Below are 141,343 nucleotides of genomic sequence, written 5' to 3'. Positions count from 1 at the left end.
CCACGTGGTTAAACTCTTAGACTATCGATACCGACAGAATAAGAACAAGTCTTTGATATTAATTACTCGTCTGCAGCTAGGAATTCAGTATCATTGAACGCGAAGAACGACAACCGCCAAAACATCCATTCTACAACAACATGAATGAATGTCACTCTGAACTATCCACTATAACCACGATAGAGAGAGAGAGACAGACAATTCTACAAAATAAACAAACTTTTCAACAGCGATCAAGAAGACACACTGAGCGTAAATATATACACTGCTCAAAAAAATAAAGGGAACACTTAAACAACACAATGTAACTCCAAGTCAATCACACTTCTGTGAAATCAAACTGTCCACTTAGGAAGCAACACTGATTGACAATAAATGTCACATGCTGTTGTGCAAATGGAATAGACAACAGGTGGAAATTATAGGCAATTAGCAAGACACCCCCAATAAAGGAGTGGTTCTGCAGGTGATAACCACAGACCACGTCTCAGTTCCTTTGCTTCCTGGCTGATGTTTTGGTCACTTTTGAATGCTGGCGGTGCTTTCACTCTAGTGGTAGCATGAGACGGAGTCTACAACCCACACAAGTGGCTCAGGTAGTGCAGCTCATCCAGGATGGCACATCAATGCGAGCTGTGGCAAGAAGGTTTGCTGTGTCTGTCAGTGTAGTGTCCAGAGCATGGAGGCGCTACCAGGAGGCAGGCCAGTACATCAGGAGACGTGGAGGAGGCCGTAGGAGGGCCACAACCCAGCAGCAGGACCGCTACCTCCGCCTTTGTGCAAGGAGGAGCAGGAGGAGCACTGCCAGAGCCCTGCAAAATGACCTCCAGCAGGCCACAAATGTGCATGTGTCTGCTCAAACGGTCAGAAACAGACTCCATGAGGGTGGTATGAGGGCCTGACGTCCACAGGTGGGGGTTGTGCTTACAGCCCAACGCCGTGCAGGACGTTTGGCATTTGCCAGAGAACACCAAGATTGGCAAATTCGCCACTGCGCCCTGTGCTCTTCACAGATGAAAGCAGGTTCACACTGAGCACGTGACAGACGTGACAGTCTGGAAACGCCGTGGAGAACATTCTGCTGCCTGCAACATCCTCCAGCATGACCGGTTTGGCGGTGGGTCAGTCATGGTGTGGGGTGGCATTTCTTTGGGGAGGCGCACAGCCCTCCATGTGCTCGCCAGAGGTAGCCTGACTGCCATTAGGTACCGAGATGAGATCCTCAGACCCCTTGTGAGACCATATGCTGGTGCGGTTGGCCCTGGGTTCCTCCTAATGCAAGACAATGCTAGACCTCATGTGGCTGGAGTGTGTCAGCAGTTCCTGCAAGAGGAAGGCATTGATGCTATGGACTGGCCCGCCCGTTCCCCAGACCTGAATCCAATTGAGCACATCTGGGACATCATGTCTCGCATGTCTCGCTCATGTCATCATGTCTCGCTCTATCATGCTTTAGTCCAGGTCTGGGAGGAGATCCCTCAGGAGACCATCCGCCACCTCATCAAGAGCATGCCCAGGCGTTGTAGGGAGGTCATACAGGCACGTGGAGGCCACACACACTACTGAGCCTCCTTTTGACTTGTTTTAAAACTTGTTAAGGCTAGGCATAATACTTCCCCCTTTGGATGAATTGCGTGCTCATAGTAAACTGAAGAATAATCTGTCCAAAACTGCTAATATATGCGTATCACAGGGCAGGCAATCTCCCAAACTAGTTTTGGAATCTTGAAAGTTGGGGCAACTTTGACGTCATCGCCCCCATCCTTCCCAACCAGCTATGGATCTGGAGACACTTTCTATGTTTTCCACTAGATGTCCTCATTCAGTAGAGTGTTTAATTGTGCAAATCCCGCGAGCTTTGACCCTTTGGGAGGCAAAAGAGTGGGTGTCGCGAGAAAATACATGTGCGTTAGGGCGCGAATTGGACACAGACCTTCCTCTGTTCCAGCTTGCCTGAGAATAATTGTCCGGTTGAATTTGATTGTCCGGTTGAATTGAGAATTGTTTTGTACGTTTATAACATCCTAAAGCTTGATTCTGCACTTAGTTTGACCAGTTTAGTCGACATATAATATGTAATTTTGAAGTTTTGATGCATAACTGTTCAGGACCAGAAGTCATTTTGGGTGCATTTCAGCTGAAAGTGGTAGCAGATGCTACTATAAGGACACACGAACTGAAACAAAACGATGTATTGGGTAAGTATGACTCCTTCCACTACATTCTGATCGAAGACCATCAAAGGTAAGGGAATATTTATGTTGTAATTTTGTATTTCTGTTGACTCCAACATAGCGGAGAAATATTGCTTACGTCTGAGCGCCGTCTCAGGTTATTGCATAGTCAACTAATTCTGTAACGTTAAAAACAAATCTGACACAGCGGTTGCATTCAGAACCAGTGTATCTTTCTAACTATATGTAAAACATGTATCTTTAGTCAAAGTTTATGATGAGTATTTCTGTTATCTGGCGTAGCTTTCCATAATTTCTCCGGACATTTTTGATAATTTTATGAACATGGCGTCAATGTAAACCGAGATTTATGGATATAAAATGCATATTATTGAACAAAACATAAATGTACTGTGTAACATGTCATATGACTGTCATCTGATGAAGATTTTCAAAAGGTTAGTCAATGATTTATTTTTTAATACTGCTTTTATAATTTTATATTTTCTGGGACAAAATGGCTGCCTCTTGTCTTTGTTTCGGTGGTGGTCTAATATAAATATGTGCTGTGTTTTCGCCGTAAAACATTTAAAAAATCTGACATGCTGGGTAGATGAACAAGGTGTTTACCTTTCATTTGAGGTATTGGACTTGTTAATGTGTGGAGGTTAAATATTTCTAAGAATATTTTTGCATTGCCTGCGCTACCGTTTCAGCTGAACGGGGGGGGTTGGCGGACCCTGAGAGGGACGCCTCGCTTTAACTGGTTTTAAGGACATTACATCAAAGTTGGATCAGCCTGTAGTGTGGTTTTCCACTTTAATTTTGAGTGTGACTCCAAATCCATACCTCCATGGGTTGATAAATTTGATTTCCATTGATAATTTTTGTGTGCTTTTGTTGTCAGCACATTCAACTATGTAAAGAAAAAAGTATTTCATAAGAATATTTCATTCATTCAGATCTAGGATGTGTTATTTTAGTGTTCCCTTTATTTTTTTGAGCAGTGTATATTGATTGCAATTGTTCCCGAATGAGTTAGCGTTCATGTGTAAAGAATTAGCATTTCAATTGTTATAATTATTAACTCTGTAGTGACATCTTAGTCGACCCCCACTTCCCTTTTGTCTAACAAGCCGCCATGCCGGTTTAGCCCATTATCCTACCATGTCTTGTAACCATATTTTCTTTGTTGTTTTGTGTATGCATTTCTGTGAATTACTAAGTTAGTTATAAATAAATGATTTAAGACAATTGATGTATAGATGACTCATAGTGAAGACTGGGTTCGTGCAGATAACCAACCATTTACGACGTTTGGAATGAGACTAACGTGAGGTAAAGTAAATCATTAATTAATCAGAAGACTATGGATCAGATATGAAAATACCTGAAAAGTTATTTTAGGAAATTATAACTTTGTCATCTGAATATTTTCCTTGGTGCCCCAACTTCCTAGTTAATTACAGTTACATGATTAATCAGTTTGATCGCGTAATACTAATTACAGAGAATCTTTGATAAAAACTAAGTCTTCAAGATCATCTGCTACAGTCCAACACCCCAGCAGAGACATGCCGAGAGAACAAGAACAATAACGACCCCCAGGACTAGTCTCCTGACTGACTGTGGATGTACGGGAGAGACAGAGCCTGACCATCTACCCGAATCTGGTCCACCACCGGAAGCCCAGGAGGAGCGGAGATATCCTATTCGACAGCGAAGGGCACCTCAAAAGCTTGACCTGTGAGTTGAGCTGTTTAAGGAGGTAACAGTGTCACGACTTCCGCTGAAGTTGGCTCCCGGTGCTCATCGTCACGTCCTACTAGCTGCCACCGATCCCTTTTTCGTTTGTCTGTTAGTTTTGTCTTATTAGTTTCACCTGTGTTCTGTTGTACGGCTTAATGAGCTTCCCTATTTTAAGTACCTGTACCCGCCCTTGTTTTGTGCGGGATTGTCTTTATGTTACGTGTTTTAGGTAGAGGTGGTTATATTTTCTGGACTTGGCACCCTGTGTTGTTGGGCTTGTCATTTATGTGTGCTGTATTAAAGAGCACTTTTCCACAGTGGAACTCTCTGCGCCTGATTCCTTCACCCACCTAGTCCCGTGTGACAAACAGACAGTAAAACAAACAAACACTTCAATATGTTATCTCTGGAAAGAAAAAGGACATTACCTGGGATAGTTATTAGGACACAAACTCCATCTTCGGGGCAGAATAATCCCCTGGATTTGTGCTGGGCTCTGAAAAGTCTGCTTCAACCCAGTAGTTGAAAAATGTTTAAGAATGCATTGTTCAGATATTGCATTAGTAGTTACCTAACATATTTACCTTGTTCTCTGGGAGTTAAACACTATGGGGGAGGAGTGTAGTACCTGGGATCTACATCTGTTTATATTAGTTACTGTGCTGTTACTAAGCAGTAATGCATTACGGCAGTGTTACGTTACTACACCTAATAGGAAATGCACATGTGCACTAGGGTGCCGGGAACTGTAGAGCACGAGTGGTTAAGACTAAACGAAAATTAACTGTACTCCCTTCTGCCTCGTCATTTCTCCACAACACAAATATTTCAGGATCATTATTATTTGGACCATATAGGTTAATAAGCCATATCTGTTTATTGCCCAATAACATATATAAAATTATCTATCTACCATGACGATCTGTTTGGACAATTTGCACATTTGGATCAAGATGACTGTTTATTAAAACAATCACCCTTTTTGAATTTCTATGCCCATGGGAGAAATATATTTCCTGTAAACAATAGATATTATATTCCTTCTCGGTTAGCCAGGTAAATACTGATGGTCTTTTCTTATTATCTGCCAAGCCATTACATTTGTAACTGGCTATACTTATTTCAACTCAAGATTTCAAGAACACACATAGGGGATCATGCAAGGGCAGCCTCCTTTTCCAAAGAATTCAAAACCTGAGGCCTGAAGGAGCACCTGAAGACCATGTTTCCTCCTTACATCACGCACATAGTATCACATTTATTTGTATAGCCCTTCTTACATCAGCTGATATATCAAAGTTCTGTACAGAAACCCAGCCTAAAACCCCAAACAGCAAGCAATGCAGGTTTAGAAGCACGGTGGCTAGGAAAAACTCCCTAAAAAGGCCAAAACCTAGGAAGAGAGAACCAGAACCAACCTAGAGAGGAACCAGGCTATGAGGGGTGGCCAGTCCTCTTCTGGCTGTGCCGGGTGGAGATTATAACAGAACATGGCCAAGATGTTCAAATGTTCATAGATGACCAGCACGGTCAAATAATATTAATCACAGTGAACAGGTCAGGTTTCCATAGCCACAGGCAGAACAGTTGAAACTGGAGCAGCAGCACGGCCAGGTGGACTGGGGACAACAAGGAGTCATCATGCCAGGTAGTCCTGAGGCATGGTCCTAGGGCTCAGGTCCTCCGAGAGAGAGAATTAGAGAGAGCATACTTAAATTCACACAGGATACCGGATAAGACAGGAGAAATACTCCAGATATAACAGACTGACCCTAGCCCCCGACACAAAATACTGCAGCATAAATACTGGAGGCTGAGATAGGAGGGGTCAGGAGGCACTGTGGCCCCATCCGATCATAACCCCGGACAGGGCCCCCACACCACTAGAGGGATATCTTCAACCACCAACTTACCATCCTGAGACAAGGCCGAGTATAGCTCACAAATATCTCCGCCACGGCACAACCCAAGGGGGGGTACTAACCCAGACAGGAAGACCACGTCAGTGACTCAACCCACTCAAGTGACGCACCCATCCTAGGGACGGCATGGAAGAGCACCAGTAAGCCAGTGACTCGGCCCCTGTAATAGGGTTAGAGGCAGAGGGAATCCAGGTGGAGAGAAGGGAACCGGCTTGGCAGAGACAGCAAGGGCAGTTTTGTTGCTCCAGTGCCTTTCCGTTCACCTTCACACTCCTGGGCCAGACTCCTGGTCTACACTCAATCATAGGACCTACTGAAGAGATGAGTCTTCAATAAAGACTTAAAGGTTGAGACCGAGTCTGCATCTCTCACATGGGTAGGCAGACCATTCCATAAAAATGTAGCTCTATAGGAGAAAGCCCTGCCTCCAGCTGTTTGCTTAGAAATTCTAGGGACAATTAGGAGGCCTGCGTCTTGTGACCGTTGCGTACGTGTAGGCCTGTACGGCAGGACCAAATTCTGAAAGATAGATACGAGCAAGCCCATGTAATGCTTTGTAGGTTAGCAGTAAAACCTTGAAATCAGCCCTTGCCTTAACAGCAAGCCAGTGTAGGGAGGCTAGCACTGGAGTAATATGATCAAATGTTTTCGTTCTATTCAGGATTCTAGCAGCCGTATTTATCACTAACTGAAGTTTATTTAGTGCTTTATCCGGGTAGCCGGAAAGTAGAGCATTGCAATAGTCTAACCTAGAAGTAACAAAAGCATGGATGAATTTTTCTGCATCCAGTTTGGACAGAAAATGTCTGATTTTTGCAATGTTACGCAGATGGAAAAAGCTGTCCTTGAAACAATCTTGATATGTTCGTCAAAAGAGATATCAGTGTCCAGAGTAACGCCGAGGTGCTTCACAGTTTTCCTTGAGACGACTGTACAACCATCAAGATTAATTGTCAGATTCAACAGAAGATCTCTTTGTTTCTTGGGACCTAGAACAAGCATCTCTGTTTTGTCTGAGTTTAAAAGTAGAAAGTTTGCAGCCATCCACTTCCTTATGTCTGAAACACAGGCTTCCAGCGAGGGCAATTTTGGGGCTTCGCCATGTTTCATTGAAATGTACAGCTGTGTGTCATCTGCATAGCAGTGAAAGTTAACATTATATTTTTGAATGACATCCCCAAGAGGTCAAATATATAGTGAAAACAAAAGTGGTCCTAAAACGGAACCTTGAGGAACACCGAAATGTACAGTTGATTTGTCAGAGGACAAACCATTCACAGAGACAAACTGATATCTTTCCGACAGATTAGATCTAAACCAGGCCAGAACTTGTCCTTGTAGACCAATTTGGGTTTCCAATCTCCAAAATAATGATGCAGAGCCTCGGTCTGACGCCATTAAAAGGTAATTTACCACCTTCACAAGTGCAGTCTCAGTGCTATGATGGGGTCTAAAACCAGACTGAAGCATTTCGTATACATTGTTTGTCTTCAGGAAGGCAGTGAGTTGCTGTGCAACAGTTTTTTCAAAAATGTTTGATAGGAATGGGAGATTCGATATAGGCCGATAGTTTTTATATTTTCTGGGTCAAGGTTTGGCTTTCTCAAGAGAGGCTTTATTACTTTATAGAGAGACGTTTATTATGTTCAACATAGGAGGGCCAAGCACAGGAAACAGCTCTTTCAGTAGTTTAGTTGGAATAGGGTCCAGTATGCAGCTTGACGGTTAAGAGGCCATGATTATTTTCATCATTGTGTCAAGAGATATAATACTAAAACACTTGAGTGTCTCCCTTGATCCTAGGTCCTGGCAGAGTTGTGCAGACTCAGGACAACTGAGCTTTGGAGGAATACGCAAATTTAAAGAGGAGTCCATAATATGCTTTCTAATGATCATGATCTTTTCCTCAAAGAAGTTCATGAATTTATTACTGCTGAAGTGAAAACCATCCTCTCTTGGGGAATGCTGCTTTTTAGTTAGCTTTGCGACAGTATCAAAAATAAATTTCGGATTGATCTTATTTTCCTCAATTAGGTTGGAAAAATAGGATGATCGAGCAGCAGTGTGGGCTCTTCGATACTGCACGGCACTGTCTTTCCAAGCTAGTCGGAAGAATTCCAGTTTGGTGTGGCGTTCCAATTTTCTGGAAGCTTGCTTCAGAGCTCTGGTATTTTCTGTATACCAGGAAGCTAGTTTCTTATGACAAATGTTTTTAGTTTTTGGGGGTGCAACTGCATCTAGGGTATTGCGCAAGGTTAAATTGAGTTCCTCAGTTAGGTAGTTAACTGATTTTTGTCCTCTGATGTCCTTGGGTAGGCAGAGGGAGTCTGGAAGGGCATCAAGGAATCTTTGGGTTGTCTGAGAATTTATAGCACGACATTTGATGCTCCTTGGTTGGGTTCTGAGCAGATTATTTGTTGCGATTGCAAACGTAATACAATGGTGGTCCGATAGTCCAGGATTATGAGGAAAAACATTAAGATCCACAACATTTATTCCATGGGACAAAACTAGGTCCAGAGTATGACTGTGTCAGTGGGTAGGTCCGGAGACATGTTGGACAAACCCAACTGAGTCGATGATGGCTCCAAAAGCCTTTTGGAGTGGGTCTGTGGACTTTTCCATGTAAATATTAAAGTCATCAAAAATTAGAATATTATCTGCTATGACTACAAGGTCCTATGGGAATTCAGGGAACTCAGTGAGGAACGCTGTATATGGCCCAGGAGGCCTGTAAACGGTAGCTATAAAAAGTGATTGAGTCGGCTGCATAGATTTCATGACTAGAAGCTCAAAAGATGAAAACGTCATAGTAACTCCTCTTAAAGACTCATCCCCTCTGGCATTTAGCCACCGTTATCTTTTTGCCATGCACTAATTTTAGTTTGGTTTCACATTAGGGCATGGAAAGTTTAGAGCCATAGCAATGTTTAAAAAATAAACAGTCATGATTGATTTGCACTTTCCGCACCAAAGTACATTCATCTCTAGGAGACAGAACACATCTCCTTTCTGAGCGGTATGACGACTGCATGGTCCCATGGTGTTTATACTTGTGTACTATTGTTTGTACAGATGAACGTGGTACCTTCAGCCGTTTGGAAATTTCTCCCAATGATGAACCAGACTTGTGGAGGTCTACATTTGTTTTCTGAGGTCTTGGCTAATTTATTTTTGATTTTGCCATGATGTCAAGCAAAGAGGCACGGAGTTTGAAGGTAGGCCATGAAATACATCCACAGGTACACCTCCAATTGACTCAAATTATGTCAATTAGCCTATCAGAAGCTTCTAAAGCCATTACATAATTTTCTGGAATTTTCCAAGCTGTTTAAAGGCACAGTCAACTTAGTGTATATAAACTTCTGACCCACTGGAATTGTGACACAGTGAATTATAAGTGAAATAATCTGTCAGTAAACAATTGTTTGAAAAAGTACTTGTCATGCACAAAGTAGATGTCCTAACCGACTTGCCAAAACTATAGTTTGTTAGCAAGAAATTTGTGGAGGGGTTGAAAAACGAGTTTTAATGACTCCAACCTAAGTGTATGTAAACTTCTGACTTCAACTGTATATGTAGCCAAAAAAATGAAAAATCAACAAAGACAGTTGTCCTCCAATGAGGGGGGTGGTGGAGGGGTTAAAAATAGTAATAATAATAATACATAAAAAAATAAACACACCCTGCCACTGATTGGATCCTTTGAACCATCTGTATATATCCTTAAAAACAAATAAAACCTATTCTCTCTCCACACCTCTTCTCACGTCCTCACCCCCTCTCTCCTGTCCTCAATCATGTCCACATCTACACTTGGTTTCGGAAACAGCCACGGAGGAACATTCCCCGGTACAATTGCTGGCCCTCTCTCTCTCTCCCCCAGTCCATATTATTGTTAGAGGTGCACACCGTCACCTACTGTACGGGTTGTAAACTACGTGTGTATGTATATACAGTGGGGCAAAAAAGTATTTAGTCAGCCACCAATTGTGCAAGTTCTCCCACTTAAAAAGATCAGAGAGGCCTATAATTTTCATCATTTTTCCACATTACAGCCTTATTCTAAAATTGATTAAATTGTTTGTTCTTATCAATCTACACACTATACCCCATAATGACAAAGCAAAGACAGTTATTTAGAAATGTTTGCAAATTTATTACAAATACAAAACAGAAATATGACATTTCCAAGTGTTCAGACCCTTTACTCAGTACAACGCTCCCCATCCAACCTGACAGTGCTTGAGAAGACCCGCAGAGAAGAATGGGATAAACTCCCCAAATACAGATGTGCCAAACTTGTAGCGTCATACCCAAGAAGACTCAAGGCTGTAATCGCTACCAAAGGTGCTTCAACAAAGTACTGAGTAAAGTGTCTGAATACTTATGTAAGTGTAAATAATATTTCCGTTTTTTATTTTGAATACATTTGCAAAAATGTCTACAAACCTGTTTTTACTTTGTCATTATGGGGTATTGTATGTAGATGGATGATTGAAAAAAAAACAATTTAATCCATTTTAGAATAAGGCTTTAACATAACAAAATGTGGAAATAGTCAAGGGGTCTGAATACATTTTGAACGCACTGCATTGACCACAAGAGGTCCCTGTTGGATTATACATTAGAGTCTTCAATAGACAAGGATGGCAAACTGAGAAAGTTTAATTTAGCAGAGGGAAATTCACAATGATGCTGTACACTCAACAGTACTCATATTGGGTCACCACTCACTGTACTGTTCAGAGCTAGCAAGAAAGACATTGCACTGTACTTGTGTACGTATCATTAAAACTTGAAATTTTATATTGGGTCACTGTACTACTGCACTATTTTGCTTGATTAATATCCTATGTATTTTCAATCATGGAATTCAAACAGTACATCTGTGCACTTTCCGATGCAAAAATAGGCTACATTTTGTGATATTTGGTAACTGTTCTGTATCAGGCTACCACAATATGAGTGCTGAAAGGAAAACACTGGCTGAGTAGTACTTGCAAAACTTTTGATATTGATAAGAGTTTATTAAATATCAGGCAACACAATGCAGTAGGTCAGCATGTCGGGTTATTATAGGCAGTGATTGTAGGTTTCTGGAGAGACATGTTTTTGTGTTAGATCGTCACTCAGTGTCAGATCCTGAACATGCCAAGGAAGGTGGAGTGAGGCTTGAGGACAAGCCCAGCAGATTTCCTGGGAATGGAGAGTTCCAGAGTGGATCCTGGCTCCAGGTAATGGACACCTGGGAGAGAAACACCAGTAACTTCAGCACTGGGTGTAGTAGTGCTGTAATTGTGTTCCGTATTCTAAGTAATTCATTTTAATGTTGTTTGTAACACACGCTGGCCGGGGTTGAGTCGACTCACCGGCTGTGTAGCAGGTGTTTTGGGCCACAGTGATGTTGCTGGGCATACTCTGTATGCACTTCATCAAGATGGTCTCAATACCATGTAGACGCTTCTTGATCACATGACCCATAGTCCATGTGGTGTCTTTATACAGCACCTGTACACAAACATAGTGATGGTATAGAGGGACCTTGGCTTGACCGCCTCTCAAGAGATGACAACGTCTAGTTTTAATAGGCTACCTGACTGTAGATGAAGTAAGTCCCTTCGGTTACCACAGTGACCTTTTCTCCAAAGACCTGCAGCCCCTCCCCTAGACGACTCAGTCCTAGAGCCCATTCTACCAGAGTGTAGTCATCTTCATCTGAGACAACATAGTGGTTAAAAACATAGAGTATGTGTATGTTGGAGACAAAATCATGTTTGAGAGTATTGTAGTTAATGCAAAGCGCCGTTTATACCGGGTTCTAACATGCGTCCTTTTTCCAGATGTTGTCCACATTCCGATTGTGCCCACATTTTTAGCCAGGTGTAGACAATTAAAAGACGCATAGTGATCTAATTTTGAAAATATCTTATAAGTTTAAACGATGATCAGGACAAGATAAGGACGCATGTTAGTGGTAGATATAAACAGGGCTATAGAGTGTGTGTGTGTGTGAGAGAGAGAGAGAGAGAGAGAGAGAGAGAGAGAGAGAGAGAGAGAGAGGGAGAAAGAGAATGTACAGTGTAGATGTGAATTCATTGCCCATTCGACTCACCATATGAGTGTGATGACAGAGGAACAAGATGAAGAAAGGCACTACTCCCTGCTGGATGACATGGAAATTATAAATTATTAAGTAAATTGTGTGTATGTGTGTGTGTGTGCGCGTCGGAAGGGACTGACCAGTGCGCCGCTGTCTCCGTCTCCCATGTCTTGAAATCTCCCTCTTTCCTCGAATTCCATTCCATTGTGTATGTCTGTGAGAGTCAGATATCTGTGTCAAATGCCAGATGACATCAGATGTGAACCTCATAGTGTGACAAGAATCCGTTGTTTCAGATATGTGGTAAACAATCAAGTAATTGTCATCCTTTTCCAGACTTCAACTCCATTGAGAAGTGTGGTGGATAATAAACCTTATTGCTCGAACTCCAAAGCATTAATAACTTAAAAATAGCCCAGTAGCCTAAGAATATTCATTGATGTCTCATAAATTCTCAAATCATACTTTACACATCAGCTGATTGCGTGATAGGAGTCAAATGTTTCAGATATGTAGTAAATAGGGTTGGTGTAGGTTACTTTCTAAATGTAAACTGTTCCAGTTATTAGTCACCTGTCCAAAATTGTAATCAGCAACGTAACTTTAGGATTACTCAAAATCAGTAACGTAATCAGATTACTTTGTTATTTTGGATTACTTTCCCCTTATGGGGCATGAGGTGGGGTACTCCAGTCCTCGCGCATGATTGTCACACTGTCTCTCCATCCCTAGAAAACACAGCTGATTAATCAAATTGCATTCTGAACTGAAGATCATGATTAGGTGATTATTGGAGTCAGGTGTGTTTGCTGGACCTGGGGAAAAACTATGACACCAATCAGGCTCTCGAGGACTGGAATTGCCCACCCCTGCAAGACTAAAAGGATCCATCAAATGCATTTGGTGTGTCATCATAGTGGTCTCTGGCTTGTGGTCAGGCTGAACAAAGTTAAACTTGCACCTATTTTAGATTCTGAATTGAATGTCATTGAGGAAACCGAAAGGTATGATCATGTATTTTTTCACAAACATCCTTTCTGGCTTTAAAAGTAATCCAATAAATAATCATCTAGTTTTTCAAAAGCATGTCGTCTGATTTCAATATTTTTCCAGGTTATTTTGTAATCACAGTACATGTAAAAACTACCCAACCCTGGTGGCAAACAATAATAATAATTGTGGTGAAATATGCCTTATTGTTCTAAGCATTAACAAGCATCTTGATTCCTTACTTCAAAATCTGAAATTTCCTAGTGGGTAGGCCTAGCCTACGAATATTTATTGACTTCTTATACATTCTCAAAAACATAGACCTACTTCACACATCAAGCAAAGTTTCACAATAGTGTTTTCTTCTTCGTGTAGCCTATAACCTATTAGTAAATGTATGAACTCACCTACCCCGCAGCGCGAGATATCAGTAGACGATTCCTTTATGTCCCCGCACACCAGACTGGTCCACTGACGCAGCTCCCGCAGTTCGACCTGCATCTCTCTGACCCGGTTGGACTGCAGGACCATCAAGCAGGCCAAGAACAGCGACACAGCGTACAGCAGATATGAGCCATGAAAATGTACTGTATAACGGTTTGTCATTATGTCACACAGGCGATACCAACTGTTACGAGGACGAGGGGATGGCGTCCTTTTTCAATGAAGGCTTTGTCAGGGCCGTAATGATCCCGTTACAATGTGCACTTTCACTTTCTTCATGTCATCATCCCATCATTTGGAAAACGATGACTCATGCAGTCTCGGATTACAAAACTGCTATGAAGACCTGGAGGACGTGTGAAAACAAAGTGACAGGCTACAGTAGGCCTACAGAAGTCTGAGGCTAAAGTTAATGTCTTTATTAAATGTTTGTACTACAATTTGTTTTGAGAAAGGCAGTGACCAAGACAGGCAAGTGGTTCATAAAAATAACTGATTGTAATAACTGAATGAAAAGGGAATACAGTTCAGTAGGTTTGAAGCACTGTAGACTCTACATTATAATTAATGAATGTATATATGCTTGGCTCTCAAGGGAAAAGGAGTACTTGATAGCCAAACAAGAATACATGTACTTCTAGTCAGGCCTATGTGCTTGTCTGGCTATGACAGAACAGGTCAAAGGGTCCTTTGAGAGATGGACTCAGTTGAAGGCTGATGCCACCAGTTTCGCACTCCACTACCTCAAAGACCGCCTCGCCAGCCCTTCAAGGAACTTCTCAGAGGAGAGGGATGGGCTCTGTCTGTCAAAACAGGAGCAGGGTGAGTAGCCAAGTCAAATCCTTTTTTTCTCCAATTCATTTCTTCATATAACGCTCCCCAGTTCAAGACCATACTAGTCACACTGGAATGCAATGTTATGTATTTATTTACATTTTTTTCATTGCTTGGCTATCCAGTATAAAATTAACTGACCAAATGTTGTACATCATTTTTAAGTAGTAAAATCTGAACAAACTAATTGTAACATTGCAAAACATATCCCTTAAACTCTGAATCTGTTCAATACAAACTATGAGCCCTTATACAATGTGAACTCTACAAGTGCTTTGGAGAAATGTAACAAAAATTCAATTATTCCTCTGGAGTGTGCCCAATACCCCAAAATTCATTGTGGGACAGACGAGGGCCTTGCCAACCCCCCTTGGCTTGTCTATCAGCAGTTGCCAGGACAAATGACAGCATCGGATTTCCTCCAGGAGCAAGATGGGATGCTTGTTCAAATCCTCCAAACAGACCCTGCAAAGACATCACAGTCGAATAAGGGATATCCACATTTGCTTCCTCAATTCCAGTTACTCTTAAATATAATATCAGTCAGTGAGAGTTGAGTCCATGCCTCCTTCTGGGTGTAAGGGCGAGTGAGGGTTGGACTGAGGTAGTCCGTAGCTTCATCCTGCTTCTCCACTGTGGTGCTGATAGTCATGCTGCTGTCCTCTGCTTGCTTCTGGGAATGGCCCTTTTCTGCCTTACACCTGGGTTTGGAGCCCCACCAACTCCCCCGCTTCAACCTGGGACATGATCGTGTTTGGGTTCATTTGAAGAACTACTGTTCTATATTTAATGCTTATCGTCCAAAGGCAACCAACAATGGTAAAAGTAGGAATAATATGAGTTTCTGTTTTATTTAGTCACCTATGATATTCTACTATGACTCAACAGCCTTTCAGAGTTGCCTTTGTAGATTTCTATCCCTATGTAGCACATGGGGATGTGTGAAACTTAATCCTCAGCCTGAAGTGTCCCCACTTGCACCAGCGAATAGCTACAGTAGCTTTTTGCGTGGCGCTGACTGGTAAGACGGTTCAGGAGGGCAGTCACGTGTCCTAGCAAGGCAGAGTTCCTGCCAGGTGTGGGCCGAATCGGTAAGAAGTGGTATTCGCTAAGCAAGCAGCATGATGTCCTTTACACCTGCACTAAATGTATAACCACATTTCTGCCCCCATGGCATCCAATTAAAATCAGTTTCCCCTCATTCTACCCTGAGGGCACAGTAAAACCAACAAGTAATATCAACGAGCCACAGGCCATCCATCTCCAATGTCCCCTCTGCACCATCTAGCATCAGAAACCTTTCGCTTACTGGTCAATAGAGCTCTGTCTCCTGCGGAGGTCCCCAATGTGCTGCAGCACTGCTGCCACCCTGGGTTGCACCACCTGGCTGCTCTGTGCTGCACCCCCTGTCCTCCCCTTCTTCTTCCGGCCCATCAGTTCCACTGGAGAAGGTAGCTTTCCTAGACCCAGCCTTCCCCCTTTTTTAACTCTCTGTCCTGCTGGAGGTGATCCTGCCATGTCCACGCCAACCTGCGTGTAAACATAATGGCAAAATCAAATCTGAAAACGTTTTACCTCAATCGTAGGATGTGCCATTTTAAAAATGACAGCCACAGTGAAACATGTTTACCAAGTCTTAGGGTACTCACTAGTCCTTCAGGTTTATTTGAGAACATGTGCATCTGAAATGGGCTGTAGGATGGGTTGGGCTCAGGAGACACTTCACTAAGAAACAGCATACAGACCTCTATCAGTAAGAGTGAATTTGACTGGAGCATTTCTAAACCTTGTGTTTATAAAAGTGAGATTGTTGGTGGTGAAAGTGAAGAGGACATCCACCTTGGCTGACATAGAATCCTGTGCCAGAAATGGTCTCTACTCTGAGACAAGGAGCTAGACTGTGGGGGAGGGCTAGGCTCAGTCTCCATCTCTGAACACTGACGCTGCACAACCTTGGACCTCCTGAGGGTGTGAAGAATACAACACAAAGCAAGCCGCATATTACCTGAAATAATGGCTTAACTTTAAAAAATAATACGTTCTGAACTCTAGCAACATAAGCAACTCACTTGGCAAACGAGAGGAACTGATCACCATCTTCTGCCTGTGGTTGTTCTACCAGAGTAAAATGCCCAGCATTATTAACAACTCTGTCTGCTAGGTGCCACATTGTTACCCTGGGAGGGAAGAGCAGCTGAAATACGAATACTAATGTAGAACGTGACCTTTAATCAATTAATAATAGTCTTGAAATAAAACTATTGCCTGGTATCCTAGCCAATACCAGAACGGCCCTACAATAAAAACATATTTTAATAGGCTAACGTTAGCCAGCCGGTTTCCAATCCAGCCTGCATTTAAGGCCAACAAACGATATCAAAGTCCCGCGCAAAACGTGAGCGCGTGCCATAAAGTCAGCAGCACGCGAGGAAAATACACAGCAGATCAACGTAATAGATCTACTCCTTGGCGTCAACTCTTCAAGTCCGTATTGCTTGGCATGCAACATTTCTCAGGGTAGTTTTTGTTAAAAGTCCTCGCCATGATGTCTGTCTGCATTCCTCACTATACATCTTGGAAATGGTGTTGTGCTTTAGTCTACTTCCAACTCACTGCAAAGAAGGTGAGATCACCTCTGAAAATGTTATGCCAATTATCTCTTCCAGTTATCCTTTATAGTCTTATGTGCAGTTTCACTCAATTTCCAAGAAATAATAGCTAATGCAAAACAGGCCTGAGAGACGGGAACACAAATGTATCTAAGGTTCAGTATTTTTTATTGCATGACAAATCTTAGTTTGCAAAACAAAAATAAATGACACATTCACACGGCTTTCCAAAGTCCTACACTGCACAGGACTAGGTATAGCGCTTAAGTGGATGGACTTGACAGGGGGTGCGTTGTCTGCACAGCAAAGGAATTTCCCCTCTGCTCCTTGTCTAGGCGTTGGAGAATTTGGGCAGCTGGTTTCCCAGAACAACCCGTCTCTCCAGGCCCTCCTCTGTGATGGCTGCCAGACGAGCCACTCCTCCACTAGAACCGTCCCGCTCCATGGCCAGTGCCAAGGCTGTATGGAGAGAGAGACATTAACAACACCTAGATGTGACCCGACAACCAACATATTACAGATCCAACTATCAAGTATTTTCAGTTCAGTTGTCATGACATATGGTGGAAGAGATTAGAAAAGCTACAGCTGAAGATATTTGAAACAGCCTAATGACAGTGTAAAGATCATAGGTGGGCTACAGGGTCCGCTGTGCTTGTGCAGGCAAATGTTCCTTCCCAACAGATTCAAATAATCTACTTATCAAGGTCTTACATTTTAAACAACGCTATTAGGTATATTTCAATCAGCTTTGTTAGTACAGGGCTCAAACAATTGCCTGCAGACACTGTTGCTCTCCAGGATTGGAATTACCCACCACTGTGCTAGACTGTCAACCTCTGGTCCAACTCACCCTGGGTACAGAAGTGAAGACACTCCTCCTTGGTCATCCCAGGCTTGTAGTTCGAATCCATGAAGCCATATATGTAGGAGCTGCCAGAACCACCTACTGACACTGGCTGCCTCACTATCATACCTCCCATTGGGACTGTGTACACCTGTGTAAGAGGGAAGGGTCACTGGAGAGTCAATCCATGTAATCTCAGCAAGCCATGACACCCACCACCAGGGCCTAAAATGTCATTTTTGGTCACCAGCCACCGTGGCAAGTAGATTTAAAAAAATACATCTACCAGCTACTAGGATTTTTTACCAGCCAAAATATGTTTTCACCATAATACAATCAAAAACACAAAACGGATGACCATGCTTTGTAATGTTTCTAAAACAATAAATGTATTAGTAAGAAGTAATGTGGTATATTGCTCAATTTCCATTTATTTTTGGTGACCCGAGTCTTTTAATCAAAATATCAGAGACAAAATGTTTAGCTACCCCTTTAATGATGTGAGTTTACCATGGTAACGACACCACTTAATTCCTGTCACGATTTGAGATCTGACTAGTGTGTGTCTTCACTATCAGTTGAAGCAGAAGACTCAAACTACCATTGAAAAACAACTGAGCTTGAGGGCTAAATGTAAATTGCCGAAAAAACATAAGGACAAAGTCTTACATAGTAGACTTGAGTAAATTAGACCAACTTTTATGCCTGTGGGCAGTGCTTTCAAAAAGGAACGCATCAGCTCTTCATTCATTGCACACAGCAGCTCCCCTGTCAGGCAGTGTTCCTGTGCGAGGTGGGATATAGTATTCCTATTTCTTTGTGTATTTAATATCTAATAAATCAAAACAGCTACTGCAGAATTTTTCTAGCCCTAACTCGCACATGCTCATACTGTACAATTTGTTATTTATTTGCAAATGTAATGCTCTCACTGTAGAGCCCTGCAAATTGACCAACATGGCTGGTGAAACAGACATTCTTACCTGCCAATACCCAGATCTTCCCACATTTGGCAGGTGCTAATTTTATACCCTGCCCACCACCATCCCAGATTGTTCTGAAATCCTTTCTTTGCTTTTTGCGGTGGAATGACCCTACACATTTCTCTGAGACAGTGGGGGAAAAGTGGTTGGAGTGTATGATCCAAATACAGATGCTGATAACTCACCTGTCCACCCCTTCTTTTGTCCCAGCCAGCCACAATGATGCCAGCCATCAGCTCCTCTCTGTATCTGTAGCATGTCTGTTTGAAGAGATTGGCTGCCGTTTGCACAAGTGGAGGCTCATCCAGCTCAATACTGCAGCAGGCACAGAGGGAGAGATATTTCACAGTACTTGTACATTAAAACTTTAATCAGACACTCAAGACAATATTTTGATAGTTCTCAAAGCACTTATTTTATCCTGGGAGTGGTATGAAGATAGCCACTAACTATATAGCTGTGCTGAAGAGTTTTGATCTTTGTGTAGCGGTATAGCCGGTGTGTTACCTGTGAAAGCCCAGCTGATAGGTGACTATATCAGCAACAGCCTGTGTGTCAGCTGCAGAACCAGAGCGGCAGCAGAAGATGCGGTCGTGAATGGGAGTCAACTTGTCAGTAACTCGATTGGCAATGTAAGCACTACAACCAGTTGGGGAAAAATTGGGAGTATTAGGCAGCTCTAGCTATAATGTTTTTAAAACACAAAAATGTCAATGGAATAGAGGCCGACTTAATCAGCAATCTATTTCTATTAGGTCAGGAAGCCGGTAAGACACAGTTGCTTGATTTAAAGTAGCTTAACTTACCCTGTTGTTGTTCTGGAGTCCGCGCCAATCACAACCCCTCCATCAAACTCCACTGCCATAATGGTAGTCTGTGATTAGACATGAAGAATCAGAACAACATTTTTGCTTTATTTATGTGAAAATAATCCCAATGACAGTATGTAGAAAGAAACGGTAATGGCTAGCTGGCTACCAACAAAATCAGCTGTAAAATGCTATAGCTAGGTACATACATGGCGAGCGCTTCTGCAGTCTCATTGTTAGCTAGCTAGCTAGCTAGCTGAAGTGGCATGTAAATGCCTGTGTTCAGTTTGGGCAACGCAATCAAACCTATGTAAAGTGAACGGTGCTATTCTACATTTCCTCACCCCAGTGCTAACTTCTTCTTGTGCCCACTCTGGCACCAAATCAACTGTACTAAAAGCATTTTCGGACCGGTTCGCTGACATGTACACAGCAGCCATCTTGACAGTTGATGAAATAATGTTCTTCTTCGCTGGTCTGGTTTAACAAATTATGTTGTGCTGACTATCGCCACCTGTTGGATTGCATGAGAATAACAACTTCAAAAATCGAATCAAATTGTTTTTGTCATCTGCGCCGACTACAACAGGTGTAGTAGACCTTACAGTGAAATGCTTACGTACAAGCCCTTAACCAACAATGCAGTTTTAAGAAAAATACAAACAAAAATAAGAAATATAAGTAACAAATAATTAAAGAGCAGCTGTAAAACACCAATAGCAAGGCAATATACACGCAGTACCGGTATAGAGTCAATGTGCGGGGAACCAGTTAGTCGAGGTAATTGAGGTAATATATACATGTGGGTAGTTATTAAAGTGACTATGCATAGATAATAACAGAGAGTAGCAGTAGCATAAAAGGGGGGGCCAATTTGAATCTGGGTAGCCATTTGATTCGATTTTTCAGTAGTCTTATGACTTGGGGGTAGAAGTTGTTTGGAAGCCTCTTGTACCTAGACTTGGTGCTCCATTAGCGCTTGCTGTGCGGTAGCAGAGAGAACAGTCTATGACTAGGGTGGCTGGAGTCTTTGACAAGTTTTAGGACCTTCCTCTGACACCGCCTGGTATAGAGGTCCTGGATGGCAGGAAGCTTGGCCGCAGTGATGTACTGGGCCATACGCACTACCCTCTGTAGTGCCTTGCGTCGGAGGCCGAGCAGTTGCCATACCAGGCAGTGATGCAACCAATGGTGCAGCTGTAGAATCTTTTGAGGATCTGAGGACCCATGACAAATATTTTCAGTGTCATGAGGGGTAATAGGTTTTGTCGTGCCCTCTTCATGATAAAGGTGGGAGTGCCAGTTCTAGATGATAGTCAAATCATGAATTTAGAAAATTCTTGATTTTCAGTATATACAGTGCCTTGCGAAAGTATTCGGCCCCCTTGAACTTTGCGACCTTTTGCCACATTTCAGGCTTCAAACATAAAGATATAAAACTGTATTTTTTGTGAAGAATCAACAACAAGTGGGACACAATCATGAAGTGGAACGATATTTATTGGATATTTCAAACTTTTTTAACAAATCAAAAACTGAAAAATTGGGCGTGCAAAATTATTCAGCCCCTTTACTTTCAGTGCAGCAAACTCTCTCCAGAAGTTCAGTGAGGATCTCTGAATGATCCAATGTTGACCTAAATTACTAATGATGATAAATACAATCCACCTGTGTGTAATCAAGTCTCCGTATAAATGCACCTGCACTGTGATAGTCTCAGAGGTCCGTTAAAAGCGCAGAGAGCATCATGAAGAACAAGGAACACACCAGGCAGGTCCGAGATACTGTTGTGAAGAAGTTTAAAGCCGGATTTGGATACAAAAAGATTTCCCAAGCTTTAAACATCCCAAGGAGCACGGTGCAAGCGATAATATTGAAATGGAAGGAGTATCAGACCACTGCAAATCTACCAAGACCTGGCCGTCCCTCTAAACTTTCAGCTCATACAAGGAGAAGACTGATCAGAGATGCAGCCAAGAGGCCCATGATCACTCTGGATGAACTGCAGAGATCTACAGCTGAGGTGGGAGACTCTGTCCATAGGACAACAATCAGTCGTATATTGCACAAATCTGGCCTTTATGGAAGAGTGGCAAGAAGAAAGCCATTTCTTAAAGATATCCATAAAAAGTGTCATTTAAAGTTTGCCACAAGCCACCTGGGAGACACACCAAACATTTTATTTTATTTATTTTTATTATACCTTTATTTAACCAGGTAGGCAAGTTGAGAACAAGTTCTCATTTACAATTGCGACCTGGCCAAGATAAAGCAAAGCAGTTCGACAGATAAAACGACACAGAGTTACACATGGAGTAAAAACAAACATACAGTCAATAATGCAGTATAAACAAGTCTATATACAATGTGAGCAAATGAGGTGAGAAGGGAGGTAAAGGCAAAAAAGGCCATGATGGCAAAGTAAATACAATATAGCAAGTAAAATACTGGAATGGTAGTTTTGCAATGGAAGAATGTGCAAAGTAGAAATAAAAAATAATGGGGTGCAAAGGAGCAAAATAAATAAATAAATTAAAATTAAATACAGTTGGGAAAGAGGTAGTTGTTTGGGCTAAATTATAGGTGGGCTATGTACAGGTGCAGTAATCTGTGAGCTGCTCTGACAGTTGGTGCTTAAAGCTAGTGAGGGAGATAAGTGTTTCCAGTTTCAGAGATTTTTGTAGTTCGTTCCAGTCATTGGCAGCAGAGAACTGGAAGGAGAGGCGGCCAAAGAAAGAATTGGTTTTGGGGGTGACTAGAGAGATATATCTGCTGGAGCGTGTGCTACAGGTGGGAGATGCTATGGTGACCAGCGAGCTGAGATAAGGGGGGACTTTACCTAGCAGGGTCTTGTAGATGACATGGAGCCAGTGGGTTTGGCGACGAGTATGAAGCGAGGGCCAGCCAACGAGAGCGTACAGGTCGCAATGGTGGGTAGTATATGGGGCTTTGGTGATAAAACGGATTGCACTGTGATAGACTGCATCCAATTTGTTGAGTAGGGTATTGGAGGCTATTTTGTAAATGACATCGCCAAAGTCGAGGATTGGTAGGATGGTCAGTTTTACAAGGGTATGTTTGGCAGCATGAGTGAAGGATGCTTTGTTGCGAAATAGGAAGCCAATTCTAGATTTAACTTTGGATTGGAGATGTTTGATATGGGTCTGGAAGGAGAGTTTACAGTCTAACCAGACACCTAAGTATTTGTAGTTGTCCACGTATTCTAAGTCAGAGCCGTCCAGAGTAGTGATGTTGGACAGGCGGGTAGGTGCAGGTAGCGATCGGTTGAAGAGCATGCATTTAGTTTTACTTGTATTTAAGAGCAATTGGAGGCCACGGAAGGAGAGTTGTATGGCATTGAAGCTTGCCTGGAGGGTTGTTAACACAGTGTCCAAAGAAGGGCCGGAAGTATACAGAATGGTGTCGTCTGCGTAGAGGTGGATCAGGGACTCACCAGCAGCAAGAGCGACCTCATTGATGTATACAGAGAAGAGAGTCGGTCCAAGAATTGAACCCTGTGGCACCCCCATAGAGACTGCCAGAGGTCCGGACAGCAGACCCTCCGATTTGACACACTGAACTCTATCAGAGAAGTAGTTGGTGAACCAGGCGAGGCAATCATTTGAGAAACCAAGGCTGTCGAGTCTGCCGATGAGGATATGGTGATTGACAGAGTCGAAAGCCTTGGCCAGATCAATGAATACGGCTGCACAGTAATGTTTCTTATCGATGGCGGTTAAGATATCGTTTAGGACCTTGAGCGTGGCTGAGGTGCACCCATGACCAGCTCTGAAACCGGATTGCATAGCAGAGAAGGTATGGTGAGATTCGAAATGGTCGGTAATCTGTTTGTTGACTTGGCTTTCGAAGACCTTAGAAAGGCACGGTAGGATAGATATAGGTCTGTAGCAGTTTGGGTCAAGAGTGTCCCCCCCTTTGAAGAGGGGGATGACCGCAGCTGCTTTCCAATCTTTGGGAATCTCAGACGACACGAAAGAGAGGTTGAACAGGCTAGTAATAGGGGTGGCAACAATTTCGGCAGATAATTTTAGAAAGAAAGGGTCCAGATTGTCTAGCCCGGCTGATTTGTAGGGGTCCAGATTTTGCAGCTCTTTCAGAACATCAGCTGAATGGATTTGGGAGAAGGAGAAATGGGGAAGGCTTGGGCGAGTTGCTGTTGGGGGTGCAGTGCTGTTGTCCGGGGTAGGAGTAGCCAGGTGGAAAGCATGGCCAGCCGTAGAAAAATGCTTATTGAAATTCTCAATTATGGTGGATTTATCAGTGGTGACAGTGTTTCCTATCTTCAGTGCAGTGGGCAGCTGGGAGGAGGTGTTCTTATTCTCCATGGACTTTACAGTGTCCCAGAACTTTTTTGAGTTAGTGTTGCAGGAAGCAAATTTCTGCTTGAAAAAGCTAGCCTTGGCTTTTCTAACTGCCTGTGTATAATGATTTCTAGCTTCCCTGAACAGCTGCATATCACGGGGGCTGTTCGATGCTAATGCAGAACGCCATAGGATGTTTTTGTGTTGGTTAAGGGCAGTCAGGTCTGGGGAGAACCAAGGGCTATATCTGTTCCTGGTTCTAAATTTCTTAAATGGGGCATGTTTATTTAAGATGGTTAGGAAGGCATTTAAAAAAAATATCCAGGCATCCTCTACTGACGGGATGAGATCAATATCCTTCCAGGATACCCCGGCCAGGTCGATTAGAAAGGCCTGCTCGCAGAAGTGTTTCAGGGAGCGTTTTACAGTGATGAGTGGAGATCGTTTGACCGCTGACCCATTACGGATGCAGGCAATGAGGCAGTGATCGCTGAGATCTTGGTTGAAGACAGCAGAGGTGTATTTAGAGGGGAAGTTGGTTAGGATGATATCTATGAGGGTGCCCGTGTTTAAGGTTTTGGGGAGGTACCTGGTAGGTTCATTGATTATTTGTGTGAGATTGAGGGCATCAAGTTTAGATTGTAGGATGGCTGGGGTGTTAAGCATGTTCCAGTTTAGGTCGCCTAGCAGCACGAACTCTGAAGATAGATGGGGGGCAATCAGTTCACATATGGTGTCCAGAGCACAGCTGGGGGCAGAGGGTGGTCTATAGCAGGCGGCAACGGTGAGAGACTTGTTTTTAGAGAGGTGGATTTTTAAAAGTAGAAGTTCAAATTGTTTGGGTACAGACCTGGATAGTAGGACAGAACTCTGCAGGCTATCTTTGCAGTAGATTGCAACACCGCCCCCTTTGGCAGTTCTATCTTGTCTGAAAATGTTGTAGTTTGGAATTAAAATGTCTGAGTTTTTGGTGGTCTTCCTAAGCCAGGATTCAGACACAGCTAGAACATCCGGGTTGGCAGAGTGTGCTAAAGCAGTGAATAGAACAAACTTAGGGAGGAGGCTTCTAATGTTAACATGCATGAAACCAAGGCTATTACGGTTACAGAAGTCGTCAAAAGAGAGCGCCTGGGGAATAGGAGTGGAGCTAGGCACTGCAGGGCATGTGGAAGAAGGTGCTCTGGTCAGATGAAACCAAAATGAAACTTTTTGGCAACAATGCAAAACGTTATGTTTGGCGTAAAAGCAACACAGCTCATCACCCTTAACACACCATCCCCACTGTCAAACATGGTGGTGGCAGCATCATGGTTTGGGCCTGCTTTTCTTCAGCAGGGACAGGGAAGATGGTTAAAATTGATGGGAAGATGGATGGAGCCAAATACAGGACCATTCTGGAAGAAAACCTGATGGAGTCTGCAAAAGACCTGAGACTGGGACGGAGATTTGTCTTCCAACAAGACAATAATCCAAAACATAAAGCAAAATCTACAATGGAATGGTTCAAAAATAAACATATCCAGGTGTTAGAATGGCCAAGTCAAAGTCCAGACCTGAATCCAATCGAGAATCTGTGGAAAGAACTGAAAACTGCTGTTCACAAATGCTCTCCATCCAACCTCACTGAGCTTGAGCTGTTTTGCAAGGAGGAATGGGAAAAAACTTCAGTCTCTCGATGTGCAAAACTGATAGAGACATACCCCAAGCGACTTACAGCTGTAATCGCAGCAAAAGGTGGTGCTACAAACTATTAACTTAAGGGGGCTGAATAATTTTGCACACCAAATTTTTCAGTTTTTGAAATGTTAAAAAAGTTTGAAATATCCAATAAATGTCGTTTCACTTCATGATTGTGTCCCACTTGTTGTTGATTCTTCACAAAAAAATACAGTTTTATATCTTTATGTTTGAAGCCTGAAATGTGGCAAAAGGTCGCACAGTTCAAGGGGGCCGAATACTTTCGCAAGGCACTGTATGAGCAAGCCCAATGCCAGACTTTCTTTAATTATTATTGTATGCTTTGTTAACAGGATATGAAGAGAATTCTCAAATATTCTCAGTAAGATTATTTGTGAAACACTGAACCACTCTCTGGTATTGGATCTGCTACAACTATTTCTTAAGGCGAGATTGAATTTTGCTCCAGGGATTTTGCTATTGATTGGGATGATGGTTAAAACATGTAGTGTGATTCATGGGGAACTGAGAAAAAGCTTTGCAAGAGTACTGTATAGATGGGAGTACTATGAAAGAGCAGCAGATTTGATTTGATTTGACTGCAGAAGTGTTCTGGCCATTCATTCAAACCATTCATTTTCCCCCCAAAAAACTTGAATACATTACTTTGACTTTTTTCAGAAAAGAAGAAGGTCTGCACAAGGTTGAATGCAACTCTAAACTACCATTTCTAAAGACTTCTGGTGTGAATACACTGATTGTGTTACAAGGACTATGACGCAAATCACAATTTTTAGGAAAAAACACCCGATATTGTGTATTTGTAAGCTGTGAGAGAGCCTCAGGATACCCACAGATGTGATGGTGGTGGTACTCTCGCTGCATTGCAGATGTAGTCACCATGTCCTCTGGCTGTTCCTGTGCCCTTCTAGGTCCATCCTGTCTCAAACAATCACATCCGCTTTCTTATTGTGTGTGTGTGTGTGTTTCTATTTGCAGGCATCTGTAGGATTATCAAAGTGCCAGGTTCTTACATCTCTATACAGTTATGCAGCAGATAATAATACTAATAACCGGCACTGCAGTGGAGGCTGCTGAGGGGAGGACGGCTCATAATAATGGCTGGAATGGAGTAAATGGGATCGTATCAAACACATGGAAACCACATCTTTGATGTGTTTGACACCATTCCATTGACTCCATTCCAGACATTATTATGAGCTGTCCTTCCCTCAGCAGCTTCCACTGCTGCACTGGATTAGCCTAGATAATAATTTGAGGGCATCAAATTGGGGATGAAGCACACAGACGCACGCTATATGTGCATACTCATTTTGTTTGCAAAAGAAAATGCCTTAATCGTCCAGACTGACCTCTTCTTCTGTGCCTTGAGGCGCAGGTCAATATAGGCAAACTCGTGTAATGTGAGTATGAAACATAACCTGAAATGTACTCCACTGCAGTCCTGGAGGCACTGAAGGAGAATAAAGGCCAACCCATTATTTCTGTTTAAAACAGCCTAGATCCTAGTAATGCATACACACTGGCTCTCTCCCTCGCTATTAGTAACCATGGTTTCCTAAGCTCTAAGGTGCCTAGTTGTTAGAGAACCTTGGGGTCTGTAATGTTCAACGGGAAAAGAGAGATTGGCCTTAGCCAGCTGCCAGTGTGATTTGAGTCAATCAAAAGAGCGCCTAGAGAAGCTTAATCCCAGATAATCGCCACTGCAGCATAGACCAGGACTAACACAGCATTGAAATAGTCCCTACTGCCATCTCCACAAGGCTAACCGATGGCCCTGCACAAGACAGACATATCAAAAATAGACCTAATGATAAATCCACTCAAACATCAATGAGTTTTGATGGAATCACTGAGTTGTTCTGTACTGATGCTCACTCATTCATTCATGCATTCAAAAGCTGTCATCAGTCAGACCTCACATTGTATCCAAACAGAGTTCCAGATTCCTTTAGGCGTAATCATATTCTCCTTAGTTTAGAATAGTAACCTATACCTATATCTATCTGTTTCATAAAACATGAGATTTCTATGAGGGCTCAGGGCTATTGATCCACAATGTCTCCCCAAGTGTGTGTGTGTGACAGGTTCATTACTTTCCGTCATTACTAAAGCCATGTTTACATTGGCAGTCTGAAGTGACCCAAATTCTATTTATTTGCATATCCAATTCAAATCTGTTATTTTTCCTGCAGTCTGAACAGCCAAAAAGCACATGGAATCGGATATTTCAAGACACATTTAAAGTCAGATACAAATCTGATTCCTGGCCATGTGACTTGTGTCTGAATGGTCAAATCTGTTTTATTTGCCCTCAAGTGGTTTTAAGACTGTTATTTGACATATTTTGTTGCTTGATAGCTACTCCCTTCACAGTTTGACAAGAACATGTGGTAGCTAACTAGCTTGTTAATTGTTTACAAACAAATGAGTGAATGTGCTAGAAAGCTAAACAGCTACCAAGCTATCTAGTTGACTGCTGTGGCTAGCTAAACAGCTATCAAGCTATCTAGTTGACTGCTGTGGCTAGCTAAACAGCTACCTAGCTATCTAGTTGACTGCTGTGGCTAGCTAAACTGCTACCTAGCTATCTAGTTGACTGCTGTGGCTAGCTAAACAGCTACCGAGCTATCTAGTTGACTGCTGTGGCTAGCTAAACTGCTACCTAGTTATCTAGTTGACTGCTGTGGCTAGTTAAACAGCTACCTAGCTATTTAGTTGACTGCTGTGGTTAGCTAAACAGCTACCTAGCTATCTAGTTGACTGCTGTGACTAGTTAAACAGCTACCGAGCTATCTAGTTGACTGCTGTGGCTAGCTAAACAGCTACCTAGCTATCTAGTTGACTGCGGTGACTAGCTAAACAGCTACCTAGCTATCTAGTTGACTGCTGTGACTAGTTAAACAGCTACCTAGCTATCTAGTTGACTGCTTTGACTAGCTAAACAGCTACCTAGTGTTATATAAATAATCAAATATCAAGCATTACTAGTTGGCCAACGCTCTGGTTAAACCGGATGTCCTCAGATAACTCTGGGCCCAGTGTCCTCAGTCAAGTTTAGAGCCTACGTGCAATAACATGATTATCCGAAGGACACATGGCTGCCATCACTCAAAATATACTCCCCTGTAAACTACAAAGAACATCCTGCAACACTAACGAGCTTAGAGTGCCAAACTATTTCACTGACATTGATCCTTGCATGCACTCCTGCAAAGACAGGAAACACCTGAGCCTAAAGCAGACACTGCTAGTTCCCCTTATCTCACGCTTCCTTGACACACAGACATTTCATGAGCACGCACACTCACACTCCACCCCCCTCTACTGGTCGGGTGCCAAGAGCAGAGGACTCTGCTGTGCACCAATGGGGCTCCTGCTCTGGCTAGAGCAGGCCCGCCTCCAACTCTTCAGGACCAGTCAGAAGACCAACACGACGAGACTCCACCTACATTATTCTGTGTACACATTCTGCTGTAAACTCTGGCTAAGCAGCCTAATTTAGCTGACTCCTCACAGAGCCATATTTTTAGGTCCGTGCACGCTTAACTGTAGGACAAGATATCTCTGACTTTAAATAAACTGCCTTTTTGCTACACCTGATTCCACTCTGTCCAACGTCGTTGTTTTGCACTCCCTCTCCAGTATGTGAACACTAACACTAGCTATCTAGTTGACTGCTGTGGCTAGCTAAACAGCTACCTAGCTATCTCGTTGACTGCTGTGGCTAGTTAAACTGCTACCTAGCTATCTAGTTGACTGCTGTGGCTAGCTAAACAGCTACCGAGCTATCTAGTTGACTGCTGTGGCTAGCTAAACAGCTACCTAGCTATCTAGTTGACTGCTGTGACTAGTTAAACAGCTACCTAGCTATCTAGTTGACTGCTGTGACTAGCCAAAATGGACTTGTTTTGAAAGTTGGATAATTGTATCCTATGAGGCATTAACAGTGTTTTTACCCAATGGTTTTGAATATTCAAAGCAACTGGGAAAGTCCACCTTACCTTGCTACATAACTTCTGAGTGATAGGAAGCACAATCACCACCACCAATCAACCTACATCACTGCACATACACCTGTCATTACTATGACAACTAGCATGGCCTTGTCTGCTGTCTGAATACACACAAATCCATTTAGTCACTTGTAACTTGCTGTTTGGACAGTCAGTTGTCCAAAACGGATTTGAAAAACAAAGTTGATTTGAGCATTAAGGCCTGCAGTTAAACAGGACTTAACAGTCTGGTTTCTCAGAAACAAATTTGGTTGAGGCATTATTCTTAGGGCCCATGTGTCTTGCTCTAAATGTTCATGAGGGCAACATGCCTCTCTCACTCTTTATACTTCATTCCATCTGCTCTTTCTTGTATCTTCTTCCTCTTTTCTCTCACTACTTCCCCAACAGTCTCTGGGAGATGGACTGACAGAGGAGCCCACTGCATTACATAGCAGATGCACCCAGATGATCCTGTCCTGTACTGTCCTACATAATCAGTGAGAGATGGAATGGTGGCTTTTCTCCAATGAGGAGAGGAGATGTTCTCTCATTAAGTACTGGGGCTCAGCCAGAACACCAGCCCAGCACCTGCCAATTACACTCACCGCTGGCCAGATGCCTGTGCCAGCTGCCGGCTGGACGCCACCCTCTCACTTTAGTAGCCAATGGAAACTGGCGAACATGAGCTTCAGTTGTTACATCCAAATCCATTATTCACGAGGAAGATAATATCTGAATAGATTTTTGGATCAATAAGATAGTTTTTTTTCCAATAATGAAAGAGTATGGGGTTGTAAGTGCCCCAGGAAAACGTCAGAGAACAGATATTTGGACAACTTCACTGAGCTGGTGTTACGTGCCTCCTTGAAGGAGGGAGGTGCACAAATCAGGAGCAGGAGAGCAAGGAAATCCCAGTGGCACAATAGTTTATTTAGATGTCCCAACTCAACAACAACATGGAGGGGAATATGCCCAAACGAGGTCGCCACACAGGGAAATAAACGTCGCACACGGAGGAGAAACTTCTACTCCTAAACACATATCAAACTTTTACAACTGCCGCGTGAAAGAAAACCCTGTGGTGCAGACACGCACCCCTAACAAAGTAACCACAGCGAACAATCCAAAAAGACTAGCAGGCAGCATAGGTAAATAAACCCACCGAAATCAACTAATAGGACACAGGTGTAAACAATACAGACAGACACAAACGAAAAGGAAAAATGGATCGGTGGCAGCTAGTAGGCCGGCCATGAAGACCGACGAGCACCGCCCGAACAGGGAGAGGAGCCACCTTCGGTGGAAGTCGTGACAGCTGGCTCCTATTGGCATGGCTATAATCCCCGTGGAGCGGGAGATAAAGACCATTAGGGGGGTTCAATGTGGTGTGGACCCGCATAATGTTTAGCTGGTGGATAGGTTTGGTCTCGCTGTCTTCTGTTCCTATCTTATTTTTCTTTCATCCAGGCCTCGTGCTAATCTGGGTAAATGTAAGCTGGTAGGGCTTCAACATAAACCCCCCTCTGTCCCTCATCTCAGAGGGACATAAAGAGAGAGAGAGATGCAGATTGTTGTTTCTGTCCATCTTCAGTAAAAGAAGCAATGCTCATAAATCCGTCTCCATGTTTGAATGTTGTTGTCACTTTAGGATTGATTTAGATTCATACTGGATCAACACATCAGAAAAGAGCAATCAAGACTTGTTGACGTTTAACAGGTGTTAAACGGGACCAGCGGGACCAGTGAAGAGTTTTTTCTGCTTCAAGATGGATTTTTTAACTCTTCATCTCAGCCATATCCTACCTGCATAAACATGTAGATCTGTAACAGTGATACTGGTTTGCATAACATTTTTGGTGGGCATATTTTTTGCTACTTTTTGGTCACATAAATGCAAAAGAAAGAGGACTTGTAGGCAACAAGTAAGAGCAGAGGAGTGAGTCAGAGCTGGCCTCCCAAACCCTGGAGGCCACCCACAGGCTGGTGGAGAAACGCAGACTGATGCTGTACCTCAGAGAATGTGCAATCTCCCTGACTGACTATGAGGCTGAATGCACTTCCATGATATACAGGTGAGAGAGAGAGGTAGATGGAGAACACTGCCATGATATTCAGGTGAGAGAGAGAGGTAGATGGAGAGCACTGCCATGACATACAGGTAGGAAAGAGGTAGACGGAGAGCACTGCCATGATATACAGGTAGGAAAGAGGTAGACGGAGAGCACTGCCATGATATACAGGCAGAAGAGAGGTAGACAGAGAGCACTGCCATGATATACAGGTAGGAGAGTGAGGTAGACGGAGAGCTCTGCCATGATATATAAGTAGGGGAGAGGTAGACGGAGAACACTGCCATTAAATACAGGTAGGAGAGAGGTAGACCGAGAACACTGCCATGATATACAGGTAGGAGAGGTAGACCGAGAACACTGCCATTAAATACAGGTAGGAGAGAGGTAGACCGAGAACACTGCCATGATATACAGGTAGGAGAGGTAGACCGAGAACACTGCCATTAAATACAGGTAGGGGAGAGGTAGACCGAGAACACTGCCATGATATACAGGTGGGAGAGGTAGACAGAGAGCACTGCCATGATATACAGGTAGGAGAGGTAGACAGTGAGCACTGCCATGATATACAGGTAGGAGAGGTAGACAGAGAGCACTGCCATGATATACAGGTAGGAGAGAGGTAGACGGAGAGCACTGCCATGTTATACAGGTAGGAGAGGTAGACAGAGAGCACTGCCATGATATACAGGTGAGAGAGAGGTAGACTGAGAGCACTGCCATGTTATACAGGTAGGAGAGGTAGACAGAGAGACAGAGAGAGTGAAGATAAAGATGAAAGAGAGAGTATAGCCCCACTCTCTCTAAAATTAGTGATACATAGTATTCAAATGTTTAATGGTAAAAAACATAATAATCTCCTTTTAACACCTTGTATGTCCTGTCCTATTATCAGTGGTAGTACACTCTTTTAAAAAAAGTGCCATCTAGAATCTAAAACGGATCTTTGGCTGTCCCTATAGGAGAACCCTTTGAAGAACTATTTTTGGTTCGGGGTATAACCCTTTTGGTTCTGGGTAGAACCCTTTTGGGTTACATGTAAAAACCCTTTCCACAGAGAATTCTACCTGGAACCAAAAAAGGGTCCTCCTATGGGTACAGCCAAAGAACCCCTTTGGAACCTTTTTTTCTACGATTGTAGCCTAAAAAAGGAATGTATGTTCTCATCACTTTCACATTGATTCCATCAATCTGTAAATGATAATAGGTTTATATTCCAATGTGTTTTAAATCGGATTTCCTAGTGTAGTGGAGGTAAGCCTCCTGATTTCACACACACAGAATCAAATGAATTCTGAGAAAGAGAGAGAGGATGGGATTATGCTCTTATAAGAGGAAGGAAGGGAGGGCGTAGGGTGTGGGTTGTGACAAATCAAACATCAGTCTTTGGCAGAGCAACAGACAGGGGCACAGCCTGCTCTCATTACTCCTGCTATCTGTGGCTAATACACTGGCAAACTGTTTTAAAAATACATTTTTGGTATGGAGTTGTCACTTTGAATGGCCTGATGTTGGTGTGTGTGTTGTTTTCTACTCCAGAACCCAGGTGAAAGCCCCTGGCTTGTTTATCATCACTAAGAGATGATGGTGATATGACCTAAAAGAAAGTGACAGATGTGCATGCTGCTTGTGAAAAATGTTCACCTTGCAGTTATACATTTCCCCCACTAGAGACCAACAGAATGCCAGTGTGTCCCTATAGCTCAGCACCGGATAACAGGATTTCAACACACAGATGGTGTAAAATATGGTTGTGTGAACCATTTTTCTGACTGTAAAAATGTTTGTGCCTGACATTCTAATCATGTCAGTGTTAGTAGGATGTGAGCCGCTTGTCACACACTTACCCTCAGTTTGACAGGGGTATGGTTAAGGTTAAAGGTCAATGTTAGATACATGATTTTACAGCAGAAGGTTAAGGTTTGGACTAATGCTAGGTTTAGGGGTCAAAGGTTGTGGTTGAGGTCAGGATTATGTATTTTCAGTATCATCAGTTGGATAGGGACCTGGCCATGGTTCTGCAATTATTCCAGGTATGATTTCCCAGTTTAGGCCCAATGTAGTCAAAATGCTTTTTAAAAAATCTGTGTTTTATATCATATGGTACCACAGCTGATGAAACTAACACCTTAAAAGTGTGAAAACATTTGATCAGTGTTATTTCCTGACAGTTGCTGGTTGAAAATACAATCTACACAGGACCTTCTAATCAGCAGGTTTTCACGGGGGAGAGTTTTGGCTTTCCATGGTGACATCACCATGCTGTAAATTGGTTAATAGACCAAACCTCTCTGTCTGTAACAGCTATACTGAACAAAAATATAATTGCAACATGCAACAATTTCAAAGATTCTACTGAGTTTACAGTTCAAATGAGGAAATCATTCAATTGAAATAAATTCGTTAGGCCCTAATCTATGGAATTCACATGACTGGGAATACAGATATGCATCTGTTGGTCAAAGATTCCTCCTCAAAAATGGGTCTCACAATAGGCCTCAGGATCTTGTCGCGGTATTTCTGTGCATTCAAATTGCCATTCATAAAATGCAATTGTGTGTTATGCCTGCCCATACCATAACCCCACCTCCACCATGGGGCACTCTGTTCACAACGTTGAAATCAGCAAACCGCTTGCCCACACGACGCTATATACATGGTCTGTGGTTATGAGGCCGGTTGGATGTACTGCCAAACTCTCTAAAACAACGTTGGAAGCGGCTTATGGTAGATAAATTAACATTAAATTAACATTAAATTATCTGGCAACAGCTCTGGAGGACATTCCTGCAGTCAGCTAATTGCACACTCCCGCAAAACTTGAGACGCCTCCCGAATGGCGCGGCAGTTTAAGGCACTGCATTGCAGTGCTAGCTGCGTCACTACAGATCCTGATTTGATACCAGGCTGTGTCACAACAGCCACGACTGGGAGACCCATGCGGCGTCGAACAATTGGCCCAGCGTCGTTCGTGTTAGGGGAGCGTTTGGCCAGCTGGGTTGTTCTTGTCCCATCGCACTCTAGCGACTCCTCTGGTGGGCCGGGCGCAATGCACACTGGCACGGTCGCCAGGTGTACTTTGTTTCCTCCGACACATTGGTGCGACTGGCTTCCGGGTTAAGCGAGCATTGTGTCAAGAAGCAGTGCGGCTTGGCTGAGTCGCCTCTCCCGAGTCTGTATGGGAGTTGCAGAGATGGGACCAGACTGTAACTACCAATTGAATATCATGAAATTGGGGAGAAAAAGGGCAAAAACTTTTTTTTATTCAACTTTGAGACATCTGTGGTATTGTGTTGTGTGACAAAACTGCACATTTTAGAGTGGCCTTTTATTGTCCCCAGCACAAGGTGCACCTGTGTAATGATCATGTTCTTTAATCAGCTTCTTGATATGCCACACCTGTCAAAGGATAAATGTTCACTAACAGGGATGTAAACAAATTTGTGCACAAAATAGGAGAGAAATCAGCTTTTTGTGCGTATGAAACATTTCTGGTATCTTCTATTTCAGCTCATGGAACATGGGACCAATGTTGCGTTTATATTTTTTGTTCAGTGTAGTTTCAGTTTTCCCCTACCCACTTCTTTTTGTTGCTAAAAATCTATTTATGCCAATTTTAATGGAAATCTTTTACAGTAAGGGATTTGATATTGATATAAACATGTCTGCATTGGGTCTTTAACCCTCACATCATCACTGGTGCTGAAATAGCAAATACAGACATCAGAAACTCTGTACGCCAATGAAAAAGCAAGTGTATTTGTATTTCACACAGCTGAAATGAACTTATCTACTGTATATTAATGTCCGTTTTACATGGGATATTATGATGACACGTTTTATTTAATCATAAGGTAAATATTAGTAAATGTTACAGGTAAACAGGTTACTGTAAATGTATCATTCTGACATACACATTTATTAATATAGTCTGTGTATGTAATCCTAGTTGGATGAGTTTGTGGGGCACTCAGATTCCCAACAAGAAGATCAATGCTTAGTTTTGCTTTTAGGATCATTGATTTGTTTTGGTCTCACTCAGTACACTAGCCAACCATCTGGCACCAATACTGTAGACTGCCTGATAACTTATGTCATGGTTCCCTCAAAAGCCAATTGAATAAGAGCTGTCTCAACCATTGTCTCCTATCCACATGTATCCCTGTCCCCACCATTCACTCTGAACTGCCAACAGTACTAGGCTGTATAATACTAACACTACCTCACAGACTGTAGAGTTAATCAAGCGATTGATCAACTGTATGCCTGTGTTTCAATACAGGGGGAGAGAGAGGGTGACAGAGACAGAGACAGAGAGATGGAATGAAACATAGGGGGAGGGGGAATCATCATCCATATGCTTGAGTATTTATTGAAAAGGGAGTGGTCATTTAGGGTTTATTGAAAAAAGTGAGGTTGCTTTTAACAGACATGCGTCTGCGTGTATACAATGTATTGAATTTAAGGCTGGCAGTGCAGTCCCGGTTTATCGATGTGTATGTCTGTGCACCAGTGAAAGGGAATAATGAGATTCTTTATTTGTGAATTGTCACACTGGTCTTATAGACTAGACGTAACATAGTACATGTAAATCCTGGCCACTGAAGTTAGTTTAATATGTTATGTTTGGTATGGTTACATAAGATAGAAGGTTACTTAAGGCAAACATGAAAGGAAGGTCGTTGGGTAGGCGTGTAACGAGAACTTCTAGCAACCCGAAGATTCTATGTTCAGATCTCATCAAGAACAACATAGTATTTGAGCTAATTAGCAACTTAGCATGTTAGCTAACCCTAACCTTAACCCTTTAAACTAACTCCTGAATGTAACCCTAACCCCTAACAACTAGAGCTAGCTAACTAGTGGTGCAGCGGTCGAAGGCACTGTATTGCAGTGCTAGAGGCGTCACTACAGAGCCTGGTTCCATCCCGGGCTGTCTCACAACCGGCAGTGATCAGGAGTCCCATAGAGGTGCGCACAATTGGTCCAGCGTCGTCCTGGTTAGGGTTTGGCCAGTGTAGGCCGTCATTGTAAATAAGAATTTGTTCTTAACTGCCGAATTAAAGTAAAGGTGAAAAAAATGTACACAATAAATTGGAATTCGTAACATATCATACGAATTCGTAGCGGATGATGGACGATGATGATGGACGTCCACAAATTGACACATACCATACAAAATGTAACATATCATACTTCGAGTGTCTCGGATTTGCTTACAGAATAATGTGAAATGCCCTAAAACCACGTTGGAATTGTGCTATTAGAATAGATTGTTATTTTCTGTTAGAAAGCACCCGTTTTGTTTAATTTGTACAGAGTGTGTGGGAGAGAGGAGGGGGGGGGGGGGGGGGGGGGGGCGCCTTTCGCAATCATCGACTTTGAATGTTTCGTGATTAACACGTTGGGACCCGCTGCAAGGAGAACCAGGGATTGGAATGATACTTCTGAAGAGAATTGCCACCATCATCAGCATCTCAAATGAAACAGATGGGACACAGGGTAACTGTGGCATCGATTTATGCATTTGATTAAATCATCACATTTTTGCCGATCATGCCAATTATGCTGTGAAATGGTCACTGTGTGCCAGGATCCTTTTTGATTGGGGAAATATATAGCCTGACTGATATCCGAAATAGATTATTATAGCAGTTATGCTATTGACAATATTCAACAAAGTGGATAAAATTACCACACGATTTGGCGCTGCTGATGCTGCCTTTTGCATCAGTTCGATGTTGCCTGAGTTTGGGCACTGTGCCAGATAGGGGAAATACACTGGATGTGTGCATTAGAAGACTATGGTGTTTTAGCGCGTGTTGAATTCTGTTAGCATATACATTTATGGGAATGTGCGAAAAAATGTCTGAAGCTCATCTACAGTGTGGTTGTTGCGAAGCACTCCGGGGCTCAAGCTGGGCTCGACATTGATAGACTAACCTACGTTTGTAGCTGAAGAGGAGACAAGCAAGCTGATTAATGCTTTACCACCCTGCCTATCAATCAAGCTGTATCAAAAACATATAGCAAGCGTCTTCCTCGCCACCACGATCTTTCCGGATGTCTCTGCAAGACTAGGCAAGTCAGTCAAGTGAGGAATCTGTTGCGCTCGCCGTCCGTGGAGAGCGCGGTTCGAGAGGTAGCCTACCGGAGCCCGTGGAGCTGCGCCCCTTGATCAGCCTACGAGGACGACACTATGTACCAGCTCCCCGCTGATGATGATGGGAGGAATCAATGTTCTCACTAGAAACCTCTTGAGACTAAGCGAACTCTGAGGAGCTCTGCCTGGGCTGCAACAGGACCAGACAGGAGAAAAGAGACCGAGACAGAGCAGACGCTGACTGCGTGCGCCAGGTTGGGCCTGGGTTCTTGCCTGCGCCTGTGGCTCTGGACAGATAAGACAAACCTCCCCTCTTTGGGCATTTGTCTGGACAGGTACATCTTAGCTCTATCCCATCTACACTCTACCAAAGCAACTTTAAGTTGTAGCATCAATTTAGCAGACATTAGTATTTTGGGGTCTGACCCTAAGCCGCATCCCAAAGAGCCTCTCTAGGGGCCAGTTTTGTTAACCAGACTAGGCAGTGGTCACCATGCAGGTCTCTTTTGCCTGCACGGAGCACAACCTGAAGAGCCGCAGTGAGGACCGGCTTTGTGGTCTTCGCACTGCGCCACCCCCTGGGGGAAGCAGTGGGGGAAGTGGTGGAGGGAGCAGCCAAGGGGGTAATGGCAACTACAACACCCAGGGCTCAGCCAAGTCCAGGGAGCAGTCAGGGTCCCGCCCGGTCCCCCAGGGCCATGCCCACATGAAGGAGGCAATAGGGCGCCACAGCAGTATGAAATACAGGTGAGCAGGGGGAGGGAGGGATACGGAGAGAAGTGCTGATTATTTGGGGTGGAGAGTCAAAGGGCATGACAACAGAGTTGGCACAAACAGGTTGGGAGTGTATCTGATTCAATTAGTGTTTTTTTTATGTTGTTCCTGAAGAGTAATGAAGGCTCATGAACCTCTACCTAAACGATGGATGATTATGATGAAGGACTCAGACACTGCTCTCTCTCTCCCTGGAACATGATGGCAGCTCAGGTTACCCCAGAGCACTTCCACTTACCATGAAGGGCCTCTCAGACAGCACCGGCTGCCAGGGGTAACTTCATTGTATTTCAGTTAACACCTGAGTTGTTGTGGACAGTGAGCAGCTGCATGAGGATGACATCATTTATGGGGCTGGGAGTTTTGGTGTTTGTGTCTCTCATGTCTGTTCTTGCATGTATGTGTAAGCTACGGTGAAAATCACAACAGCCTCGTCATATTTAGATGGTTTCCCGAGCATTTATAAACGTTGAATTCATCCAGCTGTGAACGTTATAGTGGGAAGTACAGTACGTACGATGTGCTCCTTTGATAGAATTAGCATCACCAGATACAAACAATAATGGTCTGTTTCTATTGCACATATTGTGATATTGAAATACAGCAGACAGACATCTCTAATCCCTTTTATTCATTCCAGAATCAGATGGAATGGGATAGAATTGAACAGTCTTTATCAGATTGAAAGCTGCCTATACCAGATGATGTAGGAAGGCAGCTATATTCTGGATGGGTAAAGGAACATGCCCCTTAGCTCAATCCTGACACCATTCTCTTCACTCAATTATGTTTTAATTTAAGAGGCAGTTTAAGTAGGGAATGAGGCTCAGGAGGAAATGCCAGTACATAGTGGTTTATTTCATTTATGCATATATTGATTTAATTGGATGGGGAATACTACCCCTGAAGGGGTGACAGGTAGCCTAGCGGTTAAGTGCGTTGGGCCGATAATCAAAGGTCACTGGTTTGAATCCCTGAGCTGACTAGGTGAAAGATCTGTCAATGTGCCCTTGAACAAGGTACCTAACCCTAACTTGCTCTGGATAAGAGCGTCTGCAAAAATGTAAATGGTTCTGTCATAGTTTTTTTTTTGTTTTTATGAGGTTGCAGCCAATAGGCGATGGAATAGTGACAGCCGCTCCAGTTGCCAACGGTAACACCCCTGTGGTGCCTAGTGCCCACAGTTTGTGTTATTTCCAAAAGCAGAAGACTTATTAGTCTGCCTCTACTGGAGCACTCAACTCAAAATTCACCCTGCTGCCACCACCAGGGAACAGTGTCACTAAGCCCCATGTGCAAGGACGATTATCAGAGAGCACTTTATATACATTTCTATAATTATTATTCATCTGAAACATTCTTTTGACCCAAACATTTTGGACACGTGTTACAAGAATCAGTTTGAATATGATCATAGAATATGAAGTCCTTTTCCCACGCTAACTTAAATGGCCAGCGAAGACTAGGCCTTCTCTCCTAAAACAAGCTTAATCAGCATCACTATCACTATCCCCACCATCATAAAGTGACTTTACCTCACACACGTATCCACTATAAGACATGCTCATTTCTCTTCTCGTAAGGAGAACAGCAGACAGTGATGATACTGATTGTAGTGAGCCCCGCTGTGTTGACTGTGTGAGTCTTCTCCTTCTGAGGGAAACAGCTGAGAAAGGGGAGGAGAGGTGGAGGTTGGGGAACTCACAACCTCCCTCCGCCTCCCTTTTCTCTAATTGTTCCTTAACTGCATATTTGAACTCATTAGCCAGAGTATTCATCAGAGCTGAGAGGGATTCCTCTTTGGCAGGTTGCAAAATAGAGGAGAAAAACACATGTACAAGTGTGTATATTAGTGTGTATATTATACACAGGTGGAAATGTTTATTTATTTTTAATAATCTATTTCAAACATGCATATAATACACACTTGTACATGTGTAAAACAGGACAAATTTAAGCTCCCACCAAATTATTATAATTAGAATGATCTATCTATCTATCTATCTATCTATCTATCTATCTATCTATCTATCTATCTATCTATCTATCTATCTATCTATCTATCTATCTATCTATCTATCTATCTATCTATCTATCTATCTATCTATCTATCTATCTATCTATCTATCTATCTATCTATCTATCTATCTATCTATCTATCTATCTATCTATCTATCTATCTATCTATCTATCTATCTATCTATCTATCTATCTATCTGTCTGTCTGTCTGTCTGTCTGTCTGTCTGTCTGTCTGTCTGTCTGTCTGTCTGTCTGTCTGTCTGTCTGTCTGTCTGTCTGTCTGTCTGTCTGTCTGTCTGTCTGTCTGTCTGTCTGTCTGTCTGTCTGTCTGTCTGTCTGTCTGTCTGTCTGTCTGTCTGTCTGTCTGCCTGCCTGCCTGCCTGCCTGCCTGCCTGCCTGCCTGCCTGCCTGCCTGCCTGCCTGCCTGCCTGCCTGCCTGCCTGCCTCTATATTGTTGTCTCTCTCTCTCACTCCTGTCTCCTTTCTAATTCTCTAAATGTTCTCTCTCCCTGTAATCTCTCTTCACCATTCTACCCCTCTCTCCTTTTCCCTGTTACACTCCCTTCCTCTCCTCTTCTCAGTCAACACTTGCGGTGCATTGCAGCATTCTCTGCACGGTAGTCTTGAGAATCTGTTGTGTGTATGTGTGTCTTTGTATAAATGTGTGTGTTTTATATTTGTTTTCATATAGAACATCAGTAGGTGTAGATGTTGTATGAGAGTATGCATGCATTAGTATGTATGAACATAAAGGCTTGTTTGTATTATGTGTGTGTGTGTGTGTGTGTGTGTGTGTGTGTGTGTGTGTGTGTGTGTGTGTGTGTGTGTGTGTGTGTGTGTGTGTGTGTGTGTGTGTGTGTGTGCGACACATCTTCATGTGTTAAACCACTCCTTTGGGTGATGTTTAAGCAATGCAGTGTACATGTATATTTACATACTCTGTCTGTCCAGTTTGAGGTGAAACTCCCCTGTCTTGTTGCATGTTCCAGTTCTCTGAGTCTTGGTGTGAGTTGGAGCAAAATGGTTCTTCGGCTGTCACCATAGGAGAACCGTTTTTGATTCCAGGTAGAACCATTTTGGTTCCAGGTAGAACCCTCTGTGGAAAGTGTTCTACATGGAACCCAAAAGGGTTCTAACTGGAACCAAAAGGGTTCTACCTTGAACCAAAAAGGGTTGCAAAGGGTCCTCCTATGGGGACAGCTGAAGAACCCTTTTAGGTTTTAGATAGCTCCTTTTCTTCTGAGTGTAGTTTGAGGGAAGCCTCCAGGACCTGGTTTCCCATAGCGATGGAACTTAGGCTTACTAGTGTCTTTAACAATGCATGCCGAAGATGTAACATGTGTTTCCCAAAACATCACACAGAGAGAACAGTGTGTCGTTGGAGCATGTGTCGATACTGATAGGATCAAAAGAAAGACAGCGCTGTTCTCGGATCAGCTTTCTCAATTTAAATCTTACCTTGACATTAGAATTATTTCACAATACTGAAGACGAATCAGCAAGAGATGTTACCACATATGGCTTCAACAATTGAGGCAGCTTTTTCTAATAAATTCTTACCCAATTAAAATGCACAAAATCACAGATTTGGCACGTCATTGTGCATGTTAGGCTACACATCATGAAATATATTGAGACAAATTACAGACGGTAGACCACAAGTAGCAAAATAGAATTGATTGAACATTACATTTATTTCGATATGAATTAAATGGGCCTATAGCTTACAGTAGACTATTTATATTTGAATGCGGTCATCTCGGTTTTCATTTGAAACGTCTTTTTATATGTGGCTTGTTTGTATCAATTGCAAAGACAATGGCAACTTTGTTCTGAAGTTATTGATGGTCACAGAGAGACAGATAAACCATATGATTCTATGTTTAGCAGAGATCTTCTGTGTATAAAGTGACGCGGGAGGGCAAAAATGCATCTAACGAAGCACTTAGCTGTTCTACGAGTGGTCTGAGGCAGGCTGCTGAATGTTTTCAAGAGCAACGCTAATAATGATGGTTTCAGCTCGGAGAGTTAACAATGCTCCTACAAAGGTTCTAAGAAGTGCTAAGCATTAAGATGCTTTCAGGAAACCCGGGCCCAGGATTAGAAGAACAAGGTCAGGGTAGGGTTGTTAGGAGAAGGTTGTGTGGAGACCAGCTCACAGTCCAGCTCACAGACCAACACACAGACCAGCTCACAGACCAACACACAGACCAACACACAGACCAGCTCACAGACCAACACACAAACCAGCTCACAGACCAGCTCACAGTCCAGCTCGCAGACCAACACACAGACCAGCTCACAGACCAGCTCCCAGACCAGCACACATACCAGCTCACAGACCAGCTCAGCCCAGCTCACAGACCAGCTCACAGACCAGCTCAGACACCAGCTCACAGACCAGCTCACAGACCAAAACAAAGACCAGCTCACAGACCAGCTCACAGTCTAGCTCACAGACCAACACACAGACCAGCTCACAGACCAGCTCACAGACCAGCTCAGACACCAGCTCACAGACCACCACACAGACCAGCTCAGAGACCAGCCCACAGACCAGCTCACAGACCAGCTCAGAGACCAACACACAGACCAGCTCACAGTCCAGCTCACAGACCAACACACAGACCAGCTCACAGACCAGCTCAGACCAGCTCACAGACCAACACACAGACCAACACACCGACCAGCTCAGAGACCAGCTCACAGACCAACACACAGACCAGCTCAGACACCAGCTCAGACCAGCTCACAGACCAGCTCACACACCAGCTCAGACACCAGCTCACAGACCAGCTCAGAGACCAGCTGACAGACCAGCTCAGAGACCAACACACAGACCAGCTCAGAGACCAGCTCACAGACCAACACGCAGACCAGCTCACAGACCAGCTCACAGACCAGCTCACATGTACGCATGTTTTATGCTCATATACTGTAGTATAAACTGTAGTATGTACTGTAGGCTATATACTGTATTATGTACTGTAGTATGTACTGTAGGCTATATACTGTATTATATACTGTAGTACAGACAAGCTCACAGAACAACACACAGACCAGCTCAGACACCAGCTCAGACCAGCTCACAGACCAGCTCAGGCTATATAATGCCACATGTACTGTAGTATGTACTGCAATATATACTGTAGTACGTAATATAGTATGTAATGTAGGCTATATACAGTAGTATGTCAAATCAAATCAAATCACATTTATTTGTCACATACACATGGTTAGCAGATGTTAATGCGATTGTAGCGAAATTCTTGTGCTTCTAGTTCCGACAATGAGGTAATAACCAACGAGTAATCTAACCTAACAATTCCACAACTGCTACCTTATACACACAAGTGTAAAGGGATAAAGAATATGTACATAAAGATATATGAATGAGTGATGGTACACAACGGCATAGGCAAGATGCAGTAGATGGTATAGAGTACAGTATATACATATGAGATGAGTAATGTAGGGTATGTAAACAAAGTGGCATAGTTTAAAGTGGCTAGTGATACATGTATTACATAAAGATGCAGTCGATGATATAGAGTACAGTATATACATATACATATGAGATTAGTAATGTAGGGTATGTAAACATTATATTAAGTAGCATGTGTACTGTAGTATGTACTGTAGGCTATATACTGTAGTGTATACTGTAGTATGTGCTGTAGTATGTACTGTAGGGTATATACTGTAGTATGTACTGTAGGCTATATACTATAGTATGTACTGCAATATGTACTGTAGGCTATACACTGTAGTATGTTCTGCTGTACGTACTGCAGGCTATGTGCGTTTATGTGTGTACTGTATGTTTATTTGTGTATGTTTTGTTTCTCCTTGTGCTTTTTTCTTTCTGTTAGCGCGTGTGTGTGTGTGTGTGTGTGTGTGTGTGTGTGTGTGTGTGTGTGTGTGTGTGTGTGTATGTGTGTGTGTGTGTGTGTGTGTGTGTGTGTGTGTGTGTGTGTGTGTGTGTGTGTGTGTGTGTGTGTCTGTGTGTGTATGTGTGTGTGTGTGTGTGCCTATAGTCCCCCACAGACTGACAGACAGCAGCTTTGTGGATCACAACACTGCAGACGGAGGAGGGGGGGTAGTTGTCACACATACTGACAATGACAGTGACACTCCATCACCCTGAACCCAATATAATAATAAGAATAATATTAATAATATGAATATGAACAATGTATATGAATATTGATAATAAGTGTGTTTTGCATATCTAGCAGTGGCAGCTCTAATTCATACATGCCCCTCTGTTTGTGTGTTTGTCTCTCTGACTGTCTCAGGGACAGATATTAACTTGACTTCAACTCTCAAAGTGACATTGATGCATGATATACGCTAAAGGCTCCAGCCTCAGTTTGTGTTCTCCAAAGAAATTTGAGGATATAATTAAGCAAGCATATTGAGCTACACACTGAGAAAAAAAGGTGCTATCTATAGCCTAAAAGGGTTCTTCGGCTGTCCCCATAGGAGAACCCTTTGAAGAACCCTTTTGGGTTCCATTTAGAACCCTTTCCACGGAGGATTCTACTGTACATGGAACCCAAAAGGGTTCAACCTGGATTCCAAAAGGGTTCTCCTATGAGGACAGCGGAATAACACTTTTTTCTAAGAGCGTAGGTACATGGGAGCTGTAAAAACATAAGCTTTCAGGAAAGGCTTGAGATTTTGTGTAGATATCAGCTAAATTGTAATATATCTGTGTTGATGTGGTCAGTATGTTGTGATTTGAATCCCTGTCAGTGTTGAAAGTGAGAGCTAGACTGTTGCCCAGAGGCTGGATTATTTTGGGGAAATAGAATGACTAATGTAATTTACAAAAAAGTACTCCATCCTCTCCTTGCAGATACATCTACATTGGATCAATTACACATGCGTTATTTCTTGAGAGTACATGTGACAGGCACACAAACACACAACATGCCTATGTACGTACACACACAAGGGCACACAAAAGCACAATTCCAAAAATAGCTGGCCAGGCAAATAACAATAGAGCAGGGAAAATAAAGCAGCTCTCGTCTGCCTCGATCTAAACGCTCTGACAGTCTGTCTCTTTCGATAGAGCTATTTGTAGCGGACGCAGACAGACAGGCAGATAGACAGGTGTACAGACAGGCATGGAGGTAGACAGGTATACAGGCAGACAGACAGGCAGGCGGGCTGGCAGATAGGCAGGCAGATAGGTAGACAGGCAGATTGGTAGACAGGCAGGCAGGTAGACAGACAGACAGACAGTTTGACAGGCAGGTAGATAGGCATTCAGACAGGCAGGCAGATAGACAGACAGACAGCGAGGTAGACAGGCAGGTAGACAGGTAAACAGAAAGACAGGCAGATAGCCAGGCAGACAGGTAGACAGACGGTCAGATAGAGAGGCAGGTAAACAGGCAGGTAAACAGGCAGGTAGACAGGCAGGTAGACAGGCAGACAGGTAGATAGGCGAGGCGCTGGAGATGAAGACAGTGAGCAGCAATGAGTTCTGCTGCAATTCTACTGCCTTCCCAGCTGGCTCCTCGGCTAATTAGAATGGAGGAGAGCGCCAGCAAAGGAGGGGAGTAGGAGGAGGAGGGCAGGGATGAAGCCCGCAGAATTTCAGTGGCACATGCTTGCATGACCAGGGCTCACTGCAGCTCTCTGATTCCAGTTATATCCTTCCCTTCAACAATCAGCTTTCTGGTAATCAGATGTGGCATGCCCAGCACTGGACTCCAACCATATAAACAATTTCAGTCAACCCATGTGGAAATGAGAATGTTATTATGGATATACAAGTATATACTGTACAGCTTTATCTGGTGTAGGGGTTAAACCACCCAGTGCCAAGTACACTATATTACACTGAACTGTTGATGTGAGAAGGGTAGAGGTCACCTGTTCAACAGGGGCCGTCTGGGTACTCAGGCGATAATCACTGCCAGAAATACACTCACTTATCCAGATTGATAAAGCAGTGTTATTCAGAATGCGTATCTGCAGATTGTGTTGTAAAATTTAGTTGAGAGGTGTAGGCTTTGAACCTAGTTATTTAGGAACCTCATTCTGTGACTTCGTACTATGCTAGAAAGCACAAGAAGTGCAAACGTAGGTAGATTTTGGGGTAATGGTATACTGTACATCTTTGTCATGTCCCTAAGAAAGGGTTCATAACTCTTATTGTCATCGGGTAGGGAACTGTGGATCTGTCTCCGTTCATTCGTACGTTAGTCACACGCGATATCTCAGAAAGAACTGGGATGATTTTGATGAAACTTGATGGTGAATGATGCGTCTTGCCATAGAGATCGGGCATTTACAAAGTTACACTGATTACACACGCGATATCTCAATTGGCCCATGGGGGGGAGGAGGGCTGCATAATTTGTGGGGGATGACATGTTTACTGTTGCCTTGTTTTCTCTTCCCTGACCCCTGTCTTTCTCAGGAACCTGGGGAAGTCTGGTCTGCGTGTGTCCTGCTTAGGGCTGGGTGGGTACAAAATAAATGGACCAGAAAAATATGCATTAGAGACTCCCTGAGCAATGTAACAGAACTGATAACAATATGCATTAGACTCCCTGAGCAATGTAACAGAACTGTCTCTCACCATCTGTCTACCTGTCTGTCTGTCTCTCTGTCTGTCTGACCGTAGGCACCTGGGTGACATTTGGATCACAGATATCTGACGAGGTGAGTTATGTAACAATGTTTTGGGACACCCTGTTTAATTACTGCAGTGTGCTAAACCAGCGTCACACAGAGTGTTTCTTGGTCTTAAACAAATCTACTTTGAAACAAAAGCACACACCTCACACACATGGTTATGGGCTTAACAAAAAGAGGACACCTGTACCATGTCACATATTTTGAGTTTGCATCCCAATATTACACTTTATATACATAGCTGAAATATAACAAAACTGTTTGACTTTGTTTTTTTCTAATAATCTTTATGAATTATGTAATTATAAAAAATAGTAATAACATTCCACCCATGAGGCCAAAGAGAGCGTTTTTGGTCATTGACTGCAGGAAAGGGCTACCCCATTCTGAGGCTGCACCTTTTTGACCTCTCAGTCTCTCTATCACAATGTTAGTGTCTATGTCTGTCTCACTCTCTCTCAGTCCCAGTCTCTCTCTCTTTCTCTCTCAGTCTCTCTCTGTCCACTGTCTCTTTCTCAGTCCCAGTCTCTCTCTCAGTCTCTCTCTGTCCACTGTCTCTCCCTCAGTTTCTCTCCCTCAGTGTCTGTCTCTTTGTCCCCTCAGATGGCTGAGAACCTGATGACCATTGCCTATGAGGCCGGGGTGAACCTCTTTGACACAGCAGAGGTGTATGCCTCCGGCAGGTCAGCTTTTCACACCTCCTTTCACTGCTCTCTTCTATTCCTTATCTTTGTCTGTATACACTTCCTGCCTCTGTCTATCACTCCACCTCTTTCTGTCAATCTTTCTGTCTCCCCACTGATTTTTATTCCATCACATCTTCTCTCCACAGGGCTGAAATCACCCTAGGGAACATCGTCAAGAAGAAAAGATGGAGGTGATATTACTCATATTTCTAATGTGACTCATGTGGATAGGAATAGCTGTCTGTCTAACTATATTACATCATAAATATTTTTCTGTGAACTTTGCTTTTCACATTTATTAAGAACAGACAGACCTTTTTTTTTAAATATGATAGATTGTTTGAATAAATAGATGGTTTATTTTCATACTTGTTTTATTATTGCTGGTTCTGTTGGCACTTTTTCAAATGCTTTTAGTTTCTCTGTGGTTGACATCAAATTACTATGTGATGAAAAGATAGTCTATTTCCTTGTCCCCTCTAACCTCTCCTCCCATTTCTTTGGCAGGCGTTCTAGTTATGTTGTGACAACCAAGATCTATTGGGGAGGGCAGTAAGTATCCTGGGAAAAAGATGCCAGATATAACAGTCATAAGTTCTTCATTGTTCTGACAAAGTGACTCTGTATTGTTGCTGTCACTCAGGGCAGAGACAGAAAGGGGACTCTCCAGAAAGCACATCATTGAAGGTAGAGTCAAATTGACTTATAATAGGATACAGTGGCAATAGTGATTATGAAGATGATGACGATAATGATGTGAATGATGAGGATGATGACCATACTGATGAAGATGATGATGTGAATGATGATGCCCATTACGTTGCAGGTTTGAGAGGATCCCTGTCCAGACTCCAGTTAGATTATGTGGACATTGTCTTTGCCAACCGGAATGACGTCAACAGCCCTATGGAAGGTCAGTCATAGTCACACCAGTCCTTCGACTTTATTGTCCATCTGTTACAACGGAAATGTGTCTTCTGCTCTGCTCACAAGCCTTTGTAGCGTTTATTACTGAATGCACTCGTTATAAAGTGTCTTAATGTTTACATTCTAAGCATGCAATATCTTTGTTGCAGTATGTTTATTACCCCCGTGTAACAAGTTGGTTTATGTTATTTGCAGAGATTGTCCGGGCCATGACCTTTGTAATAAATCAGGGCATGGCAATGTACTGGGGCACCTCTCGCTGGAGTGCCATGGAGATCATGGTTAGTCCCCTGTTATTGCTCCCTGTTACCTAATACATTCCAGTCAACCTGCTCTTGTCAGTCAATGACGTAAGGCCATGGGTTCTCTGTGGTGATGGTGTTATTCTGTTTCCCTGCCACCAGGAGGCGTACTCAGTGGCGCGTCAGTTCAACCTGATCCCACCTGTATGTGAGCAGGCTGAGTATCACTACTTCCAGAGGGACAAGGTGGAGGTGCAGCTCCCTGAACTCTACCACAAGATAGGTCAGTCATCCACACTCACACAGCCCAGAGAACAGCACCGGATGTCCTCTCAACAGGATCTCTCTGTCTCCCTCTCTTGTCTAGGTGTAGGGGCAATGACCTGGTCTCCTCTTGCATGTGGACTGATCACAGGGAAGTACAGTGAGGGTGTACCTGACATCTCCAGGGCTAATATGAAAGTGAGTTCTCCAGACAAAATAAACATGTTTTTAATTAGTGGATGTGTGTTTTCTATTTAATTAGAGTTCTGTAGGTGCTCCCCGACTGTGTGTCTATTAGGCCTACAACCGTGCATGACACCGTTAAATATTTCCGGGTTTGTTCCATCTAATATTGGTGCAGGGTTACCAGTGGCTGAAGGAGCGTGTCAACAGTGAGGAGGGACGCAACCAGCTGGCCAAGATTAAAGAGCTCCACCTAATGGCCGACAGACTGGGCTGCACCGCCGCACAGCTAGCCATCGGTATGGTGTGTGTTTGTGTATGCGTGTGTGTATGTGACTCTGAGTGTGATTGTGTGTGTATGTGTGCGTGTGTGCGTGTGTGCATGTGTCTGTGTGTTAATTGTTTTGTCCATCTCTGTTATCTTATGACTGTCTGACACTCAGAGGCTGCGTTTAAACAGGCAGACGAATTCTGATATTTTTTTCACTTAATGGTCTTTTGACCAATCAGATCAGCTCTGAAAAAGATCTGATGTGAAAGAAAATATCAGAATTGGGATAAACGTAGCCTAACATACTGTTTAGAATTTTTTTCAATGAATTAAAAAGGATGTGTCAATCTGCCACATCCACACAGCCTCCATCTCTAAGCTGTGTTCTCTGTGTTCTCTCCCTCTTTTCTGTCCTCTCAGCCTGGTGTCTGCGCAGTGAGGGAGTGAGCTCAGTGCTGATGGGTGTCTCCAACACTGACCAGCTGGTGGAAAACCTGGGTGCCCTTAGGGTAACCACCCTCCCCTCAACATCACACCATCTTGATGTTACACTGCAATGCACACTCAATCAGAGCTCATCAAACTAATGACATTGTCGTGATATAAGCATACCTGCATATACATTAATATACAGTGGGGAGAACAAGTATTTGATACACTGCCGATTTTGCAGGTTTTCCTACTTACAAAGCATATAGAGGTCTGTAATTTTTATCATAGGTAAACTTCAACTGTGAAAGACGGAATCTAAAACAAAAATGCAGAAAATCACATTGTTTGATTTTTAAGTAATTCATTTGCATTTTATTGCATGACATAAGTATTTGATACATCAGAAAATCAGAACTTAATATTTGGTACAGAAACCTTTGTTTGCAATTACAGAGATCATACGTTTCCTGTAGTTCGTGACCAGGTTTGCACACACTGCAGCAGGGATTTTGGCCCACTCCTCCATACAGACCTTCTCCAGATCCTTCAGGTTTCGGGGCTGTTGCTGGGCAATACGGACTTTCAGCTCCCTCCAAAGATTTTCTATTGGGTTCAGGTCTTGAGACTGGCTTGGCCACTCCAGGACCTTGAGATGTTGCCCTGGCTGTGTGTTTCAGGTCGTTGTCATGCTGGAAGACCCAGCCACGGCCCATCTTCAATGATCTTACTGAGGGAAGGAGGTTGTTAGCCCATCCATCCTCCCCTCAATACGGTGCAGTCGTCCTGTCCCCTTTGCAGAAAAGCATCCCCAAAGAATGATGTTTCCACCTCCATGCTTCACTGTTGGGATGGTGTTCTTGGGGTTGAACTCAACCTTCTTCTTCCTCCAAACACGGCGAGTGAAGTTAAGACCAAAAAGCTCTCTTTTTGTCTCATCAGACCACATGACCTTCTCCCATCCCTCCTCTGGATCATCCAGATGGTCTTTGGCAAACTTCAGACAGGCCTGGACAAGCGCTGGCTTGAGCAGAGGGACCTTGCGTGCGCTGCAGGATTTTAATCCATGACGGCGTAGTGTGTTACTAATGGTTTTCTTTGAGACTGTGGTCCCAGCTCTCTTCAGGTCATTGACCAGGTCCTGCCGCGTAGTTCTGGGCTGATCCCTCACCTTCCTCATGATCATTGATGCCCCACGAGGTGAGATCTTGCATGGAGCCCCAGACTGAGAGTGATTGACCGTCATCTTGAACTTCTTCCATTTTCTAATAATTGCGCCAACAGTTGTTGCCTTCTTACCAAGCTGCTTGCCTATTGTCCTGTAGCCCATCCCTGCCTTGTGCAGGTCTACAATTTTATCCCTGATGTCCTTACACAGCTCTTGTCACGGCTTTCTTCTGTTGAAGGAGAGGCGGACCAAAACGCAACGTGGTTATTTAGATACATCTTTAATCAAGATGAAAATAGAACAATATACAAAAACAAGAAACGTGAAAAACCGAAAACAGTCCTATCTGGTGTAACAAACACAAAGACAGGAACAATCACCCACAAAACCCAACACCAAACAGGCTACCTAAATATGGTTCCCAATCACAGAAACAGACAAACAAGACATCCAACATAGAATGCCCACTCAGATCACACCCTGACCAAACAAAACATAGAACATACAAAGCAAACTATGGTCAGGGTGTGACAGCTCTCTGGTCTTGGCCATTGTGGAGAGGTTGGAGTCTGTTTGATTGAGTGTGTGGACAGTTGTCTTTTCTACAGGTAACATGTAAAAAAAGGTGCAGTTCATACAGGTAATGAGTGGAGAACAGGGGGGCTTCTTAAAGAAAAACTAACAGGTCTGTGAGAGCCAGAATTCTTACTGGTTGGTAGGTGATCAAATACTTATGTCATGCAATAAAATGCAAATTAATTACTTAAAAATCATACAATGTGATTTTCTGGATTTTTGTTTTAGATTCCGTCTCTCACAGTTGAAGTGTACATATGTGCAGTGTATCAAATACTTGTTCTCCCCACTGTATATATATTTATGATTTTTAAAAATGTAAAAAATTGAGGCATTCTTATTAATGTCACTTAAAATTCCATTCTAGATTGCGCAAACAAGCAAGCAATCACCAAATCATTATGTCCTAGTCCTAAACTGACATGCCATGTTATGCCTGCAGCTTATTTCACAGATGACTCCTCAGACCGTGGCTGAGATTGACTCACTCTTGGGAAACAAGCCCCACTCTAAGAAAGAGTCGCGAGCATGAAGAGGAAACGATGGAGCCAAAGACAATCAGAGAAAGATGAAGAACAGCCGAGGAACATCGCTCTTTCATCATCCAGTATAATCAAAAACTTGCATGTCCTCAGTAACATTTTGCTTCAAGAATTTGCGCATATCCATTTTGCGCATTGCATTGTACCATGTATGAAAAAAGGAAATATTTTAACGTGCAAAAACAAAGATTATAAACTGGGTGGTTTGAACCCTGAATGCGGATTGTCTGAAAGCCGTGGTATATCAGACCGTATACATCAGGTATGACAAAACGTTTATTTTTACTGCTCTAATTATGTTGGTTACCAGTTTATAATAGCAGTAAGGCACCTCGGGGGTTTGGGGTATATTGCAAATATACCACGGCTAAGAGCTGTGTCCAGGCAATCTGTGTTGCGTTGTGCATAAGAACAGCCCATAGCAATGGTATATTGGCCATATACCACACCCCCTCTGTGCCTTATTGCTTAATTAGATCATATATATTACAGATCCCTCACTGACTGATCATGTCCACAAACAGGGGGTGAGGCCAAAGCATGGAGCATTAGGTTTCTGTCTTCCAGAGAGGCCAATGAGGGCAAAGTTGGAGATGGAGAGAGATGGTGGTTGAATGAAGGAGGCGCTGCACTCTACTTTATCAAACATGATGGTGTTATCAATGAAAGGAGAACTCTTTGATGCCATGAAGCAACATGAGGCTCAGCTCTCTCACTGAATGTGTGACCAGCGCTACCATAGGACACTCTTTCTCTGCAGCTGCCTCTGAGTCCGCAGAATGCCTAGTACCCAGCAGAAAGCCAAAGGTTAGCATCACCTCGTCATCTCCGTATGTGACTGGCCTGTCACTCTATGTCCTTTAACAGCAGTTTCTTCCTTTTTATCTTCTCTGTGTGTAAACTGTGCACATGTCCCTTTAAGAGAGACCAGCCCAAGCAGGGTGTAAATGTGGCATGGCTTTAGTTATTTGTGCAGATTTGCAGTGCCCCTGTAAGCAGTCTTTTTGCACTAGCAGGTGGGATGGGCTGATCCAGGCTCTGCACTGGCAGGCACATCGTGGAGCTTCGCTTTATTCACTGTTTGCAGCCCGCTGACATAGTCTGTGTCCATGTGATGTGTATTGTCCTCCATATCAAACCATTTCTGCGTCAATGACAATTAAAACCAAGGCTTTCCCTGCTTGTTTGGAAGAACCTCTACTCCTTCATTAAAGACTGGAGTGTGGACTCCGTAATGAGAGGCACAGTAGATCATTCCTACTCAGCCTGAGACACAGGGTAGAACCCACTGTGGTAAACTCGCAGTCTTTTAATGTGTTTATGTTGCTTTGTTTTAGCAACAAAAACATTTAAATGAGGCCAGATAACATGCAAATCATAACCTTTACATCAACAATTCCGCTGTCCTCAAAGTGCAATGTTCACCCCATAATATTGTCTGTGTTCAGTCTCACTGAGACTGAGTCAGACAGAGAGATTGGTAGCAGAGTGATGTCAAGTCCCACTGGGCAAAAACTGGTTGAATCAACGTTGTAATTTCCAAAATAATCAATGTGATGATGTTGAATCAACGTGGAAAACTGATTGGATTTGTAAAAAGTCATCAATGTCGGGGAATGTCGTCTTTTTTTCACCCAACCTTTAACCTCAATCCAATGACAGGGTGCCATTGTTGTTGATGATTTAAACTTGAATTCACACTATTTGACAACTCAACCAAATGCAACTCAAAACTAGACGTTGAACTGACGTCTGTGCCCAGTGGGGTGTTTGAATTGATGAGACTATCATTTTAGACATAGGAAGTTAGGAACTCTTTTAGCAGTGGACAAATGATGGGTGAGCACACTGACATACAACAAAACAGAAACACATGTACACACTCACTTACACTGTCATCAGCCTGTGAAAAGATATTTCTATATGTTGCAAAAGATGCAAATAAATGCACAGGACCTAAGGTCGATCAGGATTTAGACTGGTGGGAGGTGTTATATTTGGGGGCAGGGACATAAATGATGATTCTGTGTCACGGCCGTTGAAAGAACTGGACCAAGGTGCAGCGTGGTGAGCCTACATATTATTTTTATTAGAAAAGATGCCGAACAAAACAATAAACACTACACCACAAACCATGCCACCAAAGGCTATGTGCCATAAACAAGGTCAACTTCCCACAAAGACGGGTGGGAAAAAGGGCTACCTAAGTATGGTTCTCAATCAGAGACAACGATAGACAGCTGTCCCTGATTGAGAACCCTACATGGCCAAAACATAGAAATACAAATAATAGAACATAGAATACCCACCCCAAATCACACCCTGACCAAACCAAATAGAGACATAAAAAGGGTCTCTAAGGTCAGGGAGTGACATTCTGACTGATTGAGATTTAGACTGTTGTTTTGGAAGCAGATTATATTGTGTATTTTATTGGACAGCTTGGACACACAGCTGCTTAGCATATTTCTGTAGCTCATTGTAGTTTTTCTTTCAAACCAAATATAAATATTGTCGAAACTCTCCCAATTTTATTATATATTTCTGTCAATTTTCGTCACTATTTAACATCTGTTAATTACATGTAGATATTACCCCCAGTATCAGGATTTACTCCTGCTATGTGAACCTGTCATGTAAACCCTTGGTTTGTGATAAGGCTCAGGGAATACTCCAGGGCACTAGTGAATTTGGAATGAGAGAGATTTGTTCCACCATTGTTATCCCCCTGTCATTACTGATGAGTGTTCCCGGTGCTTTTCGATACTTGTCTGTTTATGTTTTAATCCCTGGTGTATGTAAATACTTTACTGTTATTCATTGAAATATGTTGAATTCATGTGAAGATTCTGAAGTGAGCAAATGACAGATCCAACCAGCTTGACATGTGGTTTTGTTCTGTGTTTCTGTACCGTTATTAACAGAATCTAAGTTGAACTGAAAATCAACTACCCAATGAACATAAATGCCTAGACTATAACTTGCCTGCATAACTTATATTTTACTGTCTTGAAACAAAGAAAAGTAAACAAAAAAAGAGAGAAAGAACCCCTGTTTTGAATGTATTATGCTCGCCCTTAAAATATCAGAGAAAATGATATCTCATATAACTCCTATGTCTTTTGTAGGTGGCCATGCAAACAGATATACAAATCAAATCAAATTTTATTTGTCACATACACATGGTTAGCAGATGTTAATGCGAGTGTAGCGAAATGCTTGTGCTTCTAGTTCCGACAATGCAGTAATAACCAACAAGTAATCTAACTAACAATTCCAAAACTACTGTCTTATACACAGTGTAAGGGGATAAAGAATATGTACATAAGGATATATGAATGAGTGATGGTACAGAGCAGCATAGGCAAGATACAGTATATGGTATCGAGTACAGTATATACATATGAGATGAGTATGTAAACAAAGTGGCATAGTTAAAGTGGCTAGTGATACATGTATTACATAAGGATGCAGTCGATGATATAGAGTACAGTATATACGTATGCATATGAGATTAATAATGTAGGGTAAGTAACATTATATAAGGTAGCATTGTTTAAAGTGGCTAGTGATATATTTACATCATTTCCCATCAATTCCCATTATTAAAGTGGCTGGAGTTGAGTCAGTGTCAGTGACAGTGTGTTGGCAGCAGCCACTCAATGTTAGTGGTGGCTGTTTAACAGTCTGATGGCCTTGAGATAGAAGCTGTTTTTCAGTCTCTCGGTCCCAGCTTTGATGCACCTGTACTGACCTCGCCTTCTGGATGATAGCGGGGTGAACAGGCAGTGGCTCGGGTGGTTGATGTCCTTGATGATCTTTATGGCCTTCCTGTAACATCGGGTGGTGTAGGTGTCCTGGAGGGCAGGTAGTTTGCCCCCGGTGATGCGTTGTGCAGACCTCACTACCCTCTGGAGAGCCTTACGGTTGAGGGCGGAGCAGTTGCCATACCAGGCGGTGATACAGCCCGCCAGGATGCTCTCGATTGTGCATCTGTAGAAGTTTGTGAGTGCTTTTGGTAACAAGCCGAATTTCTTCAGCCTCCTGAGGTTGAAGAGGCGCTGCTGCGCCTTCTTCACGATGCTGTCTGTGTGAGTGGACCAATTCAGTTTGTCTGTGATGTGTATGCCGAGGAACTTAAAACTTGCTACTGGCAGCTTGGCAGGGCCACACACACACACGTCACACACACACAGTAGATTTCATGGTCTGTCTGCCTTCCGACTATTGTGAAAATTAAGATAAATATTTTTCATTTATTTTAAATAATATCAAGCTTCCGTACTGTATATCCATGTTCCCACAATAACCATTAAATGGCTAAAGTGTTTTACAATATTACATTCTTTAACAGGGAAGAGCAGTATTTCAATGACAGGTAATGTTGATAGTTATTTCATGCTACAAACAGGTTATAGAAAATATTCTAGTGGCTTTCTATTAATGCATCCCTTACACTGTATGCATCAAATCTGATGTTATTTACATACTCATCGCACACAGTCACTCATTGAGCGATCTGGTTATCAATTTGTGTGTGAGCAGAAAGAAAACAAGGTGGTTTACATTTAGCAGACAGCCTTGTGTAAGGGGAACGTCAAGATAATCATTACCCTGGCAGCAGTGGACAGGGGTATTTTGGAGATGAGATGACAAGACATTCATCATCACCACCTTGTGCCTGTGTGATTAGATGGACTGGTCACCACCTGCTGTGCTCACCATCCCTAATGGATCCATGTTCCTAGTGCATTTTACAGGCTCTTCTCAACCATGTGGAATGTATTTTTCACAGGACACAGACACTATGTGAGTGAATAATAGCCAGCCAGAGTACAGAAGTGTCCTGGTGAGTCTGCTTGCACTCTCACTGCTGCACGTCACATCTTCCCCTTCCAGTCTGCTGTCTGTCACTAGTCTGTCATCACTACTTCCTTGACTCTCTCCTTCTGCCTCACTTCCTGTGTTGAAGTAAACCCTCGAGACAACTGGAGGTCTGACCTTTGCAGAGTGAGAAGCGGGGAGTGGGGAGAGACATCAAGGTTACTTGTTGTGTTGCCAATACTGACCGCTTCTGTGTTATGCACTTCACATACTGGAAAACCAGAATTTATGTCAGATTACATCGTTGAAACACCATCATTTTGCTGGAAAAGGTATACAAGTGCTACAAGTTCTACGTGCTGCTCCTTCCATTTGTGTGTGAATGAAAGAGCTGATTCATACCTCATCTTAAGATCAACAATATTTTTCACCTCTTGACAGAGAGAAATCACAATGACTGATACAAAGTTCAATGTCGCATACGTATACACACTGCATGGTTTACTGTTTACGGAGGTCCTCTTTTCATACATTTAGTGTGACTTTAACTGTAAGATATAATCCTCCCTTCATTTGATCAATCGCTAGTTGTATTTTTTCATGAAAAGGGATATTAATGCTTTATATTTAATGTTTAACATTTTAGCAGACACTCTTATCCTGAGCAATTTACAGGAGCAATTAGGGTTGATCACTAGGCTCAAGGGAACATAGACAGATTGTTCACCTAAACTCCTTGGCTCAGGGATTCAAACCATCAACCTCTCGGTTACAGGCCCAATGCTCCTAACCGCTAACGCTGGGCTACCTGCTATTTATTTCATGAAGAAAATGTTCTATCATTGATTAGAGCTATTATAAAAATTTGATAAACGTATATTGCAAATTGCAATACATTGAAAAAACGTGTTTTTTATTCACATTTGTCTGTGTACTGTAGCATACACAGACAATTTACAGACAACAACAAAAAAGGCATCGTAATTAAACTCAAGAAACAAAACATATATATTATTTCAGTACATTCACTAATACAACCCACCATTTGTCAATAGAAGGCTATAATAAATAGCCTGTTATTCTAATATTATTTGTTGATATGCGCATGCGTATTCCCTCCCCACGAATGATTTTAAACATCGTGCTTCCGGTAGTGATCATTCAGTCCAAAATGGCGGACCTCCTGGGCTCAATTTTGAGTTCGATGGAAAAACCTCCCACAGTCGGAGACAAGGAGAGCCGACGAAAGGCCCGAGGTATATTCAGTATTACTCTACAGTTATTTATCCCCAATTCGTTTGTATTATTCGATTGTAAAGATAAGAGTATTTCGTAAATGTAGCTGTTTACAGGATCCCTTCCGTGGAGTTCTCAACCTCCCTATCGTCTGTACAGAAAAGTATCCAGTCACGAACGAGTATTTGCCCTTGTAGTGAATTACGTTTTTGTATAAGATGCATCTTATTGGTCAAAGTCAGTCCTTCTAGTGCTCTCATTGGCCAAATGAGCCATCATTCATTTTTTGTTTGCGCACGCAAAGCAGCACAAACTGGTTGAATCAATGTTGTTTTGATGTAATTTGTCAACGTATTGTGACGTTGAATCTACGTAAAAAATATTTGATTTGAAAAAAAATCATAAACTTAAACTACATGATTATGTCCGCATGGTTACCAAATATTAAAACAGACAAACCTTGTATAAAATGTTGAATGTATGCCTATTAAAATAATAGACTTTCAACATCTGCTATCAGAAAACAAAATAGTCTGGGCAGCACCTCCTACTGGAGGACTATCTATCTGCCCTTTGGGCTCCCTTCAAGGGTTTTAACCAAGCCCAGCTATGTTTGACACTGACTATTACCCATGCACTATCGTGAGAATGATTTGTTGAGAGATCTGCACTTAACTTCACTGTTGCTTTCGAAGTCATTCCAAAGAGTAGGTTTAAGAGAGCAAATGAAATGTGACCTTACTTTGTCAATCACCATCTATGTTTTTTAGGCCTACAGTGCATACGGAAAATGTATTCAGACCCCTTGACTTTTTCAACATTTTGTAACGTTACAGCTTTAATCTAAAATGTATTTTTGTCCCCCTCCTCAACCCACACAATTCCCCATAATGAAAAAGCAAAAACTGGTTTTAAACATTTTTGAAAATGTATTACAAATAAATAAAATGAAATATCACACATACATAAGACCCTTTACGCAGTACTTTGTTGAAGCACGTTTGACCAGATTACCTTCTTTCATATGTTTGGGAAGTCTCCCACACACCTTTTGGAGAGCACCAAATGTGTTCGCTTGTTTTTTTTCTCTTTAAGCAACAGCTTTTTTCTGGCCACTCTTCCGTAAAGCCCAGCTCTGTGGAGTGTACGGCTTAAAGTGGTCCTATGAACAGATACTCCAATCTCTGCTGTGGAGCTTTGCAGATCCTTCAGGGTTGTCTTTGGTCTCTTTGTTGCCTCTCTGATTAATTCCCTCCTTGCCTGGTCTGTGTGTTTTAGTGGGCGGCCCTATCTTGGTAGGTTTGTTGTGGTGCCATATTCTTTCCAATTTATAATAATGGATATAATGGCGCTCCGTGGGATGTTCAAAGTTTCATATTTTTTATAACTCAACACTGATCTGTACTTCTCCACAACTTTGTCCCTGACCTGTTTGGAGAGCTCCTTGGTCTTCATGGTGGTGGTGCCCCTTGCTTAGTGGTGTTGCAGGCTTATGGGCCTTTCAGAACAGGTTTGTGTGTGTGTAGTGATCTATATATATATATATATATATCTCTGAGATCATGTGACACTTAGATTGCACACAGGTGGACTTTATTTAACTAATTATGTTACTTCTGAAGGTGGGCTTCATAGCAAAGGGGGTGAATACATATGCACACACTTTTCTGTTTTTTGGGGGGGGTCGAAGAAAATGTCAAGATGTTTTTTTTTCACTTCACCAATTTGGATAATTTTGTATGTCCATTACATGAAATCATAAATAAATCATTTAAATTACAGGTTGTAATGCAACAAAATAGGAAAAATGCCAAGGTGGATGAATACTTTTGCAAGGCACTGTAACCTTTATTTAACTTTTAAATGGGTGAAAGTGCTGTAATTGGCAATTGGGTGAAAACTAAACAAAAAACAGACATTGTTTTTCCATTGGAATTTGGTTGTGCTTTTAGATAACCTATAAGTTAGTTGAATTTCTAATGTGTTATCTTATTGAACAACGTCTCAACCAAATATTATCCACATTGAAATGACGTAGTGTGCCCAGTGGGTGCGTTATTTGGTAATAATGAACATCATACTGAACACTTGTTATGCAAGTCACATGTGCTATGTCAGTAGTCCGTCATCCAAAAATTATGTGAATTACACTTAAGCAGCTATAGCATAGGATCTTGTTGCTCTATGGATTCATTTGCTCAGATGACACTAAATCCAGAGTTTACCAACATAATTAAAGTGATGTCCAGGTAATTTAAAGTATGGTATAGGAAATATATGCTATTCAGACAATCTGTTATAACATCTCATGGGAATTAATAGGCCTATATTTTCAGTATGAAAACAATTGAATAATATAACCTTGTTTTCTATCCCTCAACAGAACAGGCAGCAAGAATGAAGAAGATGCAGGAGGATGAGAAGAAAAAGAAAGCCGAGTTCAGGAAAAGGGTGAGAGGCTCTGCCTGCAGGCGGAGGATTATATTCTGTCTATCTCCTTTGTGGGGTCATTTTCTGCTCATCCAGCTGAATGTCCAGTCAGTAACTTGGACAACCCAAATCCCAAGAAACAAATCCAAGAATTGTTTCCAATTCTTCGTTGACTGATCTTTGGTGGGTAAAGAACTGCCTTATACTGCCTTCATCTCTTTTTCAGATGGAGAAAGAGGTGTCAGAATTCATTCAAGACACTAAGCAACAGAAGAGGAAGTACAATCCCATGGGAAAGATTGAAAGGAGCATATTGTAAGTGAAAAATTATAAATATATCCTTGAATCTATAAATAGAGAGCATTATGTAATAAGTTTATTTTATGAGAAGACTACAAACATAATATTTAACAGTTTGCATGTAAACTTTTACTGACATCCTGGCTTGTTAAAGGCATGATGTAGCAGAAGTTGCTGGTCTGGCATCGTTTTCTTTCGGAGAGGATGAGGAAAGCAGATACGTCATGATTTTTAAGAAGGTCAGACCTCTTTTGGATGTTCTTTATGGCTGCGTTCACAAATATCACCAGATTTACATGCCCTTCCCATGAGTTGCACTGTTATTTTAGTTCTTCTTCCTGATGCGTAACTGAATGTATGTATTCAAAATGACTGTGGCAGGAGTTTGCTCCATCAGACGACGAGCTGGAGGCTTATCGGAAAGGAGAGGAGTGGGACCCCCAAAAAGCTGAATACCGCCGCAGACTTAAAGTACGACTGGAGACTCAGTCACACTCACCGAGGAACAAAACTGAATAGAAACACATACTCTAGTATACATGTCCATAACTGTATATCATTTGGCAGAATACATTCATTTACACAGTGAAATCCGATTTCAAGTAATGTAAACTTGTTATAACATTGCAAGTACTGGTGGTTCACACTTTCTGCACCTTAATTAGATCTAATCACTCTAGCTGTAGTCCTTGACATGTTGCAGGTAACCCTTTGCTCTATAATATGTTGCTGTCTTTTGTTCACTCAGCGTAATATCTAAGGAGTATAGGTTGGGTTCAGAGCTATTGCTCAAAGAAAGTGTTTGATAATTAAACCTGTCCACTGCTCTTCAGGAGCAGGCTGCGTTAGAAGAGGAGACCACCGGTAAGACACAGAAGAGGGCAGCGTCTCCCAGCTCCAATTACCGTGACAAGTACAGTCATCTGATCGGTACCTCTTCTGCTAAGGATGCAGCACATACGCTAGAGGCTAACCAGGCATATGGCATGGGTCAGTGTGAAGAGGCTCAGTATTGATTTCTCATCCTCAGTGAATCACATCTCCTCATGGTGTGTGCTGTGTACTTTGCCTCACAAAATGTATTTGTCTCTCCTCCCTCAGTACCTGTGGCCAACAAAAGGGACACCCGCTCCATAGAGCAGGCCATGAATGAGATTCGGGCCAAGAAACGTCAGAAGACAGGAGATGAAGATACCGGGGCAGGGAGCACCTCCACCTCTTGAGAGGGCTTTTGTGTGTGTGTGTGTGGTGTGTGTGTGTGTGTGTAAAAGAGAGAAAACAGCAGTTAGTCTGAGTGTAAAAGAGAGAAAACGTATGAGGGGCACAGAGGGAGTACCTCAAATCTGTATTAACCTAATGGAGGCCTACTACATTGAAAGATCCTACATGTTTCCCAGGACATATACAGTAGGTGAAACTTGTAGGTATGTAAGGAAGGTTCTTGAATTATGTTTCTCCTCTGTCCTTGACTCGGGTTGACTGTTTTTATGTTCCAACCAAATTGGTCATGTGGAAGTCTGATTTAAGAGCATTTTGTCTACTGGCTTTCTTTCTGTTTACCCCAAAGTCCTGTAATTTCTCCCACACAAATTAATCATTTTTCTCAGTGAACGCAAAGAGGAGAGTAGCACAACCATGAGGGGCAACAGTAGGTTGCCGGTAGTTTAGCATTTGTCTGTTTTCACCTTTACGAGGAAAAGAATTCCTATTGTGACATATCGTGGCAGTTAGGAGTTACAGGATATGTTTTTATTATGTTTGTTTTTAGCTACATTATGGGCTCTATTCAGTCTCATCGCTGAAGCGTTACAGATTACCTGACAGAAAGGTCATTTCAGAGTGAGCTGACATATGCAGCGTTTACTGTGAATGCAGTCTCCGCTAAATGTCAGTCACGCTGTACCCACTTGGACACACACTGGTTGAACCAATGTCTTTTCCACGTCATTTCAATGAAATTACGTTGAACCAATGTGGAATAGATGCTGAATTGACAGCTGTGCCCAGAGGGTAACACTGAACTTCTGCGGTACGGCTTGAATAGAGCCCTAAGTCTTTGTTCTCGGGCCCATATAGTGTTTCGATCCCACAAATGAAAAGTGAATGGAAGCTGAAGATTTAATTTGAGAATGAAACCACTGCAGTTTGTAGGCCTACATGGTAGATATACTAGCAAACATCAATTGATGATGATTACATTTCTGGGGTCATATTCATGGGGAAGTGTCTCATTTAGAGACCCAAAGCACTGTTTGAATCTCACTGTCTATAAATCATTGTTACCTTCAGCAAATGTAATACAGCTCTGCTCCGTTGTGTAGTCTGGTCAAACTGAATCAGTCACATTTTTAAATGAGGATTGAAATACGTGTCCTATGCTATGTGGACAATGCTGTGTTGTCAATGTTTTATTCTATGCGCTCGTTCACTTGCTCAGTGTGTAAAGATGTTGGCATGATGGCATCTAGCTGTAACCATTTTAATCCCTTTGTTTCCTGTATGTTTTAATAAATGCTGGAGAAATGTTGATTTAATAGGCCTTTTATGTTGTGTCCCATAACATTGCAGTGTGTTGGTAGCACTTGTAGCCCCTTTCACCATTTTTAGGAGGGTAGCTAGATGTCTAGCGAACAAAAACAGTAGGCCTAAAAGTATCTTTACAAATGTTTTAATGCTTTGAGGCCTCAATCTGCACTTTAATTTCTAATTGGGCAATTCTCCAACACGAAGTACCACGCGTCGGCCCTTCAGTCCTCGTCTCACATCTGCGAATGATCTTGACTGTGGAAGCAAGCTTAATCGTTTTCGTGGCCATCTCCATTTCTCAACCATTGGACCCACTTGACATCGGGGGCGTCGACTCCGAGGCCTCTCTCTCTGAGGTCTGTCATGACGGAGCCTCGGACTTTGTGGCCCTCCACGGCGACCCAGATGCTGGTCGTTGCGTTGAGCAAGCAGCGCCACTTGCGCACGGGTCCTAACCATTGTGCCCCAGTAGGAATGTGGTTCTCTGTATTGAAAGGTCTTACCTGCCTTAGAATCTTTGACAAATTAGTGGCAGGCTTTTGACCTCAAGGAGGTCATGTCATTTAAATTATGACATCATAGGTTCCCATTTTTATTATGACATCACAGGCTCCCATCCCACCTTCATTAGCGGGTGTGTTCAATCTGGAGTGCCAGAGTGTGCTCTGGGTGTTCGTAAATTGAGTGTTCTAGCCGAGGAGTAGGGTTGATCGAGCGTTCTGACCTCACAACGGCAGTCAAGCACCTAAGCTAACATTGGCTAGTTTGCTCTACTTCCAGACACAAATGAGAGAATCTCATTCTGACCATTTTACTCGCCCTAGCAGAGTTGGTTAGGGTGTTATGTTGTCCAGAGCGTTGGTGACTAACTGCTGTTGACAATGTAATTGTTTTTTGCCGACGTTTACTGACACCGGCTATATTCAACGGGGTTTAAGTGTTTGTAAATTAATCAGTTATTCTGCGCTCTGGCACACAGACGAGAGTGCTCTGAAATCGGAGTAGATAGCCAGAGTGAATTTGCTAGACACTGACATATCTAGCAGGGTGTTATACTGTTTATGTTAGGGCTACTGTGCATTTGAGAGACACTAATATGTTCTGACTCCAATAAGTTATTTGACAATATCTATAGGCTTTATTCCTACTTTAGGCCTACTTGACAACCAACAAACTTAGACTTATTCATTCCATTTTCTTTGACATCACATCATTCACTTCACCCAGTTTATAAATTGGCGTATTCTTCCTGTAGGAGGCGCCTTCGATGAAAACCAAGAATAAATTCGTGATTTTATGGGGAGTTTCACACTGTCCTGGGGTTTGCTGTCGCAGTTGCTGCTATTTCATTTCATATTGACAAGGATTTATCCCCCAACATGAAGCATATATTCTTATTAATTAGCATCTGTTTGTTCGTTGGTTGTGCTTCGGATGTTATAAGAGCAAGAAAAGGTAGGACAGACTTTCTCTGTAAATCTAAAGTTAAACCGTTATCCACAATTGATGAAATGCGCCTGTAGCTCAAATCAAACGAAGAGTTTTACTATAGGTATACACTACAACTACTCACAACTGGCGATTAAACATGGGTTTATGTTATTTTTTTTCCTTTTCTGGATTTCATCATTGTTCCAACCAACTTTAAAAAAATATATTTGGCAAGTTTATACGGCGTGTATTTCTAGCCTGTCTATAAGGTCAGTGTAGTATTAAACTGTATTTAGTATTAAACTCTATTTAGTATTCAATTGTGCTAATTCCGGTTGAAATGTATTAATTATATAACCACAACATTAATTATATAACCACATAACATCAATTATGACAGTATACTGATTTAATCCACGTGTTTTTTTGCCAGAAGATATTAGCAGTTATTACTCTGACAGGTTTGTGAGCCATGGAAGATCATTTTTTATTAGATTAGTCTCTTTCGTTTTCTGTTTATGAAAATTCCTGCTTTGCTTCATATTAAAGTGCTTCTACTGCTAAAATAACTTTCCATCTTACCTTCCATCTTTACTTTCCATTTTTTTCACCCAGCGTCTGCAGTGTTCTGTTCTTTCAAAGAGAAAACATACAGTCCTGGAGACAGCTGGCATCCTTATCTGGAACCCTTTGGTTTCATGTTTTGTATGCGGTGTTCCTGCACTGAGGTACTGTACCCATAGAATTAGAGTACATCATTGGTCAGTTTTGTCACATCTGTAGCCTAATATGTAACCATGTACAAGTGTACCAAAAGAAGCCCAACACTGCCCTATACTTTACTGTATCAAACTATCAAAATCTGAGTATTGGATTGTAGGCTACTGTGTGCAAATAGGATTTAGGCTACTGGCTATACATCCTATTGGCAGTTGCTTTAAAGGGTTCTGGTGGGTGGGATTTCAAGGTATGCCCGTAAACCATGTAACGTTTCCCTCATAGACAGGCCATGTGAAATGTAACACAATTAAGTGTCCTACTCTGCGGTGTGACAACCCAGTGACTGACTCTCAGCAGTGCTGCCCTCGCTGTACAGGTAGGATCAAGCATTCTCATACAATAAGCACACACAGGCAGAACAATAAAGTTATTTAATCATTTCTATAACACCATTTGGTAAACTTCAATTGCATACACCAGTTCTATCCTTGAGGGGAAAAAGGCTAGAGGTGTGTAAAACAAAAACATCCTGCTTTGGCATTCACTTAATTCATCTTGTGCTTACCATTCATTATCTGCTCAGATGAGCCTAGGATCCCAGCAGGCTTGAGAGCCCCAGTGAAGTCCTGCAGGTATAATGGAACTTTCTACCAACCAGGGGAGACCTTTGCCAACCATGACCTCTTCCCATCTCGACAAACCAACCAGTGTGTCATGTGCACATGTTCAGTAAGTCACACTCTCTCTTCCTCTAGTTTATGGTGTACAGCTCATCACTCTGAGAACGTAACTGGAAGTTTTTCCTCATGTGTCTGCCATAATACTGGCAGTAAGCGACTTTAAAAAAAAATTAGGAACTCAGTTTGGTCTCAACTTATTGTTGAGAGTTAGAATAGTAGAATACACAAGGTGCAATTTTGAAATGTGGTTGTGCATCAGCAGTTTTTTTCTTGTTATTTCAGTCACTGACAATCACTCAATTAGCCCATGTCAGCAAAACATTTTCACATTGGTATGTTAGTCTAGCCAACTATCTAAACTTGTAGTAATCATGGTTGAATTATCAACTGGGCAAGAAAGGGTATGTGCCCACATTTCTATCCATTGGTTTTGTTAGTCACTCTCACTTAGATATCATATTAACATGGCAAAGTGTGTAGAACTGCAAGAAATTAGCTTTAAAACGGCAAAAATGTATCCCCACCCTTTGGCATTGCACTGAATTGCAGGAAATTGGCTTTAAAACTGCACATTTCTATCTCCGCCCCATGGCAAAATGTGTAGAATTGCAGGAAATTAACTTGTAAAAAAAATTATCTCTCTGCCGTCAAGAGGGAAGCCACTAAAATGTTTTGCTCGTGAGTTGGGGTCCCCGAAACAACATTTAGCTTAGGGCCCCCAAAAAGCTAGGGCTGGCAATGTCTACAATCACTTCTGTTCTTCCTTCACCTTTGGCTTTCTTCCACATTTGTTTTTAGAATGGAAATATTTTCTGTGCCCTGAAAACTTGCCAGCCGCTGACCTGCTCCTCACCAGTCTCATTCCCAGATACCTGCTGTCTGGTGTGCAAAGGTGATCACATTTGTTTCTTACCACAGCAGATTTTCACCCTACTTTCTATTGTTATCAAAGTCAATGTATATCCTCTTCATTTGTCTTTGATTAGATGGTGGCATTAATGGGTACTCATCAGTGGAGGATGTAGGCCAACAGCTGAACCGAGGCGTTGTAGGTGGCTTTCTGTTAATTCATTGATGGGTTTAGTCTTGTAGATTTGTCAAACCATAACATCCAAAACACCACACATTTGCAGAGAATACAACAACTAATATTGAATCTTCATTTGTGGGGCATGTAAATCAAGTTTACCTGGAGTGGGGTGGGGTTCCAGCTCACTGGCATCGGAGCTGCACATACATCCAAAATAACCCCATAATAACTGTGTCTATTTGTCTCTGTGAATACACAAGAGGCATTCAGTGGACCAGTGTGCTGGAGAGCAGTTTCGAGGGCGGTCTGTCCGCTCTACTCCATCCACTGTCAGGGGTACTCCCAGAGGCCTGAGCCTGCCCAAGCTCCACTTCAAAGGTGCTGCAGAGACCACTGTGAATTTCCTGCTGCAGAAAAAGCACCAGAAGGGTGAGAGTTAAATGATAGCCCTACAATAATTAATCATATTAATTAATGCTATTCATCTTATTATTGTTATTATTAATATCCTATTAATAGTAGTACTATTTTCATGGCCTACAATAGAGAGTCACTTACCTGGTCATTGAGCAGTCAATGTATTCTAACTCTTACAGCTCTGTGATTGTAATAATATGTAGTACTAGAGCATATATGTTGTTCCTATTTCTCTCAGCATGTCAGTACAGCGGAAACACCTACTCTCATGGTGATGTGTGGCACCCAGTCCTGGGGAAGGTCCTGGAGTGCATTTTGTGCACCTGTAAGGATGGCATACAGGACTGCAAACGCCTCTCATGTCCCAGCCAGTATCCATGCCAACATCCCGTTAAAACCGTGGGGAAATGCTGCAAGATTTGTCCAGGTACTGTAGCTCAGCAGTATTTACAATGCACTTCCGAAAATTATTTTAACCATAGGTTTTGAACAATATACATTTTTAATCTCTCTGATTTCTGCCCCTAGAACATAATGCTGAGAGCAACAGGACTGACTGTTACATGAATCTTGGACATGACAATAACAACCTCTTGGTGTACAAAGTTAAGCCATCGTCAAAGGTTCACACAGAGGACACGGTTAGGATAATTGCTATTGAAAGACAAGGGACTGCTGAAGTTGAAGTGCAAGTATGGAAGACAGTAGGAGGTAATAGGAGGGGGGACGTATTAGAGGGCACTAGCATGGCAGTGTTAATAACAAAGCTACAGCTGTGGATTACCTAACTATTCAGAATGTCACCCAATATGTATTTTCACTTTTCCCAGAAGTTTTACAATTAATGGAAACTGGGGAAGTTCTGAAGAAAGATCTTCTAGATAATCCAGATAACTACACTTTACTGGCGACATTGGATGAAGGTGAGTTTATCCATGTTTTTTTGTGTGTTTTGTGTTGTTTTTGCATGCATACCTTTATTTTCCGGTAATTTAAAAGTTCTCTAGGTATAAATCTTGTAATACTTTAGTTTCTTTAAGTAAAGCTTTTCCATTGTTTTGACAATCTGAATTGTTAGGCAATATAGCTCATCCATTTCTAGACGTAAGGTCATAGACCAACCAGACATATTGTAGACCAAAGGAAATTTCATTTCATTTCAACTGATTAAAAAATGGCTGCTTCCTCTTGTCAGTGACCATCTTGTTTCCTGCTGAGGGAAAAAAAGTTATGGATTTGTACGCTTTTTGTCTGCTGTTGGATGGCAACATGTCAATTCTTTGTTCTTTTTACACAGAGACTTGGAAAAGATTCAAGGAGGAAGAAGACAACCAGAAGGAATTTCCCAAGACCAGGACCTGTGAGGATGGTATCAGGGAGGTAGTGAAGTTCTTGTATCCAGACCAGCTAGAAAGCCTGTGCTCTTCTTAACTCTCATCCCCTGACTTTGACATCAATGGAAAATGCACAGCATTCATGTGCATTTCATTAAACATGAAACATAGCACTGCTTATTGGTTATAGAATAACAAGCTTTTGTTTATTTTTTAAATGTCATCATAACTCATTACAATGTGATGTTCCATATTCTCAGTAACAATTAGTCAGCAGAATTGTCAACATTGTTGGTAGCATTTGGTAGTAGAAGAAACCAAAATGGAAAAAATACTTTCAATGAATTACAGTTGTTTTCTGGCATACTGGAATACAGTAAAAACAGTATTATCTAAAAAATACAGGTGTACATGTATATAATAGAAAATACACTGGGCAAATTAGACAGCCATCTGGCAATAACACCTTTATAGAGTAGACCATATTTACAATCACTTTACTGTTCTGCTAAATACTGCTGTTTGAAATTGTATGCCTTTTCAGAATGTACCGAGAAATATTCATTAACATATTTATTGTAAATACAAATATGCTAACAGATGTCATTTTGAGGCAGAGCGTACAACATTGGTTTGTTTGACATGTTTGTTTGTACATTCTGTAGACATTTGAGTGTGTACTGGAAGGTCCTTGCCTGAGACGCCATGGCTTTAGTTCATTGGGCTATACTGCCCTACCAAGCAAAAAGGCACTAACTGCTCATTTGGTTGAAAATGAGTTCATGTCATTTTTCTACATTAAATACATGCTTAAACATGTGGACAAGTATCCTGCCTCTATTGTATTGTGTTTTGGAGAAAATGGGGGTCATGTTAGCAGTTACTGCATAAAGTTACTGTGAAACCAAGGTAAATAAAAACTATTTTTCTCAGTTCCACGCTATGAGCAGTTACTGCCTTTATGCTGGTAGGGCAGTGTACATATAGGGCCCTACCAGAAAATGTGGGTTTGATATCTGGGCATCGGTATTGCCCTGCAACAGCAGTTGTATCTATTCTTTCATAAGAGTGGCGACATTGATTTGCTGGAACTACTTTCTATTATGTTCTCTGAGGTGTTTATCATTATGTTTGGCCAGTTTTCTACAGACCAAGTTTCCATGGGATTATGTGTGATTTCAGGACTTGATGCACCTTTCTTCCCTTTGCACAGTGGCAAGGCATTCTTGCACGTGATTGACAAGGCTAAAAGTTGGAGCCAACCAAAAATATGATATAGTTGAGCTCTACCTGAGGCAAGAATTCCTGCACAAATCAGGCTGTTGTTATTCCTTGGACTACCCTCCAGTGAACCCAGTCGGACCAGGGGAATTTCTCCTTTATAAATTGTGCCTGTAATTTGGATTTGTGCTCCAGTGCTATAGTTTGTTTTCTCAAGGGTTGTAATGGCCTAACAGGATGAGCACAACAATAGAGCTCTGTTAATTTGATATAAATGTAGGTCATGAGTTGGAAGGACACCAACATTTTCCAATACAGAGAACTGAAGAAGAAGAGAGGGCTCAGGGAGGAATAATATTGAAAAATAAGAATACTGTTGATGGAGGAACCAGTCTTTAAAAAAAGGTATAGAGCATGGTTTCCCAAACTCAGTGTTGCCCCTCAGGTACACATTTCGGTTTTTGCCCTAGCGCTACACAGTTGATTCAAATAACAAACTCATCATCAAGCTTTGATGATTTGAATCAGCTGTGTAGTGCTAGGGCAAAAAACTAAACGTACACCCAGGGGGGGCCCAAGGACCAGGTTTGGAACACACTGGGATAGAGCACAACAGTAACATGCTTGTCAAATAGTTAGACGATTTGCCGTATGTATAATACACCAAACCCAAGAAAAATAAATCCTTGGTCTTTAAAAATGTAGGATATTATTGGAGTGTTCTTCTATCGCATCAAAGAACTATTATGAAATGTTATTGAGATAGTATGTCATTACTGTTCTACACACATTGAGATAGCATGTCATTACTGTTCTACACACATTGAGATAGCCTGTCATTACTGTTCTACACACATTGAGATAGCCTGTCATTACTGTTCTACACACATTGAGATAGCATGTCATTACTGTTCTACACACATTGAGATAGCCTGTCATTACTGTTCTACACACATTGAGATAGCATGTCATTACTGTTCTACACACATTGAGATAGCATGTCATTACTGTTCTACACACATTGAGATAGCATGTCATTACTGTTCTACACACATTGAGATAGCATGTCATTACTGTTCTACACACATTGAGATAGCCTGTCATTACTGTTCTACACACATTGAGATAGCATGTCATTACTGTTCTACACACATTGAGATAGCCTGTCATTACTGTTCTACACACATTGAGATAGCCTGTCATTACTGTTCTACACACATTGAGATAGCATGTCATTACTGTTCTACACACATTGAGATAGCATGTCATTACTGTTCTACACACATTGAGATAGCCTGTCATTACTGTTCTACACACATTGAGATAGCATGTCATTACTGTTCTACACACATTGAGATAGCCTGTCATTACTGTTCTACACACATTGAGATAGCATGTCATTACTGTTCTACACACATTGAGATAGCATGTCATTACTGTTCTACACACATTGAGATAGCATGTCATTACTGTTCTACACACATTGAGATAGCATGTCATTACTGTTCTACACACATTGAGATAGCCTGTCATTACTGTTCTACACACATTGAGATAGCATGTCATTACTGTTCTACACACATTGAGATAGCCTGTCATTACTGTTCTACACACATTGAGATAGCCTGTCATTACTGTTCTACACACATTGAGATAGCATGTCATTACTGTTCTACACACATTGAGATAGCATGTCATTACTGTTCTACACACATTGAGATAGCCTGTCATTACTGTTCTACACACATTGAGATAGCCTGTCATTACTGTTCTACACACATTGAGATAGCATGTCATTACTGTTCTACACACATTGAGATAGCATGTCATTACTGTTCTACACACATTGAGATAGCATGTCATTACTGTTCTACACACATTGAGATAGCATGTCATTACTGTTCTACACACAATGAGATAGCCTGTCATTACTGTTCTACACACATTGAGATAGCCTGTCATTACTGTTCTACACACATTGAGATAGCATGTCATTACTGTTCTACACACATTGAGATAGCCTGTCATTACTGTTCTACACACATTGAGATAGCCTGTCATTACTGTTCTACACACATTGAGATAGCCTGTCATTACTGTTCTACACACATTGAGAAGCTGGCTTATCATCTGAAATCCATGTTTGCCTTTGAGTTGAGCTGTCCTGTGAACAGCTTGTCAAAAGGTTTGTTTAGGTCAACAGGTGTAAGATAAGCCCATTTGTCCCTGTGCCATTTTCATTGCAGTAAACAAGAGCCATACACCGAGTCCTGTCGATATGGGAACGGTGCACAGACTTGTGACTAATATCCCTCATCTGTGAACCCCAACAGTCCACTCTCTCCCTTCACAGCTACAATGACTCATTGTGTTGGCTTCACACATTGCGCCAGACATTGCTGCCCATCTCTCACTAAAGGCCTGACAAAATATTTTGAAACAGAAGCCCCTCAGTTGTAGACCTTAATAGTTTTACAATGAAGCTGTGACTTATTTCTACAGGCTGTTGGACTTGACAGTTCCTGGCAATATCTTATTTTGAGAGGTTCAAGGTGGTCCTCTTCCATAAAGGAGGTAGATGTGCCTCTTTCCACTTCTCCATAAAAAAACACATCTCATTTCTCTTCCAAATTGATGAATGAGAAAGTATTTGCTATATGCCAGAATGCAGTGTTATATTTAGAGGAAGTAACTTGATCCCGGATAATAACGCAAAGTACAGCATCCCTCACTGTGGCAGGCCAGGTAGTGAACAGGGGTGGTGGGACTGAATTTTTTTGTCACATTGACATTTTTATACCTCAAGGTTCTATATTTTATTGCTGGTGGAAAATATTGAAACTTTTCAGCATTTATATGGTCTGTTAATTTTTTGGAGGGGAACGTTTCAAATTCCCTCTAAGTAGCATTTGGCCAATTCAGCTATGCATGCTTAGTCTTGGCTCAGGCAATAGTAACAGCTGGGGGCAGTCAGTGGGTATAAATCAGGTAGTGGGGTCAGCTCTCTGTAGGAGCATGTCTACTCAACCCTGCTGCTGCCCATTGTTAGAGAATATGTCAGACCAGGGAATTCTCCCAGAACTGAAGAAACCTCACCATTTCAAGTACATTAAGGGTTAGAATCGGAGTAAGAATATTTACTACAATACTGTATTTACATCTGTAGTGTTATTGAAAAGTGTCTCAACGTGTGAGTAGAAACAATATATTATTGTATGCTACAAGATAGCTACAGTCTATGGGCCTACTGTACAACTTATTATCCAAAATGTAGCCATTTCCTGTGGATAACGGGCTACAGCGAGCCGTTAGTTGCAGTAGATGGAGGCAGGTGAGGTGAGCAAACTAAATAAATATTAGAAATATCTGTCCCTGTGCTGCTACACCATAATTATGGTGCCTCACAGAAACAGTGTTTGTGAGGAACTGAAGCATTGCAAATCAATCAAGCAGTCTTTTGATTCAAAGGGAGCCAAATTGTGTTAAGTTAATTAAGTCTGATAGATGTGTTTGCTTTCATAGCTGATTAAGGTGTTCAAGAGAACCCCTGAGTTTTTGCTTCATCAAAATACTTCCGAAATCTATTAAGGGCACTGTTTTTTACACCCTACCCCTTTCCTTAATTAAGTTGGCCCTGATCATTTCAGCTGATGATCTGGGCAGTGCCAAGAAAATATGGACAATACTGGGATTCATGTCATAAACACTTCAGTCATTACACCCTCTTTCCTGAACCCCACTGTTAGAGGTTCACATTTTTAAACACATGCTTGTGATGGAGGCATGATTGATAAACCAAGACCACTTTTCACAGGAATATTTTTGTTCATCGCTGAAATTATTATTGTTCAAGAGAAAAATTGACTACACATGTACAATTATGGACCATTCAATCACTCTCCCTATGATTTCATGTTAAGTGTGTACTACAGTTTCTAAGTATACTTGTGCATCAAAAAGACTATGATGAATGGGGCCAATCTTGAATAAACTCATTTGGCACATTGATTAATGAGGAGTGTTGGTGAGGTAATCAGCTGCTTGGCCTCAGAGCCAAGTGAACTGTTTCAGCCTCCCCACACAGTAGTATTCTCCTACTGAAAGGCCTCAATTTATGATCCAAAACAACAGTTGTATCTAAACATCTCTCAGGCTTGATTGCAACGATTAAGCCAGATGTGGAGATACTGGCGCACCCAGATACACTGAAATTGACCCGAGGATATAAATTCCTGAAGATCCTCAGACTCCTCATTGCCTTTCTCAGCTATGTCTGCCTATGTTTTCTTTTGGACAGAGAGCAGAGCCAGGTTCTATTACATCACCAAGTCCTAAGAGCATGTGTAATCATTAATCATTTTCTTTTGAAGAGTTTTTCAAGAAGAGAGAGAAAGGGATTATAAAAGTAAATGACAAGTGAATGTTTATTTGCCTTTAAAGTTGTTTGTTGATATTAATCTGAACAAGAACTCAAAATAGACAAGAACAAAAACTTTTTTTCTCTCAAACGGTTTTTCTCAAACGCAATTCACAACCACATGTTTCTCTAACATCTAGAATCAGAGAGAGAGAGAGATCTGTTCAATAAGGATTACTGGCAATAGGTGCCTTTGCAATTTAGTCAATTGTATCAAGAGGTTGAGCAGTGGCTGTACCAGTAGTCAAATGTGTGCTGTATTTGTATAGTGTAGTATGTCTTCACATTGTAGATGTAGAACTATTACAGCATGCTTTACCTTGAGATAACTGCATACTTATGGTTTTCTGCGGACCTAAAATAAACATAAATATAATCGCGAACATTATTTTATACATAAAAACAAACAGGAGGGCAATGAACCGTCTAACAACCTCCAGATGTACTCGGTAAATCATAGGATTTCATGTGATGATGACAGATAGTATTTAAACGCAACTCAACATATGTATTATTTGTATGCATGAAATCAATCATAGATGTTTTTCTACAGGCAAGTGTTTTTTTGATAACACTTCTAACTAAAATGTGCAGGTAAATTACCATGCCATATTATCTTCTGATTTCAACATGTATTTCTGCTTGTTAGAATATGAATGTAATGTATGTTAGTTGTTTTATGTGATTATTGACAGAGTATTAAGACTGCAGAAGGAATGTGCATGGGCTGTGCATGCTTACCACAGACAACACCATATCTAATGTATTCAGAGACTGGGAAGAAATCCAGTGCTCAAGGCCTGTTTGAATATAGTAATGTGGAATCACTTGATTTTTTTTTTTAAATGCCCACTGATTTATTCCACCTGGGTTTTAAAGTGCATTCCACATCTGCCTAGCTGGAATATAATTTAAATCGTACGGTGGGCAAAACCATGCAATCAAGGAGAAGGACAGAACAAGGGATGGACAGAGAAACCAAAATGTGGGATGGGCAGTGATCAAGGGATGGGCAGTGATCAAGGGATGGACAGTGATCAAGGGATGGACAGTGATCAAGGGATGGACAGTGATCAAGGGATGGACAGTGATCAAGGGATGGGCAGTGATCAAGGGATGGACAGTGATCAAGGGATGGGCAGTGATCAAGGGATGGACAGTGATCAAGGGATGGGCAGTGATCAAGGGATGGGCAGTGATCAAGGGATGGGCAGTGATCAAGGGATGGACAGTGATCAAGGGATGGACAGTGATCAAGGGATGGGCAGTGATCAAGGGATGGGCAGTGATCAAGGGATGGGCAGTGATCAAGGGATGGACACATTCAGGTGGTGTGGCAACACTAAACCACAATTACAGAGTCGGAGTACTTTGTAATTGACTGTATGTTACACAGTAGAGATCTTTAATCTACGCTGATTGTATAACTAATTCTGAAATTTGTGAAATAATGTCCCTCCTTTAGCAAACGCACAGCTGACTGACCCTGTGTTTTAATTTCTTTCCTTGAATTGAGTTTTAATCATAAAGTCTCAGCCTGTCAGTTTTGAATAATACACATTTTTAATAATACATAATGCTATAGGTTTCTAGACTCCGTAGGTAACTATCTGTAGAGTATATTTGATGTTGTGCTGTCGTTGGGTTCGGAAACTTCAGATCTGCAAATAAGTCATTGTGTTTTCACTTTTATTTGCCTGGTTTAATTTGTTTTGTTCACAGTTTTCACCGTGTTTCTTTGAGTATCACTTTTATCAGTCTAGATGCAGGGATTTTGACTGTTTTGTTTTATGTACCAAAAAACAAAGATTCATTAGTCCACATACCTGCATGCCCCATCCTCTCGTAAAGAGTTCTTTCCTGCTGTGTGTGATAGTGTATGAATCTCCCAGCCCCTCCCTCACACGAATGTACCTTTGAAGAAACCTGGAAACAGTTCATCATGTTCCCTCATTGCATAGCCAAGTCATGGAGAGGGAACCCTGCCTCAGTTTAGACCATCCGTGGCCTGTTTTTCCATTGCATGGGTTTGCTCAACAGTTGCCTTTTACTCATGAAAGCAACTCTGCTTACTGCATGGCACACGCAATGTGTTATTTTATTATTCACTAATATGATATATTACAAATGTACGTTGGCATCTAAAATAAGCCAACTTTCATGCTCTTGACCCAGAGCACCTAAAGTAAGATTGGGGTCAGTTCAGATTTGGTAACTGTTGATTGATGAAATTAATCCAAACATACATTCCCAAAGCACATGAATGTCATTTCATCTGGTCCTGTGAAATTCAGAGAGACAGTTTCAATTGATAAGCCTATCAAAGGGACAGAGTACTATCCTGCATCAAGGGACGTTGCAAGCCGTGCGGCAAGCAATAACACGGCTGTGGCACTGGATCAGACACCAGTTGATTCCAAAGTGTGCTTCCAGAGTTAAGCCCTGCCAAAGGCAGACCATTGTGTATCAAACATAACCTGAGTGCCTATTGTGCCAAAGTGATATCATACATGTCAAAACCATAGGAAGCAAACCTATTACTCAAAGATACGATGCATCTAAAAGGCCACCGCTGTGTTTTCTACACCAGTGGTTCCCAAACTTTATAGTCCTATACCCCTTCAAACATTCAACCTCCAGCTGCGTACCCCCTCTAAGCACCAGGGTCAGCACACTCTCAAATGTTGTTTTTTGCCATCATTGTAAGCCTGCCACACACACACAGTATACAATACATTTATTAAACAGAAGAATGAGTGTGAGTTTTTGTCACAACCCAGCTCATGGGAAGTGACAAAGAGCTCTTATAGGACCAGGGCACAAATAATAATATAATAATAATCAATAATTCTGCTCTTTATTTAACCATCTCACATATAAAACCTTATTTTTTTATCAAAAATTGTGAATAACTCACCACAGGTTAATGAGAAGGGTGTGCTTGAAAGGATGCACATAACTCTGCAATGTTGGGTTGTATTGGAGAGTCTCAGTCTTAAATCATTTTCCACACAGTCTGTGCCTGTACTTGGTTTTCATGCTAGTGAGGGCCGAGAATCCACTCTCACATAGGTACGTGGTTGCAAAGGGCATCAGTGTCTTAACAGCGCGATTTGCCAAGGCAGGATACTCTGAGTGCAGCCCAATCCAGAAATCTGCCATTGGCTTCTGATAAAAATCTATTTTCACAGAACCGCTTGTTGCAATTTCGATGAGGCACTCTTGTTCAGATATCGGTAAGTGGACTGGAGGCAGGGTATGAAAGGGATAACGAATCCAGTTGTTTGTGTCATCCGCTTCAGAAAAGTACCGCCGTAATTGCACACCCAACTTACTCAGGTGCTTCGCTATATCACATTTGGCATTGTCCGTAAGCTTGAGTTCATTTGCACACAAAATATCATACATTGATGTAAAAAGACCTGGGTGTTGTCCTTGTTAATGCAGACAGAAAAGAGCTCCAACTTCTTAATCATAGCCTCAATTTTGTCCCGCACATTAAATATAGTTGTGGAGTCCCTGTAATCCTAGATTCAGATCATTCAGGCAAGAAAAAACATCACCCAAATAGGCCAGTCGTGTAAGAAACTCATCATGCAAGAGGTCAGACAAGTGAAAATGATGGTCAGTAAAGAAAACTGTAAGCTCGTCTCTCAATTTTTAAAAACGTGTCACTACTTTGCCCCTTAATAACCAGCGCACTTCTGTATGTTGTAAAAGCGTTACATGGTCGCTGCCCATATCATTGCATAGTGCAGAAAATACAAGAGTTCAGGGACCTTGCTTTAACAAAGTTAACCATTTTCACTGTAGTGTCCAAAACGTCTTTCAATCTGTCAGGCATTCCCTTGGCAGCAAGAGCCTCTCGGTGGATGCTGCAGTGTACCCAAGTGACGTCGGGAGCAACTGCTTGCATGTGCGTTACCACTCCACTGTCTCCGTCATGTCTTTTGCACCATCAGTACAGATACCAACATGAGCAGCAGCTACATACGGACCGTTAGTGGAATTCCCAGGAGAGATTAAGGGTTAATGTGATTGGATGTTAATTATTTGATATGGCTACCTATATTTGACATGGTGTTATTTCACTGAATACTAGATGGTTTAATTTGATTTTTGGCAGTGAAACGAGGCTCCTCAGGTGAGAAAAAAACCTCACCCAAATGTATAGCCCCACTGGAAAATATAAATGGACTGTTTAAAAATGCGAGGGAAAAAAAAAAGTTATTGATTCACATTTTTATTTGACGTACATTGCACCCCAGTTTGGGAATACCCATTTTCTACACAAACCATTTCCGTGATTGGATCAGACTGTATATTGTGAATATTGAAAATGTTTCAACTTGGCTTTAATATACTGTAGCGAACACAAGTAAATATATGAAAACACCATCTTTAATGAATATGCAGATTAAACTTTCAAGTTCATTTTCTACCATTAAAAAAATTAAAATGCATTCCGACAGACATTTTTTTCCACAAGACCCAAGGAAAGGCACCAGTTGAGGAGGCAGGTAAGAGCGTGCCGTACTGCGGCTGTTCAGAATGTGTTCTGGTTCCTCACAGTATGAACCCTTCAATACTTGCAGAATTGTAACCAATTTCAAACCCACAAAATAAATGCTACAATAACATGGCAATGGTCAACTAGCTCTGACGGTACTTTACAATGTGTTGTGGATATATTTATGCCACTTTATCATATACAGTAATGTGGAAATATATTCAATTTATTTTTTTATTTTTTTAAATAGGAAAAAAATGACAGCATTCTTCCAAATGTTGCCGGGACATTTGATAATGTGCGTCAGTCTAGATTCTCTCCACCTGGGCCTCAAGTCCCTCAAAATGGATGTTAATCTTCTCAGTGTTCAGTACATTGCGAGTATGTCAGACATTTCTTTTGAAAGAATCCCATAATAGAAGCCTGCTTAGTTGATTTATTAGAGGCTGCAACATTCTTCCTTCTCCTCCCCTTTCTTGCCAGTTGATGGTTTTGGTAGGTCTGGATTCATCTGGGATGGTTTACTTGCCTTAAAGTCATCCTCCGTCTCAGAGTAGGATTCACTCTCATAGCTTTTCTCAGTCACTGGAAGGTAGACAGTTTAAAATGTGTTTGAGATGAGACATCATTAAGACATTGAGAGAGAGATATATATATCTTAGCTTTAACAGACACACACTTCAAGGAGAAGAAATAGGCGTCATGTATATGTCAGAGGCGTTATACTTAAGCAAAATGTTTACAATAAAAATTTGAATAGAAAACTAAAAACAAAATATTTTACCAATCTCGTCATCCAAAAAGGTGCGAGGTTTCAAGACAGGTCTCCTCTTCCTCCTTTTACAATCCGAAAGCTCCTGCATGGACTGATAGGTAGATAACGGTCATTACAAATTGGTGATTAAAAAAAAAAAGATAAAAAAAAAAAAGTCTTACTAATTATATCCTGAAGCTTCAACAGTTTAGTACTTAAATCAATAAAATGTTAACGCTTACATCTGAATGAAAAATAGCAAAAGGATCTTTCTTTCTATACAAGCCCTGTGTCAAACAAATACTTCCTCTTATAATCACTGCAGTGCCCATGGTATTTTTAATTATGACACAAGTTGTATATTCATACAAGGACTCCTACAAGAGTTAATACACACCTAATATCTTTCTCAACCACAGCACCTTTTGGTAGTTCCTCCTTGACAGGAGTCTCTGCTTTAGGGACTTGTCTTGAGGGCTTCTCATCCACTGAAGAGGACATATGGGCTGCTTCTACCTCTTCCTTGATGGATTTGTCAGATGTAAGCCAGATGTGGCAGACATACAGGATTTATCTTAAGAGATGTAAAGGACAATAGTGCAGTATTTACATGTGAAATTATAGAACGATATCCCCATATATGATATGTGAATGTTGAAAAACTCACTGGTTGCTTGATTCCCAAAGAAGTTACTCATAGGATGCGTCTTTGGAGCTGGTTTAGTTTTGGAGGGCTCAACCTACAATATCAAATAAATGTGACATCACAAGGTATAGCATTATGGGTTGTACCGGATGAAATGAACATCACATGGCTTTTGCAGAGCACAGAAACATGCACCACAGGTGCATCCTCTCTCTGCTCCAATGTTCACTCTTTGCTTGACTCTTGGAGACATTCTTGTTTGCAAACATTCCCATAACACCTTTGGACTGCTTGGGGGTGGGTTTAGAGACCAGACTAGAATGACCATTGATGCCAGATTTGGTGTGCGACGTCTCTAGCGGTGGGGCCTGTGTCATCTCATGAGCCTGCTGCACCTCTGTCGAGGACATGGGTACTGCATCAGCACAGCGAATTGCACTGTACCTGCAAATAGATTGGTATGTTCTGATAAATAACTCACCAAACTTTATATTTAACAGCAATTTCTCAATCTATTATTTGGACTGAGTCAAGTAAGAAGTGTGAAGACTGATATACCTGCTGCAGTTCCTTAGGTTCTCTTTCACAGCATCATAATCCGCACTGTACAGGGGACCACTGTCTTTCAGCACTGCCGTCTGAACACTGTACACTGACGGTCAGGCTCTGCTTCGACTTCACATCTACAACACATGACAGATGACATTTATACATTCACAACACTTCATATTCATCCAGATGGAGTTAGGAAAGGAGGCAGGTGAACTGGTCATTTACCCTCCAACTGATCCTCTTGCACTAATGACACCTTGTGACACTTAAGGGAAAAAAAGCATTGAAAAATAACCTAAGTACAAACTCAGACATACCAAAACAAAGCAAGAATCCTATGTCAAACGTTGTTTCCAAATGGGCCTACTGTTTAATGTCGAGTTATGTAGGGGCATGGTGAATGAAATTGGGCATTTTGGCTTGTTCTCTTACCGTGGTATCATTCTTGACAAACTTGCCAGACACAAGGTAGGTAGCATGGAGCAGAGCTGAGCTTTAGTTCCTCTTGCGGTCCAGGTAATGATATAGCACTGAAATATACACATCATGATGGACTCGGTTGTAAAAGGCAGTTTAGGAGGTTGGATCTGGATACACATTGCTTGGCTAAGTTGACATGGACCCCAAGAGTGAGACTCAGCCATTTGTATGTCACCTGTTAGCACACACACAGTTTTAAAAAAGTCTTGTCAGAGATCTGTGGGATCCATACAAATCAAATTGTATTGGTCACATACACAAGGTTAGCAGATTTTAATGCGAGTGTAGCGAAATGCTTGTGCTTCTAGTTCCGACCCAATTTATGTAGTTTACCCTGAGACTTGCAAGCTCGATCTGGTATGTTATATTCCTATCTTCTAGGAAGGAATAATGCTCGAAGTTTCCCCCAAACGACTGTGTAGTCACACAATTTCGGGACCTGATGCTGTCTTAAAACTACACTGCATCATTCGACAATAGCAAGGTGGGCAAGTGATAGCTATCTAGCGTAGCTAGCCTGAGCAGTCAGGTAGCTGACCCGAACAGCTAGTTGGATCGGTCGAGATAGATTAGTTAGCTAAGTGACTTACGATTTTATTCTGGTCGTTGACAAATTCATCAATATTATCCAAAGGTCATCCATTGTCCAATGTATGTTGCTATCTATTCGATAGCTCTTTTGCCTCCGTTTCAGGCGGGAACACACCGACGTAATTTACGGTCCTTTATTTACTTCCTGTCATGAGTGTTTGCGCGGGATATGTTCAAGAGCATCAAGCGTTCAGGGTCTGTTGCATAGTATTTGTACAGAATCATAACGACACACAAAGTTGAAGTGATGACAGTTCACCCCATATCACATTGGCACCTTGTTAGATTGTTTTACCAACTAATTTATTAAAACAGATTTTATTGATACCCCACTGAAATACAAAACTGCCATGAGCCTGGGTGACAGTGCCTCCATTTGCAAGATCCACTGTCACCTTCTTGTCAAGGTTGAATAAAGTTGAAACAGAGCTATTTAATAATGAAAGACAAACAAGTGCATGATGATAATGTTATACATATACATTATGTTATACATTAACAGTTGTCATAGATGGGCTAAATAAACTCAATAAGAACGTTTTCCCTTCAGCCCAGAAATAATTTGTAGCTGATCATTCTCTTCACCTAAATTGGAAGAAGAGTGTTTGGTTGATTGTTTAATGTTCATGTTTCCTGAAAGTACCAGAGTTTGTGAATCTCTACTTGTGGTTGGTGGTCCTCTCATACTCCATATGTGTTGCTTGCTCCACTGCCTTCATGTGAACCATCTTGTACCTTTTCTTCATATCCCTCAGCAAAGTCAAAGCCTCTTCATACTCATCCTTGAAGACGCCCTTGCCTTCTAAGACGTTAGCTATGAAAGAACAGGATTACATACTTTACAAATAATATGACATATAATAAATAGATAGATATTCACTTCCCATGTTATTGATGACAATAAAAAGAGGTTTAGTACTTAGAGGGATTTCGCTGATTGTTTTCCTCTCGTTTATTTGTATGAGCATCTCTTCAACTCTTTCTCCTCTCTGCTTTCTTGGTCTCAGAGATGGTAGATTTCCAATCTGAGAATTAAAGGTTGTTGATGTTTTATTATTAAATATGGATGACTGACACACAACTCAACAGGTTGAAGCAGATAACACGTGACAGATAAGATCATATGACATTTTCACTAGCAGGCATGTGCTTCGAATGTTATTCACATAGCTCACCCTTTTCTCCTTCTCTTCATATGGCTTCTGCAGGCAATCAAGGTTAGGTTTGGAATCTCTGTAAACTAGAAGATTCTTGAGTTTTTGCTCCAACATTCTCACAGTGTGTTGTAGTCCTGTAGAACACATAAGATTACATTACTTAAGGGAGTGCAGCATTGAAATTGCCCACAATCCCGTTGACTCGTAGGAAAATTCGACTTAAATGATTCATAAAAGGGTCCTCCTCACCAACAGGCTCCACCATGTCTGGATCTGGTTTGGCATCCAATAGCAATTCAAAGCCTCTGAATTTTCCTGGAATTGCATTTGACTCATTTTTCTCCTCAATCTCTTTGACTTCTTCTGTCTCGTCAGATAGCAGATGGTATTCAGATTCATCATGTAAATCTGTCACCTGAGAATAACAAGTTAACTATTATACTCATGTCACCATACTGTACATTGGCATGTTCAACCAAAGCAAATAACTGTCCTCCTGAATATCATGAAAGAGACCAGGCAAATCACCTGTGTCACAAAGAATGACTCTCCATGTTGGAAGGTATCATCTGATGATTCTATTGCATCCTCTATTGCCTCGACTATATGAGCAGTTCCCATGGATTTCTGTTTATTTTCCTCATCCATTGCGTGTGAGGAGCAGCCAGACTTTTCTGTTGACTTTCTCTCTACTGAGAGAGGATTCGTACAATGATCTTCAACATGCTTCTCCTCCAGAGAGCCAGGATCAGGTAAGGCAGGACTAGAAAGTTCTTCAAGGAGAATCAATAAAGGCACCTTTGTTACCTTTGGGATTTTGTTTTTTACCTGAAGAAAAAGATAAATATGAATGTTCCTCAATTAGTTTCAAAATCAAAAGTTAGTCTCTGTTCGACCCGAATGATGTAAGATGCATTGAGTTTGAAAAATATTGAAATGAAAACTAAGACTGTGCAGTCAAAAATGTGCAGTTATATCTTACTTCCTAGTTAAATGAGTATGTGCTATGCCGAAATATGGATTAAGAATATTGCATTCAAACCTTTCGTTTTGAGTCAATACATAATATCAAAGGGGGCTTCACAACTTCTGATGTCTTTTTGCGCCTAATTCTAATACCCAACCTTTCCTGGAGAAAGTATGTCAGAAGTGGTGGGTCACCTGGATGGAAATACAAGAAATGACAAGAATAAAAAGTTAAAGGCCCAGTGCAATCAAACACTTTATTTCCTGTGTTTTATATATATTTCCACTCTATGAGTTAGGAACAATACTGTGAAATTATGAAAATTCTGAAATATGCCGTTTTAGTGTAACAGCTGTTTGAAAAGACCGCCTGAAATTGCAGCCTGTTTTGGTGGGATGGAGTATTGGCTTTCCTGGTGACATCACCAGGCGGTAAATTAGCCAATAAGAAAGAGAGTTCCAAACCTCTCTGCCAACAGCTAGTTTTCATTTTTCCCCTACCCACTCAGACCACTCCCAGACAGTCCTAGCCAAAAATGTTGCTTGAGAAATTGCTCTTTGCTAAGAAGCTATTTTTGGTTATTTTTTTACCATATTAAATGATTTGATATTGAGATTCAAATGGCTGCATTGGAACTTTAATAAAATGTCTGTGTTGATACTTAAATAGATTATTTAACAAAAGCTCAAATTCATATCTAATAAAGGCTTCAAATAAATATGGAGAGTCAACATACCACTTCTCTGTGTGGTCAGTGGGTTGGAGTGAATAACAATCTCACTGAGCATAGGAAACAGGGCCACAGACAACAGTGCTTCTTCCTCAACAATCTGGAGGCAATAATGAGACACAAGTGACTCCACTTACTCACAGTATAGTCTTCCCAAATATATTCAGACAATATACAGACCTTATTGTCAGCCAGATTGAGGAAACAAAGCTCTGGTAGTGGCAAACCGTATGCTCCAGAAAATTCCTCAGTGTCAAGGGATATGCGAATGGGGGAATCGTTTTTGGATTGACCACACTCATCCTATAATAGAAAGGACATGCAGAAAAAAGAGCAATAAGTTGCAAGTGTTAGTGTTATAGAGTATGAAGAAGTAATAAAAGCACAAAGAAGTGATACAAATCACCATAACAACTTTGTACCTCTGAACTGTTCTTGATATGTTCATGCTGGTGTTTCGGAACATCGGAGACGGCTAGATTTAAGAAATAGTAAACACGTGAATATTGTCCAAAGAAGTGTACAAGCCAGCTACGTTATTTTAAAAATATAGTATACCAACCATTCATGTATTCAGTCTCTAACCCCTCAAAGACATGGTGATTCCTGAGGTCCTGTAGGTCACAATTTTGTTTGTGAAACACCTGCTGGTGTTGCAGATATCCCTTCTGTTGCAGGTTCCTCGGCAACACCTCTGGTACCTCTGAGATACGATTCCCTTGCAGGTTTAAATGCTGTAGCCTAAAATGGACATGCCATATTGCTATGGAAGTTTACAGATATATACAGTAGGTATACAGGTAGGTGTGTATTATGCACTGTAATGTATTGGAGTATTTTCTTAATTTACCATACTGTGGACAGTAAAAATACTAACTTTATAAACAATGACTGACCTTTTCAGGTTGGCAAGGCTGCTGAAGACACCAGAGGACAGCTTATTGTCATCTAGCATCAGCACTTCAAGAGTTTGAAATCGTATGCCATTATCCTTTGCACTATTCAGTAGGAGTAAATATTAGCTTATTATTCGCCATACTTATAGTTTTCATAAAATTACTTTAAGTGTGTATTGTCCATCACTGTTTGCAGGTATTCAGTGCAAACTTGTATAACGAGACAGAATGTAAATCTCTCTTCTTTGTAATTCTATACTGCCACCTAATGGAATGTAGGGTACTACACCATAAACTTTAAGCAGATAACAATTAACAAGAGCCACGTTTCTGAACACTTGCACACCAGGAAGCCACTCATTTCATTCCTGTCGTTAAACCCTGTTGAGTAGGAATATTTCATCAATGACTGGGTGAACTAAACCAGAAAACTGCACCTACCTACAGTAAAAAGTTGACTATTTACAATAAAAACAATTTGATTCCAGTAACATAAACTTACCGTTGTGAGGGGCCATGGGGAGGGGCTGCCAGGTTGGGAGGAAGAAACTGAAGTTGATTCCCGGTGAGATGAAGGACTTTCAGACAGGGAAGTAGACCAACGGACATGATGTCATCACCAGACAGATTGTTGTAAGACAAATCCAACACCTGTGCCACATGAAATACAGTTAAACATAATTTAGTTGGGAGAGATGAAGGTAATTCCTTCTCAATCCAAGTCAGTGTAGTGATTCAATTAGAACATCTAAAAACATCCGGCTTAAACAATGAATGTATCTGCCTTTCCAATATAGCTTTGCCAACATGTTAATTATGAGACTACAGGGTATTGTAGAACCATAGTGTCATTTTACCTCCAGGTGAGGGAAATCTTCCGCATTGAGTGTCACATTGCAGAGGCCATTCAAGGATAGCTCAAGTTCCCTCAGAGAGGGGAATTTACCAAAAGGCTCTGAAACAGAAAAGCATTGTTATTGTTGTTTACTTTTCTATTCTGTTTAAATGAACATTTATGTATAAGATGTTAAATAATGAAGAAAAAACACATAATTACATGATATACCTATGGTAAGACTGTTGTCAGATGCGTTGACATAAGCAACATTCTCAAAATCCAGGAAATCTTCTGTATTGATCTGTTGAAGAAAGAAAAAAACTCCAAACATTACTGAACTTTATGAAGCTATGTGTCTACCTATAAACTATCTCCCATTGGAATTAAGACTGTTTGAATTCATCCAACACTAAATTAAATGAATCGCTCAAAGAGCAAATCTTACCAAATTCAATCTCTGCTCACTGATGTCAACAGAGCACAGGTCAGATGGCTTGTCCACACAATGCAATGACAACTACAAGGCAATATAAAACAATCTCAAAATAGTTATTTTTTATTAACTAATGAGATTAAATATATTATTTCATACATTATACATTGTTCATTGTTTACTGCATGGGTTTGCGATTTATTGAAAAAGAGTTGTAAACCAAATGTGTTCTTTGCTTACCAGGAGAGAAGCATCCAATGTATAGCCAGGAATATCTGATGTCGCACACTCTTCAACCCGTGTGCACTCAGACATAATTGAGTTTGAGGCCAAACTGTTTCCCTCTGATTTCTTAGTTCGTGTATTTTTGTATTTATGTTCCACTGCATTTCTGTGAGCAACCAGCCAGTGACCAGCCCCTAACGAATCAACAGAAAACAAGCACCATGCTGAATTATTTTATTCCAGACAGTCTTGGATAGATTAATCAAATGCCATTCGATAGGCCTATCGGTGAAGTGATAAGACTACAGTGAACAGTGAATACTATTGCTGTTAGAGAGTGGTGAATTCATACCGTTTTTTCGTTGATGAAACAATGGTCGGATGGGAAAACAATTGGCGGGGTAACTGTCTCCCACATCGAATTTGTAGAGTCCGGCTGCAGCCATTAACGTCCACTGTTACATCTACAGCAAGTACCTTTTTGTTGAGAGCTATCCAGATTATTTACACAATTTACAGCCCAAATTGACCTATTTTACCATAACTGTTAATTTACCAGCCAGACATGAAGAAAAAAAACACAATTTTCATGATGTGCGTACATGGATAAACATCCAATCAGTCAAGACTCCGGTATCCTAGCAACACGTCAACAAGTCGGGACTACATTCCCTCCAGCTGTTGGCAGTATAGAATGTTTTGGTCTCTTTTGCCGCCACTGACTTTCACACAACATGGGTGTATTCATTACAACAATTATGTTGCAAAACGTTTAGCAACAGACACGTTTACTCCAAATGGAAATGTGAAAATTTGCAACAAAAACGAGAGTTTCAATTGGACAAATTCATGTTGGTAGCGGTGTTGTTCCATATGCTCTGTTTGCCCCCGTTTGGTTCTTCAACGGTAAACGGTTTCCGTTGCAGGACGTAATGAATACACCCCAGACGAGCTACGTACGCTGTTATTTCACGACACGCTTCCACATTTAATAGCGAAAGGAAAAAAGAAAAAAGAAAAAAAAATAGTTTTAGAGGTAGCTAACGCTATGCTCGTTTTAACTGGGTCTCACGACTCAACGGTGTGATTTGTAGGCTAAGAAGCCTGCTCCTGTAAGTATGTGTTCTGGCTTATAACGACGTCGACGTAGTAGACCATCTTTTTGCATGTAAAATAGCTTGATGATTTACTTGAATGTAAGCTAGCAGTCGTGCGAAGCGTTTATCCGATTCAACCTATACGCCTTTCTTTCATGTCAAGGGAATAAATATAGTGAATTTAGTGGCTCAGGTGATATGTCATGTGTGTTTGAAGTAATCCCTCTGTTAGCAGGAACCAGCAATTTCAGCGATGGGGAATACATCATCAAGGAGTTATTTACCAGGAATCGAAATGCAACCTGCAAAAACAACTCTGTTCAAACAGGAGCAAACTGGGACAAGATACAGAATTCCAGCTCTCATTTACCTAAAAGAGAGTCAGACATTCCTTGCCTTTGCAGAAAAGCGCTCTTCCCTCAGTGACAGTGATGCAAAAAGTATTGTTATGAGGCGAGGAACTCAACAAAATGGATCCACTCAGGTAAATGTCCCCTCCAAATCTAAACACATCACAGTCATAATACACAGTTGAAGGTGTTCATCTTTAATTGAGTTGTTTCATACAGCTTACAGTTTCTACTTGTTAATTTTTGTTCCATTGTTCCCCAGTGGTCAGAATCCCAGGAGCTGTTGTCAGCATGTTTACCAGACCACCGCACCATGAACCCCTGCCCGGTGTATGAGAAGAATACCAAGACTCTATTCCTGTTTTTCATCTGCATTTTAGGGAACACTTCGGAGCACCATCAGATCTGGACAGGCAAGAATAAGGCCCACCTGTGCTACATCACCAGTAATGATGAGGGCCAGAGCTGGAGCCCGACAAAGGACTTGACAGAGAGTGTGATTGGCAAAACGGTCAGAAGGTGGGCTACATTTGCTGTGGGACCAGGCCATGGCATTCAAATGGAGAGTGGAAGATTGATCATACCTACCTATGCCTATTATATCCACTTCAAATGCTTCTCCTTCCCCTTCCCCTTCACGGTACAGCCTCATGCTCTCTCAATATACAGTGACGACTTCGGTCAGACATGGCAAATGGGCAGGATGCTTCAAAGAAAGTCCTGTGAATGTGAGATGGCAGAGATCATAGACCACGAGGGCAGGAGTCACCTGTACTGCAACGCCCGCCATGGAGGACATAGAGTGGAGGCTCTGAGTGAGAGCAGTGGGGTTTACTATGACAAGCCTCGCTTGGCTCCGAGGTTAGTGGAGCCAGGCCATGGTGGTTGCCAAGGTAGTGTGATTGGCTTCCCTGCCCCTGAGCAAGGTGAAGAGGGCATGGGTGGTACCACATCATCACCACGGGCCTCAGACACACAAACATGGCTTCTCTTCACCCATCCGACCAATAAGAGGACGAGGAAAGACTTGGGAGTGTATTTGAACCGTTCCCCACTGCACACGTCAGGTTGGGACCGGCCCTGGATCGTCCACAGTGGACCCAGTGGTTACTCAGACCTGGCCTACAGTGAGGACACTGAGCACTTTGCTTGTCTGATGGAATGTGGGGAGAAGAGTGAGATTGAACAGATTGCTTTTGTGTCTTTTCCACTCAGTGATGTCATGCAGACCATTGATGAGAAAGAAAAGACCTTCTAGGTTTTCGTTAGGGTTGTATTTCAGAAATACACTCTAACTCCAATCAGATTTAGTGGTCAGTAGATGCATTATCATCCCTATACTTTATTAGTATAGAAAAAGAAGCAATCTGAAAAGAATATGATCATTTATATCAAAGTCGTTTTGTGTAGAAAAGGCAACTTACACTAAAATGTCATTGAAATGCAATCATAGTTAAATGTGATATAATCTGTAGATGTGATCATTTTATGAAGTCGGACTATGAACTGCAATGCATGCTGTCATGGGACAACAGTCTATTTAAACAGCATACCTTTGTTACTTATTTCTGCAATGTAACTCCTTTCACCTCTACATTGATTTAAAGGATTCAGTTCCTCATGCTTGTCAAGCACACTGTGAAGAGAATAACCTGCTCAGCCACAACTCTGCTCCCTGTTGAATGAACAGACATCCCTCGATCATGAAGTTGTTTGTTATCTACTGTGACTCATCTGTTCAAACTGCATGGGCTTCGCAATGCCACACTATCCAACCCTGTCTTTATGCACATTGTATCCCTGTCTGGACAGTTCAAACATTCCCCATAGCATTATAAATGTTATGACTATGTAATTTGTGAATGTTATTGATGTAATTTATGCTGTTGTTCAGACCCTCTGTAATGACAGTGAGCCACTCTGAAAAGTGTCTGCTAAAGGACAGATCAGCTTCATTTGCTGCGAACTCCAATGTGCCAAATTAGATTATTTTTCCCTGTCTCTAAGTAATGCTACAATATTAGTCCTGTCTCAACTATCTGCACAATCCTGTCCCTGCCTGTATCCATGGCTATGCAGAAAACATATTGTTAATAATTTCTGTGAATGGCATGCAGAACTATCTTTTGAAAATAAATGTAAAAAATCTGATAAACTATGTTTAGCTTTTTGATTTACAAAGTGTTCTGAGCAAACAATGTGGTACAACTGCCTTCCACCTTTATCTCCGGGCCAGGGTTGAACTTATTTAGCAGGTACATGAAGAAATCAGTTTACTTATTAACATGTTATTATCAATTATGTAACAAAAGTGAACAATCTTGCTTTCTTATAAAATACAGTGCATTCGGAAAGTATTCAGACCCTTTGACTTTTTCCACATTTTGTTACGTTTACAACCTTATTCTAAAATTGATTAAATGGCTTTTTTAATATAATTAATATACACACAATACCCCATAATTACAAAGCAAAAAGAGGTTATAAGTAAAGGGTACATTTGCAAAAATGTATAAAAACCTGTTTTCGCTTTGTCATTATGGGATATTGTGTGTAGATTGATGAGGGGAAAAAATATCAATTTTAGAATAAGGCTGTAACGTAACAACGTGGAAAAAGTCAAGGGGTCTGAATACTTTTCGAATGCATTGTATAATAATATAAACTCAGAATACCTCTTCCATAATGCAACGTTGTGTACAGTTTAAGAATAACTACTCATAGTATGTAATAACTACTCATAGCATGGAATAACTACTCATAGTATGTAATAACTACTCATAGCATGGAACAACTACTCATAGCATGGAACAACTACTCATAGCATGGAACAACTACTCATAGTATGTAATAACTACTCATAGCATGTAATAACTACTCATAGCATGGAACAACTACTCATAGTATGTAATAACTACTCATAGTATGTAATAACTACTCATAGCATGGAACAACTACTCATAGCATGGAACAACTACTCATAGTATGTAATAACTACTCATAGCATGTAATAACTACTCATAGCATGGAACAACTACTCATAGCATGGAACAACTACTCATAGTATGTAATAACTACTCATAGCATGTAATAACTACTCATAGCATGGAACAACTACTCATAGCATGGAATAACTACTCATAGTATGTAATAACTACTCATAGCATGGAACAACTACTCATAGTATGTAATAACTACTCATAGCATGGAACAACTACTCATAGTATGTAATAACTACTCCTAGTATGTAATAACTACTCATAGCATGGAACAACTACTCATAGCATGGAACAACTACTCATAGTATGTAATAACTACTCCTAGTATGTAATAACTACTCATAGCATGGAACAACTACTCATAGCATGGAATAACTACTCATAGCATTGAATAACTACTCATAACAGTGTATTTTTACATCATCTTATCCCATCACAATAAATTGTGCTTTACAGAGGATGTTTTTTCCTTACATATTTACATAATGAAAAAAAATATTTAGACTTCAGGCAAGGTCCAAAGCTGCGTAATGATTAACAGTGAACTGTAAGTTTGTTTGAATGTCAACAGCTGGCAGTGGCTTTGTCGACCCAGTCCCATAGATGCACAGACCCGTCTACAGCAGCAGAGAGGACAGTCTTAGGTCGACTTGGATGCCAAACATGAGTGGTGACCACAGCTGATGAAGTGTCAAACTGATCCTCAGACATCGTGTGACCACGGTGGACAAAAATAGGCTGGAATTCCACCAACTCCGGTCTCCAAGAGGCAGTGTTGTAGATTTGCACCATTCCATCAAAACCTAGAAGAGGAGATAAATTAAATAGTTAATTGAGGAAAAGTTGCTTTATTATGACAGCCGTTCTAAAAAAGCAAGAACAGCTTTGTTCTGTCCATAAGACATTCACTAATGTCATTAATCCAACAAAAATGAAAGAGTGACATGGTGCTTACCTGAAACAGCAAGGCAGTTGTCTAAAGCTGGCGCTCATGTCACCTTCAGGAAGTCATTATCGGTAGTTTTCCTCTGGACATCAAGCTGGGCTTTACTCACGGGGGCTCTTAGGTCCCTAAGATCAGACACAAACACTTGGCAGGAGGAGGAGAGCCGTGCTACACTACAGGAGGATGGGTCTGATGAGAACAGGTCTGTCTTAACACCCATACACCATTGGGCTCCCTCTCTCCCTCCAGCTGGGGTTTGCTGAAGAGCTGAAGGCTTCCGTGTGTCCCCCACATACAGGTCACCAGGCACAAGCGAGAAATACACTGCCACTCACAAACTGCAGGGAGCTCAGTGCATCTGGACTGTCTGTTTCTGTGATAGAAGGAAACAAAATAACTGTTATAGATGTGTTTCTACACCCAATATCATATTGTAAAGGAAATTATAAATCGACACAGTCCAAAAAGGCTACAGTGTATATAAAACAGGTTATTATCTACAGAGTAAAGTGGTTTCCCTGACATCAGCTCAGTCAGTTGAATATCGCTGATCTGAGAGCCATGGAGAATGCTGGGGTTTCCAGTTCATCCGGAGGCTGGCTTGACACCTTTATCTGATAATGCACTCTTTAGTTGTATGTCTCCAGTACTCTTTATGACATCTATCATTTGAAGACAAATCACGCAACAGAAATGTGCTTTCAATGTGGGCAAGACCAATGTGTACTGTGACCTAATCAGGTTGTAAATCATCCATGCCTAGTGGATGTAGCTACAGTATAAAGTGGAGAGTAGATTAAACTGTAATACACTGAAAATATGACGAGGAGACAGTAGGTTTACTCACCACAATCCCCTCCTCCTAAGTCCCACAACAGGAGCTTGGTGCTGAAGCCGTCATTGGTAACGACACAAGAAACAAGAGTTGGAAAGTAGCCATTTACAGTTTTTTCAAATGCGTACAAGCATTTTTTGGAACAATGTTGTCGCAAGACACAGAACTCTGTTGCAAAACAGTAAATGTGTTTTCAAAATGTAGTTGCCTTCCTAAAATATAAATAGTCATCAAAACTATATTATACTGTCATAATAGCAAATACGTTCATTTAAAAAAACGACTGCCTGCAAAAAGACTAATGCAACCATACTTATCTCTTGGGTCCATGCAGACAAAACAAAAAGTGAATCTGTCTTTTAAAAATCCCAGTACATTTTTTGCAGTCACTAAATCATGATGATCAAAATTGGAAGTACAACTATCCAAAGGTGCTGAATTATGGGTAATTACTGTCCTTTCATGCATATTTCAGGAAACAATTCCATACACATCAAATCAAATATTAATCCTGATTAAAAAAAGAAAAGAAAATAAGCACATTGTGTGCAGGACTTATTCATCACATACCAATTCCATGTATTCAATACATACAGTGCATTCGAAACCCCCTCCCTTTTCCACATTTTGTTACATTACAGCCGTATTCTAAAATTGATTCATAAAAAAAAATACACCACAATACACCATAATGACAAAGCAAAAACAGGTTTAGACATTTTTGCAAATTTATAAAAACAAAAACAAAATATCTTATTTACATAAATATTCAGACCCTTTGCTGAGACTCAGGTGCATCTTTTTTTCCATTGATCAATTGATCATCATTCTACAACTTGGAGTCCACCTGTGGTAAATTCAATTGATTGGACATGATTTGGAAAGGCAGAAAAAACAAGTGTAACATCATAACAGCAACTCTTATTGTGTATGTCTGACAAAGCTATTCTGTCTCCATCAGGGTCTCTCTGACAATATACATGATATACAATCTCACCATGGTTACATGTGTACTGTACATTTCAATAGATCATCAATGTACCTGTATCTGCGAGGACAACCGAAGTGTCCAACAATATATTCTTGGGCATAACAGAACCGTCTGCAGAGTCCTCTATAACCACACGTCCAATATTGCATCTCTGCATCATCAGCTGTTAGAACAACAGTAAAACAATCATGGAACAATTAGTAGAAGAACATTTCAACTACACTATTTTTGTAATTTGTTAATGACTAGAATACTTATGAGCTGTTATTATATTACCTTTAATGATGATCAATCAATGTTAACAGTATAACCAATGTCAAGCTAAAACATTACCATTGAAGATCTTACATTTACCGTATGATCCGTATAATCAGAAATGTGCAATTTCTTTTACATTTATTTAACCAGGTAGGCTAGTTGAGAACAAGTTCAATGTCTTTAGAGCAATGTCTTTAATGGTAAAATAAGAACTAATGATCCAAAACATTTCTCCCAAATACACATCAGCAGGTACACTGATGAAATCCCATTTTACAGGTATGATGCAGACCTGCGGCATTACATAACAAAGCCAAGGTACTGTATCCACTGCTTACCCTCAACAGCCAAAAGCATCAGGAGAAGTACAAGGACAACCAAGCCCAATCGCTTCATGTTTTGTCAACACTAAGTTCTCAGGCAAATGCAGTTCTCAGGGCTGATGCTGCATTTATACAGTATTTCACCCCCAGGGGGAGGAGACAATGGGTTCTGTCCAAATCACAATTGCAGAGTATTATTGAAAGATAGGTGTTTTGGGGGGTAAAAATGGGTACTATATCCTCCTTACAGAACTCCTCAGGTGCAGGTTCTTGAAAAGGAGGAAATATATTTATTTTTTTAAATGGTTGAAAAATAATGTTTTCACAAAATGTATGCACTTTACTAGTATTAGCAGACCAATATAGACATCTGTAGCGCAGGCAACACCGAAAAATATTCAACTTCTCTGCATTGGCAAAAAAGGTAGTTGTATAATTAACAACAGTATCTTGCAGGATTCATTAGTTGGAATTGTAAGAGTTGTTGCCCTGTTCCTTTCTCTGCAATTGTCGTTCTAATGGAATCCAGAAAGAACAAAAACCTGTCCTCAAACATTTACATTAAAAAGTACAAAGTTATAGGCAAAAACACAAAACATCCCTTAAATGTTTTTCTTGATCAAAAAACATGGAAAACAACCACTTTGTGTGAAGTATTAATTTACCATCCTTACAAACCAATGTACATTACTGTATTGTACACAGGCTGGTCATCTACCTGTGGTCAACATCATCATGAAGAAAAACAATGTGCAGTACATTGAGACATCAAGTGGTTCACTTGGAATTGTTGTATTTTTTTTTTACCTTCATTTAACTAGGCAAGTAAGTTAAGAACAAATTCTTATTTTCAATTATGGCCTAGGAACAGTGGGTTAACTGCCTGTTCAGGGGCAGAATGACAGATTTGTACCTTGTCAGCTCGGGGGCTTGAACTTGCAACCTTCAATTTACTAGTCCAACACTCTAACCACTAGGCTACCCTGCCGCCCCAATGCTTGGGTTGTGGGTTTGATTCCCACTCATTACTGTAAATTGCCCTGGATAAGATCGCCTATGGAAAATAGACCATTTCAGTTTTCACAATATGTTGCAAAGTATTTCAAGAAACTGGAAAAAATACACCAAGCAAGTATTTTTATATTCCGCAAGTATTATCAGATTAACTCAAGTTGCAAATGCTGGTAAACACTCAAATATATTTAGTTTACATTTTAATTCCACAAAAGTAGTGCACTGGGCCTTTACTAGTCCTGTATTAGAGGACCAATATTGACTCTTCAGCGCGGGCAAAAAACTCGCAGCACCCCACCCACAAACTACTTCCTGCGACTATGGTGAATTATCTCAATAACCATTTGATTAAGATACAAACAACTCATCCAGCTGTGTCTTTTCCACAGTGTTTAATACTGGTCTTTCAGTACACCGCTCGGGCCCAGATCTAAATACGGCTGTCGTTTTTATGATACTGCCGATGCTGTCAAACTGCAATGAAACTGCACGAAACACACCACTCTGATGACGCAGGAGCTATTGTTAACTGCACAACACGTAGACTCACCGTCATATTGAAATGGTATACTACGCCCTCTAGTGTTGCGGGATCAGACAGACTACTGGCCCTCCAGTGAGAGACAAATACCGCATAATATAGTGTGTGGTCTAAGCATACCAATTTGTAGTCGTATAATGACATCGGTTTAGGTCCTCAACTAGCCTACTTATTTCCATATCTTTATTTGATCTAAATGGCAGTGATTTGTCTTCTGTTTGATAGTCACTAGCCCTGAGAGGAACTCAGAGCTGTTGGTCCTGCAAACCAAACATTTTATGGGATTCAAAATGAACAAATATTACAGGATACAAAACTATGACCAGGAAAGGGTAGTCTAAACTGAAGACATCAGGATTGTAATAGTAACCTATGGGTGAGCAGAATATGTGCCACAGGTTTTATTTCCTCGTTCATCTCTATTCAGTCCTTCTCCCCCACTGTTCAGTGTATCACCTGTACACAGGAAGTCGAATGGATAGGCGGCTTGGTTTCTGTCTACAATAGGTTTATTATCGACATTTTTTTTAGTTACGCTAAATAAACACAAATTAGTGTCGGAATTAATGAACTTTTCGGATATTCTGATATCCTTCAGAATACTTTCTATAGGGGAAAAATGACAACCTATTCGTAATGACTGGTGTGGATTTACCTGCGAGACACCTGTCGCTGTTGCCATCCTATTGAAGACAATGGACCGAGGCTGTCGATAATCATTCTCAAGGCTTGTAGAATTTGACCGAAACTAGACAAATAATTAAACATTTCAAGCACAGTGAAATCAAATTTGGATCAATTGCCAAACGTGACGTTCTTCTGTCATGGATTTGTTGGATTCTGGAACGAAGTTTACCCCGAAAACGCAGGTATTGTAATGCTACTAATACAGTTGTTATAACGCTATCGATAATCTATTTTGTCTAATCTAAGCAAATCTTTATAGCAAGTTTCATAAAATGTAGGCTATGTGTAATTGTAATATAATTGTGTGAATACACCCCTGATTTCCACTCTACAAATACACTGAGTGTACAAAACATTCCCACGTACATACGCTCAGTGTATTTCTAGAGTGGAAACCAGGGGTTGATTCATTGTACCGATTCTGTTAAAAAAAGCAACAGAAAATCAACAAAACCATTTGACTCCAAACGCTGTTGAGTTCTGTTTTGTTCTTAAACATATGTTGTAGTTCAGTCGTATCTCTTTAAAAAAACTAGAGAATGGGATAATTTGGATGGAACCCTGTGGACTTCACTCCAGTCTTCGTGGGGCATGCTCTACAAGGTGTCGAAAGCTTCCACAGGGATGCTGGCCCATGTTGACTCCAATTTTTCCCACAGTTGTGTAAAGTTGGCTGGATGTCCTTTGGGTGGTGGACCATTCTTGATACACAGGGGAAACTGTTGAGCATGAAAAACCTAGCAGCGTTGCACTTCTTGACACACTCAAACTGGTGCGCCTGGCATTTTCTACCATAACCTGTTCAAAGCCACTTAAATCTTTTGTCTTGCCCATTCATCCTCTAAATGGCACACATACACAATCCATGTCTCAATTGTCTCAAGGCTTAAAAATATTTTAACCTGTCTCCTCCCCTTCATCTACACTGATTGATGTGGATTTAACAAGTGACATCAATAAGGGATCATAACTTTCACCTGGATTCATCTGGTCAGACTATGTCATGGAAGAGCAGGTGTTCTTAATGTTTTGTATGCAAGGTGTATTATGTAAGCAGCATTCCTCTCAGTGCTGCTCCCTTTGAATTGGAATGCCTGGTAGATCATATGGCCTAGGCTGCATGTGAGTCAATTTGTCAAAAAGGGTATGGCTCTTTAGACACATAAGAGTAGTCTATAACTGATACATTCAAGTAGGGTGTGGTTGTTGGAAAATGTAGTAACTGTTGAATCTGACAGGACTTGACTTGCACTGGTTAGTTCAATTGCAGTAACAATTAATATAACTGTGTTATGGGAGACATTTCTCTTTTGCTGCCATTGACATGAGCACTGAAATGTTTATGTTGAAATTAAATGCAAGTAAAATAACATTTATTTTCTCACTTGTAGGATGATGACTGGGAAAATTCTGTCACATTCTTGCCAGCCCCAGACACCAAGAAGCTGGAGAAAAACAGAGGGAGTAAAACACTTTATGTTGGGATTGGCCTCGTGGGGTTGGCAGCTGTCATTGCGCTGACGACAGGCCTGCTGGTTTGGCATTTTCACTGTGAGTATATTGTCCACCTCGACTAAATCCCTATAGAGCCATTACCCATTATTATAGTTATTCTGGTCCCATTAGTATACTTATTCTGGCCTCATTAGTATACTTATTCTGGTCCCAGTAGTATACTTATTCTGGTCCCAGTAGTATACTTATTCTGGCCTCATTAGTATACTTATTCTGGTCCCAATAGTATACTTATTCTGGTCCCAGTAGTATACTTATTCTGGCCTCATTAGTATACTTATTCTGGTCCCAGTAGTATACTTATTCTGGCCTCATTAGTATACTTATTCTGGTCCAGTAGTATACTTGTTCTGGTCCCAGTAGTATACTTATTCTGGTCCGATTAGTATACTTATTCTGGTCCAGTAGTATCCTTATTCTGGTCCCAGTACTATACTTATTCTGGCCTCATTAGTATACTTATTCTGGTCCTATTAGTATACTTATTCTGGTCCCAGTAGTATACTTATTCTGGCCTCATTAGTATACTTATTCTGGTCCTATTAGTATACTTATTCTGGTCCCAGTAGTATACTTATTCAGGCCTCATTAGTATACTTATTCTGGTTCCATTAGTATATTTATTCTGGTCCCAGTAGTATACTTACTCTAGCCTCATTAGATACTTATTCTGGCCTCATTAGTATACTTATTCTGGTCCCAGTAGTATACTTACTCTAGCCTCATTAGTATACTTACTCTAGCCTCATTAGTATACTTATTCTGGTCATATTAGTATACTTATTCTGGTCCAGTAGTATACTTATTCTGGCCTCATTAGTATACGTATTCTGGTCCTATTAGAATACTTATTCTGGTCCCAGTAGTATACTTATTCTGGTCCCATTAGTATACTTATTCTGGTCCCAGTAGTGTACTTATTCCGGCCTCATTAGTATACTTATTCTGGTCCCAGTAGTATACATATTCTGGTCCTCACTCCTGTCCCTCTCTTATTTTGCAGTGCGGAGAGGAGAGGTGCGATTGACAAAGATGTACATTGGCTCTATGAGTATCACCAACCAAAGATTTATAGATTCCTACGACAACCCCGACAGCAATGAGTTCAAACAACTGGCCATGCAGGTGTCACAGCAGGTAAGACAGGGTGATGATGACCTTCTCTATTATTTGTAGCAAATCCTGGTAGCTACAATAACGCGTTTCATCTTGCTGCTTTTCAGCTGAAGGGGATCTACTCTAAATACAAAGATCTGGATAAATATTTAGTGGGATCCACAGTGCAAGCCTTCAGGTATTTGTTCCCCATTTAACCACTCCCCTAAGGTCACTTTGAAATTCAGAGATAGTTATGGTTGCTTACTTGAAGATGATGACATTATAAAGACATTACAACAAAGGGTAGCAGACAGTACATTTGTTTAAATTCAACCCACAATTGTTATGTTTTCTTGCTGCTTAACATATTCAAAATTACAATGCACTATGTCTTTCCACTGTAGTGAAGGCAACAGAGGGAGTGAGGACAATGTAGTGGCCTACTACCTGTCTGAGTTTGATGTACCGATCGGTCGGGGGTCTGCGGTGGATGAAGCTATTGGCACCATGGATCCGATGAAGGGAAGTCTGAAGGGGAGGATGGGGATGGGTCGCCGGCCAACCAGCTCCCTGCTCATCAACAACGTGATCTCTGGAGGTACAGTAAAGGGTGAATATCACTCTGCCTTTGGATGTGAAAAGTTACCTATACTCTTGTATGCATCCCTGTTTATTAAGGCCTATGTTAATAGGAGCTTTTGTAGTAATTTCCTTCACATTCTCTATCCCTCAGTTAAAAAAAGAGCTGTTAAAGGTCAGAGCAGATGTTTTTATTTGCTCCATGCTAATGTCTCATATGTGCTTCCATTTCACAGCTCTGGATCCACGTATGACAAAGGCCTTATTGGCTGGTGAGAAACAACATTCGCTGTTATGGTTTCAACTATTATCTTTCTGGATGTCACAGGCTGTCCTTGTACAGCTCACTGAGCTTGTCTACTGTATCTGTCTGTCCGTTTCCCAGCCTCCCAAACCTATTCCTATCACATCAGTGAGAATCACACGGCCACATTACAGTCACCTGGCTTTCCTGATTCTCCATACCCTCCAAACACATATGTGTTGTGGAGACTACATGCTGACCGAGGCTACAGGATTAAACTGGAGTTTGACACCTTCAACTTGGAGGGTGACTGTCAGAACGACTTCATCAAGGTGTATGACTCCCTGGTGCCATTGGAGCGGCAGGTCATGGCAGAGTGAGTAGTTGTACAGTACTTTTAGGATCAAGAGAAAGTGGAGACAAGAAACACAGTCAACATTTTCCCATTGATATTCCCTTCAGATACTAGCCTCATGACTAATGAGTTCCATCCAAGTGCAACTGTCTGCCTCAGTTAAGTCATGTGTTGATCTCTGTCCAGGAAATGTGGATATTACACTCGCAATGAGCCTCTGTCGTTCATTTCCTCTGGAAACGTCATGCTGCTGACACTGGTAACCAACAAGGAGAAGAACTTCCCTGGCTTCAGAGCCACCTACTCTCAGGTTCCCCTCAATAGCCAAGGTGCAGCTACTATTATGATGATCACGGGGTGTACCATGTTGTGTCCCTAATGGGCATGAGACTCATTATCTGTTACTCTTTCTGTGTAGATTGTGGTGGTCAATTATCAGGACTTAATGGCACCTTCACATCTCCAAACTTTCCCTCCCATTACCCACCTCTGACCAAGTGTGTCTGGGATATTGAGGTAAACAAATGTTCAGTTTGTGTTGTGGAGCCTGCTGCTGACCTTTTAGAGTGAGAATATGTTTATTTCTGAAGTTCCACCTACCATTCTATTCTCTTTCAGGTCCCAAAAGGGAAGTCTGTCAAGGTGCAGTTCAACAAGCTGTTGATGTCTGAGCCAGGACAGAACAATAATAATTGTCCTAAGGACTACGTAGAGATCAACAGTGAAAAGTGAGTCATGGGATCTTCTTGGTGTCAGTATATCCGTTAGGAATTTGGAAGAATTTACTATTAATATCAGCAATGACTCTGCAATGTCCCTAATTGATGAACATTGCTGATCTTTGCCTCTTTAAACTTTTATGTTGCAGGCTATGTGGCGATAAGCCCTACAGCACTGTGGTCACCAGCACAGTCAACAAGATAGTCGTGATATTTAACTCTGACATGTCCTATGTGGATTCAGGTTTCACTGCTGAGTTTGAAGCCTTTGTGCCAACTACTCGTAAGCCAGAAACATTGTTATCAGTACACAGTTGTTTCTTAAACTAACATCTACAGTGTATACTGTTATCAGTACAGATCTGCAGTGAGTACAGACCTATAACTACGTTATAACATGTCTATTCTTCTCAAGTGTTTCCATCTGAGTGTGTTTAACTTTTATAACGTCATCTTTGTAAACAGATGCTTGATTTGCCTCTACAAGAGAGATTAGGTTACCTCCAAATGATTATGATGTAATCTGAGTTGTCTTGTCTCTGTACAGAGTGTGAGCCAGATCAAATCAAATGTAGAAATGGTCTTTGTAAAGTCAAGTTCTGGCAGTGTGATGGAGTCAATGACTGTGGGGACAGCACAGATGAGGAAAACTGTGGTAAGTCAACACTATACATCAGTAGAGAGGTCACGCAAGATTATATCATCATTGCTACCACTGTGTGTTACTGTGTCCTCTCTGTAGGGAGTTGTAAATCAGGTGAGTTTACCTGTCGGAATGGAAGCTGTATCTCCGAGAGACTGAAATGTGATGGCCGTGCTGACTGTGCTGACGGCTCTGATGAATCAAAATGTGCAAAATGTACGTATCCAAAGATAAATAGCTGTAGTAGAATACAACTGGCTACCATATAAACATGACCTTTGACCTTTGTGTGACTGACTCCCCATCTCCTTGTATCCAGCTCTAGCCCTGCAATGCTCAGAGTATACTTACAAGTGTAAGAACAACATGTGCATCAGCAAGCTGAACCCAGAGTGCGATGAAGAAGAGGACTGTGATGATGGCTCAGACGAGGCAGACTGTCGTAAGTTTAGATATCTCACACAGCTTCCTCTACATCATCAGACCAACTTTTACCACCATTACCCTGACTTCTGAATGTAATTTGGATTACATTTTATTTGACTATTTAAAACAACAGGCAAACAATACATGTACCAAAATCACAGAGGGTGTATTATGTAGACAAAAAGTCTGACTTGTTTCCATTGTGGTCCTCCTTTATTTACTGATTGTTTTGTCTGTGTGTCTGTGTGCAGAGTGTGGTATACGGCCTTATAGACACTCCCGTATTGTGGGTGGGCAGGCCTCCATTGAGGGGGAGTGGCCCTGGCAGGTTAGCCTTCACATCCGAGGGTCTAGCCATGTGTGTGGAGCCTCAGTTATCAACGACCGCTGGCTCGTCACTGCTGCCCACTGTGTCCAGGATGACGTCAAAGTCAAGTACGTCAAAGTCACTTGCTCACCTTATTGTTCCTCTTTCTACTCTTTCTACGTTTAATTCACACCATTGTACGTTTCCCCAATTGATTAACTGCTCTAAGGACTGTTCCCTGTAACCTCTCCTGTTTACAGTTCAGCTTTCAAAATCTTTGTGGTCTTGAGGATTGAGGACCGTGAACTAATAGTATGTTTTCTAACAGATATTCTCAACCTCAACAATGGGAAGCATACCTTGGACTTCATGTTCAGAGTCAGACTAACAAGTGGACGCTGAAGAAGAACCTGAAACAGATCATCCAGCACCCTGGCTACCAAGCCCAGACCTATGACAATGACATAGCTCTTATGGAACTGGACAGTCCTGTCACACTCAACCAGAACATCTGGCCAATCTGTCTGCCCACAGCCAGGCATTACTTCCCTGCTGGCAAGCCAGTGTGGATCACTGGCTGGGGGACCACCAGAGAGGGGGGTGAGTTGAATCCGGTGTATAGCTGCAGTAGTTTCCCCCACCTTGTTCTGTAGTAATACACTTCACATTTCCTCATGTTTTAACCTCTGACTACTGTTGATGCTGACTGAGTGTCATTCACTATCCCAGGTTTCGAGGCATCAATGTTGCAGAAGGCAGAGGTCCGTATCATCAATGCCACAGTATGTAACACCCTGATGGAAGGACAGACCACTTCCAACATGTTATGTGCTGGTGTACTGGACGGAGGAGTAGATGCCTGTCAGGTAACCCCGCCAGCAGCTAGATGATCTTTCTTGTTGCATATTTACTTTCCCCCTCTTTACGTCATCATCATCATCATCATGCTGTCTTTGCCCTGCTCTTTTTGTCAGGGAGACTCTGGAGGTCCGTTGTCCTCCATGGAGAACAGTGGACGTTTCTTCTTGGCTGGAGTGGTGAGCTGGGGGGACGGCTGTGCCCGCAGGAACAAGCCTGGTGTCTACACCCAAGTCACCAAATACAGGGACTGGATAAAGCAGAAGACCGGAGTGTAGCTGAGAAGACCAGGGTCTAGCTGAGTGGGAAACCTGGTTGTCAAGCCTGAGCAATACTTAGCCCTCAGAAGATTGGTCTTTGTCCAAGTTCTTAAAATCCCCAGACCTTTGATTGGTATGCATTAAGGTTATTATAGTAAACTAATGCAGAAACTAAAACAAAAATGTATCTTGAAAAAACTATTTAGTAAACTGAAATAAAATAATGAACAAACCTGTTTCAAAAAACTAAAACTATACTGAAACGATTATCTTTGACTCCAAAACTAACTAAAATAAAATAAAAACCATAATGAGTTATGTTCAGTTTGAGTTTTTTTCTAAACTTCTGATTGGGTTTTCAATGGGGTTCAAAGGCGGATGAAGGCTGCAACTGATACCTTACAAATTTATGCACTCAATACCCTAAGTCGCTCTGGATAAGAGCATTTGCTAAATTACTCAAATGTAAATGTAAAAAGTTGTGAAGCTTTATGGGGTTTTTTCAGCTACTGAATCTGGTGGGTAAATGTTTCCAGGAGATGTTTCAAATAGGCCTAGTTTGTGCATCACTATCCCTAGCTATCACTAGCTAACAGGGAAAAAATTGTCTAGGTAGCTAACTTGATTCCTCTTACATGTACTACTACGTTTTAAAAAAGCACTGGATTGGTGTAAATATGGGGTTTCCTTCTACATGATTATTTTTCAACAGCCTCAGCTCTATTACCTTTAAATCCAAGTCACAATGAGATTGACTTTATAATATAAACCTATCCTATGAGCTGACCCATCAGCTTGTGTATAACTGCCCAGTGTCATGTAAAACTCTCATTGGGAACTATTTCACACTGGGAATATTTTTACATGACACCTTTCAGTGGTAAGAAGTGACATCCCAAAAACAACACACATGCTATACAACCCAAATGGCTCATAGCAATACTAAAACTGAAACTAAATAATATAAAAACTAAATATACACATTTTTAGCAAATTCAAACTAAATAAAAAAACTAGCAAATCAGGTCCGAAAACTAACTTAAAATAAAATGTATTTCAAATTGTAAAAAATTAAACGAATAGAAATAAAAAACTAATTTAAAAACAAAACTATAATAACCTTGGTATGCACACTACAGTATGTGACTACTGGGACTCTACAAGACTCAACAAGGAGTTTTCATTATTTTACACTTATGTTGTAAATGTTGTTTGGTTCTATCCAAACGTATTACTTTATACAGAATATACCATTCTTACATACCTATACATACACTTACTTAAAAATAGACTGGGCATTACATTAGCTGTGTTATTATCTTGTTTAAATACATATTTAGTAAGCATTGGTTGCAGGTTAAAGACGGATTTTTGCACCCAAGTGCATTAAATTGCCTGCTTTTGTGACCTTGTAGGCATTTTTCCACCCTGGGTTTCTTTATTTAGAATTTGCTTTGTTCATGTGTTAGAATCCTTATCGTTTGTTTTTCCAAAAGTGATGTGTTATATGAAGTTTTGTGGATTCTTAAAATCTCATATGTCTTTGTATTTTTATATTATGTTTTGGTAATGTAGGTGTTTTCTTTTTAGGATATGTTTTCATTTCCTGTTTATATTTATTTTTTAATTGATCATACCTCATATGCTGTACCTCAGTAAACCTGACAGCTTGTGTACCTGCATTTTAAAAATATCTTTCTAATATGCTCTGAGATGTAGGGCCCTTTTCTGTCAAAACAGGTGACTGGGTTTCTGAGATACCATACGACTAAAAATGACTGTCCTGGGTACTTAGTTAATGGTTTGATTGAACAGGGAAATGGTAAAGGAAAATATTTCACATATTCAGAGAGCTATACTTTACACATTTTAGATATGAATTAAGGTATTTTGTGATTTTATACTAAACTCAGTTCATAGATTTTTATATTTTCTTCCCGAGACATATTTAAATTTGTAAACAATATGTAAATGTCATAGAGCATAGAGAGCTTTTGGTGTGTAATATATTTCTGGTTTATATTATGTCAATATGGTTGGTTGCTTGGTCCTTGTCTAGGTTTATACATTAGTTAAAAGTACCTCTCATTGCTCCTTGTACACATTTTAACAAGTGATGTTAACATTACTATGGCAGCGTTTACACAGGCAGCCTAATTCTGATCTTTTTTTCCCCAGTAATTGGTGTTTAGAAAATATCTAATTGCTCAAAAAAGGAAACAAATGGCCTTTGTTTTTAAAGCAGCCTATATACTCTGTTCTATGTATCCATTCCATTCTGGTGCTTACAGTATATCATTAATTCGTTGTTGTATGTAAATTAGATTATTTTTTCTTGTGTACAGTTTAGGAAATTTTTATTGATAATTTTAAAACGCGTATGTTGTGTGAGTGTCAAGCTGAGCTTGTAATACACAAAGGCCCAGTAACAACACCAAAAAGACTTATTTGTGGAATTTCAGGGTCCTGACAACCTGTGCTTTTACTTGAGTTTGTGATTATTGTAATGTACTTTACAGTAATTTCACCATTCTCTGAAAATATTAGATTGTGGGAGTGCCAATGTGCCTTATTTCAGTGTAATTCTATGTAAAGCCTAGTTTCATATTAAATTACAATACCCTGTATGATTGGGGAAATGAGTCTGAAGTGAAATGTCTTTTGTTGTGTATTATCTAAAGAACTTGTTTTAATTTCGTGCATCGAATGCAACCAGAATCGAGGAAATTGGAAGTACCCACGGTAGACTTAGCGGACGGGACGGAAACCGTATTGGTACGTCGTTGTTATGATTCCCCTCTGAGTCTTTTATCCGATGTCCAGTGTGCTCTATTTTCTGGTAAACTAGGTAATTGTGTCTTTGTTAGCTAAACGAGTTATCTATTGGTTAAGCTCACATTGCTAACTAGATAATCATATCCAAAGTGCGCAGAATACTTCATTGAATCGTATTTTTCCTGGTTTAGTTATCTTGCCTTAGGTAGCTGGCTAGCATAATTTAGCTAGTAGCTCACGTTGATGTGTTTTTGGTTTGTATTTCATCCTTGACATGATAATGTAATATCTAGTTAGCCAGCCAACAAGATCGATAATGTTTTCTGTAGAAATGCAGACTAAACTGTTCTATTTTACGTTAGCTAGCTAGCTAGCTAACAAGGCCAATGGACTCTCGATTTTAGTTAGATAGCGAACGTTACTGTAGCTACCAATGTAATTCATTTTTTTTCTTCAGATTGTGAAGGAAGATCAGAATGGATGAACTTGATCACATGCTGACCGACCCCCTAGACTCAGGGGAGGGCAGTGATGGGCGCATCACTGAAGAGTGCATGTTGGGAAACTGTCAAGTGAGTCTTCCAGAAGACCTGCTTGAGGATGTGAGTAGCTAATAATAGCATACTGCAGTGATTTCTGTGTTAACTTGATCATATGCTGTTTATCCATTGTGTACACTGCATAGACAGTATATATAAAGGTGTACTGTATGTCGATTGTTGCATTTACAGTTCTGTTTATATATATTTTTTGTTTTTGTTGGGCAAACAGCCTGAAATATTCTTCTCTGTGCTGAGTGAAAGCACTTGGTCTGAAGTACTGACAGATGACCAGAGGCAGCATCTCCGTCAACTGTTACCACACTTTCAAGAAGACAACACTTGTGAGCAGGACAGCACCATCAGCAAACTCTTCAACAAACAGAACTTCTGCTTCGGAAACCCCTTGCACCTTGCACAGAAACTGTTCCAAGGTAACATTCCGCCTCTCTCAAACGGCTTGATTTTGAGTGAGTTTTTGGACTGTTTATGGCATATCAGTGATATCATGTACCACTGTGCTCTCCCCAGATGGCCATTTCAATCCAGAAGTGGTTAAGTACAGACAACTGTGTGCCAAGTCCCAGAAAAAACGCCAGCTGAACTCGTTGCAGCAGTACTACCACAAACTCCTTAAACAGATCCTGGTCTCTAGAAAGGTATGTGTAACAGTATTGCTTCCGTCCCTCTTCTCGCCCCTACCTGGGCTTGAACCAGGGACCCTCTGCACACATCAACAACAGTCACCCACTAAGCATCGTTACCCATCGCGCCACAAAAGCCACGGCCCTTGCAGAGCAAGGGGAACAACTACTTCAAGGTCTCAGAGCGAGTGACGTCACCGATTGAAACGCTATTAGCGCGCACCACCGCTAACTAGCTAGCCATTTCACATTGGTTACATATGCATATATCTTCAAGCTTCAGTCTCAAGCACAAGGTGAAAAGCCTTCCTCAGTATGTTCACGTATATCATTTCTTTGTGTTTAGGAACTGCTAGAGTTGGCTGTCCGCAGTGGCCCTGACATTGCGGTGAACAGAAAGTATCCCACCCAGACACATGGTGAGGTGCAGGAACAGAGGGTCAGAGGAAGAGTGTGCCGGATACTGAGGGAAGTTAAAACTGAGTGTGGAGACAGCAATGCCTCATCTGACGATGATGGTGAGTCTGCTTTCATCAGCCTAGAATGTTGAAATGTAATTGCATTTAGCAGCATTGAATAAGTGTCAGAGTTCCTCTTTCAATGTTTTCTCGATGTCACATACTTGTCCTTTGCGTTGTATTTGCAGATACAGCCTCTTGGCTGCCAACACCTCAATCTCCTTCCTCTCCAACGCCCACAGTCTCTGTCAGGGTTTTGCCCAGTCTCTCCACCCAGGACATGAAGACCACCGGTCAGTTACAGTAGATCTATACAGTTACTGTATAATGATTGGGGGAAAACATTTATGGTTACATAAATATATTGTTTTGGACAATATTAAATCGATACTTTGACTTCCAAGTATCGATTTTGTTAGATAGCACTATCTTGCGCTAGTCAGCTAGCTGTAACTGCGCCAAAACTCCGGTATTTTTTGTCCTATAGCTTTTTCTCCATCTTTCTAAAATAGTGAGCCAACATGTTTTCAGCACTTGTATTTCCATGACTGATCAAAACTCTCTGCCTCGCTGCAGCAGACTATATAGTGAACAATATGTTTTGAACATCGAATCGCAATACATATCGTATCGGCACCTAAGTATCGTGATAATATAATATTGTATCGTGAGGTCCCTGGCAATCCCCAGCCCTACTGCTGTAATGTACATAAAGACTCTGCAGATGTAGTGATTGAAGATATGTGGTGCCTGCTTACACAGATAAGCAAGAACTGGGAGAGAAGGACATGAGAGCCATGCTACGGAGACATAGAGAGAAGAGGAGACGACAACCGGTTAGTTTCTTCTTTGCTTCTCCATTCACAAAAACAGCAGAGAATTCTGCTATCCATAAAATCAAGGTGTGAATGGAAATTCACCTAATATCATCTTGTACAACATTTCCTTGTATCCTAATCCTAGTCATTCTTATTTGCACAGGATCATCCAGACTTGATGACTTCTGACATCCGCCTGGGTGACATGATGTCTAGAGTGAACATAGGTCGTAAAGGCTCCATGATGAGTGAGTACAAGTCAAGTCTATAACCAAAACACCAAAATCATAATCATAAAGACAAATTAATCATGCTCTACTTGGCCAAAAGTATGTGGACAAATGCTCGTCAAACATCTCATTCCAAAATCATGGGCATTAATGGAGTTGGTCCCCCCTTTTTCTGCAAAACAGTCTCCACCCTTCTGGGAAGGCTTTCCGCTTGACATTGGAACATTGCTGCGGGACTTGCTTCAATTCAGCCACAGGAGCATTTAGTGAGGTCGGGCACTGATGTTGGGCGATTAGGTCTGGCTCGCAGTCGGTGTTCCAATTCATCCCAAAGTTGTTCGATGGATTTGAGGTCAGGGCTCTGTGCAGGCCTGTCAAGTTCTTCCACACCGATATTGAGAAACAATTTTTGTATGGACCTCTCTTTGTGCATGGGGGCATTGTCATGCTGAAAGAGGAAAGGGCCTTCCCCAAACTGTTGCCACATATTTGGAAGCACAGAATCGTCTAGAAGCATTGTATGCTGTAACGTTAAGATTTTCCAGAATTTCCACTGCTCCAGAGTCCACTGGCGGCAAGCTTTACACCTTTCCAGCCGACTTTTACGGCTGCTCGGCCATGGAAACCCGTTTCATGAAGCTCCCGATGAACAGTTATTTTGCTGATGTTTCTTCCAGAGGCAGTTTGGAACTCGGTAGTGAGTGTTGCAACTGAGGACAGACAGTTTTTGGGCGCTATGCCCTTCAGCACTCGGCGGTCCCGCTCTGTAAGCTTGTGTGGCCTACCACTTTGCGGCTGAGCCGTTGTTGCTCCTAGATGTTTCCACTTCACAAAAACAGCACTTACAGTTGACCTGGGCAGCTCTAGCAGGGCAGACATTTGATGAACTGACTTGTTGGAATGGTGACATCCTATGGCGGTGCCACGTTGCAAGTCAATGAAATCTTCAATACAGGCCATTGTACTGCTAAATGTTTGTCTATGGCTGTGTGCTCAATATTTTACACCTGTCAGCAACAGGTGTGGCTGAAATAGCCGAATACACACATTTCAAAGGGTGTCCACATACTTTTGGGTAGTAGTGTATGTAGCTAGATTCAATTAGATCCTCTGAATGATGTAAGGCACAACTAGTGTAGAAACATTCTTAACTAGTATCTTCTATGATCTAGCACTGTTTGACCTGGCTCTGCCCAAGAGGAAGATGAGGGAGGAGAGGAGAAAGAAGAAGATGAGGACAATTAAAGTGGAGTCTGAGGATCCCTGTGAGGCTCTGATGCCTTCAGAAGCCCCAGCTCCATCAGTTAACATCACAGCTGCTCTGCCTGAGACCCCAGTCACTCCACTGCCCAGTGTCAAGGAAGAGTGAGTCGATTTGATTTGATTCATTAGAAATATAGTTTACATGTTGTCAACAATCTAAGTCAACGCCATCTGTTTTGCCACATAGTTAAGCATGTGTAGGTTTTGTTGCTAAACAACCAACCCCTCTAGGGTTAGCAGAAACCCAGCCTAAACCCTAAAAAGCAAGCAATGTAGATGTAGAAGCAAGGTGGCTAGGAAAAACTCCCTAGAAAGGCAGGAAACTAGGAAGAAACCTAGAGAGGAACCAGGGGTGGCCAGTCCTCTTCTGGCTGTGCCGGGTTGAGATTATAACAGAACATGGCCAAGATGTTCAAACGTTCATAGATGACCAGCAGGGTCAAATAATAATAATAACAGTGGTTGTAGAGGGTGAAACAGGTCTGCACCTCAAATGTCAGTTGGCTTTTCATAGCCGAGCATTCAGAGTTAGAGACAGCAGGTGTGGTAGAGAGAGAGAGTCGAAAACAGCAGGTCCGGGACAAGGTAGCACGTCCTGTGAACAGGTCAGGGTTCCATAGCCGCAGGCAGAACAGTTGAAACTGGAGCAGCAGTTACCAGATTCAGCTGAGGTATAGAACATAGGGAATGATTTGAACCAAATACAATGCTCTTAGTTTTAAAGATGTTCAGGACCAATTTAGTACTGGTCACCCATTCCAAACAGACTGCAACGGTTTAGCATTAAGGGTTTAGCTGTGGTTGCTGATGTGTACAGTGCATTCGGAAAGTATTCAGACCCCTTGACTTTTTCCACATTTTGTTACGTTACAACCTTCTACTAAAATTGACTAAATGTTTTTTTCACCTAATCAATCTACACGCAATACCCCATAATGACAAAGCAAAAACAGGTTTTTAGAATTTTTTTGCAAATGTTTTACTTTGTTGAAGCACCTTTTGACAGCATTACAGCCTGTATTTGAGGAGTTTCTCCCATTCTTATCTGCAGATCCTCTCAAGCTCTGTCAGGTTGGATGGGGAGCGTCACTGCACAGCTATTTTCAGGTCTCCAGAGATATTCGTTCGGTTCAAGTCCAGGCTCTGGCTGGGTGACTCAAGGACATTCAGAGACTTGTCCTGAAGCCACTTCTGCGTTATGTTGCCTGGGTTCTTAGGGTCATTGTCCTGTTGGAATGTGAACCTTCGCCCCAGTCTGAGGTCCTGAGCGCTCTGCAACAGGTTTTCATCAAGGATCTTTCTGTACTTTGCTCCGTTCTTCTTTCCCTCGATCCTGACTAGTCTCCCAGTCCCTGCGGCTGAAAAACATCCCCACTGCATGATGCTGCCACCACCATGCTTCAATGTAGGTATGGTACCTGGTTTCCTCTAGACGTGATGCTTGGCATTCAGGCCAAAGAGTTTAATCTTGGTTTCATCAGACCAGAGAATCTTGTTTCTCATGGTCTGAGAGTCCTTTAGGTGCCTTTTGGCAAACTCCAAGTGGGCTGTCATGTGCCTTTTACTGAGGAGTGGCTTCTGTCTAGCCGCTTTACCATAAAAGCCTGATTGGTGGAGAGCTTCATAGATGGTTGTCCTTCTGGAAGGTTCTCCCATCACCACAGAATAACTCTGGAGCTTTGTCAGAGTGACCATTGGGTTCTTGGTCACCTCCCTGACCAAGGCCCTTCTCCCCCGATTGCTCAGTTTGTCCGGTCAGCCAGCTCTAGGAAGAGTCTTGGTGGTTTCAAATTTCTGCCATTTAAGAATGATGGAGGCCACAGCCTCCCAAGCGGCATAGTGGTCTAAGGCACTGCATCGCAATGCTAGCTGTGCCACCAGAGATTCTGGGTTTGAGTCCAGGCTCTGTCGCCACCGGCCGCAACCGAGACCCATGGGTCGGCGCACAATTGGCCCAGCGCCGTCTGGGTTTGTGGAGGGTTTGGCTGGCAGGGATGTCCTTGTCCCATCGTGCACTAGCAACCCCTGTGGTGGGCCGGGCACAGTGCACGCTGACACGGTCACCAGGTGCACGATGTTTCCTCCGACACATTGGTGTGGCTGACTTCCGGGTTAAGTGGGCATTGTGTCAAGAAGCAGTGCGGCTTGGTTGGGTTGTGTTTCGGAGGAGGCAGGGCTCTCGATCTTCGCCTCTCCCGAGTCCGTATGAGAGTTGCAGCGATGAGACAAGACTGTAACTACCACTTAGATACCACAAAATTGGGGGGAGAAAAGGGGTAAAAATATGGAGGCTACTGTGTTCTTGGGGACCTTCAATGCTGCAGAAATGTTTTGCTACCCTTCCCCAGATCTGTGCCTCAACACAATCTTGTCTCTGAGCTCTGTGGACAATTCCTTCGACCTCATGGCTTGCTTTTTGCTCTGACATGCACTGTCAACTGTGTGTGCTTTTCCAAATCATGTCCAATCAATTGAATTTATCACAGATGGACTCCAATCAAGTTGTAGAAACATCTCAAGGATTGTCAATGGAAACAGGATGCACCTGAGCTCAATTTCGAGTCTCATAGCAAAGGGTCCGAATACTTATGTAAATAAGGTATTTTGCAAACATTTCTAAAAACTTGTTTTTGCTTTGTCATTATGGGGTATTGTGTGTAGTTGAATTGGTGAAAAAATTTATTTAATCCATTTTAGAACAAGGCTGTAACGTAACAAAATGTGGAAAAAGGGGGGCATTTAACTGTATATGGTTGAATCATCAGCATACATGGACACAAATGCTTTGTTTAATGCCAGTGGCATGTCATTAGTAAAAATAGAAAAGAGTAGAGGGCCTAGAGAGCTGTCCTGCGGTACACCACAGGTTTGACATTAGAGAAGCTTCCCGTAAAAAATAAAACTCTGAGTTCTATTAGATGGACAGCTCTGAATCCATGATATGGCAGGAGGTTGAAAAGCCATAACGCACTAATTTTTTCAAGAACAGGATATGTTCAATAAAGTCAAAGACTGCACTGATCTCTAACAGTACAGCTCCCACAATCTTCGTTTTCTCAATTTCTTTCGTCCAACCATCAGTCATTTATGTCAGTGCCGTGTTGAGTGCCCTTCTCTATAATCATACTGAAAATCTGTTGTTAATTTGTTACCAGAGAAGTAGCATTGTATTTGCTCTAACAGTCCCAACGAATTTCACTCCGCATCTCGCTTCCCAATCCGATATTCCTACCGCATTAGTGACGTTGGAAGCAGAGAAGGCATCTGACCTACCTGAACTTGGCACTTAAGTAATTCGGTTTTAGTGCATACAGTTGAAGTCGGAAGTTTACATACACTTAGGTTGGAGTCATTAAAACTCATTTTTCAACCACTCCACAAATTTCTTGTTAACACACTGTAGTTTTGGCAAGTCGGTTAGGACATCTACTTTGTGCATGACACAAGTCATTTTTCCAACAATTGTTTACAGACAGATTATTTCACCTATAATTCACTGTATCACAATTCCAGTGGGTCAGAAGTTTACATACACTAAGTTGACTGTGCTTTAAACAGCTTGGAAAATTCCAGAAAGTGATGTCATGGCTGTAGAAGCTCCTGATAGGCTAATTGACATCATTTGAGTCAATTGGAGGTGTACCTGTGGATGTATTTCAAGGCCTACCTTCAAACTCAGTGCCGCTTTGCTTGATATCATGGGAAAATCAAAAGAAATCAGCCAAGACCTCAGAAAACATATTGTAGACCTCCACAAGTCTGGTTCAATTTCCAAATGCCTGAAGGTACCGCGTTAATCTGTACAAACAATAGTATGCAAGTATAAACACCATGGGACCACACAGCTGTCATACCACTCAGGAAGGAGACGCGTTCTGTCTCCTAGAGATTAATGTACTTTGGTGCGAAAAGTGCAAATCAATCCCAGAACAACAGCAAATGGCCTTGTGAAGATGCTGGAGGAAACAGGTACAAAAGTATCTATATCCACAGTAAAATGAGTCCTATATCGACATAACCTGAAAGGCCGCTCAGCAAGGAAGAAGCCACTGCTCCAAAACTGCCATAAAAAAGCCAGACTACGGTTTGCAACTGCATATGGAGACAAAGATCGTACTTTTTGGAGAAATGTCCTCTGGTCTGATGAACCAAAAATCTAACTGTTTGGCCATAATGACCATCGTTCTGTTTGGAGGGAAAAGGGGGAGGCTTGCAAGCCAAAGAACACCATCCCAACCATGAAGCACGGGGGTGGCAGCATCATGTTGTGGGGGTGCTTTGCTGCAGGAGGGACTGGTGCACTTCACAAAATAGATGGCATCATGAGAAAGTAAAATTATGTGGATATATTGAAGCATCGTCTCAAGACATCAGTCAGGAAGTTAAAGCTTGGTCGCAAATGGGTCTTCCAAATGGACAATGACCCCAAGCATACTTTCAAAGTTGTGGCAAAATGGCTTAAGGACAACAAAGTCCAGATATTGAAGTGGCCATAACAAAGCCCTGATCTCAATCCTATAGATAATTTGTGGGCAGAACTGAAAAAGCGTGTGTGAGCAAGGAGGCCTACAAACCTGACTCAGTAACACCAGCTCTGTCAGGAGGAATGGCCCAAAATACACCCAACTTATTGTGGGAAGCTTGTGGAAGGCTACCCATAACGTTTGACCCGAGTCAATTTTAAGGCAATGCTGCCAAATACTAATTCAGTGTATGTAAACTTCTGACCCACTGGGAATGTGATGAAAGAAATGAAAGCTGAAATAAATTATTCTCTCTACTATTATTCTGACATTTCACATTATTAAAATAAAGTGGTGATCCTAACTGACCCAAGACAGGGACTTTTTAATATGATTAAATGTCAGGAATTGTGAAAAACTGAGTTTAAATGTATTTGGCTAAGGTGTATGTAAACTTCCGACTTCAACTGTAATTTCTGATTTTGCAGTAAATCAGCCAGTCAGATGTGCAGCCAGACTTATTAGCCACTCCCTTTGCTCCATCTCTTTCAGCTTCAGCCATAGTTTTTCAATTCCTCATCAATCCATGGAGCCTTAACCGTTCTAACAGTCAGTTTCTTAATAGGTGCATGTTTATCAATAATAGGAAGAAGTTTCATAAATTCATCAAGTGCAGCATCTGGATGCTCCTTTTCACATCAGACCAAAAATCCACATAAGAGTCACAGCAAAAAAATGTGTATGATCTCTTATACACTATTTTAGGCCCAGCTGTCGGAACGTTGTCTTTCCTGGATATGGCCACTATATTGTGATCACTGCATCCAATGGGTACGGATACAGGTTTAGAACAAAGTTTTACTGTACTAGTAAAAATGTGATCGACACATGTGGATGATCTTGTTCCTGTAGTGTTTGTAAACACCCTTGTAGGTTGATTAACAACCCAAACCAGATTACAGGCACTGGTAACATTGCGAAGTCTTATGTTCTCATCCCACAAAGATGGCACTTTAACCTGACATGTTAGTAATTAAATATCGCATGCTACAGTAGAGTAGGGTAGAGCTCAGCAGAGTAGGGTAGAGCTCAGCAGAGTAGGGTAGAGTACAGTAGAGTGCAGCAGGGTAGAGTAGAGTGGCTAGGAGTTTTTCTGCATTGCTTGCTGTTTGGGATTGTAGGCTGGGTTTCTGTACAACACTTTGACATCAGCTGATGTAAAAAAGGGCTCAATAAATACATTTGATTGATTGATGCTGTTATATGAACAGAGATGTTCTAACATGACATTCAATGAGTGAAGCAAAATGACAGCTTGACTGATATTCTTGTGCTCCGGACATTTAGATGCTATCATGAATTCAGTTGCACACTGCACACCGTACTTTTCTCTCTGCAGGCCGATGGAGGAGGTGCAGAACAGCCCTGTCATGGTGGAGGAGATCGCAGTGAGCTTCTTCAACCTGCTGGAGAACATCCTAAAACTAGACGGCCTCGCCAGCACCACCATGGTATTCAATCAGTTATACCATCACAAGTATATTGCTAGTAGGTTTGGCGACATGGTGGCGTATGTGATCAGTAAGAAGCTTTGCACAAGCGAGGCAGAAAGGCTCATAGGATCAGGAGCCTATTTCCTGTTTCTGTAGCATAAGGCAGCTTGATGTACAAGCACACTCCCTGGACGTTTCGCTAGTCTATCACAGGGCCTTTCTACCCCCAATCTATCTCCTTATTTCCGAGTGCCAAGCAGAGTTGCATCAGGTCCCATTTTTAGTGTCTTTGGTATGACACTAACCACAAGACCACTGAGTTGTTATGTGATGAGCTGAACTGTTACTTTGAATTGGAACTGTTGTCACACTTTAAGAGTATATAATGAATCATGTATGTCCTGTTGTTAGTTGGAGGAGAAGGTCCAACAGTGGCAGACATCTCCAGCTAGTTCCCTGAACCCCTGGTTCTCCTCGGCCTCCTGCTGGTCAGAGATGGTGCTGCCGGCCCTGCACTTCCTAGCTGGGGAGACTAAAGGTGACCAGGCAGACATCCTCTTCTCTGCATCGTTAAAGCAGTAATATCATCATCCTCTCATCTTTCTTCTCTCTCTCTCTCTTCTTCGCTCATTGTCTTCCTCTCTCTTCCTCTCTCAGTCGGTATGTTGGTTCTTCCCAGTGGCTTCACTCCCTATGTGGCGTTCAGGGAAAACTCACAGCGATGGAAATGGATTGGTAAGATCTCCTTTTTGTCAGTCAGATGATCTGTCCAAATTCTGTCACATTGCACGTTAAAATATTTATAGTTTGAGACATAGAGGTTTGTCTCGATCTCGTGTCTCAAAGGTCCCAGTCAGGATGGAGAGAAGGATTTGAGTGCTCTGTGTCAGCTGTGGGTCGACTCCAAGGACTTGGTTGTGGTCAAGGTATTGCAAGTACACATTTCCACATCTCACTACTCTGTCAGTATGGTCGTTTTCTGTTCCCTCTAATACACTTGAATAAAAAAACAATGTCCTCTACAGACAGAATGTGAAGAACTAACAGAGATGACTTCTCCCACCCCTAGAGTGTAAGTTTCCACTTTACTCATTTCACAAATGCTCTTACTCTGAATGACTTGGGTAGTGTATGTGTTTATTGCCATAGTGGGATTTAGATTTGATTGAATTACTGTTTGCTGTTCTCTCTGTAACTAAGCAGTTGGACTGACTTCGTGGTGCGGCCCAGCACAGGAGACGAGAGGCATGTTTTCCAAGTGCAGGTCCATGTCACGTCTCTACCTTTTTAGTCTAGGGTTTGTTCTGTATTGAGTATTATTTACAACGATCACACAGTGTTCTCTGTAATCTTTATGCGTCCATATTCTTGTTTTGATCATCAGGAGCAGCAGCGGTATGACCAGCCACACAAAGCCTTCACCTTCAGAATGCATGGCTTTGAGTCTGTGGTGGGGCCTGTTAAGGGGGTCTTTGACAAGGAGATGTCTCTCAACAAAGCCAGAGAACACACTCTGCTGCGCTCCGACCGCCCAGCTTATGTCACCATCCTCTCCTTGGGTAAGACATGTATACACCTGCCATCAGTATGTGGTGTTGTTGCAGTAGCCACAGGTTAGATAGGACTATTCTGCTGCTCCTCTCCCTCAGTGCGGGACGCAGCAGCCCGGCTGCCCAACGGAGAGGGGACCAGAGCTGAGATCTGTGAGCTGCTCAAGGACTCGCAATTCCTGGCACCAGATGTCACCAGTGCTCAGGTTAGATCCTCACGGCGACTGGGTTATTGTTATCGGTCTGTCCTTGTTTGTCTGTGACTGAGCACTGCACCTCATGTAATGTCTCCTGCAGGTGAACACGGTTGTGAGTGGGGCTCTGGACAGGCTGCACTATGAGAAGGACCCTTGTGTGAAGTATGACATCGGACGCAAGCTGTGGATCTACCTGCACCGCGACCGCGGTCAGGAGGAGTTTGGTGAGCAGCACTTTCTACCAATGGATAGTGATAAGATCTGAATGTGGTTGACATTGCTTTCCTCAGTAGCCCACAGGCACATTGTTACAACTAATAATTCTGTCCTCATCTAGAGAGGATTCACCAGGCTCAAGCTGCTGCTGCCAAGGCCAGAAAGGCTCTGCAGCAGAAACCTAAACCTGCGTCTAAGCCTGTGAGTCCCACTGCCTCTACTCTGCTGTAATTGCTGTACCTCTGACAAATTGAGGTTTTATACCCTCTCAGCTATTGTACACTGACACACCCTCTCAGCTCATGTACACTGACATACCCTCTCAGCTCATGTACACTGACATACCCTCTCAGCTCATGTACACTGACACACCCTCTCAGCTCATGTACACTGACACACCCTCTCAGCTCATGTACACTGACACGCCCTCTAAGCTCATGTACACTGACACGCCCTCTCAGCTCATGTACACTGACACGCCCTCTAAGCTCATGTACACTGACACACCATCTCAGCTCATGTACACTGACACGCCCTCTAAGCTCATGTACACTGACACACCCTCTCAGCTCATGTACACTGACACACCCTCTCAGCTCATGTACACTGACATACCCTCTAAGCTCATGTACACTGACACACCCTCTCAGCTCATGTACACTGACATACCCTCTCAGCTCATGTACACTGACATACCCTCTAAGCTCATGTACACTGACACGCCCTCTAAGCTCATGTACACTGACACGCCCTCTCAGCTCATGTACACTGACACGCCCTCTAAGCTCATGTACACTGACACACCCTCTCAGCTCATGTACACTGACACACCCTCTCAGCTCATGTACACTGACACACCCTCTCAGCTCATGTACACTGACATACCCTCTAAGCTCATGTACACTGACACACCCTCTCAGCTCATGTACACTGACACGCCCTCTAAGCTCATGTACACTGACACGCCCTCTAAGCTCATGTACACTGACACGCCCTCTCAGCTCATGTACACTGACACGCCCTCTAAGCTCATGTACACTGACACACCCTCTCAGCTCATGTACACTGACATACCCTCTCAGCTCATGTACACTGACACACCCTCTCAGCTCATGTACACTGACATACCCTCTCAGCTCATGTACACTGACATACCCTCTCAGCTCATGTACACTGACATACCCTCTCAGCTCATGTACACTGACATACCCTCTCAGCTTGTATGTAGACTGGAGGATGTGCAACTTTGTCTTGCTAAAACACTTGTCATTTCTGTCTAGAATCCTGATGATAGGCTGAATGAGCTCTGTTGTTGTCTAACATACAGTTGCGACAAAATATATTGGCACCCTTGCACTGTTCTTAAATAATTCCCTATTTCTTCATAAATATACTGAACAAAAATATAAACGCAACATGTAAAGTGTTGGTCCCATGTTTCATGACCTGAAATCAAATATCTCGGAAATGTTCCATACACACAAATTTTGGCACAAATTCATGGGCACAAATTTGCAGTGGTGTAAAGTAAAAAGTACTACTTATGTAGTTTTTTTGGGGTATCTGTACTTTACTATTTATAGTTTTGACAACTTTTACTTCACTACATTCCTAAAGAAAATCATGTACATTTTACTCCATACATTTTACCCGACTGGGGTTCCTAAGTGGTACAGCGGTCTAAGGCACTGCGTCTCAGGGCTAGAGGCGTCACTACAGACACCCTGGTTCGTACCAGGCTGTATCACAAGCAGCCGTGATTAGGAGTCCCATAGGGCGGCGCGCAATTGACCCAGCGTTCTCTTGGTTTGGCTGGTGTAGGCCGTCATTGTAAACAAGAATTTGTTCTTAATTGACTTGCCTAGTTAAATAAAGGTACATATATATATATATATAAAAACATGATGCATGTTTTGGAATATTTTTATTCTGTACAAGCTTCCTTCTTTTAACTCTGTCATTTAGGTTAGTATAGTGGAATAACTACAATGTTGTTGATCCATCCTCAGTTTTCTCCTATCACTGTTTTAAAGTCACCATTGGCCTCATGGTGTAATCCCTGAGCGGTTTCCTTCCTCTCCGGCAACTGAGTTAGGAAGGACAACTGTATCTTTGTAGTGACTGGGTGTATTGATACACCATCCAAAGTGTAATTAATAACTTCACCATGCTCAAAGGAATATTCAATGTCTGTGTTTTTTTATTTTTTACCCATCTAGCAATAGGTGCCCTTCTTTGCGAGGCACTGGAAAACCTCCCTCGTTTTTGTTGTTGAATCTGTGTTTGAAATGCACTGCTCGACGGAGGGACCTTTCAGATAATTGTATGGCAAATCAAATCACATATTATTGGTCACGTACATGTTTAGCAGATGTTGTTGCGGGTGAAGCGAAATGCTTGTGTTTCTAGCTCCAACAGTGTACTAATATCTAACAATTCACAACAATACACACAAATCTAAAAGTAAAATAATAGAATTAAGGAATATATAAATATTGGGATGAGCAATGTCAGAGTGGCATAGACTAAAATACAGTAGAATAGAATACAGTATACACATATGAGATGAATAAAGCAAAGCTATGTAAACATTATTATACACGTGTGGGGTACAGAGATGAGGTAGTCGTTAAAAAAATAATGTTAAATACTTATTGCACACAGAGTGAGTCCATCCAACTTAAATGTGTACTCCTTAAGAAGGACGGGTGTGAATACTTTCTGAAGGCACTGTAGACATGGATAGTATATGAATAGAAAAGGTGTATACAGAAGTATTTATATAGGATGAGCCTTTACTAGAATAAAGTATGTGGAACGGTGTGAAAATATTATTAAAGTGACCAGTGTTTAATGACTATGTACATAGGGCAGCACTTTCTAAGGCGCAGGGTAGAGTACCAGGTGGTATCCGGCTAGTAACAGTCACTAAGTTCAGGGAAGGGTACTGCTCAGAGGCCGGCTATTAATGGCTATTTAACATTCTGATTGGCTCGAGATAGAAGCTGTTTTTATATTTGCAATGGTGCCAATATAACTGCCTGTAACTGTATGTCATGGTTGTGGTATGTGTTGATGGTGACTATGCACCCTGTGTGTTATAGAAGTCTGGAAGTAAGGAGGGGGGTGGTAAGACCTCTGGAGGCCTGGAAGCAAGTGATGTGGGGGGTCCCATGTCCCCAACTCCGACCACCCCCACTACGAGCACGCCTGGAACCCCCAAATCACCCCTCGCCCCTGTAGCCACAACCCCCACCAAAGCTGGGATCCCAGATTCAGTCAAGACCAGTCCTGGGTCAGTATAACTCAGATACCATGGATGAACTCTTATCAGGCTCAATTATAGAACTTCTTTATGTTATGATAGTACTAATCCACTGCTCTCTTCACCCTTAGTGTTCTATTGGTGTCTCCTCCCCCCATGCCCCAGCTGGGGACCCTGTTGTCCAGCAGCCAGTCTGGCCCCCAGGTCTCTCAGCCAGCTACCTCCCAACACACAGCCAGGGTAGTGGGCCACCAGTCAGGCACTCTCCCACAGGTACGAGTGGTTTCTTCCCAGACAGCAGGAGGACAGCATGCCACGCTGGTGCACCAAACCCCTCATCAAATCAGAGTGCCAGTCACCATGGGAACCAAGGGCATCACACAGGTTAATCACTGACCATTCTGTTACCCACAAAACAATGCAATGCTTACTATCAAGAAAACTGAGTCTCTTCAGTGTTACATCGATATTGAGTAGAGTTAAAAACATTTACCTGGAATTTGCACCATATTTAACTGTATTAATCAGACATGGTCTTGAACCACAGATGAGAGGCATTTTTTGCTGTAATACACTGGTGCATGTAATTGAAGGGTTGTGTTTCTCCTTTCTCCACCCTGTAACTGAGCAGGCTGTGGTGTCATTACCACTGAGGACCCAGTCTGCTGGTAGCCCCATCCAGGTGCAGGCATCCAGAGGGCAGACAACCCTGTCAGTGTCAGGCCTGACCACTGCTGTTACTGTACTCAAACCTCAGACTGCATCCCCTGGCGGCCCAGCACACAACCCTACCTCCCCCGCTGTCCGACAGGGAGTCACCAGCCAGAACATCATCAAACAGGTGAACAGGAAGTTATTACAGTTCATTAGGAGGCATTTAAGGATTTCCATGTAAATAAGGTTTCAGATATTTATAGTTTCGCTGTAATGTGTTCATGAAAGAGATATTTGATTTTTCATTTGTCAGAGTATTTCCTGTATGTTTTATTCTCATGTAATTTACCTCTCTAAAGGTGGCTATCACAGGCCAGTTGGGTATAAAGTCTCAAGGTAGACCGGGTCTTCCAATAACGACTACCAATCTTCGCATCCAGGGCAAGGATGTGCTCCGCCTGCCCCCCTCCTCCATCACCACAGACTCTAAAGGACAGACGGTGCTGCGGATCACTCCTGACATGATGGCCACCCTAACTAAGTCCCCTCTCACCACCGTCAAACTCACCCCCGACATGTTAGGCACTGCCACTACTAAGAGCATATCTGCTACTCTCCATGTAGCCCCACCCCACTCCACCTCCAGCCCAGCCTCCTCCTCGGGTGAAGTCCGGACCAGCAAGGCCTCTGCTGGCACCACCACCCTGTTGAAGGCTGCAGGGGACACTATCCGCCTGATGCCCACCCTAGCAGTCACTATGGCCGAGCAGAAGACCAGAACCTTCTCCACCGTCTCCTCGTCTGACTCGAAGAGTGGCACCACCATACGGATCATGCCCGGCCTCGGGGTCATCCCACAGAAACAGGGTCAAACCATCACCATGACAACCACCACTGGCAGCAAACCAGTCTCCACTGGAGCCGCCACTGTCACCATAGCCACCAGCGGACTGGCCGGAGCTAAAGGGGTGACGGTGGGCTCTTCTGCCTCAGGCTCCCTGACTCTGGGAACAGCCACAGCTACTGTCCGCCAGGTCCCCGTCACAGCCACAGTGGTGTCCACACAACCAGTAAGACCCACAGCTTCATTCACATCACCATTAACTCCCCTCTTATATCTACTGTGTGATTCAGGATGGTTGTGTAATAACTCTTTATCCAGACACCTTCTCTGCCTCTGTTGGGAGGGCTAACGTGGGATCTCTCTTATTTTCAAGACATTCTATATAGCCACATTCTCTATAGCCACATTCTCTATAGCCACATTCTCTATAGCCACATTCTCTATAGCCACATTCTCTATAGCCACATTCTCTATAGCCACATTCTCGATAGCCACATTCTCTATAGCCACATTCTCTATAGCCACATTCTCGATAGCCACATTCTATATAGCCCCCACCACCCCACCTTTGAAAGGATCATCCAATGATTGTCTCCCTCTTATGTCCCCAGGGGAAGTTACCAGCTCGGTTCACAGTGCCTCTGTCTGTCCTCAGCCAACCACTGAAAAGTAAGAGTGTGATGACCACGCCCATACTGAAAGGAAACCTCAGTACCAAGTGAGTCCTCATGTTCAGTTCAGTTCAGCCTTAAAGGAAAACTCTACCCCAAAACTATCTTTTAGTCCATTGTTGACATAGTCCCAAAATGTTTTGCTTGTCAGCAATCAAGTTTTGAAGATATATAACTTTAAAAATACATAAATCATTCCCAAATTATGTAAAATAATGATTTATTATCATACGATGCAAAAGGCAGCATCCTATGAAGCAAAATGAATAGAATATGTTTGTAAACACGTCTACATTAATGTGGATGCTACCATGATTACAGATGTCCTGAATTAATCGTGTATAATGATGAGTGAGAAAGTTAGACGCACAAATAACATACTACTAACACATGCTAACCTCTCACCATTACCAATAACAGGGAAGGTTCGCATTTTTGGGGGGGTATGATATTTATGCCTCTAACTTTCTCACTCATCGTTATTCACTATTCATTCAGGATGCGTGAATTTGTCCCAAGACATTTGGTCCCCTAACATGGGGGGACTATGTACAAAAAGTGCTGTAATTTCTGGATATATGGATGAAAATACCCTCCAATTAAATCTGACAGTCTGCACTTTAACCTCAGTCATTTGATCATTTCAGAAGTGCTGGAGTACAGAGCCAAAACAAAACAAAAATGTTTCACTGTCCCAATACTTTTGTAGCTCACTGTGTATGTATATGGTCGGTACAGTATCAGCAGTCTCGGCAGGAACATCATCCTCACCACCATGCCTGCCGGTACCAAGCTGATAGCTGGGAACAAGCCAGTCAGCTTTGTCACGGCTCAACAGTTACAGCAGCTGCAGCAGCAGGGACAGGCCACACAGGTCAGTCAGCAGCTCACCTGTTATCCGTTACTCACCCAGCTCCCAAACAAACTGCATTTTGTTGCAGGACAAGAATTGTTCCTGACCATATGATGGGGGAACACCTGACCCATCAGGTATAGTAGTTGGTAGGAGTGGCTGATGTATCTGTCTCCTCCAGGTGCGGATCCAGACGGTGCCAGCCCAGCAGCTCCAGCAGCGCTCCGCAGCAGGCTCCCCCAAGTCAATGTCCACTGTCGTAGTCACCACCGCACCCTCACCCAAACGGGCCCCGGACCCGCCACCACCAGCACAGTGACGCGTATTCCCTAAGCCAGCTACTGCTCTGTGCAGTGCCACCACTCCAGAGGCAGGTGATGCTTAGGAGCCATAGCCCAACTCTGCTCTCTCAATGTTTAGGACGGATGTCTGGAGTTGAACACAGGAGTAATCTGGCAGCAGATGAACATCCCAGGACAGCATATCACTAGACCATTTATAGACAGTGGTTATACCTGACATGTCTGTTGTGCAAGGCTAAGTTTCAGCAACACTAATGAAATAGCCTGCATTTAGGGAGTAAACGTTATTTATGATAAGGGTTACATGGAGAAAATTGGACCACTTTGAAATGAAAATGTATGGCCCTCCCTTCAGCAAAATATATTTGACCTAAACCCTCCCTGAACACAATAATAATAAACCTAAGTGGATAGCAGACTACTACGTCTAGCGTTTAGCCTCACTTCTGGGACAGACCAGAGCCTTACATGTGCAGATTTACAAACTGTTCTTCGTCCTGTAAGCATTACATGGCAACAAATGAGACTTTTGAGAGCGCACATGGCTGAGGCTAGAAGGTTGTGGGTTCACAGACCAATGTGAACAAGAGTAGGGGTAGAAAGATCTCCTTTATAGTAAAAGCATTGCATGAATCTATTATCATGTCATGCAGTTCTACGTAATTTTACATATTATAATATTTTTTTAATGCTGCACAAATAACCAAACGAAGGGACGGAGAGAGAGGCCTATCTGTTCATCTTATCATATTTCTCTTGTCTTGTTTGCAACAACACTGGCCCTGTTTGCAAATAATTACATCTGAGATGTCATTATGAATCTGAACATGGTACTTTCAAAAGTTAGGCCTAACTTTCCACCCCAGACAGATTAGGCCTACCTTTCCACCCCAGACAGAGTAGGCCTACCTTTCCACCCCAGACAGAGTAGGCCTACCTTTCCACCCCAGACAGAGTAGGCCTAACTTTCCACCCCAGACAGAGTAGGCCTACCTTTCCACCCCAGACAGAGTAGGCCTACCTTTCCACCCCAGACAGAGTAGGCCTACCTTTCCACCCCAGACAGAGTAGGCCTAACTTTCCACCCCAGACAGAGTAGGCCTACTGACACAGAAAGCTTTAACTGCTGGCTACTCTTCCTCCATGGCTTAACCCAACGAGAGAAGGTCGTAAGTGCTTCCCTCAAAGCTGTCTGAGTTTAAACATATTTTATTGTACAGAAAGTGAATAGCTCAATCAATTGATAGTGACAAAATTAGATTGCTTCCCAAGCAAAGTCATTTTTTTGTCTTCTCGGATATAAGAGGTTGTAGATCAGCCTCTCAATGTCAAAGAAACGAAACAATGATATCCCCAATGATACAGATTGTTTCTAGCATACAGCATCGCGGACGAAAGCGATTTTATAGATCACCCTATATAATCGGATCCATTCTATTTTCTTCAAAATCTTAAGATAACAAGGGGTAGGGCTGTGCTTTTTGCCATTCTCTTTAGTAAAAAGTAGGCATATGACATAACATAGCAGCCTAATTTCTTCTGTCAGACAGGTAGGCCTACCTCTTATTTCTTAAATAAGAAGATACAGGCTCCAACACAAATCCCTCTTGTTAGTAAAGTCTAATAAAAATGAATATGGTTCAAATGAACTATGCCTACTTTCAGCACCATGAGCTGTTTCTGATAGATTGTGCCGTGGCTGCTGCTTCAAGTCTCAGCACCACAATGTAAGTTGCTGGAACCTGGCTTATTATTTACCTCTGGTAAATAGGCCTACATAATGGGAAAGAAACATATTGTTTTTAATCAAATCTATTATAATAGCAAGCTATCAAAGTTTACCTCCGATCCTCCTCATCTTCACGCTCTCCTTCTCAAACTGAACTGAACAGAACATGGGCAAGATAGTCCATTTTTTGGACTAGGCCTAATAAAATATTATTTTTGGAAGAAGCTTTTGAGTCTCCTCCTGAACTACCAACATAGGCCTACACAGCACAGCATTGGTTAGGCAGTACACAAAAAAAGTTTTTTGATCAGCAAGAGCAGAGCAGGCTGGGGCTCAGGGTTGGAATATCCATTGCAGTGTGTAATGCAGCCTAGTTTTATTGACACCATCCCGGCAGCTATCTTAGAAATATAACTTTGTTCTGTGCTTGTCTGAGGATGCACTTCGTAGCCTATAGCAGGGATCATCAACTAGATTCAGCCGCGGGACAATATTTTTCTGGAGCGGATGGTCAGGTGGCCAGAACATAATTACAAATAATTTGTAGACTGCAAATTGACCACAAGAAGCCCAAACGGATATAATGTTTGACTAAAACATAATCATTTCAAACCTTACTTACATTTGTATATGATCACGTGTCTATTATGCGTGGAAATACTTGGGAACAGATTTCTTAAATTAAAACCACTTGGAGCTGATTTCCTGGTGTCTTTACAGTCTTTTATGTCCAACAATGAAAATTCCACACGCAAAAAAAACTTGTGGGACCAAATAAAATGTGGCCCGCGGGCCGCCAGCTGGAGAACCCTGGCCTATAAGGGTATGGGTCATTTTATTGAGACCATACTAAATAGCTTATAAGGGCACTCAAATAGCATGCCCAGTGGAGAATCATAGATGAGGGGTGGCATCGGGCACACATCAAACATCGGCACACATCTCCTTATAAGCAACAAATTCTAAAACACTGAGAAATATAGAAATTTCATCAATTACAAATAATGATGCTCCCCTGGACTAGATAGAAAAAAAATACTAAACACTCCTCTTGAATAAAATTGACTAAGCATGACCCTCCTTCATTTTCCTCCAGGCACCCATTTATGTCCATTTCAATCCATCCTTACTGTAAGCTTTCTTACAGTAGGTGTCAGGCAAGGCTCGGTCAACAGTTTGTACATGTCACTATGCAAACTAGACTGAAACTAGCCTAGTTTTTACTAATGGCAAACAGACAAAGTGTATTTTCATCTTACTCATTGATCTTTATAAACAAATTCAAATTGATTGCTATTTATTTCTATCCAATTTAAAGCCAGAATGGTATGATGTCTTATCCAGTAAGCAGATACATTGTTCTAGGTATCCTTCATCTCTAAGTCTATGGAGGGCCTTATCATTGCAATTACTGACGATTTGAATGCAAAGTTTGTGGTTCCATCTTTAAGACATGGTATAAAAATATGATCGCAGTGTAACCTCTCTTGACATCCTTGTCAGTGATTTGTCGTTGTTCATTTCATGATGATTCTGGTTGTAATATAGTGTTCTTTTTTTCTGTGGTTGTGAAAGTAGAAGTATTTCATACCTAAAAAATAAATAACTACAGTACAATGATTTTTTTTATTTTTTATTGAAAATATATACTGAAGAAAAATATAAATGCAACATGCAAAAATGTCTAAGATTTTACAGAGTTACAGTTCATATAAGGAAATCAGTCAACTGAAATAAATTCATTAGCCCTAATCTATGTATTTCACATGACAGGGAATACTGTTGGTCACGGACACCTTTGGTCATGTAGTGTATGTGGACACCTGCTCGTCTAACGTCTCATTCCAAAATCATGGGCATTAATATGGAGTTGGTCCCCCCTTTAACAGCCTCCACTCTTCTGGAAAGGCTTTCCACTAGATGTTGGAACATTGCTGCGGGGACTTGCTTCCATTCAGCCACAAGAGCATTAGTGAGGTCTGGCACTGATGTTGGGCGATTAGGCCTGGCTCGCAGTCGGTGTTCCAATTTATCCCAAAGGTGTTCGACGGGGTTAAGGTCAGTGCTCTGTGCAGGCCAGTCAGGTTCTTCCAAACCAATCTCGACAAACCATTTCTATATGGATCTCACTTTGTGCACGGGAGCATTGTCATGCTGAAACAGGAAAGTGACTTCACCAAACTGTTGCCACAAGAACCATGAAAAACAGCCCCAGACCATTATTCCTCATCCACCAAACTTTACAGTTGGCACTATGAATTGGGGCAGGAAATGTTCTCCTTAGTTGATCAGGCTGTTGATTGGGGCTTGTGGAATGTTCCTCCCACTCCTCTTCAATGCCTAGTTAAATAAATAAGAAAAATGGCTGCACAAAGTTGCTGGATATTGGTGGCAACTGGAACACGCTGTCATACATGTCGATCCAGAGCATCTGGTGAGTATTCAGGCCAAGGAAGAACTGGGATATTTTCAGCTTCCAGGAATTGTGTACAGATCCTTGTGACATGGGGCCGTGCATTATCATGCTGAAACATGAGGTGATGGTTGCGGATGAATGACACGACAATGGGCCTCAGGATCCCATCACGGTATCTCTGCATTCAGATTGCCATCGATAAAATACAAATGTGTTCGTTGTCAATAGCTTATGCCTGCCCATACCATAACCCCACCACCACCATGGAGCACTCTGTTAACAACGTTGACATCAGCAAACCGCTCGCCCACGCGGCTCCATGCACGTGGTCTGTGAGGCCAGTTGGACGTACTGACAAATTCTCTAAAATGACTTTGGAGGCGGATTCTGGTAGAGGAATTAAATTTAAATTAAATTATCCGGCGACAGCTCTGTTGGACAATCCTGCAGTTAGAATGCCAATTGCACGCTCCCTCAAAACATGAGACATCTGTGGCATTGTGTTGTGTGACAAAACTGCACATTTTAAAGTGGCCTTTTATTGTCCCCAGCAGAAGGTGCACCTGTATAATGATCATGCTGTTTAATCAGCTTCTTGATATGCCACACATTCAGATTGGAAACATAGGATTAACACTTTACATGTTGCGTTTCTGTTTTTGTTCAGTGTATTATCTTTGGTAATCCATTAGACATTCTGTTTTTTCCAGGATGGAAGGAAGTACGTTGCTCTATAGCCACAGGCGGGATGAGCAAATATTTAAACTGTCTTAAGAGGAGAGGAAACCCTGTCAGGTAACAATGTCCGGTGTTAATGTTTCACTTCGGGAAAGAAACCTCAAAAGAATGCTAGTACATTTCACTTATCTTGACAATCATAAATTAGCTTTTATACTTTGAATTACATGCATTTGTAAATCATTTTATTTACAATTAATTTGGCCTTAATCTGAACTCAACAATGCACCTCATTATTTCATTGAAAATCATCACTCAAAATAAAAAATACACACGCTAGCACTGATACAAACAGGAAAAAACTGTTAACCAAACTTCAGACAAAAAAAAACTATTGGGGACAAAACAATAACAGTGATCTACTACTGAACACACCAGTGGAAGCTGGTGAGGGGAGGACGGCTCAATAATGGCTGGAACGTAGCTAATGGAATGGCAACACTTCCTATTCCACTATTCCGCTCCAGCCATTACCACTAACCCGTCCTCCCCAGTTAAGGTGCCACCAACCTCCTGTGTTACACTTCATGATCCATCTGCTTACTCTTCATCGGAATCCTGTAGCAGAGCCTTCTGGGAGCTGAATGTCTTTCTCATCCCGATCTCTATGTCAACTCCCTTCCCTGCACATCTTTGTACACAGCTGTTAGGACCAGAGAAGAAGAAGCCATAGGTGGAAGTTGGCTCATACTGGCAGTGAATTTACCCAAGCTATATTAATGTAATGACTTAGTTTATTTCATTCAAGTTAAAATGACATTTACATTTGAGTCATTTAGCATTCATCTTAAGATAGCTAGGTGGGATAACCACATCTCAGTCATAGTAAACACATTTTTCCTTAATAACGTAGCTGTCAGCAAAGTCAGTGCTTGTAGGGATAAAGTTAACTGACCTATTTGGAGACGGTATAAAAGCATATGGGTGAAACGTGGATAAAGGAAGATGCTCACCACCAGCCCATCCAGTAGTTGATGCCAACGATCAGCAGGGCCACAGCTAGATGCCAGCAGAAGCACATGGTGACGAACATGGTGTTATCGTGTGCCTGCAGATCCCACTGTACTCCGTTTAATGGGTACAGCACGAATCCAATCTGAAAGAAGAAACACATATTTGCTCAGTTTCTCTCTGTGAGAGTGTGATTCATGAGATCGACTCGTTTGAAAATGAAAGTTTTTTTTTTTGGTGGTGGTTTGCTACTGTATTACCTGAAAGAACCAGGAGCCTTGCAGGATGGTTAGGCTGACCCTGAGCAGCTCCAGTAGGATGTTATCTCGCATGAACACCTCCAACAGGGTGCTGGCCGCCACACCAAACACTGCCACAAACAGCAGGGAGTGGATGTGGGTATCCAGAGGAGGGCGCATGTGCACATGGAAGTAAAACAGAAACCCTGGAGGGGAATGGAACATCCTGGAATATTAACACAACATGACGATAACATCTAGTCAGTGTCTACAGTTCAAAGAGCAGGGAAATATTATTTGTAATAACTATAACAATTATCCTGATGGTAAGAATACCTGCAAATTAAAATACGCCTCAAGTCTGCTAATGACTAGAGATGTACAATCAACCTTTTTGACACTGTACCTTCAATGAAAAAAGCCAGAGAGAGAGCAAGACGGTCAAGACCAAGTGGGACTGGAAGCGGTGACATACTGAGGACTTTAACAATTCCCCAGATGCCGAAGAAGAAGTACATTGTGCTGTGCTGCCAGTTCATCAGCTTCACCCAGGACTTAGTCTCTCTGAGGTACAGGTGGCCATGGGGCCCATCTGGCACAAACTGCTCTGCCATGATGCCTACAGAATGACAGAACAACATCCCGGTCAAAAGTGGTTGAGAGATTCCATAGTGTAAAATCCTGAAAGAGAGAGTGGTACAAATAAGTTCACCAAGGAAGACACTCACCCACAAAGGCTAAGAAAATAATGAGTGCCCCCTCGATTAAGTCGATTCTGTTAAAGAACAGGGGCAGTTTTTGTCTTCCTTTAGGCTGACGCCTCCTCCAGCAGTGTCGGAGAGGGTACATCACTGACCAACACAGGCCTAACAGCAGAAAGCAGCTGCCGGGAAGGGCATGTCCCTTGAAGTTGGCCATCCTCCTATCAAAACTGAAAAATTAGAAATATGAATGATACATTAAATGAGAAACAAATCATAAACAAGTTGTTTTGTGATAATAGAAAGTACCACAGAGAGTAATTGTTTGAGCAACTTTACAATTTTCACAACTTTAATAAAATATCCAAAAAAGGTGCGTATGAGCGAAACGATGCAGATGGAAATGATTTTCTACTAGGCTTATTCAGTCATCCAGAATGAAAGTTTTTTTTTTATCTTGAGGTCAATTTAGAACACGCATTGAGTCCTGGCAATGACTCCCATGTATCCGGGAGATAGATGTCCTAAATGTCCTAAAGACATTTGTCTAGCAAATTAAAATGCAAATCCATTTGTGCAGTCCAAAAGAGAGCTAGATGGTTAGAGAGAACCTAGAGGTGCATAGTAAAGAGAGAGACCAAGGCAAGAAAATGTGTAGTTTCCAGTCATGTCAGATAATTGACCCAAAAAAAGCACTTGTGTGATCATAGCAAATTTGACCTTTAATAAAAATGCTGTACTGAGTTGAATATGTATGTGCTGTTTATAATAGGTCAATGTTTCTATGTTGTCTGTACTGTGGAAAAAAACAAGAGTTGGTTGTGCGGGTGATGTCCTTTAAGTCATGCTGGTGGGATGTCACTTACTTATTAGGCATCACAGTAGGCTGGAGTTCCATCCTTTTCATTTTTTGGTTGTTGGTGTAATGTATTGTATACTTTTGGTTGGTTACTGTTTATTTTAGTTTCGACAGAGGGTGTGTGTGTGTGTGTGTGTGTGTGTGTGTGTGATCTAAAAAAGAGGAGTGGTAAGCTATCTGTCAGACAAGTTTTTCTCGACTGTTCGCCTTGCATTGGCTTTCAACATTGCATAAAATATTGCCTTATTTTCTGTTCTCATCACAATTAAAACTAAGAATTGTTGATTTTGAGTTTAATTTGAGTATTTCTCCTCTTCTGTCTGGTCCTATAAATGAAACCGTCAGACTTGTTGACAAATGGGCTGTTACCGGATTAACACCAGAGACTTTATACCCTTACTCATCAATCATGAAAGAACACTGTTTTTCTCCACTATTAATAAACTGTATACAAAACAACCATGACAATCCAGAGAAAGTTTAAAATGTGCATACCTTGTTTGTTGTTACAGAGCAGCTGGACGACTGCTCCCTCTGAAATCAGTGAATCCTGTTAGTTGTGATGAATTGCAATAACAGTAGCCTACCTGTCCGCACACTGTGCACACCTGCTCGTCTACCTGTATTGAAAGCATCATGTGACGCTGCATTTGCTTGCTCTGCATGACTTGACTGCGACCAATGAGCACAGCCCCCAGGGTTCTAATTACAAATGGAAACACATGGTATGCTTATTTTAATGATCTATTTATGAAATTAATGTATTTGTTGTTGATCATTGTAGTGCATCAATGGAATTATGTGAGACCCCTGCAGTGTTTATGCCTACTTCAATAGGCTAATAAATACCGGTTCCATATGCAAACAGTTTGATCTAGTAATATACAGTGCCTTCAGAAAGTAGTCACACCCCTTGATTTTTCCCCCCCACATTATGTTGTGTTACAGCCTGATTTTAAAATGGTTTACATTTAGATTTTTTTGGTCACTGGCCTACACACAATACCCCCTACCCCATTTTCAAAAATTGTACCAATTAATTATGAAAAGCTGAAATGTCTTAAGTCAAGTATTCGACTCCTTTGTTATGGTAAGCATAAATAAGTTAAGGAGGAAACATTTGCTTAACAAGTCACAAAATAAGTAGCATAGACTCGCTCTGTGTGCAACACTAGCCAATAATTTTTAACTAACCCTAGATAGTTCAAACGAGTGCTTCAGCTTTACAGCCCCTGTGACATGTCTGGGTTACCCCTTCTGTCTTTGATAATAGTGTTTAATGTGATCTTTGATTGACTACCTAATCTTTGTTCCCCATATATACAATTATCTGTAAGGTCCCTCAGTCGAGAAGTGAATTTCAAACACAGATTCAACCACAAAGACCAGGGAGGTTTTCCAGTGCCTCGCAAAGAAGTGCAGCTACAGTATTGGTAGATGGGTTAAAAAAAGAAGCAGACATTAAATATCCCTTTGAGCATGATGAAGTTATTAATCACACTTTGGATGGTGTATCAATACACCCAGTCACTACAAAGATACAGGCGTCCTTCCTAACTCAGTTGCCGGAGAGGAAGGAAACTGCTCAGGGATTTCACCAATGATGACTTTAAAACAGTTACAGAGATGAATGGCTGTGACAAGAGAACTGAGGATGGATCAACAACATTGTAGTTACTCCACAATACTAACCTAATTGACAGTGAAAAGAAGGAAGCCTGTACAGAATAAAAAATTGTCCAAAACATGCATACTGTTTTCAACAAGGCACTAAAGTAATACTGCAAAGAATGTGGCAAAGCAATTAACTTTTTGTCCTGAATACATTTGGGGAAAATCCAATAAAACACATTACTGAGTTGCACCCTCCATAATTTCAAGCATAGTGATGGTTGCATCATGTTATGGTATGCTTGTAATTGTTTTTCAGGATAGAAAATAAACGGAATGGAGCTAAGCATTGGCACAATCATAAAGGAAAACCTGGTTCAGTCTTCTTTCCACCATATACTAGGAGATTAATTCACCTTTCAGCAAGGCAATAACCTAAAACATAAGGCCAAATCTATACTGAAGTTGCTTACCAAGAAGACAGTGAATGTTCCTGAGTGGCTGAGTTACAGTTTTGACTTAAATCTACTTGAAAATCTATGGCAATACCTGAAACAACCAATCTGACAGAGCTTGAATAATTTAGAAAATAATAATGGGCAAATATTGCACAATCCAGGTGTGCAAAGCTCTTAGAGACACACAGAAAGACTCAGCTGTAATCGCTGCCAAAGGTGCTTTTACAAAGTGTTGACTCAGGGGTGTGAATACTTATGTAAATGTATGTCAAATATTTCTGTATTTCGTTTTCAGTAAAAGTGCAAAAATGTCTAAAAACAGGTTTAAACTTAGTCATCATGGAGTATGGTGCTTAGATGGGTGAGAGAAAAAAACCCTGATTGAATAAATGTTTAATATAATTTCCATTCCTAACTATAACGTTTTCCGCCAAGATAGAACTGCCAAAGGGGGTGGTGTTGCAATCTACTGCAGATATAGCCTGCAGAGTTCTGTATTACTATCTAAGTCTGTACCCAAACAATTTGAGCTTCTGCGTCTAAATATTCGCCTTTCCAGAAACAAGTCTCTCACTGTTGCCGCTTGCTATAGACCTCCCTCTGCCCCCAGCTGTGCCCTCGATAGCATATGTGAATTGATTGCCCCCCATCTATCTTCTGAGCTCGTGCTACTAGGTGACCTAAACTGGGACATGTTTAACACCCCGGACATCCTACAAACTAAGCTTGATGCCCTCAATCTCACACAAATGATCAATGAACCTACCAGGTACAACCCCAAATCAGTTAACACGGGCACCCTCATGGATGTCATCCTAACTAACTCGCCCTCCAAATACACCTCTGCTGTTTTCAATCAAGATCTCAGCGATCACTGCCTCATTGCCTGCATCCGTAATGGGTCTGCAACCAAACGACCACCTCTCATCACTGTCAAACGCTCCCTGAAACATTTCTGCGAGCAGGCCTTTCTAATCGACCTGGCCAGGGTATCCTGGAATGACATTGACCTCATCCCGTCAGTAGATGATGCCTGGCTATTCTTTAAAAGTGCCTTCCTCACCATCTTAAATAAGCATGCCCCTCTCAAAAAATGTAGAACTAGGAATAGATATAGTCCTTAGTTCACTCCAGACCTGTCTGCCCTTGACCAGTACAAAAACATCCTGTGGCGTTCTGCATTAGCATCGAATAGCCCCCGTGATATGCAACTTTTCTGGGACGTTAGGAAACAAATATACACAGGCAGTTAGAAAAGCTAAGGCAAGCATTTTCAAAAAAAATGTGCATCCTGTAGTACTAACTCCAAAAATTTCTGGGACACTGTAAAGTCCATGGAGAATAAGAGCACCTCATCCCAGCTGCCCACTGCTCTGAGGCTAGGAAACACTGTCACCACCGATAAATCCACTATAATTGAACATTTCAATAAGCATTTCTCTACGGCTGGCCATGCTTTCCACTTGGCTACCCCTACCCCGGTCAACTGCCCGGCACCCTCCACAGCAACCCTCCAAAGCCCCCACCATTTCTCCTTTACAAAAATCCAGATAGCTGATGTTCTGAAAGAGCTGCAAAATCTGGACCCCTACAAATCAGCCGGGCTAGACAGTCTGGACCCTCTCTTTCTAAAAATATCTGCTGAAATTGTTGCAACCCCTATTACTAGCCTGTTCAACCTTTCTTTCGTATCGTCTGTGATTCCCAAAGATTGGAAAGCTGCCGCGGTCATCCCCCTCTTCAAAGGGGGTGACACTCTAGACCCAAACTGCTACAGACCTATATCTACCCTACCCTGTCTTTCTAAGGTCTTCGAAAGCCAAGTTAACAAAAAGATTACTGACCATTTCAAATCCCACCATACCTTCTCCGCTATGCAATCTGGTTCCAGAGCTGGTCATGGGTGCACCTCAGCCACGCTCAAGGTTCTAAACGACATCATAACCGCCATCAATAAGAGACATTACTGTGCAGCCGTATTCCTCGATCTGGCCAAGGCTTTCGACTCTGTCAATCACAACATTCTTATTGGCAGACTCGACAGCCTTGGTTTCTCAAATGATTGCCTCGCCTGGTTTACCAACTACTTCTCTGATAGAGTTCAGTGTGTCAAATCGGAGGGACTGTTGTCCGGTCCTCTGACAGTCTCTATGGGTGTGCCACAGGGTTCAATTCTCTGGCCGACTCTCTTTTCTGTATACATCAATGATGTTGCTCTTGCTGCGTCAATGCCATACAACTCTCCTTCCGTGGCCTCCAACTGCTCTTAAAAGCAAATAAAACTAAATGCATGCTATCCAATCGATCACTGCCCGCACCTGCCCGCCCGTCCAGCATCACTACTCTGGACGGCTCTGACTTAGAATACGTGGACAACTACAAATACCTGGGTGTCTGGTTAGACTGTAAACTCTCCTTCCAGACTCACATTAAGCATCTCCAATACAAAATTAAATCTAGAATCGGCTTATATTCGCAACAAAGCATCCTTCACTCATGCTGCCAAACATACCCTCATAAAACTGACCATCCTACCGATCCTCGACTTCAGTGATGTCATCTATAAAATAGCCTCCAACACTCTACTCAACAAACTGGATGCAGTCTATCACAGTGCCATCCGTTTTGTCACCAAAGCCCCATAACCTACCCACCATTGCGACCTGTATGCTCTCGTTGGTTGGCCCTCGCTTCATACTCGTTGCCAAACCCACTGGCTACAGGTTATCTACAAGTCTCTGCTAGGTAAAGCCCCGCCTTATCTGAGCACACTGGTCACCCGAGCAGCACCCACTCGTAGCTCGCGCTCCAGCAGATGTATCTCACTGGTCACCCCCAAAGCCAATTCCTCCTTTGGTCGTCTTTACTTCCAGTTCTCTGCTGCCCATGACTGGAACGAATTGCAAACATCTCTGAAGCTGGAGACTCACATCTCCCTCACTAGCTTTAAGCACCAGCTGTCAGAGCAGCTTACAGATCACTGCACCTGTACATAGCCCACCTGTAAACAGCCCATCTATCTACCTACCTCATCCCCATACTGGTATTTATTTATTTTGCTCCTTTGCACCCCAGTATCTCTACCTGCACATTCATCCTCTGCCAATCTACCATTCCAGTGTTTAATGGCTATATTGTAATTACTTCGCCACCATGGCCTATTTATTTCCTTAACTTACCTCATTTGCACTCACTTTATATAGACTTTTTGTTTTCTTTTGTTCTACTGTATTATTGACTGTATGTTTTGTTTATTCCATGTGTAACTCTGTGTTGTTGTATGTGTCGAATTGCTACGCTTTATCTTGGCCAGATCGCAGTTGCAAATGAGAACTTGTTCTCAACTAGCCTACCTGGTTAAATAAAGGTTCAATTAAAAATAAAAAAATAATTCAGGCTGTAACAACAGCCCTGTTCAACACTGTTGTGTAACCTCTGAAAAGGGTCATGGAACTCTCAGATGTCAGGCATTTTACAGTGTATTGCTGTTTTTAGGAGGACTTAGGCGCAATTTCAGTTAATGTCTTACTTTCAGGGAGGTGTTTGCTGGAAGGGAGAGGCCAGTGTAAATGCCAGACTCAAATGAAATTTGCTCCCATCATCAATAATGTTTATTTCAGTCAATCAGATCAATCCAGATATATATTTAAAGCATTTACTATACAGGTTTTTAAATACAAAATCATCACCCTGACTAGGCATAACAAAACCAACATTTTCAAGTGTTCTTCACTGTTACTATCAGATTTATTCCTTAGAACTGGCAATTAATTCTTGCTAATAATGACACAAAACTTGGGGTTATAAGTGTGGGGATCAGAGTATTGCACAGAAAAATTTCTTCTCCCGAAAGGGGTTCTCAGAGGATGGCACTGGTGTCACCAGCGGGTCCTCCTTGGCATGAGCCTCACAGAAGGCCATTAGATCAGCTGCCGCTTTGGACACCTGCACATATAAAACATGGTTAACAAAGACAAAGATAAAAAATTGGAGAGTGGGGAAAAAGACAATGTGCTCTATTTACAATGTAGTTACTGATAATCAACAGTTTATTCGGTAACATGAAGAGATATAATCTACTACTGGTACTCCAGCGCGTATGCCCTGTAACCATTCGCTGCTCACCATCATTCTTTCAATGTTGACCTCCAGTTTCAGCTGTTCCACTGTCTTGCGAGCATCTGCAATCTTAGCCATGTTATTGGACATCCTGCTTCCTCTCGCTGTACCTCAGCCTGGTCCAACTGTTTGTAGATCATGCATTATGTTAATGCAAAATCACACTTTTCTTAAAATCCGTTACACAGGTTGTGCCATTTTCCATCATACATGCATGCCAAAGAGATAGTGTGTAATGGTTTCATGTGCTTGTTATTCCTTCTGCTGCCTGGGTCTCAGCTGGAAGTGTTACAGTGAGGGCCTCAGAGGGAGAGGTGCAGGGAGGGGCATGCATAGGCAGCAGCATTACCCAGGGGGCACCTCACTTGTTTCTCTGTATCTGTACATGTATCTGTAAATGACATTTGCTTAACACTTATTATCCTTTAATGAGGATCGTACTGTATTTGTGATGATTAAAAGTAGCATTCATTCTCTTACACATTGCATGTGAATAAAGAAAATAACAACCACCTCTCTCATCCCTCCATTTACAATGCCCAATTTTGTTGCTGGTAATCATGTAGCGGTTTGTCTCTTGATGACCGTTGCCCACTATGCCCGTTCAGAGGGCAGTGAAACATCCAAACTTTACTGCAGTTTATTTTCTCAGTATTTTCTTTCATCGACAACTGAATGAACTGATGATGAAAACTAGTTTTGTTTTTGACATGAACATTTACAAAACATGACCTGCACTTTAATGGACTGTACTACATAAAATATGTAAAACTTTAGAATGATTTGCCTATATCAGAACACAGCCAAATGTATGTTTTATTTACCAAAACACAATGCCACTGTCACTATGGTCTACAACAAATAAACATCAACACAATTTAATTCAAAGAGTCTAATTAGCCACTTACCGCAAAAACAAGACAGACGGGTTGGTAGGTCCAGGGTTCTACAGTTGAGGTGTGATAGTTGAACAAGGCACACTCCACCCACTTAGAGTTCCAAACGGAGAGAGATTAGGGGTAAGATGGGGAGGAGTGCTTGAATAGGTTGCCTCCTCTTATAATTAGCTGTCTTTCTACCCCCATGTTGGGCTCAATGCAACAGTAGTAGCAGGCGACATGGGGTGTGACCTTCCTTTCTTTATCATCTGCTTGTCATCAATTAGACTAGCATTTGATCTGTTTACCTTAGACAACTAGATCGTTCTTTGGAAAGGAGATTGTAATTTTGTTGTAAAGGTTGTACTTTTTTTCTCGTAATAATTTTTCTTGCAAATTTGGGTAATGCTTATTGGAGTTAATTATTTAAGCCAGTGATCTGCGTGTAACCAAGAGCCTTAGGCAGGACTGGTGTCATGAGAGATACGCCCAGTGGTTGTTTTCCCACATACTCCCACAACAAATATGTACCTGCAAGATTACACAAGACTCTACACATTTTATCTGTTGGGATTGAAGGGAGAGAATATCATCGTTATCTTAAAATACTCTTGATGGAGTGT

At 41.8% G+C, this 141,343-nt stretch overlaps 11 protein-coding genes and 1 pseudogene across 27 annotated transcripts; 6 read left to right on the top strand and 6 right to left on the bottom strand.

Annotated features, from left to right (window-relative positions):
• Positions 1-10,854: 10,854 nt before the first annotated feature.
• Positions 10,855-13,715, bottom strand: tnfsf13 (TNF superfamily member 13). Of its 4 annotated transcripts, none has more exons than XM_020466155.2 (6): positions 13,350-13,715; positions 12,089-12,179; positions 11,961-12,011; positions 11,442-11,563; positions 11,218-11,356; positions 10,855-11,093 (listed from the first exon to the last, which is right to left on the bottom strand). In XM_020466155.2, exons 1-6 carry the CDS (start codon positions 13,542-13,544, stop codon positions 10,984-10,986), a joined length of 708 nt encoding a protein of 235 aa, XP_020321744.1. In that variant the 5' UTR covers positions 13,545-13,715; the 3' UTR covers positions 10,855-10,983. The 4 variants fall into 4 exon arrangements, with proteins under 4 accessions (XP_020321744.1, XP_020321745.1, XP_020321746.1 ...); XM_020466156.2 differs by having other exon boundaries at positions 11,961-12,008; positions 13,350-13,713; XM_020466157.2 differs by lacking the exon at positions 11,442-11,563 and having other exon boundaries at positions 12,089-12,162; positions 13,346-13,713.
• Positions 13,716-16,976: 3,261 nt separating this feature from the next.
• LOC109874218 (proteasome subunit beta type-6) lies at positions 16,977-19,943 on the bottom strand. The gene is made up of 6 exons (XM_020466037.2): positions 19,809-19,943; positions 19,462-19,529; positions 19,163-19,294; positions 18,841-18,970; positions 17,679-17,823; positions 16,977-17,284 (listed from the first exon to the last, which is right to left on the bottom strand). Exons 1-6 carry the CDS (start codon positions 19,902-19,904, stop codon positions 17,157-17,159), a joined length of 699 nt encoding a protein of 232 aa, XP_020321626.1. The 5' UTR covers positions 19,905-19,943; the 3' UTR covers positions 16,977-17,156.
• A 16,980-nt stretch (positions 19,944-36,923) lies between these two features.
• On the top strand, positions 36,924-55,496 carry LOC109874200 (voltage-gated potassium channel subunit beta-3). Its single transcript, XM_020466017.2, has 14 exons — positions 36,924-38,404; positions 46,891-46,934; positions 47,098-47,135; positions 47,712-47,791; positions 47,941-47,985; positions 48,302-48,346; positions 48,438-48,481; positions 48,621-48,707; positions 48,917-49,002; positions 49,126-49,246; positions 49,331-49,425; positions 49,589-49,709; positions 50,102-50,190; positions 52,297-55,496. Exons 1-14 carry the CDS (start codon positions 38,151-38,153, stop codon positions 52,384-52,386), a joined length of 1,239 nt encoding a protein of 412 aa, XP_020321606.1. The 5' UTR covers positions 36,924-38,150; the 3' UTR covers positions 52,387-55,496.
• Positions 55,497-58,354: 2,858 nt separating this feature from the next.
• spag7 (sperm associated antigen 7) lies at positions 58,355-63,720 on the top strand. The gene is made up of 7 exons (XM_020465709.2): positions 58,355-58,476; positions 60,840-60,907; positions 61,113-61,201; positions 61,341-61,425; positions 61,568-61,657; positions 62,020-62,176; positions 62,288-63,720. Exons 1-7 carry the CDS (start codon positions 58,392-58,394, stop codon positions 62,407-62,409), a joined length of 696 nt encoding a protein of 231 aa, XP_020321298.1. The 5' UTR covers positions 58,355-58,391; the 3' UTR covers positions 62,410-63,720.
• A 1,287-nt stretch (positions 63,721-65,007) lies between these two features.
• On the top strand, positions 65,008-71,247 carry LOC109874183 (chordin-like protein 2). Of its 2 annotated transcripts, none has more exons than XM_031809031.1 (11): positions 65,008-65,167; positions 65,759-65,871; positions 66,146-66,239; positions 66,447-66,592; positions 67,342-67,435; positions 67,530-67,591; positions 67,834-68,002; positions 68,229-68,417; positions 68,519-68,701; positions 68,824-68,913; positions 69,288-71,247. In XM_031809031.1, exons 1-11 carry the CDS (start codon positions 65,092-65,094, stop codon positions 69,419-69,421), a joined length of 1,350 nt encoding a protein of 449 aa, XP_031664891.1. In that variant the 5' UTR covers positions 65,008-65,091; the 3' UTR covers positions 69,422-71,247. The 2 variants fall into 2 exon arrangements, with proteins under 2 accessions (XP_031664891.1, XP_020321581.1); XM_020465992.2 differs by having other exon boundaries at positions 68,821-68,913.
• Positions 71,248-79,189: 7,942 nt separating this feature from the next.
• Positions 79,190-88,391, bottom strand: xrra1 (X-ray radiation resistance associated 1). Of its 7 annotated transcripts, none has more exons than XM_020465659.2 (24): positions 88,094-88,386; positions 87,757-87,935; positions 87,529-87,600; positions 87,312-87,384; positions 87,103-87,200; positions 86,748-86,896; positions 86,246-86,347; positions 85,912-86,090; positions 85,772-85,824; positions 85,530-85,652; positions 85,356-85,449; positions 84,695-84,813; positions 84,181-84,480; positions 83,902-84,067; positions 83,671-83,786; positions 83,415-83,520; positions 82,495-83,309; positions 81,857-81,954; positions 81,431-81,555; positions 81,153-81,316; positions 80,894-80,966; positions 80,624-80,800; positions 80,257-80,338; positions 79,190-80,057 (listed from the first exon to the last, which is right to left on the bottom strand). In XM_020465659.2, the coding sequence occupies exons 1-17, from the start codon at positions 88,185-88,187 to the stop codon at positions 83,155-83,157; spliced, it is 2,178 nt and encodes a 725-aa protein (XP_020321248.1). In that variant the 5' UTR covers positions 88,188-88,386; the 3' UTR covers positions 79,190-80,057; positions 80,257-80,338; positions 80,624-80,800; positions 80,894-80,966; positions 81,153-81,316; positions 81,431-81,555; positions 81,857-81,954; positions 82,495-83,154. The 7 variants fall into 7 exon arrangements, 6 of the variants coding, with proteins under 6 accessions (XP_020321248.1, XP_031664888.1, XP_031664887.1 ...); XM_031809028.1 differs by having other exon boundaries at positions 80,624-80,748; XM_031809027.1 differs by having other exon boundaries at positions 80,894-81,316; positions 81,857-82,079.
• A 271-nt stretch (positions 88,392-88,662) lies between these two features.
• Positions 88,663-91,545, top strand: LOC109874297 (sialidase-3). Of its 2 annotated transcripts, none has more exons than XM_020466151.2 (3): positions 88,663-88,853; positions 89,074-89,322; positions 89,451-91,545. In XM_020466151.2, the coding sequence occupies exons 2-3, from the start codon at positions 89,092-89,094 to the stop codon at positions 90,444-90,446; spliced, it is 1,227 nt and encodes a 408-aa protein (XP_020321740.1). In that variant the 5' UTR covers positions 88,663-88,853; positions 89,074-89,091; the 3' UTR covers positions 90,447-91,545. The 2 variants fall into 2 exon arrangements, with proteins under 2 accessions (XP_020321740.1, XP_020321741.1); XM_020466152.2 differs by having other exon boundaries at positions 89,071-89,322.
• On the bottom strand, positions 91,392-97,110 carry LOC109873879 (WD repeat-containing protein 73-like; annotated as a pseudogene).
• A 415-nt stretch (positions 97,111-97,525) lies between these two features.
• On the top strand, positions 97,526-107,431 carry st14b (ST14 transmembrane serine protease matriptase b). The gene is made up of 18 exons (XM_020465885.2): positions 97,526-97,964; positions 99,174-99,333; positions 100,301-100,434; positions 100,521-100,591; positions 100,800-100,993; positions 101,211-101,246; positions 101,360-101,594; positions 101,760-101,902; positions 101,992-102,089; positions 102,192-102,301; positions 102,442-102,575; positions 102,840-102,947; positions 103,035-103,151; positions 103,255-103,377; positions 103,613-103,796; positions 103,997-104,268; positions 104,398-104,534; positions 104,643-107,431. The coding sequence occupies exons 1-18, from the start codon at positions 97,920-97,922 to the stop codon at positions 104,802-104,804; spliced, it is 2,463 nt and encodes an 820-aa protein (XP_020321474.1). The 5' UTR covers positions 97,526-97,919; the 3' UTR covers positions 104,805-107,431.
• Positions 107,432-107,561: 130 nt separating this feature from the next.
• On the top strand, positions 107,562-129,370 carry LOC109874286 (nuclear factor related to kappa-B-binding protein). Of its 6 annotated transcripts, none has more exons than XM_020466135.2 (26): positions 107,562-107,625; positions 108,019-108,163; positions 108,333-108,534; positions 108,632-108,759; positions 109,091-109,262; positions 109,391-109,495; positions 109,965-110,038; positions 110,184-110,268; positions 111,423-111,615; positions 117,376-117,487; positions 117,881-118,007; positions 118,127-118,204; positions 118,316-118,395; positions 118,495-118,541; positions 118,670-118,733; positions 118,854-119,028; positions 119,119-119,225; positions 119,317-119,440; positions 119,554-119,633; positions 122,537-122,727; positions 122,829-123,081; positions 123,329-123,538; positions 123,711-124,421; positions 124,807-124,913; positions 125,605-125,740; positions 125,901-129,370. In XM_020466135.2, exons 2-26 carry the CDS (start codon positions 108,038-108,040, stop codon positions 126,036-126,038), a joined length of 3,825 nt encoding a protein of 1,274 aa, XP_020321724.1. In that variant the 5' UTR covers positions 107,562-107,625; positions 108,019-108,037; the 3' UTR covers positions 126,039-129,370. The 6 variants fall into 6 exon arrangements, with proteins under 6 accessions (XP_020321724.1, XP_031664885.1, XP_020321725.1 ...); XM_031809025.1 differs by having other exon boundaries at positions 107,565-107,634; positions 118,673-118,733; positions 122,540-122,727; XM_020466136.2 differs by having other exon boundaries at positions 107,565-107,634; positions 118,673-118,733.
• LOC109874367 (transmembrane protein 45B) lies at positions 129,368-134,283 on the bottom strand. Its single transcript, XM_020466240.2, has 6 exons — positions 134,150-134,283; positions 132,823-133,025; positions 132,501-132,713; positions 132,116-132,300; positions 131,858-132,000; positions 129,368-131,547 (listed from the first exon to the last, which is right to left on the bottom strand). The coding sequence occupies exons 2-6, from the start codon at positions 133,010-133,012 to the stop codon at positions 131,445-131,447; spliced, it is 834 nt and encodes a 277-aa protein (XP_020321829.1). The 5' UTR covers positions 133,013-133,025; positions 134,150-134,283; the 3' UTR covers positions 129,368-131,444.
• Positions 134,284-139,316: 5,033 nt separating this feature from the next.
• Positions 139,317-140,892, bottom strand: LOC109874439 (guanine nucleotide-binding protein G(I)/G(S)/G(O) subunit gamma-8-like). The gene is made up of 3 exons (XM_020466340.2): positions 140,751-140,892; positions 139,849-139,967; positions 139,317-139,668 (listed from the first exon to the last, which is right to left on the bottom strand). The coding sequence occupies exons 2-3, from the start codon at positions 139,930-139,932 to the stop codon at positions 139,540-139,542; spliced, it is 213 nt and encodes a 70-aa protein (XP_020321929.1). The 5' UTR covers positions 139,933-139,967; positions 140,751-140,892; the 3' UTR covers positions 139,317-139,539.
• Positions 140,893-141,343: the final 451 nt, after the last annotated feature.

The sequence above is a fragment of the Oncorhynchus kisutch genome, linkage group LG29, assembly GCF_002021735.2.
Source record: "Oncorhynchus kisutch isolate 150728-3 linkage group LG29, Okis_V2, whole genome shotgun sequence".
Taxonomy (NCBI): Eukaryota; Metazoa; Chordata; class Actinopteri; order Salmoniformes; family Salmonidae; genus Oncorhynchus; species Oncorhynchus kisutch.
Note: the sequence above shows the minus strand (reverse complement) of the source record. Positions and strands in the feature narration are given on the sequence as shown.

Coding starts and splice junctions, on each gene's coding strand:
- spag7 (XM_020465709.2), top strand. CDS start 58,392: ATGGCGGACCTCCTGGGCTCAATTTTGAGTTCGATGGAAAAACCTCCC. Junction 61,202..61,340: donor AAGATTGAAAGGAGCATATT/GTAAGTGAAAAA, acceptor GGCTTGTTAAAG/GCATGATGTAGCAGAAGTTG. Junction 62,177..62,287: donor TAACCAGGCATATGGCATGG/GTCAGTGTGAAG, acceptor CTCCTCCCTCAG/TACCTGTGGCCAACAAAAGG.
- LOC109874183 (XM_020465992.2), top strand. CDS start 65,092: ATGAAGCATATATTCTTATTAATTAGCATCTGTTTGTTCGTTGGTTGT. Junction 67,592..67,833: donor AACAGCTGAACCGAGGCGTT/GTAGGTGGCTTT, acceptor TGAATACACAAG/AGGCATTCAGTGGACCAGTG. Junction 68,914..69,287: donor ACTGGCGACATTGGATGAAG/GTGAGTTTATCC, acceptor CTTTTTACACAG/AGACTTGGAAAAGATTCAAG.
- LOC109874297 (XM_020466151.2), top strand. CDS start 89,092: ATGGGGAATACATCATCAAGGAGTTATTTACCAGGAATCGAAATGCAA. Junction 89,323..89,450: donor AACAAAATGGATCCACTCAG/GTAAATGTCCCC, acceptor ATTGTTCCCCAG/TGGTCAGAATCCCAGGAGCT.
- st14b (XM_020465885.2), top strand. CDS start 97,920: ATGGATTTGTTGGATTCTGGAACGAAGTTTACCCCGAAAACGCAG. Junction 99,334..100,300: donor GCTGGTTTGGCATTTTCACT/GTGAGTATATTG, acceptor CTTATTTTGCAG/TGCGGAGAGGAGAGGTGCGA. Junction 100,994..101,210: donor CAACAACGTGATCTCTGGAG/GTACAGTAAAGG, acceptor TCCATTTCACAG/CTCTGGATCCACGTATGACA.
- LOC109874286 (XM_020466135.2), top strand. CDS start 108,038: ATGGATGAACTTGATCACATGCTGACCGACCCCCTAGACTCAGGGGAG. Junction 118,396..118,494: donor AGGACTTGGTTGTGGTCAAG/GTATTGCAAGTA, acceptor TGTCCTCTACAG/ACAGAATGTGAAGAACTAAC. Junction 119,441..119,553: donor CCGCGGTCAGGAGGAGTTTG/GTGAGCAGCACT, acceptor GTCCTCATCTAG/AGAGGATTCACCAGGCTCAA.
- tnfsf13 (XM_020466155.2), bottom strand. CDS start 13,544: ATGACAAACCGTTATACAGTACATTTTCATGGCTCATATCTGCTGTAC. Junction 12,180..13,349: donor CTGATATCTCGCGCTGCGGG/GTAGGTGAGTTC, acceptor CATTTGACACAG/ATATCTGACTCTCACAGACA. Junction 11,564..11,960: donor TCTGTCATCACACTCATATG/GTGAGTCGAATG, acceptor ATGTTGTCTCAG/ATGAAGATGACTACACTCTG.
- LOC109874439 (XM_020466340.2), bottom strand. CDS start 139,932: ATGTCCAATAACATGGCTAAGATTGCAGATGCTCGCAAGACAGTGGAA. Junction 139,669..139,848: donor TCAACATTGAAAGAATGATG/GTGAGCAGCGAA, acceptor TTATATGTGCAG/GTGTCCAAAGCGGCAGCTGA.
- xrra1 (XM_031809027.1), bottom strand. CDS start 88,187: ATGGCTGCAGCCGGACTCTACAAATTCGATGTGGGAGACAGTTACCCC. Junction 87,201..87,311: donor TGACAACAGTCTTACCATAG/GTATATCATGTA, acceptor TTTCTGTTTCAG/AGCCTTTTGGTAAATTCCCC. Junction 85,825..85,911: donor AGAGACTGAATACATGAATG/GTTGGTATACTA, acceptor TCTTAAATCTAG/CCGTCTCCGATGTTCCGAAA.
- LOC109874200 (XM_020466017.2), top strand. CDS start 38,151: ATGCAGGTCTCTTTTGCCTGCACGGAGCACAACCTGAAGAGCCGCAGT. Junction 47,136..47,711: donor GATCACAGATATCTGACGAG/GTGAGTTATGTA, acceptor TTGTCCCCTCAG/ATGGCTGAGAACCTGATGAC. Junction 49,003..49,125: donor GGAGTGCCATGGAGATCATG/GTTAGTCCCCTG, acceptor CCCTGCCACCAG/GAGGCGTACTCAGTGGCGCG.
- LOC109874367 (XM_020466240.2), bottom strand. CDS start 133,012: ATGGCCAACTTCAAGGGACATGCCCTTCCCGGCAGCTGCTTTCTGCTG. Junction 132,301..132,500: donor TCTGGCTTTTTTCATTGAAG/GTACAGTGTCAA, acceptor ATTCCCCTCCAG/GGTTTCTGTTTTACTTCCAT. Junction 131,548..131,857: donor AACTACTGGATGGGCTGGTG/GTGAGCATCTTC, acceptor TGGTCCTAACAG/CTGTGTACAAAGATGTGCAG.
- LOC109874218 (XM_020466037.2), bottom strand. CDS start 19,904: ATGGCTGCTGTGTACATGTCAGCGAACCGGTCCGAAAATGCTTTTAGT. Junction 19,530..19,808: donor AAGAAGAAGTTAGCACTGGG/GTGAGGAAATGT, acceptor GTCTAATCACAG/ACTACCATTATGGCAGTGGA. Junction 18,971..19,162: donor TATCAGCTGGGCTTTCACAG/GTAACACACCGG, acceptor TGCCTGCTGCAG/TATTGAGCTGGATGAGCCTC.